The sequence below is a fragment of the Macaca nemestrina genome, chromosome 12, assembly GCF_043159975.1.
Source record: "Macaca nemestrina isolate mMacNem1 chromosome 12, mMacNem.hap1, whole genome shotgun sequence".
Lineage (NCBI taxonomy): Eukaryota > Metazoa > Chordata > Mammalia > Primates > Cercopithecidae > Macaca > Macaca nemestrina.
This window is the reverse complement of record NC_092136.1, coordinates 94,924,144-95,048,849: the sequence shown is the minus strand read 5'-3', so window position 1 is coordinate 95,048,849 and position 124,706 is coordinate 94,924,144. Positions and strand designations below refer to the sequence as shown.

Genomic DNA, 124,706 nt, shown 5'->3' with positions numbered 1-124,706 from the left:
TTTCCTGTCTGGACCATTTTGCTGTCAAACTGGCAGGGCTGTGAGACTCCCTGGGCATGCCCCCTAGAGGGGATCCAGCTCCAGCAGCTTGTGATCAGCATTGCTCGATCTCTGTTTTCCTGAAAGAGACTCTCCACAGTCCTTTGAAATCAAACCTCTCCAATGGGGGCTGGAATTACTCAGGGAAGCCAGGAGTTGAGCATCTATCTGCAATAATGGTATTGCAGGCCAGGGATTGCAACAGATAGACACCCGCATTCTACAACCTCACCTCTAGTCAGAGTGGCTGAATGCATTTGTAAATCTGAATTCTTTCCTAAAGATAAGTTTTTTGGTAACAACTTTGCATTTTCCCTTCTCAAAATGAGAACTCATATTTGGAAACCCTTTGCCCATGAAATTATTTTTCTGGCGATAAAAAATACACATAAAGAAAATATGTCATATGGGAAAGATTACATTCTTAATCTGCCTTTCTATAAACTCGTTCTCTTCAAAAAGATAAACTGTGACTTTATATAACAAAAACACAATGGTGACAGTTTTCTTCTTAGGCATTTCTGTGAGCTCTATGTATATATTAAGGACATTAGTTCTTTGTCTGTCATATTATTTGCTTATCAGTCTTCTCCCGACCTCCCCAGCCACAGTATATAGGCAGTTGGTACAAGCACTGTAATAGCGGGTACATGACTATGCTTTTGGTCTACTCTTTGTGCCTAATATACAGGCTGGTGGGCATGAAGGTTCAACAAATGAATATTAACCATAAACTCTACAAGGCAGATCATCCTAGGTTCTGCAACCTAGCTGATAACCCTACTCTTATTTCACTAGGTTTGTTTTTAGAAGCAAAGGAAAAATATTTGCATTGAAAACTCGATCATAAACACCCTCTGTCATATTCAGATAGCACAGAAAATTCTAGAACAAAGCACCTGTCTCCTAGCAGAGCTTTGTCTGCTTTGAGATTGAGAATACCTGCAGAAAACACGTAAGTCATTTATTAAAATACTGAGCTGAGAGAGTCATTCCCTTGTAGGAGAAGGCTCATTTGGTTATTGCTGTGGGCTCTGGAGCAGGACTTTGGTATGTCAAGACCCAAATCCAATTACTGGCTGTGTGACTTTGGACAAGGTAGTTAACCTCTCTAAGCCTCAGTGCCCTCCTCTGTAAGCTCATAATAAAATAGATGTACAATTTAGTACAGTGTCTACACCTAAGTGTACAATTCATTGTAGATATTCTTATCATTATCATTATGATTATGATATTACTCAAGTCGTGGAAACAGCAAATCCAGTTTCTGGAGACTGCAATGATGTCATTCCTCACACCCACTCAGACTCCAGGAGGCTCATCCAGTTTCCCACCAAGTAAGTCTACGCCTTTACTGCTCCCTTCTATAAAACACTAGGATAATCATGGTACATAATAATGCCTTTGTGTTTATAGGGCATGATCACATCCATTTTCTTATTTGACCCCCACAATAACCTTGTTATGGTAAACAAGGAAGATCATGTTATCTCCACTTTAGAAGTGAGGAAATAAAGGGAAAAAGAGCTGAAGTGACTGGCTTAAAGTACTAAGAAGTGGAGTAGAATTTAAAACAAGATCTTTCTAGCTGTGTCTCTGGGTGGAGTAGAAAGACCATTGGCCAAAAGGAGCAGCCCCCTATTGGTCAAGTTTTGCTGCCATCACTGGGACCACCAGAGTGGGGAGTATTTCTCCTCCACTTTTCAGGATTCTGGATCTGCAGTTTGCTGCCTTTAAGCTGCTGATGTCAGTGTCTTATCTTGCCCAAGATTATACCGACAGGTGTTACTAGGAGATGTCTGGCTGGAGCAAGTCACACTATTTCTACAAATACACACTGACATCTTTATATAGTTTACATATCATTGACATGCTCACCAGAGGCAGCTTTGAAGGGAAAACGAGGTCTCGAGAGGGCATTAGACCAGCTGGAGTAGACAGATAGATGGCAGGGATGGAGGGGGCTTTTGCTCTGTGAAAGGCCAAGTAGCTCCATCTTCTAGAGGCCAGGTCTGAGCCTTGAGCACTGAGGTGACTGACTGGAGCACTTTGCATGCATGAGCAGCAGCTCTTGTGGGTGATCCCCTTTTGCTCTAGTTAAAAAGTGGGGGAGGTTTCTCCCAAACTACCTGGCCCAGGGCAGTTATAATGGTCTAAAATCACAGAACCAACCCTGGCTGTACAATAGAATCATAGGTGATGTTTTTAATACTTACAGATGCCAAGGCCCCACCTAAACCAATTAAATCAGAATCTCTGTGACTGAGATCTAGGCATCAGTATTGTTGTTTACAGTTGTACTGAGGTATAATTGATATACAGTAAACTGCACATATTTAACAATCAATTGGATGCACAGTGACATATATCCTGACTCTTCCATATAATCAAGATAATGAACATATACAATATCTCGTAAAGTTTCCTCATGCCCTTTGTAATCTTTCCCTACTTCCCCATCCCATCACCAAGAAAACATTGATCTGCTTTGTGTCACTATAGATTAATTTACATTTCTAGAACTTTTTACAAATGGAATCATATTGTATGTTGTCTTTCTTTTGTCTGGCTTCTTTAACTCGGCATAAGTTTTTTGAGATTTACCCATGTGGTTATATATGTCAGTTCCTTTTTATTGATAAATAGCATTCATTGTATACCATACTTTATTCAACTGTTGCTGGACATTTTTTTTTTCTGGTTGTGGACTGTTACAAATAAAGTTGCTCTGAACATGCACATTGCATGGTATGTCTTTGTATTGATGTATGTTTTCTTTTCTCTTGGATCAATACCTAGGAGTGGAAAGCCTGAATCATATGGTGGACATAAGTTTATCATTTTAAGACACTTCTAAACAGCTTTCCAAAGTGGTTGTGCCACTTTACATTTCCACCAACATTAAATGAGAGCTCCGGGTGCTGCACATCCTTGCCATTCTTGCATGGTCTACCTTATACTACATAGTGAGTACAGTTGGTCTCAATGTGATTTTAAATTGCATTTCTGTAATGACTAACGAGGTTCAGCACCTTTTCGTATACTTTTTGCTATTTGTATATCTTCTTTGTTGAAGCTTATATTAAAACCATTAGGGATGGGACCCCAACATTAGTTTAAAAATCAATAAAACCTCCCTGGTGATTCTAACATGCAATCAGGATTAAGCATCATTGTCTCATTAGAAAACTGAATGCAAACCTCTCATTTTAATCACATGGAAACTGGGAGATTAGGGTTATTTGTATAGCAAGAAAAATTTCAAGACAATAAAATCACTCCTAAAATAGTTGTGGACATTACAGGTTGAGTTCTCCTGCAGACCTAACTATATTATTTGCATAAGTCAGACAAGTTTTACTATTGTCTCTGGTAAGACTTAGTGATATAATTAACTGAATTATTTGTTCCAATCTGATCATTTATCATTTCACTTAGTCACAAGCACTTGTTCTACAATAAATTTTGAAGGAAGTGCATTATTTCAACTAACTTTGTGACAGTATTATGACTATGGTGAAATGGAAGGGAAAATAGCCTCAGGGCTTCCACATATAGAGTTGACTACACAACCCTAGAGGGCTCCCTTCACATAGCAGATATGAAACTTGTGCATAACTGTTACAACCGTGTGCGGGTAACTGAACAGCCTCATCTCTAAAATCTAGATTCTGGGTCTCACCTTCTAATTGTGTGACCTTAGGAAAGTCAGTTGAATCTCTGAATCTTGGTTTAAAATAAAATGGGAATAATTAGTGTTCACAGAATAGATGTGAATGACGTGAGATCACATTGGGGATCAGCAAACCCAAAAGGCTACAGGAGCCAGGTAAGTAAGTTAAACGAGCAAAGTGGGTCAGATCAGAGAGGCAATAGAGACACGATGGAGACTGTGACAAACTCTAGGGTGCTTGCCCTGTCTACTCAGCTCTAGCTTGTTATGGCCTTGAGGAAATGCTGGCCATAGCTTCTGTTCTTAAGAGAAACCAAGCACATCTGTGGTTCTGATGCGGTCCACTGAAACATGAAAGCGCTTTGCAAGTGAAAAGCCACCTAATAAATTTAAAGGGCATCATTATATGTCTTAAATAAAGCTGTCAGTCAGTCTATGAGGGACTATTGTGGATGTCTATCTTGCATCTTCTCCTCTGTCCTTCTGATGAGAACTAGCAACACCATCATATGGATCCATAACCCAGTCTGGGTCAATCATCTTATTGCACCCACCCAGCCACAGTGATTGACCCAATGATTGCATGTACCCTGCTAGGAAAAAGAACCCTTCCTGGGGATTCTCCTAGCCAGAACACAGGAGCTTTCCTTCTCCAGATACAAGACCATCAGGGTGAATATTCAGAGCTGCCTGTGCTTCACAGTGTATGAAGAAATGTCATTCATTCTAGGTGAGAATGAAGACAACACAGAGTTGTTGATGACGGATAGAGTTCTGTCATTATGTGAGTACCTGATTCAAGAGGCCCCGTCTAAATTCTTGTTACATGATCCAGTAAATTTGGGACAAGGCTAGTTTGAGAGGGGTTTCTATTGCATGCAAGCAAAGGTATCCCAACTAATGCATTCTGCCATCCAATGGCAGAGGATGAGTTTGCATTGATTTTCAACACATCCTGTGACATCTGATTCACAGATAGAGGTTGCAGAGCTTAGAGGTGAGTCCGAGACAGGAGATGGAAACGTGGTATTTCAGGGAAAGCTAACCAAGGCTGTGCAGAATTCTCTCTGCTGATTTGAATACCACAACCTGAAATATTTTCCAGATTTGAAAGCTCAGATGTGGGCTCTGCTGAGCTTCTGGAAGCAATAAGGCTCTAAGAAAAGGATTCATGCTAGGACACACAAGAGATTAAGGACAACACAACAATGGCATTTTATTAATTTATATTAAAAATAGAGCTGATATATAGACTGCAGCACTCCCATTATCATCTTATGTACATTATGTTCTTAAGCTACACAGGAAGCCAAAACATAATCAAAAACCACTTGTTCAAGTTGCTTTAGTATAGCATTGTCAAGAGAGTTTGAAATCCGTATGTTCAGTGTACTTGGTCCATAGAGGCAAACTAACATAGAAAGCCAGGTCATGAGTGCTAGTCACAACAGCAAAGACTTGGAACCAACCCAAATGTCCATCGATGACAGGCTGGATTAAGAAAATGTGGCACATATACACCACGGAATACTATGCAGTCATAAAAAAGGATGAGTTCATGTCCTTTGCAGGGACATGGATGAAGCTGGAAACCATCATTCTCAGCAAACTATCACAAGGACAAAAAACCAAACACCACATGTTCTCACTCATAGGTGGTAATTGAACAATGAGAACACTTGGATATACGGCAGGGAACGTCACACCCTGGGGCCTGTTGGGGGAGTGGGGGGCTGGGGGAGGGATAGCATTGGGAGAAATACCTACAGTAAATGACGAGTTGATGGGTGAAGCAAACCAACATGACACATGTATACCTATGTATCAAACCTGCATGTTGTGCACATGTACCCTAGAACTTAAAGTGTAATAATAAACAAGAAAGAAAGCAAGCAAGCCAGGCCATGAGCAGAAGCTTGTTTGACTGGAACAGGATGGAAAATGAGGCATTAGATAAGTTATTGTTTAATGGCACTGAGCTAAAATAACCTTATAAATTTATTTTACAGGGTTGGGGAGGTAGCCTTTGGATTTCAAAATATGTAAAGTTCAGATTGTCAAGCCTTCCTCTCTCCTGGATAGTACTCAAAAGGGCAGTCTCAGTGATTTTCCTTCCTCTGCCATACTATAGCTGTTCAACTCCTTTTCTGTTGGAAATATTCCTTCTGTGTATCTTATGCACTCAATTGGATGATGAAGTAGTGGTATGGGTGGTACCAATGATGACATTCCCAGTGACTTGCATCAGCTCAGGAGCACAGGCTGTGTACCTACCTTCCCAATGCTGCTTTCAGTGATGTCACATTGGCAGCTTGACATCAGCCATGATGGAAATATTGACACTACAGAAACTGGCAAACATTACAAATCAGGGTGCTCTCCCCGCAAACACAGAAAGCTGGTGGTTCAACATTTACCAGCACACCACTGGTTATGAGTGCAATAGGCCCAACACCCTTGTTGTTTCTTTCAGGTGTACATTTCTACTTTGATCCATTATGGACTGATCTAATATTAGACATTTAGAGAGAAATTCTGTGGCCTTATTTCTAAGATCTTACAGGGTCCTTCACTTTGTCTCCGGCCCTTACAATAAAGGGCTCACTTGGGGTAAGGCTCCAGTTCCACAAGATGCTGGTCTAAGACAGGCACCTCCTGACTCTCAGTATGGTGTTCCCACCACACCTCTTACCAATCAAAACAATGACTTGCGTGTAGAACTGTTCCCAGCTAGTAGGAAGGATTTCATAAAATCATTTACCCTAAGTTGCTAGCATTGACGCAATGTTAACTTCTTTCAGATTATTTGTGTTTTCCTAGCCTACAGGAAGAGTGATAAGTGGTGAAACTTCTGGCAACACTTCAGGCTACTGAGGGAGTTAAATAGGAGCCAGGAACATTACTAATATTTCTTACTCTTAGGCTGGCCACCACCTAAAGGCAACCCTGCTAATTAATTCTCTAAGCCTGGGGAGAAGAAATGCTGATGATGATAATAATAAAAATAATGATGTTTTTAGGACCAATCAGTCGCTGTCCTTCCTGATAATGTCGCAGGGAATTTCTCTGACTTTTGGTAACTCTCAGATATAGGAGAGATAAGTTGATAGAACTCAATCAGAATCTCTGTGACCCAAATATATGAAAGTACTTGTTGAAAAGCAAGGATTTGTTGCCTGAAATTTGAGAAGACCCTAGAGATGGTCCCTCTCTTCTTGTTTTGCAAATATACCAATGATTACATCCAGAAAATGTACAGTAACTCAGAGGAGGGAAACGCAGGGCTCCTGTTTTCCTGGTGCACTCTCCCTTTTACACAAGTCTGCCTCTTCCTCACTTCTGAGACTTCAATCTCCCTGGAAGTTTCCTTCTAAATGCAGTAAACATAACACATATGGATATGCCAACTCAGCACGTATGCTGGAGAAACATACACTTGGTACAGCCTAAATAAACTAAAGCCCAGAAGCTGCTGTCTGATGTTCTCAGGGACAGATGTCAGTGGCAGGCCTGGGCTGGCCTTCAGTGTGCAGGCTGCCAGGGGCGGTCTAGGCAGCTTCTGCCAGTTCTCAGAGACTCACCAGGACTGTTCACTGTCTCACACTTGTTTCTTTTCAGGTTTTACAAGACTCATACGGTGTCTTTCGTTTCAGTGCCTATTACTCATTTCAATGATTCAGCCGACCCAGACAGGAGGAAAGCAAATGGACATGAGGTGTGTGGAGGAATCTACTGAAAATGGGATTGATTGGGTGTTAAGAAAGTAGGACTTAAAGTTGGATGAGGCAGCATTCTGAGGATCTTAAGTTCCCAAGGCATAATGTTCAACATTTATTGTCAAACCCAATTTCTGACTAAGCCATTTATGCTTTCTGAATAACCACTTTAATTTTTATTCACATCTACTCACCTTTTAAAAAATGGAAGTATGCACCAATTTTTAAAGAAATAGGACCAACCTTGGAAACTTATAAATATGAATCTTTATATTTTTATGATAGTTGATAGTTTACAAAGCTGATTTCACTTGATCTTCACAAAAGCCCTATGGGGTGATATTTTTATTACCCACATTTTACAGATAAGGAATTAAATCTCACAAAGGTTTGAAGACTTCCCCAAAAGCGTCATAGGGCAACTAAAACTAGTTAACCCCAAGGCCCTGTACCAGAATGATCACCTGCCTTTCCCCCACCAACCCACACTCACTAGGCACAGCGTCCAAGAGGCTCTGCCTCTTTCTCAATACCATCTTTGGGTTGCCTCATCCTACCTGCAGTGCTTACCTTCAAAGCAGATGCTGACAATGCGTTTGGATTTTGGAGGCTTGATTATGAAATAAAATTGAATAAATAGTGCTGGACACATGCTGAGTTTCAGTTTTCCGACCCTCCTCTTTTGAGACTCCAGGTCCAACCCTCACCTGTACCTTCAGATTCATGGACACCACTGATGAGGTTCTGGCTTGTTTCATTTTCATTCATGACTTTGACTCCCAGACCGTACTTTGATCCTGGTTCTTACAGCATTGTTCTAGAGACATCCTGACCTCTAAGGCACCATCAAACCAATTTTGTCCAAGTAGTGTAAATATCATTGCCCACCACCCATCTGGCAACAACAATTTAACATTTGCTGAGCACTTACCATGTGCCAAGCATGGTAAGTGATGAATGCTTTATGTTCATTAACTCATTTAATGCTCATAGCAACCCTCCGAGGTAGGTACTCATAATTGTATAGATGAGAAAGCCGAGGTGAGTAACTTGCCGAAGATCACACAATAAGTGGGGAAGCCAGGATTTGTGCCTACATCATTTTGACTCTGCAGTGTGGGCTCTCAGCCACAAGGAAGTACTGACCTCCGGAAGTCATCTTACATCCACCTCCTCACCATGGATAATTGAGGATGACAAGTGGTTATGAGCACTTTCTTTGTTGAAATTTAAGCTTAAAAATTGACTTGGAGGGTAGTGTTGTTAGACATCAATCCATGACCTGGGGTGAAATACCTACAGAGAGAGACAATGGGAAGACTGAGAACCCATTAATGAAAGGCAAGCAGTCCACACTACATTGCTGGTAGTGTAACATTTGAAAAAACACATATTTTGTGGTGAGCTTGGGCAAGATGCTGCCCACCCTGGGAAGGCAGCCAAGAATTACTGCCACCTCCACCCCAGAGGATCACCCTACTAAAGGCCACAGAGAGGACCAGCCCCCATCAGAGACTGCTTGTAATTTCTCTCACTGTGGGAGTTTCCAAATGAATAAACAAACAAATAAAAGTGGTTCTATAATTTTCTCTGTGATTCAGATTCAGTGAAGCAGTAAGTCTTTGGTGCTTAATTATGAAAGATACCAAAAACACTTATTGTCCCAAATACTTTGCAGAGCAATAACATTGAAAAATAGTTCTAAGGCCTGTTTCACTGATCTAGACTTCTCTCTGTTTTCTCATGTATGATGCAAACATTTAAAGAAATGAACAAAAGTCAGATATGACTGGAAGCTGCTTGAATTAATGTGGATCAAGAAGAAAATGGCAAAAATTCACAGTCCCCAAGCCTCATTTCAACCATTAGGATTCTCCCCTTTTAGATATTTTACAGAACTGCTAAAAAGTTGTCAATAATTACTTTATTGAGCATCTGCAAGGTGCACAGCATTGTACATAGCTTGAAAATGTCAAATTGAGTTTTGTCACACCCTCTATAAAGGCTTCCCTAATTTCCATGGTTTTGTGGTTTCTCTTCCTCTGTTCCAAGGAACATGCTATTAGTACCTTTACTGCAGCACTTACTTGTTACAAGTACAACTGTATTATGTGTTCTCTCCACTAGCCTTTGAACTCCTCAAAGATGGAATCCATGCATTGTTGATCTCTGCAACCTTGATGTCCAAATACGTGTTTGACAGATGAACAAATGACTGAATAAATGCAGGGTGCTGCACTTTGGTTCCTTCTCCCAACTCCCTAGTCTGCATTTACATGGAAATGGTTGATGCTGAGTGAGAAGCCAACATTCAAAAGGCACAATGAAAAAGAGAAGTGTCCAAAGGCATAGCTGATCCACAGACTAGAAAATCAGCTCCATAATGAGGAAGAGGCTGATCCCAAGGCCTCAGAACATAACAGAGCCACAGCAAGATCTTTAAGCCAGAGCTGGGGTTCGTCAACCCCAGCCCCTACCTGAAAGCCCAGCGTAGCTCATTAGGAACAGGGCAGCAGTCCAGCCACCTGCTGTGGCTTCAGGTCCAATGCAGATGGTTCCAGAGACCCATGGGCACAGCCACACTAGTAACTCAGGGCAGTGGGTCTCAGCCACCTAACCTTACTGATACTTTTTGCTTTATTGTCCCTTTTTAGATTTCAAAACAGGTCATGCAAGAATAAATAGACACTAAACAATCGGATGTGAAAAAGAAGACATTCCCAAATGGTTCTCAAGAAGCCGTTTGGATGCTGTGCTCCTTACATGGTGCTAAGGGGCTCAAGCTGCCACGGATGCCCTTTTCGGGCCTTTCAGTATGCAAATATGTGCTAGGAGGGAATTAAGTTTCCCTGGGATGCAGTAAGCATAACGTTGTACGTGGACGGCTAATTGTTTTCATCACACAAGCCAAATCCAACTGATTAGTCAGGGCCTGGAGTCTGTTTGACGGATGAGGAAATCTTGCCATGGTCCAGGGAGGCAGCTGAATAAAAGCACGAACTTCCCATGTCTGACACCCCAGGTGTGATGGGACATGTGCAAATAACGTTGGCTCCTAATCTGCTCTCAGTTAGCCATGAAACTAAGGGGCCTTAGGTTCCTTATCAAATAATAGTTTGGCTGGACTGTCCCTCTGGTCATTTCTAAAATTCCTTTTCTTTATCCAGCAGGATTGTTGACCAATCAGTATCAAGTCAAACCCTCACCCTTTACCTTCACACTGCTGAAATAAAGGGACATCCAAACTTTATGCTCCCTAAGACAAGTGTTGGTAAAATACTGCTTTAAGTTTCTTAGATAAGCCTGGTGCATATCTCCCTAGCATGGACTCATGTGGTGCCCATACTCCCTAACCTTGCACCACAAATCGATCAGGATGGCAGCTTGCTGGCTGCTGTTCTACTCTGGGTGTGACTCTGCTATTTTTCTGCAAAATGTAACTCTTGCTAAGCTCATGTTTCTCATTCATCGACCCCATGCAAATGGCTGACATGTTCTCTCCTTGTTGGGACCCCAAACTTTTGCATATAACTTTCTGATTGATCCTGGGCTGTAGCTCTAAGATCAGTATTTCATACTTGGCTGTTTCCTACCTCTCAGCAATTCTTTAAAACATTCAGAAAAATCCAGATGATTCCACCCCGATTGTGGGAAGCAAAGTTTGTTCCCTCTTGTTACATTTTTTAGTGCAAGATTTAAAATGACAAGTGCTTGATCAAAAAAATTTTGAGAATGAGCTCTCACATTTCACTTGTATTAATGGGGGAGTTATGTTTGTAGCCTCAAACACACTATAAAAATAATTTCCTAAGATATAATTATTCTTAAATATTTTATATATTTTTTTCAGAGATGGCCAGAATAATTTTTATCTTTATTTTGTGGCTCTTTTCTATATAGTTGTACCAAAACAACCATTTAGGGACATAAGTCAGAGTATTTTTACTGTACTAGGTACTTACTCAATGCATTAGAAAAATCTAGTATGTTGCAGAATATGAATTTTCATGTTAGCTTAACATATGGATCTTTCAGTTCAACCTTGTCAGGCAAGGAGACACGTCAAGTTAATCCAAGCTGGGCAAAAGATGTCCTTGGATCTGCAGCACCTACTAAGAGCAGGGCTGTCCACCTTCTCTTCTCTTCTTTTCACCTGAGAGGACTGTATTATACTATTCAAGGTGCGAAAAAAAAAAAAAAAAAAAAAAAAAACCCTTTGCCCTTCAATTCAAACTCTGTTACGCCACATTTGGCATAAAATGCTTACCATTACCTAAAAATGATTTTTTTTAAAGTGCTTATAATCACCTAAAAGAAAAATGTAGCAAAATTCAACTTTGGAGAAAATGAAAACTGTACATATCCTTGAGAGCCAAGAAAAGCTAAGAGATACAGAAAATTCTACATCCCCACAAGGTCATTTCAACAGAGAGGCATTATCTGCATTCCACCAAGGTCAGTTAAATTGGGGAGAAAGATAAGCAAATGCTGAGAAATTGGCTGCAGAATTTTTTTTTTATCTGTTTTGCCTTAAATCACAAAAAGCAATGGGAAGAACAAGCTCCCTTTGTCCTTTTCTCAGACACTTTTGGTTTAAAGTTGTTCTTTTTCTAATTCTTCCCTCTCCTGTAATTTTTAATCATCAGAAATAAATACCAGTGCGTTTCAGGTGGTCATCTATGTCAGAGTGCATAACTGAAGTTATTAGTGGCTTGGGAGTTTGCACACATAACTGGAGGTAAACAGCAGATTACTACACCTAATCTCACCCTGAGCATTTCTCCTCTGTCAAGTCTAAATTCTGCCATCTTCTTTTGTAAAAACAAGCAGACATCCCCACCAAAGGCCAAAATATAATGATAACTGACAGTGAACAGAAACCCATTGTAAAGACAAAATATTCCAGCTTTCAAATTCACGGTGACTGGATACTATTAGTTTTTTGAGTTTATAACTCCCCAGAATTGTCAAAAGTAATCTTGTAGCCAATCCGCTTGCAGACACTAAAAACAACCTGAAATAGGCCACCCAGGGTACCAAAAGCAGTGTCAAAGAGCAGTGAGACAGTGCCACCAAGGCCCAGTGCAATGTCCTTGCATACAATTGGAATAGCGCCCATGGTATACACAGGGAAAGTGGCCACATCCACAAGGACACGGATAGGGATGCTCAGAACTCGGCAAACGGCCTTCAGCAGACAACAAAGGATCCGGAGAATAGCCCTGATGACTTTGGCCACAACCTTCAGCACCTTCCAGGGAATGCTCACCAACTCTTCCCCAATGGCCACGAAGTATGAGATGGTGGCTGACCCCAGGCGGTAAAGACAACTTTCTATGCCATTAATCACCTGCTTGGTAACACACCACAGGAGATAGACAATGTTCTTCAGGATTGCTACCACAAGGTAATAAATTAATTGAAAAAGCTTGATGAATGGGGTAGCAATGAAGCCCATGAGTTTTCCCAAAAAGCTACTACTTCCCTCAGATGCCTCTGGAGGCAACGGAGCAGACCTCTTGCTCCTGGTGCTAGAGGGGGGACTAGAAGTCTTTTGAGATTGCACCATTCGTTCTTCATCCTGGACTTGGTTAACCACTTCCAGGATTTTTTTCATTTTCTCTGTGTCTTGCTCAGTCTCACCACAGTTGTTCTGAAACAGCTGAGGGTTAAATGGAAGCAGTTTCTGAAGATCTTTTACCATCACATCTTCTATGATGTCACTGTCCCGGGTGTGCTTGACAAAGCCCATGGCCCAGCCACCTCCAGGGACAGCACAACAGGCTGCCAGCCAAACAAACTCAGGGACTGCCACTTTGTCTTTAACTCTGTAGTCTGAGGGCACTGTGCCTGTGAGGATATATAGGTCTTCCCCATTGCCACACTGTGGGGTCAAAGCCCGGTCCATTAGGCTGTGGAGATTCACGTACCACCGTTCCTGGAAGGACTGAGTCATTGGGGCTGAATTTGTGAGAGTAAATGTGGCCACCTGGAGATCACTGCTAAGGGAGAACGGGTATAGCTGTCCTCTTTGGTAATCAGAATCAAGGTAATCTGTATTCAAGGCTTGCTTGCTTCCCAGGCTGTTCACAGAGGTGATGGCCTCTGCCTCATTAATCGCCTCCTCAAGATTGCTGTTGGGGTCATCGATCTGAAAGAAGAAAACAAGTGGTGAGATGTATCCCTGCTTACAGCACAGAGGCAGCACTAGAATCATCCTGCCCAGACTCTGGAGAAGTCCCCACTGGTCTATTACTTCAAATGCTTGAGTTTGGAAGGACTTGGTTCTCTGGCACATGCACACTTCATTCTAATATATCAAAATCCTGGTGTTTCAAAGCATCTTTCAGATAGGCTGTTTCCTAGTCTATTACCTGTGTTTACCCCACCCTGCTCTACAGTAACACCCCTTCACTCACACACACACCCACCATCGTAATGTTCTTTTTAAAATCTGTTGTAGTCTGGGGCCAGGTGCGGTGGCTCATGCTTGTAATCCTAGCACTTCAGCAGGCTGAAGCAGGTGGATCACCTGAGGTCAGGAGTTTGAGACAAGCCTGGCCAACATGGTGAAACCCCATCTCTACTAAAAATACAAAAATTAGCTGGATGTGGTGATGGGTGCCTGTAATCCCAGCTACTCAGGAGGCTGAGGCAGGAGAATCACTTGAACCAGGGAGGCAGAGGTTGCAGTGAGCCGAGATTGCACTATTTTAACTCCAGCCTGGGCAACAGAGCAAGCCTCTGTCTCAAAACAAACAAACAAAAAATATTGTAGTTTCATGAACTTCATAATTCTCTTTTGGAATACTTTTCCATGAACTTCAAAGTAATTATAAAAAAAAAAAAAACCAGGGGGGAGTAGATCTCAACAGGCCAATAAAGTTAGAACTGCAACTCAGTTAATCAGCCACCAATGTTGGTTGCAATTGAAGGCACATGTTCCTAATGAATGTTTATACATTTTCGGATTTATGAAAAACAATCAACTCTAATCAGCGCATTTAAATTACATGGGGGAAATGTACAGTCTGGTGTTGGTTACTGGATATTTATCAGGTAAAACTAAAATTCAAATTAGACCAGTTGCTGCTTGAACTTAAACTCCCCAATATTTGCTATGATTAACAATTCATTTTCTGTCTTGGTCAATCTAGACATGTGCTATATATCAATTGCAATCAATATATACATCCTTTCTTGGTTCTGCTTTCTTTTACAAAAAATTCAATATTATTTATGATTATTTTGATCTTATCTGAAAGGACAAAAGGAAAGTGCTTAGGATTAATTTAGGATTATGTCATTATCCCCCAAACTAACTTGTAAATTCTTGACATCAGGAACCATGTATATTCCCCCAGAACCCAGCCCAAGGCCTGACGCATAATAGAATCTCAAGGCATTCTTGTTAATCTTTATGCCCTGAGGCGGCAGTATTTATAATAGCAAGTGGAACCATCCCACATTTTCAAAAACAGGGAAAGGTTTCGTAAATAACATTATGTTATATCCATCAAAGAAAAAACTCATTAAAAACCATTATGGCCAGGCATGGTGGTTCAAGCCTGTAACCCCAGCACTTTGAGAGGCCTAGGCAGGTGGATCACCTAAACTCGGGCATTTGAGACCAACCTGGGCAACATGGCGAAACCCCACTTCTATAAAAAAAAAAAAATTCAAAAAATTAGCTGGGCATGGTGGTACACACCTGTGGTCCCAGCTACTCAGGAGGCTGAGGTGGCAGAATCACTTGAGCCTGGGAAGTAGAGGATGCAGTGAGCAGAGACTGCACAACTGCACTCCAAGCTGAGTAAGGGAGTGACACCCCCATCTCAAAAACAATCATTAAAAAGCACTTACAATTATAAAGCGGTTCGTAATGATGAGAAAATATATGCTATAACGTTGAAAAGAAAGGGCAGGATATAAAATTAAATAATCACTTTTTAAAAGCCTTCAAGTATGTAAGGAAACATTTTGAAAATAAACATACGACATGTCAACATGGTCGTTTGATTCCTGGGGATGCAAGTCATATTTTTTCCTCTATTTTCTTGTTTCTCTCCTCGTACCTCCCTACCCACATCAACCCATAATATGTGTTACTTTCAAAAGGAAATACAAAAATACAAACCTAATTAAAATGAGTAAATTATTGGTAACTGATTCTCTAAAATTGGTGCTACTCACTAAACATAAAATAAACCCCGAGGGGAGTCAAAGCCATAGGAATTGTGTTGTACCTCTAGTCTGAGGGCAGTCCAACTGTGCATCTCTCTGGCTCTGCAATGGCAAATGAAGACACTCTCTTGCGGGTATGCGTAGGGGTATTGAGGGCAATGGATAAACAACTTGGTATATTTGCTGAAACCTAATGGAGTAATCTATCGGCTGACCCTACTCATTCAACTCCATGCCTTCCCCCATTCTTAGAAGGAGCAATGATCCTGGGTGCTCTTCACTGCTACCACATCCCTTGTAGGATAGAGATAAGAAGCTCATTCACTTGGTTAAGCTGCTGTCTCTGCTCTCTTATATCTGAAAGGTACATCCCAAGGAAACATCAGCCTCATTTTTTAATCATAAGACCAGGATATAGCAGAGCCAAGATCTACGAAGACTTGGGTGTAAGGTCGGGGTTGATGCACATTTCTCCATGGTTACTGGGGCATTTTGTATGCATTTAACCTGGTGCAGTGCCTTCATTCCTTCTAGGGAAACTAAAGATTGTTTCTGAATTGATAACCCTGTGGCAGAGCATTGTGGGAGCATGCTGGAGTGTCTTTAGCCCAAGAGCCACCCAAGGGTGAAACGTGCCTACAGGGGTTGATGAAGGCCTAAAAAATGAGCAGAGAAGAGGGACTTGGATGAGGAAGGGGAGGAGGCAAAAGAAAGAGGCAGAAGGAGAACAGGAGAGGATAAAAAAGGGAAGCAAATAAGAGAGAAGTAAATGAGAGAGAATGTGCCTGCATGTGTAAGAGACAAAGTGTCCCGTTGCTAAGCAAAAACCAGGACTTACAATGGACTTATAAAAGACTGTGGGGGTTGATTCACTCCCCAACTGCTATGCATGGTCTTCCAGTGCTGCGATCAGAGGAGACTAAGCTGGGTGTTTCAGCATCCTCTTAGATCACTTGAGTTCACGGGGCTTCAGATTTCAGCCACAGCTTTGCACCTGACAACCAGGTAAGGCCTTTTCTGCCCAACTCCACAGGGAAATTTCCCATACACTTACATGGGAAATAAGCCAGGATGGAACCAAGGTGGCTGGGAAGGCCATGGCCCAATTCTATACTGGGTCCTGTGCACCCTACTGCCCTAGGCCTTCCAAGGCAAAGTAACTAAAACATATGCTCCAGAAATACAGGCAGCTTTGGACACATCTTCCCTCCCCTTCCCCTGCTTTCTTCAGAACTTCATATTCATGTTTACTATATTCTTATGAACTCCAAACCTGGTTCTATGGTTTGATGACAAGATAGAACATAGTGTTTAAAACTGAGACAGAATATCTGGCTACTACTATACCTATATAGTGATGGGGAGATGGATTGGAGACTAATATTTTTTGAACTACCAATTTAATGCTTTCAATATAGCATTATATGGAAGCATTTTTACTTTATTTTACAGATAGGGAAACCAAGACACAGAATGATGAAGAAAATTTTCCAGTATTCCAATAATTAGTAGCAGGAATGGAGCTTTTTCCATTTCAATGATTTCTTTTCTAGCATTTCTATTGTTTTATTTCAAATTCTCCTTTTTTTTTTTTTCTCTTGGGAGATCCTTTTTTATCTTTTAATAGTTTAGACATTGATTTTTAAAGTTCCTTTAAGATTTCTCTATTTGGTTTTTCAGTTTATTTTGTTGCTTCTACTGGTTGACTTCAAGGAGTGTGTATAGCTAAGTACTTCGCAATTTCTGCTGATGAGTTTATCTCATGAGAGGTCCATGGTATTTTGTCAAAAAAAAAAAACCAAAACAACCAAAACCCAATAGGATTGCTTTCGAAGTTGCCCCTGCCAGGCCCCTACAGAATTCTATGAATTGGGGCCAGCTTCTGAGTTATTTTCTCAGTTCAGGGTTTTCACATGGAGAAAGCAGAGCAAATATGGAACCACCATGCCCAGTCAGAAAAATGATACATTTTATCTAATATTCTATGTGTTTGCGGTGTGAGGAAAGGAATTCCACATCTGTTCAGTTGACCAGATGTTTTCTCCATTGTCTCAGGTTTAAAACGTTTATCCTAAAGCAAGCCTTATTTCCTTTTATAACTCATTATAGATTTATCATCCCAACATGTATCTGCTTTGCTTAAATTTATTATTTTTTTTTATTTATACCACCTCCTGAATCAATGTTTGGTATGAGTAGGACAGTATTTTTCAACACTTTTACTGATGGTAACAAGAACTATATAGGCTGAAGCCTCTCTCTAACAATAGGCTACAGGGACTCTCAGCCTTTCCTAAATCACATTGGCCACTTTGTAAACAATCTGATTCTGTTTCCTTACTAATTCCTTTGTATTAACTATTACCCACGGCTCTTTTGTCTGTTCATGCAAGTATTTCTATCTCCCTGAAATTCATTTCCATCAATTTTATCTTTTGCAACTTGGAATTGTCAAAAAACCTGGACATTACATTATGAAGTCACTTTAACATATCATTTATAAAAACATATTAAATCCTAGGACCTTTTATTTTTATTTTTATTTGAGACGGAGTCTTGCTCTGTCACTCAGGCTGGAGTGCAGTGGCCTGATATTGACTCACTGCAACCTCCGCCTCCCAGGTTCAAGCAATTCTCCTTCCTCAGCCTCCGGAGTAGCTGGGATTACAGGCATGTGCCACCACACCTAGCTAATTTTTGTATTTTTAGTAGAGATGGGGTTTCACCATGTTGGCCAGGCTGGTCTCGAACTCCTGACCTCAAGTGGTCTGCCCACCTCGGCCTCCCAAAGTGCTGGGATTACAGGCGTGAGCCACAGCGCCCTGCCCCTAGGACCATTTAATACCATGCTAACTGATTTCCACTGAGGAAAACGCCCATGAGCCCACTATGCTATCTCCTTATTTAAGACCAGCTTTTTAACCAATGACAAACTTTCTTCTGATCCAAAGATGACTCATGTTTTAATAGCTTTTGTTGAAGAATCATCTGAAAAATCTAAATAAAATCAGTATACTAGCCCCCATCACTACCATGCTCACTTAACTCTCCAAAACAACTAAGTATGTCTTGGTAGGCTCTCATTTTCTGAAGGGATGCCAAAGAGTGTGTGTGTGTGTGTGTGCGCACGCGCACGTGCACACACACACATGTGTAACTTAAATGCCCACTTCATCTATAGGAAACTGTATTAAAAATAGTAATAGGCCAGGCATTGTGGCTTGCGCCTATAAACCCAGCACTTTGGGAGGCTGAGTGGTTGGAACTTGGTCACTTTAGGTCAAGAGTTCAAGACCAGCCTGGTCAACATGGTGAAATCCTGTTTCTACTAAAAATACAAAAAAAAAAAAAAAAGCGCAAAGCAAACAAACAAAAAAAAACCCAGGCATGGTGGCATGTGCCTGTAGTCCCAGTTACTTGGGAGGCTGAGGCATGAGAATGGCTTGAACTCAGGGAGGTGGAGGTTGCAGTAGCTGAGATCACGCCATTGTACTCCAGCCTGGATGACAGAGCAGGACTCAAAAAATGAAAAAAAGAAAAAGAAAAAAAAAAGAAAAAGAACAATAGTAATACTATTTGATTAAAATAGTCTTAGTGTATTCTTTGATACATTGTCACTTAAAGGGCAGCTGTATTTTTCCATGCTCTCTACAGACATGGTTTAATGATCTGGTTATTGCAATTATAGTAAATTACTGACAACACTGCTCCCTAAAGACAAAAATAAACCTATGATGTAAGAGGTTATTTCAGATGGCAATTTCTGAATTATACCTGCCCATTTGCACACACCACTGATCTTCCTCTTTAGTATCCCACTGGAATCTCTAGATATAGGGGAACACACAAAGCTCTGTCTTTTCCACCTCCCAGCTGTCCTAATCCCCCTAGACTGTCAATGTAATTTGATACAGTTCCTGTATTTAATGGAAAAATTTCTTTCTAATCTCAACATGTTAAGTAGGTTTTAGAAAAATGAGCTGTCCTCGCTCTACTAGCCTCCTGCCCCATAAATAATCTTATAATAAATTCCTTTTGAAATCTAGTATCAAGAAAAAAATGTATCTCAAAGAATTGGTCTATTTCCTTATATCAGACAGTAAAACCTATTTAAATCCATAGGTGGTTGGTTGGTTTGTTTGTTTCAGAATTAAATGAGGCGAAACTGAATTTTTATGATAATATGCATGTAAGGAAAACAATGAAAAATTGAAGAGTTTTGGAAGGGAAACATTCACCCATTCAACAATATTTGTTAAGCCTATATTACCGATGACTGGCACTGCAGGAGGAAGCATTGAAACTGAAAATAACAACAACCACCATCATGTATTAAGCACTGTATGCCAAACATTCTTCTATGAGCTCCACATGTATTATTAATACATCAGAAAGGGGCTGAGCTAACTATCCTCTCATTTAAACTTGCAACAACTATGTATTATTACTACCACATACAAGACAGGTGAGGAAACTGAGGCACATTGAGATTCAGTCACTGAAGAAGAAAATGAAGAGGGAGCACAGCAAGATGACAGAATAGAAGGCTCCACTGATCATTCCCCCATAAGGACACCAATTTAACAACTATCTACATAAAAAATTACCTTCATAAGAACCAAAAATCAGGTAAGCACTCACAGTGCCTGGTCTTAACTTCATATCACTAAAAGAGGCACTAAAGACATAGGAAAAACAATCTTGAATCACCACCACCCCTCCAGCATCCCACAGCAGCACTGGCATGGTGCAGAGAGCAATTCTATGCACTAGGGAGAGGGGAGTACAGCAACTGTGAGGCACTGAACTCAGCGCTGCCCTTGTTACATAGCAGGAAGCAAAACTGGACCAAACTCAGCTGATGCCTGCCCACGGAGGGACAGCATTAAACCAGCCCTAGCCAGAGAAAAGCTGCCAATCCCCGTGGCTGGCACTTGACTTTCCACAAGCCTCGCCACTGTGGGCTAAAGTGCTGTGGGCCTTAAATAAACTTGAAAGGCAGTCTAGGCCACAGGGACTGCAACTCCTAGGTGAGTCCTAGTGCTGAACTGGGCCCAGAACCAGTGATCTAGGGGGCATGTGATCCACTGAGACACCAGTCAAGGCGACTGAGGGAGTGCTGGCATCACCCCTCCCCTAACCCCGGGTTGCACAGTTTACAGCTCCAAAAGAGACCTCTTCCTTTTGCTTGAGAAGTGGAGAGAGAAGAGTGGAAAGAGCTTTGTCTTGCATTTTGGATACCAGCTCAGCCGTAGCAGGATAGAGCACTGGTCCAAGTTGTGAGGCCACCTTTCTAGGCCCTAGCCCCCGGATGACATTTCTAGACACACTGGGCCAGAAGAAAACCTGTTGTCTTGAAGTGAAGGACCTAGTCCTGGCAGGATTCATCACCTGCTAACTGAAGAGCTTTGGGGCCCTTAATAATCAGCAGCAATACCTAGGTAAGCATGTCACGGGCCTTGGATGAGACCCTGAGACTTGCTGGCTTCAGGTGAGATTCAGCGCAATACCAGCTGTGACGGCCACAGGGACAGACTTCTTCTGCCCAAGAAAAGTGGAGGAAAAAGTAAAGAGGACTCTACCATGCACCTCGGGTATCAGCTCAGCCACAGAGGGCATCAAGTGGGCTCTTAGATGGCATTTCTGGACCTGCCCTGGGTCAGAGGGGAGCCCACTGCCCTCAAAGGTTAAGTCCCAGGCCAAGCAACATTGGCTACAAGCTGACTTAAGAGACTGTGAGGGAACACTGGCAGTGGTATTCTGGCAGTACTCCCCGAAAGACTGCGGTGGCAGTGTCAGAGCCCACAGGGTAAGGCTCCTCTGCCTTTGGAAAGCGGAGGGAAGAGTGAGAAGGACTGCATTTTTGTGGCTGGAATGCCAGCTCAGCTGCAGTAGACTAGAATACCAGGTAGACTTCTAAGGTTTTTGACTCTAGTCCCTGGCTCCCAGATGGCACCTCTGGACATGCCCAGGGCCTGGGGGAACTCACTGCCCTGAATGAAATGACACAGGCCTGGCTGGATTTGCCACCTGCTAATTGTGGAGCCCAATGTCCTTGAGCAAACATAGGCAGTAGCCAGGGAGTGGTTACAGCAGGCTGTGGGTGAACCAAGTACTGTGCTGGCTTCAGGTCTGGCCCAGCACAGTCTTAGTGGTGGCGGCCACAGGGGTGCTTGTGTCACTCCATCCCCAAATCCAACTGGCTCAGACCAGAGAGAGAGACTCTGTCTGTTTGAGAGAAAAATAAGAGAAGAGAACAAAAGACTCTGCCTGGTAACCCAGAGAATTCTTTCTGATCTTATCCCAAGACCATCAAAGTGGTACCGCTATGAGTCTGCAAGAACCACAGTGTTACTGGGCTTGGGATGCCGCCTAAAGCAGATGCTGCATAGATCACAACACCCAAGTCCTTTCATGTCTCTAGAAAGCCTTCCAAGAAGGATGGGTACAAGCAAGCCCAGTCTGAGAAGACTACAATAAATACCTAACTCTTCAATGCCCAGACACAGGCAAACATCTACAAGTATCAAGACCATCCAGGAAAACATCACCTCATCAAATAAACTAAATAAAGAACCAGGGACCAATCCTGAAGAAACAGAGATATGTGACTTTTCAGACAAAATTCAAAATAGATGTGTTGAGGAAACTCAAAAAAGTTCATGATAACACAGGGAAGAAATTCAGAGTTCTATCAGATAAATTTAAAAATGAGATTGAATTCATTAAAAAGAATTAAGCAGGAATTCTGGAGCTGAAAAATGCAACTGACATACTGAAGAATGCATCAGAGCTTTTTAATAGCAGAACTGATCAAACAGAAGAAAATTAGTGAACTTAAAGACAGGCTATTTGAAAATACATAGTCACAAGAGACAAAAGAAAAAATTTAAAAAATGAAGCACACCTACAAGATCTAGAAAATAGCCTCAATGGGGCAAATCTAAGAATTCCTGGCCTTAAAGAGGACGTAGAGCAAGAGATAGAAGTAGAGAGTTTATTCAAAGGGATAATAACAGAGAACTTTCCAAACCTAGAGAAAGATATCAATATCCAAGTACAAGAAGGTTATGGAACATTAAGCAGATTTAACTCAAAGAAGGCCAAGAGATTTAATCCAAACTTCCAAAGGTCAACGATAAAGAAAGAATCCTAAAAGCAGCAAGAGAAAAGAAACATAAAATACAATGGAGCTCCAATATGCTTGTTAACAGACTTTTCATCAGTGGAAACCTTATAGGCCAGGGAAGAGTGGCATTCCATATTTAGAGTGCTGAAAGAAAGAAACTATTACCCTAGAGTAGTACATCAGTAAAATTACCTTCATACATTAAGAAGAAATAACGACTTTCCCAGACAAACAAAAGCTGAGAGATTTTATCAACACCAGGCCAGTTCTGCAAGAAATGCCAGAGGGAGTACTTCAATCAGAAAGAAAAGGATGTTAATGAGCAATAAGTAATCATGTGAAGGTGCAAAACTCACTGGTAATAGTAACTGCACAGAATATTGTTAATATTGGAACTGTGGTGTGTAAACTACTCTTATCTTAAGTAGAAAAACTAAATGATTAACCAATCAAAAATTGTAACTACAACAACTTTCTAGGACACAGACAGTACAATAACATATAAACAGAAACAACAAAAAGTGAAAAAGTAGGGGAATGAACTTAAGGTGTAGGGTTTTATTAGTTTTCTTTTTCCATGTTTATCTGTTTGCTTATGCAAACAGTATTAAATTTTTATCAGTTTAAAATAATGATAGTATTTGCAAGCCTCATGGTAACCTCAAATCAAAAAATATACAACAGATACACAAAAAATAAAAAGTAAGAAAATAAAACATATCCCCAGAGAAAATCACTTTCACTAAAAGGAAGACAGGAAGAAAGGAAAGAAGAAAGAGATGACCACAAGACAACCAGAAAACAACAAAATGGCAAGGGTAAGTCCTTATTTATCAATAATAACATTGAATGTAAATGGACTAAATTATCCAATCAAAAGACACAAATGGGCAGAATGGATGAAAAAACAAAACCCATTGATCAGTTACCTACTAGAAACATGCTTCACCCATAAAGACACACATAGTCTGTGTCTTTTCCATGCTAATAAAGCATGGAAAAAGATATTCCACATAAATAGAAATCGAAAGAGAGCAGGAGTCACTATACTTATACCAGACAACATAGATTTCAGGACAAATACTATAAGAAGAGACAAAGAAGGTTATTATATACGATAAAGGGGTCAATTCAGTGAGAGGATATAAAAATTTTAAATATATAGGCAACCAACATTGGAGCACCCAGATATACAGCGCAAACTTTTTTTTTTTTTTGAGACAGGGTCTCGCTCTGTTGCCCAGGCTGGAGTACAGCGGTGCAATCTCAGCTTATTGCAACCTCAGCCTCTCGGGTTCAAGTGATTCTCCTGCCTCAGCCTCCCAAGTAGCTGGGATTACAGGCACGTGCCACCACACTTCGCTAATTTTTGTACTTTTGGTAGAGACAGGTTTTTGCCATGTCAACCAGGCTGGTCTGGAACTCCTGACCGGCAGTGATCTGCCTGCCTCAGCCTCCCGAAGTGCTGGGATTACAGGCATGAGCCACTGCATCCCGCCTATAATGCAAATACTATTAGAGCTAAAGAGAGAGATGCACCTCAATACGACAATAGCTAAAGATTTCTACACACCACTTTCAGCATTGGACAGATTTTCTAGAGAGAAAATCAAAGACAAGGAAACATCAGACTTAATCTGCATTATAAATGGATCTAATAGGTATTTAATCCTATTATTTTCCTCAGCATATGAATCATTCTTAATGATACACCATATGTTAGGTCACAAAACATAGCTGAAAACATTTTAAAAACTGAAATAATAACAAGCATCTTCTCTGAACACAATGAAACAGAAATCAATAACAAGAGGAATTTTGGGAACTATACAAATACATGGAAATTAAACAGTATGCTCCTGAATGACCAGTGGGTCAATGACAAAATTAAGAAGGAAGTTGAAAAATTTCTTGAAACAAATAATAATGGAAACACAACATAACAAAACCTATGGAATACAGCAAAAGCAGTACTAAGAGGGAAGTTTATAGGTATAAGCACCTACAACAGAAAAATAGAAAAATGTCAAATAAACAGCCTAATGTTGCATCTTAAAGAATTAGACAGGCAAGAGCAAGCCAAGCCCAAAATTAGCAGAAGAAAATAAATAATAAAGATCAGAGCAGAAATAAATGAAATTGAAATGTAGAAAACAATACAAAAGATCAATGAAACAAAAAGTTAATATTTTTAAAAGTTAAACAAAACTGACAAACCTTTAGCCAGAGCAACTAAGAGAAAAAGAGAGAAGACCCAAATAAAGAAAATCAGAGATGGAAAAGGAGACATTACAATTGATACTACAGAAATTTAAAGTATCTACTATAAGTGGCTACTATGAGCAACTGTATGCCAATAAATTGGAAAATGTGGAAGAAATGGACAAATTCCTAGGCACATACAACCAACCAAAATGGAACCAGGAAGAAATCCAAAACCTGAACAAACTAATAACAAGTAATGAGATCGAAGCTGTAATAAAAAGTCTCCCAGTAAAGAAAATCCTGAGACCTAATGACTTCACTGCTGAATTCTACCAGGCATTTAAAGAAGAACTAATACCAATCCTACTCAAACTATTCCAAAAAACAGAGAAGAAGGGAATACTTCCAAACTCATTCTATGAGGTCAGTATTACTCTGATACCAAAACCAGACAAAGACACATCAAAAAGAAAACCAGGGGCCAATATCTCTGATGAATATTGATGCAAAAATCCTCAACAAAATATTAGCAAGCCAAATTCAATAATACATTAAAAAGATCATTCATCATGACCAATTGGGATTTATTCCTGAGATGCAAGGATGGTTCAACACACATAAATCAATCAATGTGACACATCATATCGACAGAATGAAGGACAAAAACCTTAGTATCATCTCCACTGATGATGCAAAAGCATTTGATAAAAGTCAACATCCCTTCATGATGAAACCCCTCAAAAAAGTGGGGATAGAAGGAACATACCTCAACAAAATTAAACACATATATAAGAGACCCACAGCTAGGATCATATTGAATGGGGAAAAACTGAAAGTCTTTCCTGTAAGATATGAAACATGGCAAGGATGCCCACTTTCACCATCATTATGCAACACAGCTAAGAAGTCCTAGCTAAAGCAATCAGAGAAGAGAAAGAAAGAAAGGGCATTCGAATTGGAAAGGAAGAAGTCAAATTATCCTTGTTTGCAGATGATATAACCTTATATTAAAAACCTAAAGACTCCACAAAAAACCTAGTAGAACTGATAAACAAATTCAGTTAAGTTGCAGGACCCAAAATCGACTACAAAAACTTAGTCGCATTTCTATATGCCAACAGTGAATAATCAGAAAAAGGAATAGAAAAGTAATTCCATTTAAAATAGCCACAAATCAAAGAAAATACCTAGGATTTAACTGAACCAAAGAAGTAAAAGATCTGTATAATGAAAAATGTAAAACACTAATGAAAGAAATCAAAGTGGACACACAGAAAAAAGGAAAAATATTCCATGTTCATAGAAGAATCAGTATTGTTCAAATGTCTATACTACCCAAAGCAATCTACAGATTCAGTGCAATCCCTATCAAAATACCAATGACATTCTTCACAGAAACAGAAGAAACAATCCTAAAATCCATATGTAGCCACAAAAGACCCAGAATAGCCAAAGCTATCCTAAGTAAAATGAACAAAACTAGAGGAATCATATTACCTGACTTCAAATTATACTACAGAGCTATAGTAACCTAAACAGCATGTTACTGGTATAAAAACAGACACATCAACCAATGGAACAGAATAAATAACCCAGAAACAAATCCACACACCTACAGTGAACTCATTTTTGACTAAGGTGCCAACAACACACACTAGGGAAAATACAGTCTCTTCAATAAATGGGGCTGGGAAAACTGAATATTCATATGCAGAAGAATAAAAGCAGATCCCTATCTCTCACCATATACAAAAGTCAAATCAAAATGAATGACTTAAATCTAAGACCTCAAACTATGAAACTACAAGAAAACATGGGGCAAACGCTCTGGGACACTGCTCCGGGCAAAAATTTCTTGAGTAATATCCCATAAGTATAGACATCCATAACAAAAATGGACAAATGGATCACAGCAAGTTTAAAAAGCTTCTACACAGGAAAGGAAACAATAAAGTGAAGAGACAACCCACAGAATGGGATAAAATATTTGCAAACTACCCATATGACAAGGGATTAATAACCAGCATATATAAGAAGTTCAAACAACTCCATAGGAAAAAAAACGTAATAATCCAATTTAAAAAATGGGCAATCAGCCTGGGCAACATAGTGGAACTTATCTCTATAAAAAATTAGCTAGGCATGGTTGTGTGCACCTGTAGTCCCAGCTACTCAGGAAGCTGAGGTAAGAAGATCACTTGAGCCCAGGAGGTAGAGGCTGCAGTGAGCCAAGATTGTGCCTGCACAGCAGAGTGAGAGCCTGTCTCAAAATCAATCAATCAGTTAATCAATCAATCAATCAAACATAATAAAAAATGAGCAAAAGATTTGAAGAGACATTTCTCAAAAGAAGACAGACAAATAGCAAACAGGCATATGAGAAGGTGCCCAACATCATCGACCATCAGAGAAATGCAAATCAAAACTACAATGAGATATCATCTCACCCTGGTTAAACTGGCTTATATCCAAAAGACAGGCAATAACAAATGCTGGTAACGATGCAGAGAAAAAGTAATCCTCTTACACTGTTGGTGGGAAAGTAAATTAGTACAACTACTATGGAGAACAGTTTGGAGGTCCCTCAAAAAACTAAAAATAAAGTGACAATATGATGCAGCAATTCCACTTCTGAGTATATATCCCAAAGAAAGAAAATCAGTATATCAAAGCGATATCTGCACTTCCATATTTGTTACCGCACTGTTCACAATAGCTAAGATTTTGAAGCAACCTAAGTGCCCATCAACAGATGAATAAAGAAAATGTGGTACATACATATACACAATGAAGAACTATTCAGCCATAAAAAAGAATGAGTTCCTGTCATTTGCAACAACATAGATGGAACTGGTGGTCATTACGTTAAGTGAAATAAGCCAGGCACAGAAATACAGACATTGCATGTTCTCACTTATTTGTGGGATCTAAAAATCAAAACAATTGAACTTATGGAGTCAGAGAGCAGAAGGATGGTTGCCAGAGACTGGGAAAGATAGTGGGGATTGTGGGGGAGGTGGAGACGGTTAATGGGTACAAAAAAATAGAAAGAAAGAATAACCAATAAGACCTAGTATCTGATAGCACAATAAGGTGACTATAGTCCATAACACTTTAATTATATATTTTAAAATAACTATAAGAGTATAACTGGATTGTTGGTAACATAAAGGATAAATGCTTTAGGGTATGGAAACCCCATTTTCCATGATGTGATTATTATACATTGCGTGCCTGTATCAAAATATCTCATTACCCCATAAATATATATACCTACTACGTACCATTGCATGCCTATATCAAAATATCTTATATACCCAATAAATACATACACCTACTATGTAACCACAAAATAATTAAATTTAAAAAAAACAAGCTTCAGTAACTTGCCCAGGGTCACACGGTTAGTATGTGATGGGACCACGTGCCAACTTAGGAAGTCCAGCCCCATAGCTAGTGTTCTTAATCACTGTTTCATATGCCTCAAAATGGGCGTTCGCATCAATAAAGTCACCATCTATTTATGGAAACAAGGCAGATACATACAAATTTAAACAGAAAATCAAAAGAAAAACAATAGCATAATCCAGTTTATATCAACTGCTAAATAAATGTTAGAAAGAAAAACAACAATGGAATTTCAGAGAAAGGAAGGGCACAATGAGTGCAGTCAGGGAAGACTCTTGGAGGAAACAATCCTGAAGTGGAACTTAAAGGATGTGCAAGATGTTGACAGATTTGGTGAAACAGAAAGGTCAGTAAAGCTTTAGCAAGATTTCTACACAAAGGCTTAAGGGCAGAAACAAGCAGCCTGTGAAAACAGGACATTGGGTAAGGAAAAGTGACAGGTTACTTGGAAAGGGTAGCAGGGGATCAGATGAAAATTTCAAAAACATTGTTGCATCCCATTTACCCTTCACATAACCCTACAAGGTAGGCATCATTATCATCTCCATGTTAGACATGGGAAAACCGAAACTCAGATGAATGGCAGGTACAAAGTCATCAAACAAGTATGTGGAAGAGCCAGGGCTTAAGCCCAGCTTCTCTAATTTCAAAGCTCCTAACTACACGCCAGTAGCGCCCCAAGCATCTGAATGAGGAGAGGAATGCTGACAGCCACAGAGCAGACACCGTGAGAGAATAGGATAAGGGAACAAATGAGAGACAAAAATGGTGCTGTAAGGAGAATCAGTTGTCCAGAGTCATGCCAAAAGTCAAGGGAGGAGAAAGCTTTGGCTAGGGGATGATCAACAGTGTGTGCCACCTGCTGCAGAGAGGAAAGAGAAGGATGAAGTTAAGGCCCAGGCCTTTGGTGATTAGAGACCAGTAGTGACAGAGGGCTCAGGAAAGAAGACAGCTGGTGGAAGTGACTGGGTATAAGCAAGAGGAGACTGCAGCAAGAGGCCTCTTGTTTAAGAAGTCTTTAGGCAGAGGCAGGAGAGGAACAGGACCTCAGCCTTGAGAGACAACCAGGTTACAGGGATAAACAAACATCATCTTCCATGGAAGGTAAAGGGAACACTGGGAGGCTGGGGCTACTTGAGTCTCTGCATGACAGAGCATCTTAGGGCAGGTTACCTGAAGCTCTATAGCAGGGGTCCCCAACCCCAGGGCCATGGACCAGTAGTGATCCACACATCAGGAGGTGAGCGGTGGGTGAGCAAGCGAAGTTTCATCTGTATTTATAGCCATTCCCTATCACTTGCATTAGCGTCTAAGCTCTGCCTCCTGTGAGAACAGCTGTGGCATTAGATTCTCATAGGAGTGCAAACCTTATTGTGAACTGTGCATGTGAGCGATCGAGGTTGTGTACTCATTATGAAAATCTAATGCCTGATGATCTGTCACTGTCTCCCATCACCCCCAGATGGGACCATCTAGCTGCAGGAAAACAAGCTCAGAGATTCCACTGATTCTACATTACAGTGAGCTGTACAATTATTTCATTATACATTACGAAGTAACAATGACAGAAATCAAGTGCATAATAAATGTAACCCTCTTGAATCATCCCGAAACCATTCCCCGCTCCCTGGTCTGTGGAAAAATTCTCTTACATGAAGCCTGTCCCTGGTGCCTAAAAGGTTGGGGACTTCTACTCTAGAGCATCCCAAGGGGAATGTTCAGAAGGCAATGGGTTGAAGCAGCAGGGAGGCACTGAACAGACTCCCATCCCTAAGGGCTTCTGGGCTGCAAAATCCATACAAATGTCAGGGGCCAAAGTCACCAGTGCAGATTTGCCATAGGGAGTTTGTCACTGAGGAGGGAGGAGAAGCTGTTTGTGGAAAGTGGCCCTCAGGGAACACAAGCATGAAGCTTTGGAGCCTGCCAGTACCAACACTGCTCACTGGCCTCCTCCACTCCTTTCCTCTCCTTCTTTGGCCAAACCACTCTTTTCTCAACTTCTCTAGGGCTAGAATCATATCATCTTCACAAGCTGTTTCTCTGAAATAGCTCAGAGACACGACAGGGACAAGGGAGTTCCTTTAACTCCCTTCACACTTGTGTAAGTGTTTTGATGTGACAGAGGATCCCACAGGGCCAGAAGACTAAGAAAGATAACAGGTGTCCCAGCTGAGACCAGTCAGGGGACTACACCATGGGACAATGGAGTAAGAGTAGCCCTGAGAGCAGAAAGAGAGTAACAGAATGTCTCAGAATGTACAGGAGGATAAGGAGTCTCTGCAGAGGGCGGGGAATGACTGACTGGGAAGAATGGAAAAGGGAAGAAAGGTTTGTAATGTGTTACTAACATTGGTCACTGGCTTTAAAAAGCACACACACATATACACACATACATACACACACACACACATGGACTTGAAAGTCAGGAAGAAAGGGTTGTCAGAGAGAAGGGAACCAAGTGTATCAGGGAGTGGGATCTTGTGCATTTGCCTCTGGTATTTTTATAGACTGTAGGCTCCTCAAAAGTTGGGATCATCTCTTGTACTCCTTGTCTGCCTAAGTCATAATGGAGACTCTGCATATGGTAGGTTCTTGGTAGGTATCTGCTAATTAGTACACTGGTGACCATGATGGGAGCAATGGAACAAGATGATGGGGAGAGCAAGGGGATGATGTTGGGAGCCCCTATGGAGAAGAGTCGGCTTCTTCTGAGAACCTCTTCTGAGAACACAGGGGAGGATGAAAGGAGGGCAGATGAGGGGCTGGTGTTGGCAGTCACTCAGGGAAGTGGTGATCTGCTTCTCTGCCATGGTGGCCAGGGGCCAAGAGCATAGGTTTCTAAAGACATAGGAATGTCTTTAGCCTCCTAAGGCCACCGTGCCAGGGAATTTACAGAAGAGGAAAAAAGACTGCTGAAAAGAAAGGCCCCATGGAAGTCAGCCAGGACAAGCAGGGCAGGGTAGCTCTGCTGAGGCCAGGGTTTGAGTTTTTGTACTTACACCCCCAGCAATGATCTGCAGTCTAGAGACAAGAACAGAAAAAGAACTGGCCTAGTGGGTGGATATGAACCCTGGGAGCCTTGCCCCTGCAAACAGATTGAAGTACCTGACCTCGAAATCCAGGTGGGCATGGGCCCAAGGTTGCAGGTGATGGCTAATGGCACCGCTGATGTGAAGAGACTGAGCAGTGCAGGTGCAGGTAAAGAGCAAGACAGGCTCGGTGGTGATGGGGAACAGGAGAAGGCTGGATTCTCGAAGGAGCAGCATGGCAGCAGGTAGCAGGCGAGGTGTGGCCCTGCTGCTGATGGGCAACTGGTGTGAGTGGAGACAGCGCCTCAGAGTGTGGGACACAAGTGGGCAGCTGAGTTTGGCAGGCTGACCTCCAAAGACAAAGAAGAGGAGTCTGCCACTGCACTGACATGGTGTGTTTATCCATCAGTCTGAACCACTGAATTGAAGGGCCAGGGCCAGTGCCCAGTTATCTCTGTGTTCCCACACCTAGCATGATGGTCCTGCACTCCAGGAAGTGACTGGCATTTGTTGAAAGAAGGATCTCATTTGAGCTCCACAACAATCTTCTGAGGCACATAGGATTTCCTCCAATGGGCAGATGAGTCTCGGGAGAGAACTGGCTCTCCTCTAATTCTGCTCCCCGATCCGCTGCGAGGAAAAGGTGGTCCCGACAACAGATCGTCAAAGTGGTTATTAAACTCTCAATGACTCTGACTCATGGAGGGTGGAGTTTCCTTCCCCGGAAGAATTTTAAGCTGAGGCTAGATAAGCACATGCAGGGGATGATTCAGACAAGATCCTGTGGTCAGGAGATGACCTAGGGAGCTATCCAACTCCGTGGGGACAAAGACGTTATTTCCTTAGGGGTTTGTTTTATTTTTCAACAAGAGTTAAAATAATAGAATGAACTGAATGGTGGGTGTTCCTATTTTGTTTCTGCTGTGTGAACTACAATACAGGCACACACTCACACACACTGGGATGTAAAAGGAATGCCACCACCCCTGCTGCCATCATCAGGTGGATCAAAAAGCCCCTCCTTAGAAAAGATCGTGAGTGCAGCTGATAATGAGAACATCAGATAATCTTATCAGTGCTGCCTATAGGGGCCTAAAGGTCCTCTGCAGTCACACGCAGTAGGATGAACCCAATCTGAGGCTGGGGTGAGTCCTAAGAGAACTTACGTACCATGGAAAACACTCAGTGAGGGAAGGAGCTGCCTTTCAACAGTGGAGAGGGAGGATGGTGGGGCCACAGCAGATTAAGGACATTTGAGGAGGAATAAAGTATGAGGCCTTTTCAGCTCTCAGGAAAGAAAGTTCCAACCCACCCATTTCAGGGAAAAAAAAAAAAAAAAATCTTCCGTGCTTGGCATCTAAAATACTCTTTATCCTCCTGGGAATAGAAACAGCTTTAGAAGAATTAGGGGAATGCTCATTTTTCCTTTTTCTTTTTTGGGGGTGTGTGTGTGTGTTTAGAAAACAGAAATGCAGAGCTTTTCATTTCCTGAAAGGCCTTTTAGGAGAGCATGTCCTTGTCCTCTCCGCCTTCCTCCGGTGAATCACCCTTCCTCTGGGCTCCCAGCACCGCTCACACACCTTCCTGGCTGTGGGAAGAAGGATGCATTTCCAGCTCTGGCCTGTGCTGTGCACACCCGCAGGTGTCGGCAAACTGGGGGAAAACAAAGACAAACGACTAAAGAGCTCTGTCCCGAGTCAGAAGATGGTGGAACAGAAGATAGAACGATCGAAAGGATGGGTGTTCTATTTGCATTTCAGACTTCTCTTTTTCTTGAGAAATTGAAAAAAATAAAAGAAAGAATTATTTAAATTTACCAACTCCAAACTGGCAATAAATGCAGGCAAGAAAGCCCTGTGTGAAGGCCAATGGGTGGCCTGGGGGCAAACAAACTCTCCCGGGGACTTCTCTGGCTGCTCATCCCACAGAGCGTGGAGTTTCAAGCTCCTCCTGGGAGCCTAAGAGTGTGTGGACTCTGGCCGGGCACGGTGGCTCATGCCTGTAATCCCAGCACTTTGGGAGGCCAAGGCAGGCGGATCACAAGGTCAGGAGATCGAGCTCATCCTGGCTAACATGGTCTCTACTAAACCCCGTCTCTACTAAAAATACAAAAAATTAGCCGGGCGTGGTGGCACGAGCCTGTAATCCCAGCTACTCGGGTGGCTGAGGCAGGAGAATCGCTTGAACCCGGGAGGCAGAGGTCACAGTGAGCTGAGATCGCACCACTGCACTCCAGCCTGGGTGACAGAGCAAGACTCCGTCTCAAACAAACAAAAAAGTGTGCGGACTCCTTTAAGACCTTTCCAGACTGCAGTATCTTTTCAGGTTACATCATCCCTGGTCTTCTTTGGTTTCCTTCCTTACTCACAGAAGCCTGTTTTCCACTCTGCTTTCTTTTCCAGAGCAATTATTCTTAGCATTGACTGTGTGATACAGAATTCAGAGGAGTCCCTTACATTGAGAAGGATCCATTTCTCATTTTTTCCACCTTCTGAGTTCAGACAAGATCAGAGGTTCTTAGGCCTGGCTGCACATCAGAATCACCTGGGAGCTTTAAAAATATCCTCAGGCCTCACCCAGACCTCTTTCTTCTTTTTCTTTTTTTTTTTTTTTTTTTTTTTTTTTTTTAACACTGAGTCTCACTCTCTCACCCAGGCTGGAGTGCAGTGGCGCGATCTCTGCTCACTGCAAGCTCCGCATCCCGGGATCGCGCCATTCTCCTGCCTTAGCCTCCGGAGTAGCTGGGACTACAACTCAGACCTCTTAAACCAATAAAAAAAAAAAAGTTCCCCTCCACGCAACCCCAGCATCAGGGTGTTGTTAAATTTCCCCAGGTGATTCTAATATGACTGTAAATTAGGAATCATGGGGCTAGATCTCCATCAGATCCTCATTGATCACTCTCTGAAGGAATTAAGCCCCTGCCTTGACAGCCACTGCAGGAAATTAGTGATGTCTCCTTAAATCAATAGTTCTCAAAATTCAGCTGAATTAAGGAGACATCACTAATTTCCTGCAGCAGCTGTCAAAAATGCAGACTCCTGTTCTCCACCACAGAGATATATTCAGTAGGTCTGGGATGGGGCCCCCATATGCGTTTTCACCACCATCCCAGGAGATGCTGGAAAAGGGGGGTGTCTATGAACCTCAACGTTGAAAAACAAATTTTTAATTCATTTTGGGGAGTGCCCTGGCTAAGCTTAATTTATTCCCATGATATTGTGAGAGGCATTATCCACAAATCGCAAGAGCTGTGAAAATGACAAGGTAGAGAACAAAATACTGTGGGTCATTTGGATCCTCCACCTATGATCAGCTAATATTCTGATCATGTAATGTGTGTAAGCATGGACTTCCTTCCTCAGTCCTAGGTGGAGTGTGAAATCTACTTTTGTTATACATATTCCTTTGAACATTTCACTACTCTAACACCTTCAATAACATCCTATGACTTCCTAATTAAATGACAAACTGGCATATTCATGGGCCTCCCTGCCAAATTTCTCCAACCTCTTCTCTCAAACTTTCCTTTATATTCAACCAAAATAGGTCAATCCCCACCCTCATCCATGTCAGTTACATGGTTGTAATGTAAATACGCCCCACTTCCCTCTGCAACTGCCCCTGTCACTACTAGCTGGGGATGCCTTCACCATTCCTCTATGCTTCCTAAATCCTATCTGGGTGCCAAGGCTCTGCTCTGACCTCACAGATCCTGTACTGGGTGTCTGTCCTTTGTCTTCCAGATCCATCTCCCCTCTTCTCTGCCCTACTCTGCATCTTGAGAGGCTGATTGATTTAGATGGGAGGCTGACTTGTAGGAATCACATCAGCTGAGCCCTGTTGCCCTCTGGCTTTTGACTGGAGCCATCAATGGGAAGGCGGGAAGAGAGAGGGACCAGATCATATATTCCCTTGCTTCCCTGCCTGGTTGCTGTGGTTCTGGCTCTGGCTGAATTTCTCTACAGACACAGCTCTCACCAGGCTCCCACCCTTACCCCACAGGCCTAGGATGGTCACAGCTTCCTGCTGTTGCTAGTCCTTAGGTGCATCCCCATAACTGGCTGGCTCTCTTAATTCTTGTGCCTTCTGCATACATGGATTCCACAACTGGGGATCAAAAATATTCAGGGAAAAAATCTAATAATACAACAATAAAAATAATGCAAATTAAAAAGGAATGAGATCTTGTCCTGTGCAGGGACATGGATGAAGCTAGGAACCATTATCTTCAGCAAACTAACACAGGAACAGAAAACCAAACACCGCATGCTCTCGCTTATAAGTGGGAGCTGAACAATGAGAACACATGGACACAGGGAGGGGAACAATACTCACTGGGGAAGGGTGGGCTGGGGGGAGAACATTAAGGAAACAAGCTAATGCACGTGAGACTTAATACCTAGGTGATGGGTTGTTAGGCACAGCAAACCACATGGCACACATTTACCTGTGTAACAAACACACATCCTGCACATGTACCCCAGAACTTAAAAAAAAATAGAATAATGAAAAAAATAAACAAGACAGTATTACAACTCTATACATAGCATTTACATTGTACCTGGTATTATAAGTAATCTACAGATGATTTCAAGTATACGGGTAGATGTACCTAAGGTATGGCAAATACTATGCCATTTTACATAAGGGACTTGAGCATCAAGGATTTTGGTATCCACAGGGAGTCCTGGAACCAATCCCTCATGGATACCAAGAAACAACTGTAGTTTCCTCATTAAACCCTGTTGGTTAGACTTTTGAGAGTGCCATCTGTTTCCAGCCAGGCCCCTGATTGATACAGCCCCAGTGAAATCTTTTCCAAGGGCCAACTCACCCAGTCCTGGGAGATATATCCACAACCAAGTATTTCTGACACTTACTCTGAAAGAGTAGCATTTCTCATGCATGACCCTCTCCCACCCACCTCCATGCCAATCACAACCAAGGGCCACCCAATCTGGCCAGCAACCAACCATATGGCTCTCTCGGGTTTTCAGTGTAAGAAACTTAGTGACTGACAACAGCCAGTGGAGGGTGTGAAGGCTCCTAGATGCACTTTGGGGTTGGCAGCCAGGCTGAGCCATGGGAAAGCCAAACTGTTTAAAAGAAAGAAGATAGAGACAGGGTAGGAAAGACTCTGTGGGACCCTTTGGTTTCTAGAAGGTTCCCAAGTCTGGTTCCTTTGAGCTCAGTGTGTATCTCTTTTCCTGTGCCTGTGAATCTACCTGTGATATCTTTCAACAGCCCTGTCCTTCACTTGAGTAAGCTTGGATAAGTGTTATGATTCATGCATCAATGAATTTGAAATAGCAGAAATACTATCCTTGTGAGAACCCAGTAAGGCCCTTGAGGGAATAGGGATATGAATCTTGCAAGCAATGGGACCTTCTAAACTCCAGGATTAAAACTGGGGAATAAATGAAGAGATAGGTTTTCTTTCTTTTCTTTCTTTCTTTCTTTCTTTAGCTGCAGCCTCGACCTCCCGGGATCAGGTGATCCTCCCACTCAGCCTCCCAAGAAGCTGGGATTACAGGTGGGTGCCACCATGCTCGGCTAATGTTTTGTATTTTTAGTAGAGACGGGGTTTCCCCACATCCAGGCTGGTCTGAAACTCCTGGATTCAACCAATCCACCAGCCTTGGTCTCTCAGAGTGCTGGGATTACAGGCATGAGGCACTGCGTCCAGCTGGGATAAGTTGTCTTGATCCCATAGTCTGGGAGCAGAGCAGAGGGGCATCCCAGGGGACAAAGAGAAGAGGGGCAACAATAACAGCGGATAGCACAGAGCCACTGAATCCAGACTAAAAGCTGAGGGCAGTCACGAGCAAGGTAGTGACAGAGCAGGTGTGAAATGAAGGGCACTGCAGCAATAACACCCCACAGACACAGGAGCATTACACTCATCCTAGCTGTCTACAAGTCAGACACAGTCTGGGAAGCAAAGGTTACCTATTCATTCAACACGCTTAACATATATGCGCCAAGTGTTTAGGCACAATGCAAACTGCCTTTTGCACACATTGTCTCCCTAAATCTTCCTAACTCCTCTGTAGGAGAGGGATAATTTATTAGTCCCATTCCACAGATGGGGAACTGAGCTCTGTGAGATTTGGTAGCATTTCCAAGGTCACACAGCTGATAAATGGCAGAGGTGGGACTCCTACTGCAAAACCCATTTTCTTAACCACTCTGCATGTTTAATCCTTGCTCCTTAGCGGCTAATGACCTAGTGAGAGAGAGTTAAGTAAACCAGTTCTTGGTCATGATCTGCCTTCCCGATTAAGTAATAAGACACCCAAGGGCAGGGGCTGTGTCTTGTTCCAGGACGACGTCTTGGATTCCTATTTCTTGATTTAGTCCTAAGATCTCAATAAACGGTTCTGATGCTGATGAAAATGACAACACTGATGATATCAGTAGCAGCTGGATGTCTAAGGACTAATCCTTTGCAACACTATGAGTCTAGAGCTGCTGACCAGGAATGAATAAATAAATAAAAAGATAATCAAGCAAACAAATAAACAAGGTGAGCTTGTTTCCGTTACGGAAGCTCCCTGTAATTCCATGCCTGCTTCTTAAACCCCAATTCACCATTAGAGAATGAAGTCATGATAAACTCTTGTCTTTGATTGGTTGTGACCACATTTATTGTAGAAATTAATGGTTAGAATCACTGAGAGGGAACACACACACACACACACACACACACCACTCTCCCCAGTTCCTTAGCTTCCTCTTCAACTGTGGGAGGAAGTGAAAAATAGAATGGTACCCAATATTGACAGCGGTGAAAGCAATAGCAGTAACAATCCTGGCCAATAAGCTACCTGGGCATGGAATTGGGGTCCCAGAGACATCACTGTCAACTCAATTATGAGTCACTCTCATCTGAAAACTGGGAAAGTCCACGGCCTGTCTCTATACAAGATTATAATAACCATAATAAATAGCCTTTCTCCAAAGTCAACTGGCAAAATTCACCCTTCATTTTAAAGATCTTAAAGATCATTAGAGAAGGGGACTTAACAGTCCTTAACTCTTTTCCGTAACATAATAACTCTTATTTTTATATCCAACCTAAATCCTCCTCAAGCTATTTAAGCTTAGCACTTCTTTTTTGTTTTTGTTTGACAGTCTTGCTCTGTCAGCCAGGCTGGAGTGCAGTGGCACCATCTCAGCTCATTGCAACCTCCATCTCGAGGGCTCAAGTGATTCTCCTACCTCAGCCTCCTGAGTAGCTGGGATTGCAGGCATGTGCCACCACGCCCAGCTAATTTTTGTATTTTTAGTAGAGACAGGGTTTCACCATGTTGGCCAGGCTGGTCTCAAACTCCTGACCTCGGCCTCCCAAAGTGCTGGGATTACAGGCATGAACCACCATGCCCGACCACTTCTTTTTTTTTTTTTTTTTTTCACCAGGAAAGAGTCATCTGCTTCACAATTATATGTAATAAATATAATATGAGGTTACTAAAATTTGCCCTCAGGCAAAATAATTTCCCCTTTTTTTCTCGTGGATTTTCTTCTGGGCTTTATGAAGGTAGCTCTTCTTCAAGGCCCTCTAAATGTGAGGTCAAATGGCAGTAGGCTTTAGTAACAGAACACCAGATTAGAAATGTGGAGATCTGTTGGTTCTGCCGCTTACTGGCCTTGTGACTTTGGGCAGACCAGTGACTCCCCGGACCTCTGCCTCCTCTTTAAGAGGAAAAGGATAATGCCCTTCTGTGCAGGAATAGGGAAGGAGAGGGAAGGCCAGATTTTTTTTCAAGCCACCTGTGAGTATATATTCTTGAAAGAAAAATGCAATGAAGCTGGACAATCGAAAATGTCTGTGGAAGAAAAAAACTGAAAATACAGAAAAATTAAAAAGGAAAATATGATGAGGTAGACTTTATATTTGAAGTCCCGAGGTCTTCTATTTCTAAGTTAAAATGCTTAATAAAATAAATTGTTTACATTTATGTGCAAACTCACCTACTAAAGGGGTTCCTACACTCTTCGGCTCCATTGGCATGGTGGCTGTTTGAGGGGCTTGTGGGATGTGGCCTGCTAGAGTTCAAAGAAATGCTGAACCTTGGGAACTAGAATAAAAGTTATGAAATAGTCCACGTGTCTCTAGGTGTAATGGAAATTTGTAGAATGTTACATAAACACACACATATTGTAAAGACTGGGTATCTTTCAGAAGTGGGAGCTTTTCTTTACACAGTTCCAAAATGTTAAAAAAAATTTTCACCACAAGCATATGTTACTTTTATAATCATAAAAAACTAAATATTGTAAATAACAACCACTACCACCGAGACAATAAAAAGGTTAGTTGAAAACTGTACGTCTAGATCTAGGCTGCTGCGCCATAATGGGAATAGGATTGCACAGCCTGCACATTTCACTGCCACTGCTCAATCCGTATTTGCCAAGTGCTTACTGTTCAACAACATTTTTTTGATCACGAACTAAGTGCTGGAATTACGCTAGACCAGGGTTTGGCAAACTCCAGCTCAGGAGCCAAATCCAGCCCACCACCTGTTTTCATAAATTAAGTTTTCTTGGAACATAGCCATACTCATTCATTTATGTATTGTCTGTGGCTGTTCTGTGCTAAAATAGCATGGTTGAATAGCAGCAACAGAGACAATATGATCCACAAAGCCCAAAACATTTACTAATTAGCCCTTCACGGAACAAGTTTGCTGTCTTCATGTTAGACAACGAGGATTCAATGGTGAGCACCAATGGTCCTGGCCCCTGCCTTCAGGGAACTTAGAGTCTAGTTGGGTGCCACTCAATTAGTCACACGAATGAATGTATAATTGCAACTTACTAGCAAAGAAAGGTGTGTTTGGTGCTACTAGAGAGTATCATGGGCAGTCGACCTACTTGGGAATATCATGGAAGGAATAAAAGAAAAAAAAAACCCAGCAGGTACAAAGGTCTATGATGGGAGAGAACATGCACATTTTAAAAAGAAGAAAATAAAAAGTAGGCTGAGCATGGTGGCTCACACCTGTAACCCAGCACTTTGGAAGGCTGATACAGGAGGATCACTTGAACTCAGAAATTTGAGACCAGCCTGGGCAACATGGCAAAACCCCATCTCTACAAAAAGAAAGAAAGAAAAAAAAAAAACCATAAAATTAGCCAGACATGGTGGCGGATGCCTGTGGTCTACTCGGGATGCTGAGGTGGAAGGATCGCTTGAGCCCAGGAGGCAGAGGCTGCAGTGAGCTGAGATAGTGCCACTGCACCCAAGCCTGGGCAATAGAGTGAGACTCTCTCTCAAAAAACAATAATAATAATAATAACCAGAAAGAAGCCAAAGTGGCCCGAGTTAAAGACCTGCAAACTGAGTGAAACAAGATAAGGCTGGAAAGGGAAGGGGCACAGACTATGCAGGACTCTGTAGAGCATGATAAGGAGCTGTGTCCTTATCTGAAGAGCAATGGGGAGTCCTGAAGGGTTTCCAAGAGGCCTTCAGAGTGGAGAAAGGCTAGAGGAGAACAAGGTGGAATGGGTTAACCAGTCAGGAAGCTGTCTTGCAGAGACTTAGGTAGATGATGGGAACTGGGGTCCCAGAGTTCAGATAAGTCGGTGCAGGGCTCGTATAGGATGGATGTCTGTCTACTAAGGAGCAGAACATCAACCACCCCAAACACCTCATGTCTATGAAGGAGATGTATCTGGTTCTATGATGGATACTATGGCTCTAGATACAATGGAGAAATCCAAGAATGAGAATAAAAGTTTTTTATGGTTCACAAACTTGGTTTTCCTTTCCCCGTGTTTCTGCATGTCCCGAGACCATAGTGGATGCCCAATCTTTCAGAAACATCAACAGCAGCCATTTCCTTATGGGGTTCCTATTTAACCATGCATCCTGGTCCATTTAATCAACAAAGTTGACTTGGATCAATTCCTTCCCTTAGTTATAAACACTAAGATAACAGCAAGCAGATTTCCTGAAACCAATGCTGCCATCTCACAAACACAGAGAGAAGGCACATTTACCAAGCTGTGATAAAGTCAATACAGGGACAAATGCAAGAACTTGCAAAGGTGAAGGACTTTAGCTTACTAAACAGTCATAAAGGAAAAAGGAATTTTGGCACGTTGAAGGAGGTATATGTTCTGAGTTACAGCAAAGTCCCTCCTCTTGTCCCAAAGTAGGGCTTATTGCATTACTGGGTTATTAAGTTTAAGTACCTGCTGTGCTCTGCTGGTCTTCCTTCCTGGGAGCCAAGCTGGCTGCAGAGAAGGAGCTCCTGAACAGACTAGGGCTGGATGATGGATGTGTGGTCTGCCGTCCCTGCTCAAGGGGTGGAGCTCTGGAGGGTGTCGTTGGCCTGGGTGCCCTCCTTCCCACCCCTAGGGACAGCTGGCATTGAGACAGGAGATGGGCTCTCCTCAGGCTCACGCACCACAACCAATCCAACAGCCTGTCTGGCAGCAATGGCTCCATACTCCCACAGATGCAAGACCCTGTCCCCTATCCTTTTATCTCTGCTACTCACTGAGGTGCAGGGGACAAAATCTGTTGCTCAACAGAGTTAACACAGTTTTTAGTAATCCATTTTTCCCACCTCTAACCTGGTGCCTTATAAGAAATGTCTGCTTGCATAAGGATCACAGGAAGAGCTCAAGATGGATCAGTATAGAACAAGATTGTACAAGGGGGCAGCAGCACCCTCAGCCCAATGCAGTACTTGCAATAACCCTACCCTTCCTATAGCCACAAAGGTACACCTGGAGGTGGTGAGCCTCTGATATTCATGGGCGTGTAACTGCCAGAGCTAGAAACACACCCTCTGTAAAATCCTGGTAAATGAACATGTGAACTTTTCATTCAAGAGCATTCAATAGGAGCTCACCCAACACATTAGCAGGTTTGTAACAGAAGCAGTCCATGGGTGCTCTGGTATCAGACAGCTCAGGTTCAAACCCCAGCCCCACCTCTTCTTAGCTGTGTAAACAGGGAATAGTAGTTCAACCTCTCTGGGCCTGTTTCCTCCTCTAAGAAGGATAATAATAGTATCTATTTCCTATGGTGCTGAGGATTACAAGAAATTACACGCAAAAAAAAAAAAAAAAAAAAAAGCACTAGAAAAGTGCCTGCTACATGATAAGCATCCCATGAGCTTTAGACTATATTTACTTGAAGGTTAATTGAACACCTGAAGGTATCTCGCACTCAGAGTGTCCAAAACTGAGTACCTTTTCCTTCTACTGCTATATCAAGGTATAACTGATAAACAAAAAATTGTATATATTTAATGTGATGAATTAAATGTGCAATAAATATGTAATAACTCATCACATAATTAATGTGCTGGGTTTGAATGTATGCAAATACATTGCATCACACAATCACAAGAACCAAGGAAAGAGACATGTCCAACACCTCCCATACTTTCCTTATGTCCTTTTGTTTGTTTGTTTGTTTTGTGTGTGTGTATTAAGAAAACTTAATATGAGATCTACCCTCTTAATATGAGATCTAACCTCTTAATATGAGATCTACCCTCTTAAATTTTGAAGTGCACAATATAATATCATAGACTACAGGCATTACATTGTACAGCAGACCTCTAGCACTGATTTATCCCATATAACTGAAACTTTATACCCATTGAACAACAGCTCCTCATCTTCCCCACCCCTCAGCCCCTGGTAGCCACTACAGGCTGAGCATCCCAAATCTGAAAATCCAAAATCCAATATGTTCCAAAATCCAAAGCTCTTTGAGTACTGACATGACACTCAAAGGAAATGCTCATTAAAGCATTTCAGATTTCAGATTTCCAGATTTGGGATGTTCAGCCACTGATTCCAAAATCCAAAAAAATCCCCAAACTGAAATACTTCTGGTCCCAAGCATTTCAGATTATGGATACTCAATCAGTATTATATTCTTGCTCCTATGAACAAAAGCGAGTTCTTGATACAGCCCCAAAACAGCTCCTCCTTTTGTATCCTTGTCTTACTCATGGCAACTACATTCTTCTAATCATTCAGGCCCAAACGCTTGGAATCATCTCTTCCCTTTCTCTCACTCCAAAGACTATGAGTTCTTTCTTCACCATATATCCAGAACATGCAGTGCTACCACCTTGATCCAAGATACTGCCATCTCTTGTCAGATCACTGAAACCTCCTAACTGGTTTCTTTGCTTCTGCCCTTAACACCACAAGTCAATTCTCAATGCAGCAGCCAAACTGGTCCCACTTAAATGTAAGCCAGATCACATCGAAGCTCTCTGCTCAGAAACCTGCACAATTGCTTCCCACTTCACACACAGTAAAACCCCAATAGTTTACAAATAGCTCAGAAGAATCTAAATGATCTGCCCTCTTCTTCCGCACTTCTCTGACCTCATCTCCTGCTACTCTCTTCATTTACCCTTCTCTAGCCAAACAGCCTCTTAGTTCTTCCTCAACACACTCATGCCTCCAGGCCTTTGCAATTACTATTCCCTTCACCCAGAACGTTTTCCCCCTAGACGTCTGCATAATTGGCTTTCTTATTTCTTTCTTGTCTGTACCCGAAAGTCATCTGCTCAGTGATCTCTTCCCTGGATGGAAACCTTGTTTTAAACTTCATCTTTTCCTTGATATCTCACAGCCTCCTTCCTTGTTTTTTCTCCTTAACACTTATCACTATCTAATATGCCTTTTTTTTTTTTAATGAGACAGGGTCTTACTCTGTCCCCCAGACTGGAGTGCAGTGGCATGATCTCAGCTCACCACAGTCTCTACCTCCCAGGCCCAAATGATCCTCCCACCTCAGCCTCCATGAGTAGCTGGGACTACAGGTGCATGCCAGCACAACTGGCTAATTTTTGTATTTTTTGTAGAGATGAGGTTTTGCCATGTTGCCCAGGCTGGTCTCGAACTCTTAGGCTCAAATGATCAGACCGCCTTGGCCTCCCAGAGTACTGGGATTACAGGTGTGAGCCACTGTGCTTGGTGCTATGTCTTTTATTTATGTATTTTATAATCTATATTCTCTATTAGATATAAACCCTATGAGAGTAGGTGTTTTTGTGTGTTTGGTTCACTGCTCTCTTTCCAGGGCTTAGAATAGTGCCTGACACATAGCAGATGCTCAATAAAGATTTGTTGACTAAAATGAATTGACAGAGGGCTCAGGGCTTTCTTAAAAGATTAGGTGTCCCTGCCAACCGGAAGTCAATACAAACGCAAGACCAACCAGCCCTTAAAGTATAAGTCAACTGAAACATGTAATTATATTTACATTTTCAAATAATATTTCAGCCATCTATTATTCTACAAAGTAAAATGTACCCATATTTCCAGCTTTGATTAAAAATATAAAATACCCTTGTTTGACCTTTTGATTGAGCCACACTTCTGTCCAGCAGTAGGTCAATGAAGCATGACTGGAACACTAAACGGTGCTTCTATTCTTGGTTCAGCCTATGAGTCAGTTTCTTTTTTATTTCTCCTTCCTTTCAGTGGCCAAATAGATATATCGACAATTAATTATTGCCATGATAAATGTCAAGTTCCATGAAACTGAAAGGGTAAGTCACCACTCAGAAGATATAACATGCATCTTGAAGGAGGAAATTTGAAAAAAAAAAAAGCTTCCTTGACTAACAGTAATTCTAGAAGACAGACAAGGTAACTGAAAGCAAATGCTACTGGCAAATAAGAGGATTTACTTTCTCAAATTTTCACTTTCAGAGCTGAGAGTTTAAAAGGAAGGTAAATTTTATGCCCAAAGAATAAAATCTCAATTCCCCAAGGAAAGCTCCATTCAATCACCATGAATCACCAGTAACGGAGCTAACAGAAATCTGAAGCTGGCATTTACAGAATGGTATGTTAGTAGTGAAGCCATAAACCATCCAAAGAACTGGATTAAAAATAAAATAATGAGTCTAGTCAGTCAGTTTGGATTCTGGAGAGAAAACACTAACATTTAAGTTAGAAAACAGTGTGATAGAGAAGAAAGAGAGTTAAGAGCTTTGGATTTTGGGTAGTAAGCTCCAGTCTGGGCTTTGCCATCTAGAAGCTGTGTGACCTTTGATAAGTTACTTAACCACTCTGAACCTCAGTTTCCTAAACTATAAAACACAGGTCATAATTCCTAGAGTTGTTATAGAGATTAAACTATAAAACACAGGTCATAATTCCTAGAGTTGTTATAGAGATGAGATGAGTTAGATTGTGAAGACCTTTGACATGGTAAGCGATCAATAAATGATAGTTCCTTGCCTAGATTGTCCAGATATAAATCTAAACTGAAAGAATAGTGTAGGGAATTGTCACCACTGGACTGCTGCAGGACGAATGTCCCTGAAATATTCTGCCAACATAGGTAAGTACCTTAACTTGATCCTGAGAGTGGCCTGCAAAACAAAAGGAAACACTAAATCCAAAGATGAAGAAAAAGCCAGAAGGGAAAAATCCAACAAACGATAGCATGTGTGGGCCCTGTTTTGCGGTGTGCATCACAGTAGGGAAGAAATTGTGAGTGACTGCTTTTGGAACCATCCCCTGGGTCGGGCACTTCCCAGTCTTATCCAGGCTCAGCACAATAGACTGCAATGCCATTGCTCACTGTTTTGTGACAACACACTTCTTGGTTTCCCAGGACAGAGAGGGTGGAGATGTCTTTGGTACCTGTTTGGTTTGTTTTTGCTTTTAATCACTCAAATCCACCCTCCATCCATTCATTCAATTTTCCATACATTTCATCTCTCATCATGCATTTATGAAGCATCTACTATATGAATGTGGGACATATACTGAGCATTTGAGAAGATACAGGTATAGCTATTTTACATTTAGGAGAGATTTGTAGAACTATAGGTGTCACCTGTCTAATCCAACATTCCATTTGTGTGTGTGTGTGTGTGTGTGTGCGCGCGTGCGCACGCCTAGCACCTACTGAAGTAATACCTTATATACATATTAATATTTACTAAGAGTTTACCATATTCCAGGTACCATGCCACATGCTCTCATGTGTTATCTTATTTGTTACAACCTCTCTGTAAACACTGTTACGACCTTTAATGAACAGATCCAAAAAGGAGGGCTGGGAGAATTTAAGGTCACATAGCTTGTAAATGGAAAAGCAGGGATCTGAATTAAGTCTCTTAATTAAGGAGTAAGAATCAGGATTGTCCTGTTCACTGCATTCCTTACACAGAGATTTAAGTGTATGATGATCTACATATCTGTTCTCTGACACAATGAAAAGAAGGCTGAGGTTGGAACAAATTGAACAATATTTCTATTTCAGGTTGTAAAAGCCATGGATGGAAATTAAAAATCAAGGACTTAATCAAGGTTCTAACTTGAGACAACCGTTCATATGCATTTACTAAGATCTGAAATATGACCTCACTGTGCCCTCCGGAAAAATGTTTTTGTAGTTAACCAGAATATCCCCTTCATTCCACAGTCACGGACACTTCAGCAACCTTTCTGCAGCCAAATAAGTGCTCCCACTTGTCCTGTGACTGTCAGAAAATAGAAGTGGAGTAGAAATTAGAATTCTCACATAAAAGATGAGAATTAAAGTCCTAAAACCATTAATGCAGTGGATCCATTGTGAGATCAAAGAATCTCCATGGTGTATCAGAAGAGTACTCAGTAATGAGTTCAAAAATAAGCTGTGTGACCTTAAACACCTCAGTTAACCTCTCTGAGCCAGTTTCCTCATTTCTACAATGAAGAAGATAATATCTACCTCACAGTATTTTTGTAAGATTGAACAAATATACACTATTATTACTGAATATATAAATTATATATTAAATGATATATATTATATAAGGAATACATAAAATATATAATAAATATTATATAATTTATATATTCAGTTTCTTCCATGTTTATAAAATGACAGAGCTTTATATGTTGGCTTCTGGCATAAATCAGCAATGCACTTTGAAACCTTATATAGTCAGTTAGTTCCACGTTTATAAAATAATAAAGCTTTATACGTTGGCTTCTGGCATAAATCAGCAATGCACTTTAGAAAGGCATCATTGGTATCTTATCTAAAAATTTTTCCATTAAGTGGAAAGGAGTCGACAAACTAAAAGGTTTGAGGCTTCCTGCACTAAACCAGAATCCAGTTCTCAGGTTTCTGGAGTCTTGACTAGAACCCCTCCATATCATCTCCTCTAGGCAGAGCAGAGATCAAAACCATTTGGGATAGTTTCAAAGGCCAAAGCTAAGATTGATGGAGTGGCTTCAGAGCAGGGTTCCAGTGCTGCACAGGGACCACGTTCGTAACAGCAGTTGCTGGACAGCCACGGGGCAAGCTTCTGAAACAGGAAGCGCCCCACGGAGAAAACTCAAGCAGAAATCTCACCTGCTGCTGCCTGATTGATCCTCCCAACATCAAAGTATTTGATTCAACACTTATCACGTGCTTTCTATAAGCTGGGCACTAGGGAAAGAATGAGTAAGATGCAGTCATCATTCCTCAAGGGCTCAAGTTGGGGAGACAGATACATAAGCAGATAATTATAAAACAATATGGTAGGTATGAAAATAGAAAAATTATAAGAGCACTGAAGGGGAGGACCTAACTCGGGAGGTGGATACAATTTAGGTGGGGAATTCTTTCTGGAGGAGGTGACACCTCAGCAGAGTCTTAAAGGACGGAGTAAGAGCAGGAAGTGAAGGATAAGATGGGGTCCGTGTAGAAAGAGAATTTGGGCAAAGGGAATCAGCATGAGCTAAGAAACAGACATCACAAACAGTCTGGTTTATGAGAGGAACTCCAGGCAGCTGGATAATGCTAGAACATAAAATATGAGGGTGGGGCATGGTGAGAAACCAGACTGGAGCAGGAGACAGGAGCTAGGCTATGGAGGGCCTATAAACTGCATTCTGCAGTGTGAACTTTGTCCTGTAGGGGTTGGGCAGGCAACACTTTACAGATTTTAAGCACCAGAGTGACTAAGTTTCTGTGATCTTTGACTTAGGAGATTGTTTTCAGAGAGAAACTGCAGTGTGGCCTCAAAAGCTACTGAACTGGGCTTTGGGAACTCAGTGTCACTGCTGCCCTGCCTGACTCATCACTGGAGGCAAGCACTGAGTTCCTTGGTCTCCTGCCTCTTCCTCCCGTGTGCAGGGCCTCTTGGCAACACTGACCTCACAAAAAGGTGATGTGGGCACAAGGAGACTCAGCATTAGAAAGTGCTTGGAAGCAGCCAATGGTACACATTGAGCCCTGAGCATCTTTCTGCAGTGGGGATCTTGGCAAGGAGGCAAGGCCTCAGGGAGTAGGCAGCAGGGGGGCAGGTTTGCTGCAGTGCACTGCAGGCCCAGCTGTACGTCGCACCTCCTCCTCCCTCCATCTCTCCCAATACTCTCTGGATCCTGGCTGATTTGACTTGGGGTTGAGTGGGTGGGTGTGGGAGGCCATCCACCTTGCAGGGAAAAGCATCCTGCAGTGCTCAGCCACAGTGACCATTCTGACCTCTCAGCACAGTAAGAGCTCAGGCCCCTTGTACTTTTCAGAACTACAGTACATCTTACCTCTCAAGCTGCCATTTGTAACTATTTCCGCCCTCCCTTCCCATCTTCTTTAATCTCCACAGTCCCCTTCCTCATTATCCCACCCACGGAATCCATGTTACCTGGTTCCCTTTACTTCTTTCTGGCAAACTATGCTCCTTTATGACTCACTCCTTCCCTAGTTGCATAAATGGCTCTGCCTCCCTAAGCCTTCCTTGACGGCTCCTCCCCACCTGATCCCTCCCTTCCGTGATTCCCTTTTATTCTGAGCAACTGAGTACATTAATCTATTTGTATTAGTTTACCTGTTCCAACTTCTCCATGCACAAATCCCTGAATCTGCCATGCCTTTCTCACTCCTGATGTCTGTTCCCTCTGCTTGAAATGTCCTCTTCTTTGCCTCCCTTCTAAACTCTGCCTTATCTTTCCACACAAAGCACAAATGTCATCCTGACCCTAAGGCTTGCTTCCATCACCTCAAAGACAGATTAAATCTAATAGAACTTTGTTCACCTTTATTAAATTATGGTTTTTTTGCCCGTGTCATAGCAACAGCTAGTACTCATGTGTCACACACCTGAGAACTTTGTATACAGTAACTCATTAAATCTCACAACACCCTATGCTATTATCTCCAATTTAACCTGCCCAAGTTCATAGCTAGTCAGCGGAGCAACTAGGATTTGAACCCACATAGCATGGCTCTAATCAAATGCTACACCACCTCTCCACCCAGAAAACTCCACCTGCAGATCAGGTAACCTTTGTTCTAGAACGGCACTCAGATCTCTTGGCATCCCAAATGTCTGGCACACAGCAGGAGATCACTAAATGTGTTCTGAGTTTAACTGAAATTTGTTTAGCATGCATTCCCATGATTTCCTCAAACGTATGTTCTGTCTCCCCAAGCTATCCATGAGATCAAGGGAAAGGACCAGGTCATTTGTTCTCTTCACAGGCACACAATCACAGTGCAAGACAAGAGGTGGGCAACACCCTGTGAGCTCTAGGGGTACAGCTGGAGGAAAACTAATTTTGGATTTAAATGGATCTTGTGTGTGCAATTGACAACGTCTTTTTCACATACCTGATCTCAACAGGTGTTATCAACAATTGAGGTAAGTGGAAGGATGTGAGGAAGATAAGAAAACTAGGTGCAGATTGTTTGAGACCTGGCCAAGACCTCAGAGCTAGAAATATCTCAATGAGATTACAATCCACAGGCTCTGAATAAAGCACCTGAAAGCCAGCCTCCTGTCCACTGGTGTGGTCCTGGGCAGCTGTGGTCCTCAGGAAAGGGAGAGCCGTTGGGTCAGCTCCTCCCCCAGCAGCCTGGACAGGGGTGGTGAGAGGGAAAGGGGAGTCTGGCAGGGTGTTCTAGAGAGGAGATCAACTGAGCAGAGGTAAGTCAGGATGTGTTAAGAGCAAGAAAGCAGGTTCGGAAGACTCTGAGGGCTTCTCAAGTGTTTGTTCACCTTTACCAGATGGGACAGAACACCATGAGAGGTGACATGATTTCCTAGTGGTATGATAATATAGATATGAAGAGTCAGGAAAAACTGGCTTATCTTTCCATCAGTTGGAGGTAGTCATTGTTTCCCTATCATTTGTAACTATCCCATTGCGTTTCTAAAAATCTGTATCTTTATTTTATTGTTCTAATTCAACACAACCGCAGATCGAATTTACTCAATGCCGTGTGTAGAGGAAGGATTTTCAGGCTAGGATAAGCTCTGCAGTAGAGAAGCTTTACTTAGTAGAAAAGACAGTGAATTTCTAGACAAAAGACCTGCCCCATCTTATTAACTGGGTGGTCTTCCGCAAGTCTCTTCGACGCCCTGGGTTAATCTCCTCTTCTGTAAAATGGGGATGAAAATGCCCACCTACCCATCTCCAAATGAGTGCTATGACAGTAACTTGCACGAAGGCCTGTGAGCGCCCAGCGTAGGCTTTCTGCGAATCTGAACGGTCTCCAGGGTCTCTGTCTCACGCTCTTCACTATTCAGGAATGAAACACTGCGGATGTCTGCTCAGAAATGTAGGGAGAACCTCCTCCCACAGGGGACCTCCCGCCCCTGCAACTCATGAAGTGAAGTGAAGGCTCGCAGATCGCCAGGCTCTTATTGTAGCCTCGACAGAGGGCGAGGCAGGCTAAACTCCGGGGACGCAACGGGGTGGATCTGGAACCCGAGTTTCTTGGCCCAAGGCATCGAAGGCGTAGGGATTGCTGTTGCCGGCCCGGCCCCTCGCGGTAGCCGCAAAGCGCCCCTGGGGGCAAGTCCAGCGGCACGGTCCCCGGCTCGGGAACCACCTCGCTTACCTGCGGCTCCACCAACCATCGCTGCTCGGCGCCGCCGGGCGCAGGGCGCGGGGCGCGGAACGCGGAGTACACGGGGATGCGGTCCCGAGTGCTGTAGAGGGTGGCGAAGCGCTCAGCGCCCTCCGCGCGCTGACAGATCTTCACGTGGGAATCGGTCGCCAGCCCCGCAGGCGGGGTCCCGGCGTAGAAGAACTTGTCACATTCGCCAAAGCCGGCTTCCTCCTCGCCCACGAGCCGGCCTTCCAGCAGCCTAGCCAGGGCAAGGAGGCTGCCCAGCGCGAACCAGCGCGCAGTGCCCATGGCGGCCTCTGCGAGCGCGGCGGGGCCGAGCTGCTAGGCTGCCGCGGCGCGAGCTCTGCGGGCTGGGCGGTGAGCGCGCGACGCAGCCTAGCAGGGTAGGGAAGGGAAGTCGGAACCCAGGCGCCGCGCTCTGCGGAGCCGGGCGGGGCAACCCGGGCGGCGGGGGCGGATCCGCGTCCGGAGGCCGCGCCTCTCTCCCTGAAGATGGCTGCAGAGGCCCAGGGCCGGGCTCCGCGTTGCTGACAATGTCCCCTGGGCTGCGCCCGGGACTGGAGAAGCGGGTCACCTGCCGCCGCGCCGCCTGGTCTCAGCAGTCCGCGGGGACGCGCGCTACCGAGAGTGGAGAATCCGAGTGGGGCAGGCCTAGTCCAGGGACTGGGAAGAGATAGTCGCATGGACTGGGCGCCAAGAAGCTTGCTGATCGCGCGCGCCCCACGGCAGCCCTGGGGATGCAGAGGGGTGGCGTGAGATGCTCACGGAGCTGCAGCTGGTTCGGAGTGGATGGGCAGAGTTCCCCTCTGAAATCTTATGAAGATCCTTCTCCCACTCTCCACCGAAGTGCTCAACGGCCAGCACACGCATACAATTTTCTTGCAGTATTTTGTTTTGTTTTTGAGCTCACCAGAAACTCAGAGAGTAAAGAAATACTGTTAAAGGAAGTTCCTGAACTGGGCAGACAGTACAACCCTGTGTGGTTTTCTCGGTGCAAGGGTTAGAAACAAAACCGATACCAAGCAAGGAAGGAGGCCAGCCAACGTCACTGGTCAACAGGTTGGCCAATTCTTTCCTTCATTTATCCCTCTGAATGCCTAGGTGCCAGCCTGAGATAGGCACTGGATTACCACAGGGGTAAACAAGAACAGGGCCCCTGCGGTCACAAAGACAGCCTAGTGGGAAAGCTTGTCACTCACCGAGGAAACATGCTATTAAAGGGATAACTAAAAACTGAACGCAGATCTGTGAGACCCTGACAGCTGCAGGGGTTCAGGATGTAATCCGGGAAGGTTTGCCTGAAGAAATGGCATCCGAGCTGAGACCTGAAGGATGACATTAGGCAAGGAGGAAAACCATGTGCTAAGTGGTCTCCCACAGAAAGAAACATGATGTGTTGGAGGAATTTAAGGAAAGCTAGTGTGGGTAAAGAGCAGAGAACTGCGTGGGGATGATGGGAAGTGGAGCTAAAGGAGGAGGCAAGGGTCATATTACTCGGGGTATTAACAGGCCAGAGGCCTTCAAACACTTTTTGAGAAGGCCCATAATGAGAAAAGTTTCATGAAATAATTCTTATGCTTATGATTGGCATTACAATTTCATATTTCTGTTCTACTTCACTGTTTTAAAAAAGTGCTGGTCTTGACCCACTAAATTGTTTCTATGAGCCAGTAATGGTTCATGACCTGCAGTTTGCAGAAAAATATTATAAATCATGTTGAGGATTTTCATCTTTTAAAGGTGGTGACTCTATCCTTTTCGCTCTCAGGGTGAGACTGGTAGATTGAAGTGGCCCAGAATAAATGGGTGGCTCACACCTGTAACCCCAGCACTTTGGGAGGCTGAGGCAGGCGAATCACCTGAGATCGGGAGTTCGAGACCAGCCTGCCCAACATGGTGAAACCTTTCTCTACTAAAAACACAAAAAATTAGCTGGGTGTAGTGGCAGGCCCCTGTAATCCCAGCTGCTCGGGTAGCAGAGTCAGGAGAATAGCTTGAACCCGGGAGGCGGAGGTTGCAGTGAGCTGAGATCACACCACGGCACTCCAGCCTGGACAACAGAGCCAGACTCTGTCTCAAAAAAAAAAAAGAAAAAAGAAAAAGAAAAACACCCCACAATTGCCACAATCCAGATGAGAGATGGTAGCTTGGACTAGGATGGTAGGATGGTGGCAGCAGAGATAGGGTCAGGGCAGCTACCCAGGGCCAAGGCCTGTACTCATCTTACGATGTCATCTGTTTCTCCAGTGTGCCACTACAGGGACTGAGGACAGAGCCTGTTGATGCTTGCCTAAGCTGGCACAGCCAGTGAGTCCTGAGGCAGATTTGAAACAGGTCTCTGATTCCCAAGCCTGGCCTTTTCTTTTAACTCACAGCACATCTGTAAAATGAGGCCATAAAGAAGGAAGCTATTCAAGAGATTATACATTGGAACTTAAGAACAAATTTCTTACAGGTTTTAATGCCGAAAATGTTGACTATGTTTGGTCCCAGAAATGAAACCAAAGTTTGTATCTTAGTTTTTAGAAAAAGGAGGGGACACATTTAGTGTAATGTCACAGAAGAGGCTAGACTTGAAGTCCCCTTTGATCTGGATGATGACTCTGATCATCTGGTACTAGTATCTCAGTCATGTCATCCTTGTAGGCTTCAATCAAGTCCTCCCACAGGGATGATGCTGGGAGGATTATAGGTTTTATAGGATTTTAAAAATATTTACATTATTTTATAAGGTTGAGTATAGGGTTCCCCGGTGTTGACTTATGATGTCAATCATAAAGATATATAAACACAGTTGAACAACTAGAAATCAATCCCTCTCTTCTCTGAGTTCTTTAAATATGTATCTGTTATGATACTTATCATGGTAGAGTGTTACTGATCCCTGTATTTGTCTTCTTTATTAAATCATGTACTCCTAGGGACAAAGGTGGTTGGTGGATCCCAGTGGCTACCACAAAATCCGGAGTGATTAGATGCCAAGTATGATTATGTTGTATTTTACCAATGCAGAAAGTATAATACATTGTTGGCCTTTATGGCTAAAGTATGTATAGACTTTAATTCACTTTCTCAAAATTTCTTGATCCCTGCCCTCCACCTTTGATAAGCATAAATATCTCCGCCACTCAGTCCCCGTGGCAGAGTCTAGTTTTTCCCCCAGCCCTCTGTCAGTGACTGACACACGTTATAACACTGAACATTTGTACATCCCACAGCCAGGATGATTTCGTTTACTTTATATTCTTTAGTTTATAGTACAAGACAATAGATTTTTCTTCCGTGTGCTTGTCTTCCACAGATAAAATATTACTTTTGCAAATTACAAATGTTCTCACCCCAAGATTCTGGAACAAACTACAAGGTAGGGAGGGGTGACTTGATCTAATTAACACATTTGCTAACTGCTGATTCTAGGGGAAAACTGTCTTAAGCAACATCTGTATGTGTAAAACTTGTAGGTCCATCAATAATTCACTGCTGTCTCTACATTTGGTCACTGACTCTCTTCTCAAAGGAAAAGAGGTTTCAAACCAGATCCTCTTAGGTCTCTGCACTCAGACCCAGCCAAAGCTAACAACGTTCCACAGCCTTCAGCAAAGGCTTGAGGATGAAACGTAATGGCTGATGTGGAATAAAACATTTGACATGCGCTTCTGTGGTTTGGTTGGTTCTGTCCAAAGTTATTTAAAAATATGAGCCCAACTAGACACTTCTTTCCCCTGCCTCACTGCTCTGATGATAATTGCATCCCTACCGTCACACCTTTGACCAAGCCATCCTCATTTGTCATGCCCAGTTTTTATTCCATCATCCCTTCTAATCCACTCTCCAGCTAGGATGACTTCCTAATATAAATCTGATGATGTCACCCTACCCTTACAGCACTTTAATCACTCTCCATTTGCCTTGGGATGCAGCCAGACATACTAGCTGACTTCCATGACCCCAGAGACCTGGCCTTTCCCTCCCAGGCCTCATCTTTCTCCACTCCCACCTTGCCCACATGCTCAGCTTCTTGTGTTTCCATGAATGCACAATGTTCTCTCTTTTGTTTTGTTTTTGAGACAGGGTCTCTCTCTGTCACCTAGGCTGGAGTGCAATGGTGCAATCACAGCTCATTGCAGCCTCAACCTCATGGGTTCAATCGATCCCCTCACTTCACCCTCCTTAGTAGCTGCAGCTACAAGTGTAGCCACCACATCGGCTGATTTTTATATTGTTTGTAAAGACAGGGTTTTGCTATATTGCCCAGGCTGGTCTGGAACTCCTGAGCTCAAGCGATCCACCTGCCTTGGCCTTCCAAAGTGCTGGGATTAGAGATTTGAGCCACTGAACTCAGCCTGATGCTCTCTCTAGTCTTTGAAAATTTGCATCATAAACTACTTCCCTTGTCCTGGAATTCTCACCACCTATTCTCATCCCTTTACTCATTTCATCTAGCTTAGCTTTTTTTTTTTATCCCAACAATCTAGCTAACCATCACTTCCTCAATCACTCACCTTCCTGACAAGCATGTCCTCAATTTCACTCCCTCCACCCCTCTATGAGGTTAAGAGCCCCTTCTAATTATGCCTATTAAGCCAGTAACCCCATTTAATAACTGCTACCTTTCCCCTTAGTCATGAGCATAGTGCCTACTATAGAGTAAGCATCTAATACAGTGAGTGAGTAGATGAGTGAAAGAATAAAACCTTCTTTATGAAACTTCATTTGGGTTTTCATTGCTCTAATTCATTCATTCATCCTCAGAATGTTTTTTGAACATCTACCATGAGCCAGCAATGGCGATGCTGGGTGTTTAGGGGAAGCAAAGTTTAGCCTAGTTCCTGCTCTCCTGGCATTCATGCCAGCACCTCTCAGTGCCATGTGGGCAACCAGAAGAGAAAACACAAGCTAACCAATTATTGGCAAGTGGCTTTGCCTTAGACTAGGGCAGAGCAAAGCAGAGGAATCTTCATGCAGCTGGTGAGTTCTGTAACATTGAGTTCATGCTAGACCCATCTTCATTCCACTGCAAGACTGACACAGACCTTGGCATCACAGAACTTGAAGTATGGTAGGGAGGACAGACAGACAAGCAATTACAATACAGCGTGAGAAATGCTCTGATAAGGGAAGTACTGTGTGTTATGTTGCAGAGAAGTATAATTTAGGAAGAGAAGCTCTGGAAAGACAATGGGAATGGTGGAAAATCATACTTAATTATGAGATATGTGGAAACATGGTTCACAAACTAGAATAACAATTAATTTTTAGGCCCCTAAAGCTACTTGTTTGGCTCTCCTCTCTTGTCTCTCTAGCACGTATAAGGAATTGGCAAATGAGGAAGCTAATCCAGTTTAGGTTACCAGGAAAGGTGAGGAAGCTGAGGAGTAGTTCCTATTGGGGTTAAAATGCCTGATTTATTTTTCTAATAATGACCAAATCAAAGACAGCCTGCCTGGCTGAACCCATGTGTGGGCAACAGACAGTGTTTTACTGAGTCAAGAGAGTTGCTGATGCATAAGCAGCAGAAGGTTGAGTCATGTTTACCTGAAATGTGGGCAGAGCTGTCTTCTTTCTAGTAAAGCTAAATGTGGATGTTTAAAAATAATAGCAGTTGTTTAATGGGTATAGAAATTGAAATTTGCAAGATAAAAAAGTTCTTGAGATCTTTCTCACAACAATGTGAATATACTTAACACTTAAAAAATGGTTAGGATGATTAGTTTTATGTTTTGGGTCTTTTACCACATTATATAGAAAAAACTAATATCAGACTTCACATCAATATGGATGTGGATAGAGGAGAAACTTATTCCTTCATTCAGTAAATAGTGAGTGGACCCCACAGGCCAGGCTCAGTGCAGACTGCTGAGGCCACAGAGGATATACAACATGGTCTCAGCCATCCTGGAACCCACAATCTCTGCTTACCACCAGGTCATCTCTATTTTCAACACAGAACTTTACACATTTATTTCAGAAATACATCTGCCTAAGTAACCATTTCATTTTAATTATGAGTTAAATCAGCTGCTGTTTATTTTAATTGGTGGGAAAAAAATTAGGGAAAACATTTAGTCCCATCTCTAAGTCTGTATGTGTCTGTCTTAGTCAACATGTAACAGCATCAGGGAATTATAAAAGACTACCAAAGAAAAAGACAGACAAATGTATCGGGGAAACCCCATCCCCAATATTCAACGTGGGTTCTTTTCTATTTCCCTAAGTGTCAGATGGTCTGAGAAATAAAGGGAAAGAGTACAAGAGAGAGAAATTTTAAAGCTGGGTGTCCAGGGGAGACATCACATGTCGGCAGGTTCGGTGATGCTCCCTGAGTTGTAAAACTAGCAAGTTTTTATTAGCAATTTTCAAAAGGGGAGGGAGTGCACGAATAGGGTGTGGGTCATAGAGATCACATACTTCACAAGGTAATAAAATATCACAAAGCAAATGGAGGCAGGGCAAGATCACAGGACCACAGGATGGGGTGAAATTAAAATTTCTAATGAAGTTGGCACGTATTGTCATTGATAACATCTTATCAGAAGACAGGGTTTGAGAGCAGACAACCTGTCTGACCAAAATTTATTAGGCAGGAATTTCCTCATCCTAATAAGCCTGGGAGCGCTACAGGAGACGGGAGCTTATTTCATCCCTTCAGCTTCGACCGTAAAAGACAGCCGCCCCCACGGGGTCCGTTCATAGGCCTACCCTCAGGGGCGCATTCTCTTTCTCAGGGATGTTCCTTGCTGAGAAAAAGAATTCAGCGATATTTCTCCTATTTGCTTTTGAAAGAAGAGAAATATGGCTCTGTTCCATCTGGCTCACCGGCAGTCTGAGTTTAAGGTTATCTCTCTTGTTCCCTGAACATTACTGATATCCTGTTCTTTTTTCAAGGTGCCCAGATTTCATATTGTTCAAACACACATGCTCTACAAACAATTTGTGCAGTTAATGCAATCATCACAGGGTCCTGAGGCGACATACATCCTCCTCAGTTTACGAAGATGATAGGATTAAGAGATTAAAGACAGGCATAGGAAATTACAAGGGTATTGATTGGGGAAGTGATAAGTGTCCACGAAATCTTCACAATTTATGTTCAGAGATTGCAGTAAAGTCAGGCATAAGAAATTATAAAAGTATTAATTTGGGGAACTAATAAATGTCCATGAAATCTTCACAATTTATGTTCTTGTGCCATGGCTTCAGCTGGTCCCTCTGTTCAGGGTCCCTGACTTCCCGCAACACAAATGGAAAAACCATAGGTCTTGGCATCAGGAGGTTTTGGTTTAAATTTGAGCTTGGCCACTTACAAGCTATTTGAGCTCTCTGAGCCTCAAATTCCTCATCTGTAAAATGGGAATAATAATACCTATTTTGTGTTATTGACATGAGAATTAAATGAGATAACCAATATGAAGCATCTAACCTATAGCAAAACTCAATAAATGCTAGTCCTTTCTTTCATCTCTATAAGTAGATGGATAGAGTTTCACTTAGAGAAAACATAGAATTAAGAAAATCTGGAACTTACAAGACAAGTATTTTGGGACTCTGGTTTATAATTTCAGAAAGAGCAAGTTTGGTTTATAAATTGGTTAGGTTCAGCATTCAACCTGATGATTCAATTCCAAATCAAGATAGGACCTTTAAAATACAGAACCTTTCCAGTACACCCCCCTAAGACCAAAATACCCTTGATCCATTGACTTTGATTAAGTCTCAGGCAGTTTTCCAATGCAATAGCAGTGGGATCATTGTGGGCAGAGGAACACTCCTTAAGAAAATGCCTATGTGTAGGAGGCAACAAAGAGAGATAGACACATCATCTTTCATGGTGTGCAATGTTAACTTCCATAAGGTTCAGGCAACTAAATAAAATTAGAAAAAAAAAGCACATTGGTAGATATTAAGAAACACCTCCCTTGTAGAAGTGAGATGAGAGCATTCTGAAGATGAAGCAGGAGGGGAGCAGAAAATCCCAAGTGGTTCATGCTTAGACCCAGGAGGTTCTTGGTTTGTAACCATGGAGGTTCACGATTTGTCTAAAAAGTCTTTATTAAGAAAAATGAAAAGGAGCAGAAGGAACCATGACATTGGCCATGTCCATTGACATATCTATTGAATTCTTAGGCTTGCTACCTGGTTCCCCTGGGTCCAAATTTTGACCACCAGGGATGACTAGATGACTTGTCATTTTCACCATAGACCTGAATATTATTGCTTGTGACCCCTTGAAGATGCCTCTTCCTGGTGCTTCCTTCCACCTCCCACCAAGAGCTCCGCCTACATTTCCAATGGCATCTAGATGGTGGACTCAGTTTCTGGGTCTTTCGCAGGCCCGTCCCCCTCACCTTGCCCAGTGCAGAGTGAGCCCTTGTCCCTTGCAGCAAGTTTTGCTGTTAAAGTCACTGGGCGTTTGAGGCCTTTGTCTTTGGATTATTAATCTGCTCTGCATGTACCCAGGACCCAACAATGAGGGCATCTGTTGCAAATCTAATATTAGCAACAAACTCAAGTCACATCATCTTGTATAAAGAGGATATTGAGGGAGAAACATTTGATCGCTAGCAGAGACATGCAGCATTGAACAAGGAGCTCTGTCAAATGCTTGGCTGTCTATTATTTAGGGAAGGGAGGACAGGAGGGGAGGGAGAAGACTGAAGAGTGGAAGGCTTTCTTTCTTCCCATCTGTTCAGCTCTCCCAGGGCAATATGACATACTCTGCACAACTCCTACAATATTTGACCCCAGGTCAGATGTAGAGGTCCACTGTGACCCCAGAACACACAGATGACTTGGATAGTGCCATTAGAAACAGCCACTCATGGGCCTGGGCATAGGAGGGCATTTCTTTGGCAGAGGATCTGCCTGACTAACAAGCCCAGAACAAGTCACCTGAATTAAAAACCTTTGGACACATGACTCAGAAGACCCCAGATGTTTTACCTTTTCTACCGGTGCCAGAAGTAGAGTGAGATTATTTAAGTTAGTCTCCATGGCTTGGGGCAACTTCCCAACCCAGATGGGTCATTTAGAAAACAGGGCATGTTTCAGAGGTCAGTGGGCCAACAGGTCAATTTGGCCAGGAGGGTTTCTAAGTCTTTTGAATCAGCTGCCAACATTGAAAAACCTGAAGATTTTAAAATAAAATTCCAAGTTCCAAGCTTCTCTTGAATATTCAAAAAATGACAGCCACATGGCCCTCATCCCCACACAACAACAGTCACCTCCACTGCCCAATTCCTTGGCCTTATCATGAGGCACGAGCCATTGTCCTGATAGCAACACTCACTTAGATAACTTGCCAGAGCTTGCTGGGATTTTGAATTTTCCACCAGGGGTCAAGAGTCTCACTTGAGAGGTTGAGAGGAGCTCTCTGGTCGAGTTTTCTCCAACCAAGCAACTTCCGGGTGCTGTGAGCAGTGGGCAAAAACAGAAAAGCAAGAAGGACCTCATTTCAAGGAAAAACAAGCTTCCACTACAGAAAAGCCAAGCCCAGTTGGCACAGTGACTTGAGTGAGAGAGACACGGCCAGCCAGTACAGCTTGGATGCTGTGACGAGCAACACAGAGAAACAGAAGCATTGGCCAACAAGCCTGTCCCAGCCTTGTCACGTGTCCTCTTAGCTGGAATGAAGACGGGGGAAGGGTGGGTGCGGGGAGAGAAGAATGTGCCCTCTTCATGTCTCTTTGTACTTCCACTTCCTTTAGGGCCTGAAAAGAAGGAAAACAAACCAGAACTCCCACTGGCAGTTGCTGAAGAAACTAGACTCCCATCTACGCCTGCAGCCAAACTCCCCATGGACCAAATGCTAGATGGGTGGTTCTCAACCTTCAGTGCCTGTTAGTGTCACTCAGGGAGCTTTTAAACCATTGTACTCCTGCCAATTAAAACAGAATTTCTTGGGGAGCAACGGGATGGGGGCCCAGGCATTAGTATGTTTCAAATACGATTCTAATGGGAAGCCAAGGCTGAGAACCAATGTGCCAGAGCAGTGCTTCTCAACCATAAACTTGTCCTTGATTTACCTGGGAGGATTAGTTACAAATGCAGATCTGAGTCATAGGTCAGGGCTGGAGTCTGAGCTTCTGCACTTCTAACAAGCTTGCAAGTGATGCCCATGCTGCAGGATCCCAGCCCATACTTAGGTGACAAGGAGCTGGAGGACTTGTGCTTTGTCATTCTCTCTTCAAGTGCCTCCATAGAGAAGATAGCGGTTCTATCACCTCCAAGCCTGAAAGTAACAATAGCAATAGCAATAAAAGTAATGATATTACTATTAAAATAATAAAATGATAATAATAAAAACATCAACAATAGCAAGACTTTGATGTGTGTTTCTTCCTGCCAAACACTGTGCTCAAGTTACACTTTTTAAAAATATTCAACAACAAGATGTGAAATAATTGCTCATTCTTGCCTTGGGTTCTTTACTACTCAAAGTATCTTGTTTATATTAGCTTTTTAGACTTCACAACAACCCTATTGTCCTGGGTGCTGCTGTTATCGTTCCATTTTAGGGAAGAAGGAGCTGAAATACACAGAGATGAAGCTGCTTGCCAAAGCAACCAGTTTACAAGCGCAGAGCTGGGTTTAGACACAGGGTATATACTAGCAATGAGCCTGCTGCTCTTTCTCTCCAGGTACTTGGGCCTTGGAGTTGTGAGTCACTTGCCCACAGTCATGCTAATCAATAGTGGAGCTAGGGTTCAAAACTCCACAGACTGAGCTATTGGGAGAGGAAATGAATGAGGTATAGAAAGTGCTAGACACAGTTCCTGGCACATTATGGATACTCATAATTTCTTTCTTTATTCCTTTTTCCCACTCCCCTAGAGCATTCCTTGGGGGCTGTCTTAGCTCTGGCCTCAATAACAAATTCCCTTAGACTAGGGGGCTTAAGTAACAAGCACTCTTTTCTCACAGTGCTAAAGCTGGGAAGTCTGAGATGAAGGTGTCAGCATGGTCGGGCTCTTGATGAAGGCCCTCTTCCTGGTTTACAGACAGCCACCTTTTTGCTATGTCCTCACGTGACAGAGAGTGAAATCTCTCTTGTATCTCTTCTTTTAAGAGCATTAATCTCACTCATAAAGGCTTCACCCTCATGACCTAAAAACCTCCCAAAGACCCCACCTGCAAATGCCATCACTTGGGGATTAGGGTGTCAACATATGAATTTTGGTGGGACACATTCAGTATACGGCAGGGTGCTGGATAGTGGGAAGAGAGAATGGAACATAGCAAATGGTATTTAAATGACCCTGCTCCCTAAAGGAGCCAAGTAATGTCAATGGCATGGACAGAGGAAAGGAGAGGGTTGACAGTAAGTCACACCCACTTCCTAGAGTGAGGCAGCCAATGGGGTGACCAAAATCAGCCCCCATACCTCTACAGGCTCATCCTGTGCCTGGAAGAACTGGCAGGAAAGGAATATAGGTACCTAAGGCAGCCGTTGCTACCAAGAAGGGTGATCTGTATCCATTTGTCAAGCATGATTGGGAGAAAGTGATCAAAAGGGCTGCAGTGAGACGAGGAATGGACTGAAGCAGCTCTGAGAGCCCATGTAGCTTTGGCACTGAACTTGAGGCTGACTGCTCCCAGCAAAAGACACATTTCTCCAGGGGTTCTGAAACTAGCAGCATGGAGGAGAGCCTGGATATTGCTATGGTTTCTTAGAAGAAGCTATAGCATGGTGAGAGTGCCTGCTTGTCTGTGTCTCCATCCAAGCTGACTATAATCTCCATCTTATGTTCCATCCTTAGCATCTAGTACAGTGCCTAGCATGGAGAGAGTACTTAATTAACAATATTTGTTGAATGAATGAATGAATGGATAGATGAATGAATGAAAATCTTTTATTCAAATATGAGAAAGGATTTATTCTCTGGTTCTTCAAGTTATTTCAACCCCTGCTTAGTACTGGTTATCTTATTTTAAAAGATAATGTGAAAGTAATAATGCTATAAGAGGGAACTATGTATTTTATCTATTTCTTATGCTGGCCCCTTTTTTCACTTTTATTGATGTTTTAGGTCATTTATTCATTTAATCAACAATATTCATTGACTTCTCACTGCATGGAAAAAGAGAAAGACAACAGTCAGTTGTATTAATCTGATCTAATCAACAATATGAAACTATAGGTAAAGTAAAATACTTACAATTTTAGATGGCCATGTGTAAGTGTAGTTAAGGTGACATCATCATGAGAGGCAAGGTTAGGCCACTTGGTTCCTAAGGAGTTTCTCAGGTGGGAGAAACTTATTCAGTAGACACTCGATATTCACAAGGAATGGATCCTGAGATCTTTGCAAATTCCTAATCCTAGCACTTTTCTAAATATTATCCTTATCTGGAGCCAGGGTTTTCCAGTGCATAGCCTTAATACTCCAAATCTATTGCTTGTTCGACTCTCATACCTGAACTCCCACCTAGTAGCTGTTTTTCCAGAAAATTCCTACTGCAGCCTCTGATTTGAGGTTGCTCATAAGCAGCTGAAGTGACTGTTGTTAGCTTAGTGAATGCCAGGGATCTGCTGTGACTGCTAGAGTCCAATCCAATTCAACAGTAGTATGAAGTGCCTAGTAGGAGTCAGATACATGTCGTGTTAGCTGACATAGCAGGGAACCAAAAAGTATAATTCCTTCTCTCATAAGATTTGTATCTGGTAGGAAAGACAGAGCCATTCACAGGGTTGGTTGTGAATTATGAGCGCTTTCAAAAGCTCTGTGGTCCCCAAGTTCCTCCACCCCCTGCTTACCTGAAACATCAACCACTCCAACTGCTCAGGGGTTTCCAGAGGAGTATGCATTAACTGAGTTAAGACATTTATGCTTGCTTCATCCCCCCATTCAGATCCCTGCCTTGGCTCCTACTCCCTCATTCCTACATGCCAGCCCCTTTGCTAATCTGTGAGCACATGTTCCTATCTCAGGGCATTTTCACTTGTCCTCTGCCCACAATGATGCCCCATTCCCGTGGTCACAGGCTCAAAGACTGCATTCCCCAGAGGTTTCGCCAGCCATTCTATCAGATAAAGCAGCCTATTGCTCTCTAACCCCTTACTCTGTTTTATTTTTCCTCATAGTCCTTACAATTACTTGACACATTATTTTATATCACTCTTGATAATGAGAATAGATGCTCCAAGAGAGTTGAAACTTCTTTCTCTTTTTCACTCTTGTGTCCTCAATTCCAAGAACAGTGCCTGGAAGAGTAGGTGCTCAGTAAACATTTATTGAATGAGTAAATGAATAAATGCATCCTGAAATACACAGACAGACGCAATCTGAATCTTTTAAGAGGCTCTGAGGGATGGGTCAAAAAAATTAAAAGATTTTGCCTGGGCGCAGTGGCTCACACCTGTACTCCCAGCACTTTGGGAGGCTGAGGCTGGCAGATCACGAGGTCAGGAGTTCGAGAGCAGCCTGACCAACATGGTGAAACCCCCCCTGTACTAAAAATACAAAAATTAGCCGGGTGTGGTGGCATGCACCTATAATCCCAGCTACTCAGGAGGCTGAGGCAGGAGAATCTCTTGAACCCAGGAGGCGAGGGTTGCAGTCAGCAGAAATTGTGCCATTGCACTCCAGCCTGGGTGACAGAGCGAGACTCCATCTCAAAATTAAATAAATAAATAAAAGATTGTGGTGAGAACAGGAAAAGATGCTCTCAGAGAGCTACAGGCCTGGGTGTGGTGCTTTTTTGGGTGGAGGGCCCTGAACTATTAGAACACAAGGAAACTGAATGCCAGGATACCAGTAGTACAAATATTACATTTTTGTAAGGTGGCACCTCTAACAATGACGCCCTTTCCCTGCAGTGCTCAGGTCTTGCCCTCCTTTGTCTACCTGAAACTGCTTATCTCCATAACATCCAGCACTCGCTGCAGATTAGTGAGAAGGTCCCCCGGTGTTACCCCGACAGTTGCTACAGATCAGTGGCAATGAGGAGCAACAAGAGAATGTTAGAAACTTCATTTTGAGAGGCTGGTGAGCAGAGTGGGATCCGCAGGGCAGCTGGAGTGAGGGGCTGTTCCTTAGCCTGGTTCTGTTCAATTCAGATGGGTTTCCTTCCCACTTATCTCTGCAGCTAATTCCTAGCAACTGTTCGTGGTTTTCTACTTAAAGCAATGATAGGTAATTAAAACACTGAACAAAACCCCAACTTCTAATTTCTATATGGTCACAGCTCAGTGAAATAAATGTCAGGGTGAAGTTATTTCTAAATATCTGGAAAGGACTTCTTACACACACACAAAATAGTCAGCGTAATGGTTAATCTTTATGAATAATTTAGTGTGACCAGGTAGTCAAAACCTACAGTTAAAATTTTAAAATAAATCTTAGAGTCAAGACCTGAACACCAACCTCTGCAAGTGTGCATTCAAATGTAGTTTCTAATGCACATCTTACAAATGTGGGCTTATACGTAATAGTAATAATAGCCAACATTTATTTAGCACAAATTGTGTTTGCTTTGGTCTGAACTTGTTGTGTGCCAACTCTAGCACAGGTGCAAATAGCTAAGAGCTCCTTTTGCCCAAATAAGGAAGTGGACAGCCAGAGGAAAGAGATGATTTACTGAAAGATTGCTCAATAAGCTAGTGTAGGAGTTCTGAAGAAAGGTTGGTTCTTCTGGCTCCTGATTGTTTTTGAAATCTTGACCTTGCCCTGGCAACACTGCAACAAGGCCAAACACAACAAGGAGAGGAATCTGCAAATAAGTATGTGTGAACTTTTGTACAAATACGTGGGTAGATCATGAGGAAAAAAGGTTTCCTACTAGTGAAAGTAATAGGTAGGAGATAGTTTGGCAGTTTCTTACAAAACTGAACATACTCTTACTGTATAATCCCACAAATGAGCTCTGTGGTATTTACCCACATGAGCTGAATATTTTCTCCCACACAAAAGCCTGCACATAAAAGTTTACAGCATTTTTATTCATAATTGCAAAACTTGGACGCCTCCAAGATGTCCTTCAATACATGAATAAATAAATGAACTGTGATACATTCAGACAATGGAATATTATTTGGCAATAAAAAGAAAGGAGCTTTCAAGCCACAAGACATGGAGGAAATTTAAATGTATATTACTAAGTGAAAAAAAAAGCCCATCTGAAAGGCTACTCTATGATTCCAACTATATGACATTGTAGAAAAGGCAAAACTATAGAGGTAGTAAAAACAGTGGTTGCCAGAGATTAAGGAGGGATGAATGGGTGGAACACAGAGAATGTTTTAGGGCAGTGAAACTACTCTGAATGGTACTATAAGGGTGGATACTTATCACTGGGAGTCATTCGTCCAGATTCAAAGAAAGTGCAACACCAAGACTGAATCCTAATATAAACTATGAGCTTTGGGTGATAATGGTGTGTTCATCAATTGGTTCATCAGTTGTAACAAATGCACCACCTTGGTGGAGGATGTTGCTGAGGGAGGCTATGCGTGTGTGGGGACAAGGTCTATAGAAGAACTCTAACTTCTTCTCAGTTTTGCCATTAACTATTCTAAAAAATAAAATTCATTAATTTAAAAAGTAATGAGTAGGGCTGTGGGAGTAGTGGTGAGGACAGTGGTATAACTGAGCATCGCAGAAACAAAGGATATGAGAATAGGTCCTTGCCCTTGGGCTTATCCTAGAGGTAGGGAGAATGCAGAGATGCACCGAATTGTTGCTCGAATCTATTGAGCACCTCCTACATGCCTATCACATTTACATCGCACAATATCTTCACAAAAATCCTGCCCTGTAATTTCGGCTCAGAGAAAATCAATGATTTTTTGCTGAAAGTCACATGACCACAAAGTGGCAAGGCCAGGTTCAAATGCTGTTCAGCTGGCTCTACATCCAGTTTTCCTCTGTAATTAACTGCTGGAAAGGTAGAAGTGGTGACTAAGGGAAAGGTTTGCTTTACTAAACACATCACGCTTCAGAATCAACTTTGTATGCATGATACACAGCACAAGAATGGATGGGCTGAGTTTGTGACTAGAGGGAAAACATAAAACCACATCATCATTTATTTATTTCATCACTAAAAGAAAAATAACAGGCTGTGAGGGAGAAGGTGATGGAAGGAATGATTAACAGAGAATCATTATTACTATCCAGAGTAACTGCCTTCCTAGAATTTCTTGTACCAAGGATGCAAGGTCATTTGTAATGGACAAACAGAGGCACACGTTCCTGGGAGTCACCTTCTCTTTGATAGCGAGGAAGGAAACCCTTGGCAGCCCCGGAGCCATGCCAGGGAAGCTTGCTGCACAGCCGGGTGCCAATATAAGGAGTGGCCTGGGCCCAGGGAAATCTATCTTGGTTCATCACAGTCACCACTTTGGCACAGGCCTCTTGACCCTTCATGTACTGATGGGAGGACTGAAGTGGCAGGAAGATGCAGAAATGCAGGGGAACAGAGGGGAAAGCAGTGGGAGAACTCGGAGTAGAAAGCCACATGCTTTCGGGACTGGCCTTTAGCTTCATTGCAACGTTTCTGTTTTGTGGCAGCCAATCTGAGAATCTAGTTCAGCAGTATGAACTCTTTTCATAGGGCCCTCCACTACAGTTACTTAAACCTTTTTAATGCTTTATCTCAGATATTGCAAAAGATTTCTGTAACTCCAGTTACAACAGAGTTTTCTCCACCCTTTGAATACCACCTAAGGGACTGATTGCTTTCTTTGGCCAATGGCAAGGCTCCAGTCCCCAGAAACATTCTCTAACCCACTAACCTGAGGCCCATCTTACATCAGGAGGTCAATTAGGAGGTGGGCGGAGCTTCTCCCACACAGTACCCTAACAGGGGACATTTTCCCTGACATCCAGAACCTCACTCCATAGTTCTGGTTATACTGTGAAAAGAGAAATCCCTCTCTGAACGTCCTTTCTAGCACCCAGTGAGGAATAGCACAGAGCCTTTGTTGTAACTAAGTCCCCCAGACCCCTCTAGACCCAAGCAGGCTTCCTCAAGTCTCCTTTCTTCTCTGTAGTACACGGCTGGGACTCGGCCCATCTTCTTCACGTCTATGTTCACCCACCCTATTCTTTAATTTCCATCCTGATGGAAGAGGGAGTTAAAATCTCCCTACCTGCCTACTTCCTTGCTACCCCAAAGAGAGAACAAAGGCTTCACTCCTTACTGCTGCAGGGAAACAGAAGTCAACACACACACATACTCACACACTTACACAGACACACACACAATTTTAGTACCTTATAAAGCTCTTATCTGAATGTCATTAATTTTCCATTCCCGTCTCAGATGGTAATGATAGGTCCTTGTTATGGTTTAGAATATTTTCCCCTCCAAAACTCATAGCCCACTGCAGCCTGAAACTCCTGGACTCCAGGGATCCTCTCACCTCAGCCTCCTGAGTAGCTAGGACTACAGGCATGCGCTACCATGCCCAGTTTGGGAACTTAAAAATATAGTGTTGATGCCTACGTCCCACTTCCAGAGATACTGATTTAATTGGTTGAGAACCAGCAAACTATGGAGAATAGATCCAGATACACAGAAAATCCTTTTAAATAGTAAAGAAAAGACAGATAACCCAATAGGAAGGTGGACAAATTCTTTAAAAGGCACTTCATAAAGGAGGATATCCAAGTGACTAAAAAACAAACAAACAAAAAAAGGTACAACTTCTTTGGTAATCAGGGTAAAGAAAATTAAAACCAAATGAAATACCACTATATACCCATCAGATTTGCAAATATTAAAAGGCCTGACATTAACAAGTGTTAATGAGAATGTGGAGCAACTGGAATTCTCATCAACTGATGATAATAGTATATATTGGTAGGATTACTTTGGAAAATAGTTAAAAATTATATAACAACATTGAACATGTACTTGACCTATAGCCAGCAAATGCACTTTTGGGATTGATAACTGAAATGTATATACACATGTACATCAGGCTATATGTATAAAAATATTCATTGCTTCCTTATTCAAAATAACTAAAATGGGAAACAACCCAGATGTCCATCAATGGAACAATAAAAACTGAATTATGATTTATTTATTAGTAAAACACTACACAGCATCAAAAATAAACTCAGCCACATGCAACAATACAGAGAATCTTAAAGACATAATATTGAGCAAAATAATCAGTACACACAAAATTCCATTTATACAAAGCTCAAAAACAAAATTAAGCAATATTTTTAGAAATGCACTTACAAATGATGACTGACCAACTATCAAGGAAAGTATTTAACATTACTCTGAAAGTTCTAGAAATTCTTGATTTTCCTTTCTCAATTTCTACACCCATCACCACCCCCAGTCTTCCTCAACTCACTAAACAGCACCCTCATCCATTTAGCATTTCAAGCCGGTGAGAAGTCATCCTTAATTCTGCTTTTTCATTAATTTCCCTACTTCTAATCTATTGTGTCTTATTAGATCTAAGATCAATATATTTCCTGAATATGTCTATTTATGTCCATTTCCAACACCACCACCAAAGTCTAAGCAATTATCACCTTTCTCTCTGAATTACTGCAATAGCCTCACAGCTTCCACTCTTGACCACATACACTCCATTCTGCACTCAGCCCTCATAGTAATCATTATAAACGATAAAATGGTGTGGCCAGTTAGCTCAGTTGGTTAGATCACGGTGCTAATAAAATGTAAAACATGTCACATCGCTCTTCTGCATGGGTTCATGTCCTCCGTGTGTGTCAGGTCTTCCACATGTAGAGGTAGAGGTAGGGTATGTTCACACCTTCAATGACAACCACACATTTCTGCTCCAACAGGTCCAAAACTTTTCCTAGGTTTCAAAGTTGTTTTTCTGTTTGTTTGTTTTTTTGAGATGGAGTTTCGCTCTTGTTGCCCAGGCTGGAGTGCAATGGCATGATCTCAGCTCACCACAAACTCCGCCTCCCGGTTTCAAGCAATTCTCCTGTCTTAGCCTCCAGGTAGCTGGGATTACAGGCATGTGCCACCATGCCAGGATAATTTTTGTATTTTTAGTAGAGACAGGGTTTGACCATGTTGGCCAGGCTGGTCTTGAACTCCTGACCTCAGGTGATCCACCTGCCTTGGCCTCCCAAAGTGCTGGGATTACAGGCGTGAGCCACCACACCCGGCCCCAGGTTTCAAAGTTTTTAACGTATAAAAAGCTGCTGATTTTAACATCATATTTGGTCACATGTTTAAGATGTTCTACAGATATTTTTGCTTCAAAGCTTCAAACTCCAGCTACGCCTGGGTCTCACACTACCCCCGGGTCTCACACTACCCCCAGAAATTGACAATGCTCTCCTACCCTTAGGGCTGCCCCGTACCCGTCCCACTCCTTCCCATTTAATAAATATACCTCACCTCCCTTCGCCACCTGCTGGACGCGAGTGGCTACTACGATGCCATGGGTATCCTGATTTTTTATTTCTCAGGACTGCTCTGTGTGTGTCTGGATTCTACGTAGATTTATATTGGTAAAATATCACATTTGTCTTGACCAGAAGAAATGTCATTATGGCAAAATTTAGATTCTGGAGTCTATATATGAAAACAATATTAACTACTAACTGTTGTAACAACAAAATGTGGGATTTTTATCTACAGATCACCGCCACCTTGCCAGTTCATTCAAGAATCGAATCCTGGGTTTAGCAGTTTCTGCACAAAGGAAATGGAATATTTTTAATTGACAATTCAGTCAAAAATATTAATGAAGATCTATATGGTTGAAAGAATAAATTTATTCAACTGGCTCCAATATAATCCTATTGTCACTAGATCATAGACATCAAATTGTTATTTTTCCCTTTGCTAGTAAAGGTATAAGCAGAAACAATTTCAAAAGAACACATAACATCCAGTAGGGATAATAATGAAAGCCAAAAATGGATTATTTGAAAATAATTTTAGAAGTAAAAAAACCATAGGTATGAGGAGAAAAGAGAGAAACTACAAATAAACTGCATTGTGATAAAACAATAAAGCACATGGCTAAAAGCCTATTAAGGATTTTTAAAAAATTATATTTTGAGAAACACTTGGTGCTAACAATTTTCTCAAAAGTACAAATATCCAAAAGTCACACAGAAAATAAAACAACCTACTTTCCATCAAAAGTTTCTAATTTTGAGAAAAGATAACACCAAGAAAACAATTTTAACTACAGAAACAATGGTTAGCGTAAAAAATTCATAATCAAAAAGATACACGTTTTAAGTACTTAACAAACTTATAAACCATTTCTTACATAACATTCTCCATATTTTAAGTTCATACATGTTGATATGATCAGAGTTACAATTTTTCAGAAAAGACGGGGGGAAAGGTGTGATTATCATCAGCTAGATGTGCTCACTGCATGCTCCATTATTTATCTGCAAGGCCTGGGTGACTGGAAGTGCAGTTGACAGGCATTTTAATAAACTGGACAGCCATTTGTTCTTCAGGACAAGGCGTGTTTTCCCCAGGAGCAATCAGAAGAAAACAGGAAGCAGCTCAGCACTCTGCACTGCAACAGGCCACCTTAATAGCTAACCAGCATCACTCAACTGCTACGCAGCCGGGCCTGGTGCACAAAAACACAAAAGAGATTAGACTTGTGTTTGCTAAAAACCCAGTCCTTTCACATGAAAAATCTTTATACGAATTTGGATCATACTACCTTTTAGACCTGGAGGTAAATAAAATTATCCATATTAATTTACACCACCTTTTGTAGGTTTTTAACTTTAAGGAATGAAGGCAATGTTGAAGCAATGTCCTGACAGCGTTAGGCTGTGTGTAATGGCTGCACACGTTTCCTTAAAAGTCAGGAGGCCACAAATTAGGTTACCAATCTGTTCATTTCAAACCAAAACAGTCGTCACTATAGAAATAAAAATAAATTTTTGCCTCAAATATACAAACCCAATAATGTAATCTTAGGTCGTTCACCTCCTAAGTTACAAGAAAATGTGAATAACAACAAAACGGCGCACAGAATGAATTTTGCCACCTGATGCAAAGCTTCAAACTGGTAAAAAGGTAGAAAAGTGTGACACAACCTTTTCAATAGGCAGCCCCTTCTTCCAGGGACGTTGCTTCCATGGACTATGTGATCCTTTTCCCCAAGTCCTCCATCATGTTGCTTCCTGATGCATCATTTTCTTAAGAGGACGTCTGTCCTTCCTCTTCGGGAGACTTGGGGGGCCTCTTGGATCGAGACCTGGACTTGGATTTCCTCTTGGATACCCGGGGAGGACTCCTGGTCATAGATGAAGACCTGGACCGTGAGCGAGACCTGGAGACCGAGGAGGACTTGGATCGTCGCGCAGAGCTCGATTTGGAGGTTGATGCAGAGCGAGAGCTAGTGGAGGACCCAGACTTCGAGTGAGACCGGCTGCTGTGATATCGGCTGTGGCGAGAGCGGCGGTAGCGAGAGTTACTGTAACCAGATGAGCTGTGGCGAGATCCGCTGTAGCGAGATTCCCTGTGGCGAGATCGGCTGTAGGGAGAGCGGCTGCAGTGCGCCCGGCTGTAAGGAGATCGGCTACAGGGAGACCGGCTATAGCGAGAACCCCTATAGCGAGATCGGCTGCGGGACCTGGAGCAGCTGGGACCCCGGGATCGGCTGCGGTGTCGCCGCCTGGGGCTGCGGCTCCGCCGTCCGTAGCTGCGGCTCCGCCGTCCATAGCTGCCGCCTCCGGACCTGCCGCGTGGCTCTCTCTGGCGGCTGCGGGGCAGGTCCCGGCGGCCATAGCGCGCCACCTGCACCCGCAGCTCGCGTCCGTCCAGCTCCGCCCCGTCCATGGCGGCCTCGGCGTCTTGAGCGTCGCGCCGGTCGTGAAAGCGGACGAAGGCGAAGCCGCGGGGCGCCTTGGTGTGGGGCTCCCGCGGGATGTACACGTCGCCCACGCGCCCGTACTTCTCGAACACTCGCCTCAGACTGTCGGGAGAGGTCCGGTAGGTCAGGTTGTCCACCTTGAGGGTGATCATGCCGTCCACGTCGGGAGGGGGGCGGCCGCAGCTCATGGCTCCCAGAGCAGGCCGGGCCCGGAAACTGGCGCTGCTCTGGGCGCTGACGGTGTGACCTGCGTTCCTTTCTCGCGGCTGCGCCCCGCGTGGGGACGCCGGGAAAGGCCGGGCGGAGAGGCTGGCGGCCGACCTCCGCAGGGAGCGCCCTGGAGCAGCAACTTCCAAATTCCCAGTTTCAGGCCGAATACTCCAGGAGGAAGGTTTCCTCTTAGTAGCTGAACTCCAAATGAAGCCAGGTCCCAAAGATCCTGGCTTTATACCTGGGCAACATCCTAACCAGCGCCCAGCTAGTGTAATCACTGGGCTGGGTTTAAATTAGACGTCCCACCCTCCCATGCCCCTCCCTATTATTCTAATTTTAAACCAATCTTAAGAACAAAGCTAACTGATTAAAGGTCACTTTATGGGAACAGGCAATCCAGACAAATATTAAACAAAAGAAACCTAGGGTAGCAATATTAATATCCAGTGTATTGATAGGATCAAAGAAGCACATTTTATAGTTATTGAAAAGAAAATTCACTAGGAAAACATGACAGTGATGAACTTAACGCACCTAAACACACAACAGTGACACATAGAAAGCCAAGACTGAGAGTTATAAGGTAAAACTGAAAAATCTGCACTCATGATGGGAGGTTTTTTTCCCCCGTAACACCGTTTTCTCAGAAATCAATAGTGCAGAGAACAAAACTAGTAATGCTATAATAATTTGCACAACAAACAACAATTTTGATCATATAACCTGCAACAACCAAAAACATGTAGAAAACACAAGAATTTCCCAATACAAGACTACAAAATAAATGTCAATTAAAATTTCATAGGTCAATAAATTGAGTACATCTGGACCTCAGTGAAATAATATTGAAAGTTAAAAATAAAAAACCTGAATCCAATCATATTTATTTGAAAATTAATAACCACATTTCTAAAACTTTTTAATGTTGAAGTCAAGCAATTAGTAAAGCAAAACCAAAACAAAAGAATAAAACATTAAAATAAAAATAGAATTACAAATAAACAAAAGGGATGATATGTTTTTTAAAAAGAGGATTAATAAAATTTGAAATCTAACACTTTTAAAGAAAAAAAAATTTAGCAATACTGATGAAGAAATACAGTTTCTAGATCTGGAAAGGAATTATACAGAAAGGGCCTAGAGCATCTTGGAGTGCTGGAAAATGATGTGATAAATAGAAAACAAACAAAAGCATTGATGGAGTAATTTTAATGTGGTACAAAAACCAATAAAACAGCTCCCAATGGCCACATATTGAACAATTTAAGGAACAAACTAAAATACTACTATATCATATTCCAAAATACAAAATATGAATCTGTGCTGCCGTAAATAAATGGTTAAATAAATTAACACATTGGAGAGAAGAGAGAAAACTCCTCTGCAGGAGAATTCTAAATAAATTAAATTAATTAAAATGTTGCTGATTTTGAAAATGTTATGTAACCTTATATACATAGAATTGTGCTTTTTATATTTTAATGTATTTTGTGTTTTATTTCCCTCATCTATATTGTTCCATCTAGCTGTACTTGATCCTTTTGCCTTGCCGTAAGGCATTCAATGGTATAAATGTTTTGCTGTTCATGGGCACTTGGGTTGTTTCCACTTTGGGCCTCTTACAGTGTTGCTCAGAACACGCTTGGACATGTATACTGGAGCTCATGTGTCCTTTTACGTATGAATGGATCCCTTGTCATAGAATACAGGAAGCCCACTGTAACCTCTGGCTTCAGCATCAGTGAATTCAGCCAACTGTGGGTAGAAATTATTCAGAAAAAAAAACAATAAAAATAAATAAAACATTATACAGTAAACAATTATTTACATAGCATTTTCATCATAATGTGAGTAATCTAGAGATGACTTAAAGTATATTGGAAGATATGTATAGGTTACATGTGCATACCAAGCCATTCCTCAGAATCCTCAGGGGTTACTAAGGACCACACCCCCTCTGCCTGCAGAATATCAAAGGACAACTGTATGTGAATTCAAACTTTATCATGCCTGATTGTTTTTCAGCAGTTTTTATCAATTTACACACAGGATAGCTGTATATGAGGGTGCTCAGTGCTCTTCACTTTTGCAAACCTTTGGTGAATATCAGACTTTTTAGTTTTAGCAGGTGAGGTGAGGGCATTAAGATTTGTTTTACCTATGATTGCTTCCCGGCACAACAGCCTGGGGTGACACAGTGAGACTTTGTCACTTAAAACTTAAAAAAAGAAATTATTTCCCTAATTACAAATGAGTAATTTTTTCATGTTCGTTGGCCATTTGGATAGTCTCACTCATGAGCTGCCTATTATGTATTTTGTCCATTTTTCTATTGGGTTGACGTTCTCTGCACTAGCTCTTTATATGTAATGGATATCAGCTCTCTGCTGGATATGAGTAATACAGTATTGGTTCACACTCCTTGGTGTGTCATTTGTCTCTTTTTTTCATATCTTTTGATGAACAGAAATCCCTCTTTATTTCTAATAGTAAAATATTATTTAAAATAACTAACCTACATGGTGACTATAACATGGCAAACACTGTTCAATTTACTCTTCGTACAATAAATCATTTAATTCTTATGACCTGTAAGAAAAATCTTACCTCTAATTTTCAGATGACAGAACTGAGTCATGGAGACAGTAAGTCACTTGTTCACGGTGGTAGAGCTAGCACTGTTAGAGTCTAGCACTGTTAGAGTCAAGTATTTAAATGACAACCCCCAAAATGATGCCTTAAAACAAAAAAAGACTTCTCCCTTATCAAACTGTAATATTTGAGCTGATATCAACAGTACCTCTAAGCACAGAATACTGAGTCCAGACACAGACACATGTACAGTTGACCCTGGAACAATGAGGGGATTCAGGGTGCTGAACCCCTGTGCAGTTGAAACTCCTCAAATACTTTTGACTCCTCCAAAAACTGAACTACTAAGAGCCTACTGTTGACTGGAAGTCTTACAGATATCATGAATGGCTGATTAACACAGATTTTGTATGTGACATGTACTAAATACTGTATTCTTACAGTAAAGAAAACTAAAGAAAATGTTTTTAAGAAAATCACGAGGAGAAAATGTATTTACCGTACTGTACTGTATTTATGGATACCTTAACAAGATGAATAGCCTGTCTGAAATGGCTGATAACCTCACTGCAGACCTCAATGTACACTACACATCAAGCAATTCCACATTTTCTTATACTGTCATGACTTTTCTCTGCTTCTTAGGAACATTTCCAGCATCGCTAGTGGCACTTCGTATGGGCCCCATAGTATTATTCAAGCTTTAGGATATTGTCCTAAACATGATACTCAAGAGATCACTTTTTACTGTGATAGACAATTTACTAGAGAGAAAAAATTGCTCAGGCAGAGATGATTAGCGTCCTGCAGCATTTTAAGAGGATACTCACAACACGAGCTCACCGCAATGGCAAAAGGAACAGGCTACAAAATTATTACAATAATACAATATTATTATAGTTAATTTTATGCAGTTATGATTTAATACTGTATCTTTACATTTGTTTACATTTATCTCAACTTCAAATGGCATTATATATGGTCTGTGTGTGTGTGTAAATTCGGATAAATTTTAACTTTTTGTAACAGAATTGTACATATTTTATGGTAGTAAATGTTAAAATACACTAATATCTATAAATATTTTATGCATTCATGACATACCTCATTTTTTCTTATATTTTACAATATTTCTAGAGTACAAGATGCATCCAGGAGTTTTTTCAAATTGTTCTAAATCTCCAAAAATTTACCAATACAGTTGTGAAAAAAAAATCCCTGTATAAGTGGACCCATGCACTTCATTTGTTCAAGGCTCAACTGTATATGTGGGAGTCTGTATATAATAAAGGTGGCTTACCAATCCCATGAAAAGTAATTGATAATTCAATAAGGGATATTTATATTGGGGGGAAAAATTAAAATAGAGCTCTACCTTACACTACTTAGAAGAGTAAATTAGTGATGAATTAAAGACTGTATAAAAGAGAACTTTAGGGCTATTTGAGAATATACTGAAGAACGTGTTTATGAATTCAAGGTGGGAAAAGTATCTTAAAGAAAGAAGAGCCAAAAGCAGAAACAACGATGAAAATTTCTGACATATTTAACTCATTCCAGTGTAATGAGGACATAAAACATTGAGACAAGATACAGGATAGAAGAACAGTTTTGTCATATGTAAAATAGACGATGAATAAGTATCCTGAAAACTTCTATAGATCAATACAAGCAATGAGTTAACCCAAAAGAAGGGATCGAAGCCTTAGAAAAGGCAACTCATAAAAAAAAGGAATTCCAGATGGCCAATAAATATGAGGGGATGTACAAGATCACTAGTAATTGAGAAAATGCAATGAGACATTTTTCTCAATTTAAATTAGAAAAAGTGAAATGATCTGACAATGTAAAAATGGGCCAAGATATGGGGAAACCAGAACTGTCCCACTGCTAATGGAGATAGAAATTGTAGACTGACTTAGCTATTTTAGAATAATTGAAAACAAATATCAGTATAACCAAGGAACTCTAGTTCTATGCACACAGCTGTTCAAGAAAGTGTTATTTATACATAACAAAGATGTGGAAATCATCTACATGTCCATCAGTAGGGGAATGAATAAAATAAAAAATTATACAGATCTATTGACTCTATTGGAGTCATTAGGATCTATATATGTAACAATCTGTCTAGGCCTTTTAATATTGAGTTTTTAAATAGGTAGGAGGAGGAAGAGAAGTTGATAAAACCAAACCTGACATATCATCTTGGCTGTGTAGACTTCTGACTATAAACATGGAGAATATGCATCGAACTCATAATTGTTATTTCTCAGAAATGAAGAGAAGCCTTCAGAAATGAAGGAACAGAGGTCATGGGAGAGGACAAAGATGGCTCTACACTTGCTCTTAGATAATTTTCATTATCAATGTTCCTTGATTTTCCAAAATACAGTACAGAATAGCAAAAGCTTATTATTGGACATGGGCAAACAGCTGGATATGGGCAATTTTTACAAAGAAGAGTGACCCAAATTGAGAGTGTCAAATGAAGTAATATAGAATTCTAATTGCAATTGCTTGAAGAAGCCCTCCACAGCCACCCCTAACTCCCTGAACTTTCCAGAAGACTAATTTAGAAACAAGTTTAGCTGTACTATTGCTTGTCCTTATTTGGCAAGAGAATGCAAAATATTTATGAAAGTAGCTGAATAGAAACAGTAGGACAATAGGAGCAATATTTTCTACAAATTATTTGTGTGCTTATGTTTCTTTTCTGTTACTCTCCAATATTTTTTTTAATGATAGCTATTCCAGGGCATCTATCTGCCTAGGATAAGATTGTGATGCTGCTGAAGATAATAAGCAGAAATTCAGTTCTCACATTCCAAGGTGGAATGTGAGCCAAGCTACCGTGTCCACAAATTGTCAGAATTCCTTTCTTTTCTGCACTTTCATATCCACAATCCAACCTCATCACCTAATTTTAGCAACCTCCAATTCTCACCTGGAATATAGGAGCAAGAAAGTCTCATTTTCCACTGAAAGATGAGTGGATGTAATTGGCAGAAGTAGTCATCCAGATGCTAACTTAATGGAGCTGACCCAAGGAACTAAAGTAACTTCTCCAACAGATTTTTATCAAAATCTATGTGTTTAGCCTTACTTTTACTCCCAACTCTGGAGGTACCTGGTGTCACAAAATCTGGATTCCTTTTGGTTCTGCACTGGGGATTCCATTACCCTCCAGGTGTTCTCCCTACCAACCTAGCATTCAGCTTTCCACTGTTTCTTAAGATGGTTCCCACTTTTCCAGCTGCTCCTATCTTGTCTCCTGTTCAGTTTTCTCCAGTTTAAAATACGTGCAATAAAAATGCATACACCATAGGGCTCCATGTCAGTGAGTTTTAACAATCACATACACCCATGTAATCATCACCCAAAAGGAGATGTAGAACATTCCCACGGCCCCATCACATTCTCTCACGCCAGGACCCTGCTTCCCACCAGAGGCAATCATGTTCTAAACTCGATGACCACAGCTTACTTTGGTCTATGTTTGCAATGAATATGAATAAAAATATACAATAGGTTTTCCTGTTTTATAGTTTCCAAATCTGATGTTTGTAAGATCCAGCTATTCCTGTTGCATGTACCAGCAATACATTCCATTTTGTTGCTGAATAATATTAAATAAGCTACAAGTTTTAATAAGCTATGAATTTTTCTACTTATATATTCAGAGATGTGTGAATTATCCACAGTTCGTGATTCTTATAAAATGTGTAGGTATTTAGGAGGAGAACTGCTATAGATGGATGGGTGCTCAAGTTTATAGAACATTGACAAACGGTTTTTCAAAGGGGCTGTATGATGGTACATTCCCAGTAGCAATGCATGTGAGAGTCAGTTGCTCTGGAAATGGGATTGTTTCTTTTAGAGCCAGAGTGCATGGTTCTGGTAAATCCAGGTGTAAAACTGGGACTGATCCATCATGCCAAAAGTAAGATGTTTGCTTCTTGTCCTTGTGACTTCTGGTATTCAAAGTGGCATGTTTTCAATGGCTGTCACAACAATAGTTCCATACATTGGAAGTTGAGATTCTGTCTCACGGCCATTTCTAGCTCCTCACATCCCTAAATAACCATGCAAAGAAGGATTATAATTTCTCAGCAGGGGGACCAATCTTTATTCTCTCAAGGAAATTATGCCTTTGAAACACAAAGAAACCTAAAGTACAATTGCAGTTCAGGTCCACTACAGAGCAGACTCCAAGACTTCAGCACCAAGATCTTTAGAGTGCCTTTGGGATCTGTATCTGAGTAAGGGAAGGATAGGAAGAAGGTTTGAGCACAGAGAAAAGTTGATCTGTGGTTTATGCCCAAAGACAGTCAGCTGATCCTGCAGGGACTCTGGAGCTCAAATGGCCCTCAGGATTGTCCTGAGTTCAGCAGAGATGGCCAAGCTTTATGCTCCAGCACTGAGCAGTCATCGGATATGGGCTACACTCAGAGGAGACATGGCCTTGGGTAAGGCAGCTCTCTGCAGCTGAAGGCTGTCTGCCTCCTGCATTCCAGGGCCAATGAGACTTTTTCCTATCACATAAAAATCGATTTGGTCATGCAAGATGTACTGTAGGTCCAGCAGTTCTCTAGGGCTTCTCCCTTCCAATGAATCCAGTATGCTTTCATCTTGTGGTTCCACCATCTCAGTATTAGCTTTAGCCCCTTTTCAGCCAGGCAACTCACTCCGTCTTCCTGTGTGCCTGCAGATTCTGTGTTCAGCCTCTCAGCTTGAATTTTATAAAGAATAAACTTCCATCTCTTATTGCATTAGGAATGACAAAGTTGTGTGAATGAGTGAGATAGGCAAGAAAATTTGGGTTTTTCTGTTCTTTACTGAAAAGTTCAGGCAAGCACCAATTGTTTATTACTTTGGCTCTCAAATTGCCTGAAGCCTCAACTTTGGAGCCTTAATAACATTCTGTAAGGGCAGTTAAGCAAGAGTAGTACTAAGGGGAGGGGTGGCTTGCTTCTCTGAATGTTTCCTTCTACATCCAAAACTATCACTTTCAATTTCCAAAATAAGTTTTGAATTTGTCCACTTCCGTGCATTTTCAAGATGAACAATTGAGTCTAAGCAACTGTCACTCTCACTTGTATTGTAGATGGTCTAACTCTTTCTCCTTCTGGTACATTCTCCACAGAGCAACTAAGCTGATTGTTTAAACGTATAAATCACATCTTCACTGCTGTTTTACACCTCCAGTGCCTTCTCAATTCAAGTTGATAGAATACCCAATAATGCAATTAACATGAGTCACAGGGCCTAAGTGGTCTGATCTCTGCCTCTTCTTCTGTGTGCCCCAGATATAAATAAGCCTCTATCGTATCACTGGTAAAACAACTCATCAAGTTCTATATTAGGCCTATTGCACTTACAGTTCCCTGCAGGTGGAAAATCCCACTCTGGACCTTCTTATTTTTCTCTGTTGGGGCCCCAAAAGGTCTCCTGTTCTCTGAAGCCTTCCTGGACCAGCAGCTCAGCCAGCCTCTGCCCATTCTGCCCTGTTGTCCAATCCTGCTTTTTAGTTCCTACACAAACACACGTTCCTGACTGAAACTGTCTTGTTCACTTACTTGGGGGTTTATTTATTGGGCTGAGTCAATGAATTACCAGTGTGAAGTATGCACACAGCTTTATGTTCTCTCCCAGGCAGTGGAGCCTGGGAGAGAAGAGAGTCGGATGATGGCCCTTTTATCCTAGGGCTGTTCATCTTTCCCAGCAACTTGGGTCCTGCTATTTGGCTGAGTGCCAGGCTGGTCCTACCAAGCTATCCTCAAAGCATAACTGCAATCCAGTGCTCCCACACAGCCAGACAGCCAGAACCTCATAACCATACGCTGAGCTCACTCACCACCACAAAATGTAACCAGTCCATAAAATATTAATAAGTGTTGCCTGGAATGTCCTCAAATAACTGCAAAGAAAAATGTATGGAGAATAACCTCTTCCTGCAATGTTTTTGAAATTACAATATTAGAAAGAAAGTCCGATTTTACTTGTTGGTGACCTTTAATATATTTGTGAACAAATACTGGCGATATCACATTTTAAATATCTCAATGACTTAGAAATATGATGCTTTTTTTTCTGACTCTATTGACCTAATTGGCTATAAAAGGCTAGTTTTGCAAGAAGGGGAGAGTTGAGGGAGGGAGGGAGGGAGAGATAAGGGAAGAAGACCATTGAAGGGTAACCACACTCCAAATTCTTCAGAAGTTCAGCAGCCTCTATAGTTGGTCCAGAGTTTGGGACACTGGGATAGATGAGCTCTTGGCAAACCCAGGAAGACCTCGTTCTGAGAGATACTCATGTCCAGTGGATGAAATCTCAACTGGTGACACAGAAGTAGAAGTGTCAAGATATTATAACATCTGAGAGGATGAAGAAAATATGGTGAATTTGGTAATCACCTTGGACTCAGCAGTGCCCAGGGGCCTCACCACAGGAACTAAGCACTGGGAGGCACTGCAGTTTTAGTGGCCTGAAAATTTGCCAAAAATTCTGAGTTGTAAATATGACCAATCTCAAGAAGCCCCCACAGAGCAGAGCAGTGGGGTATAAAAGCTGACCATGGGCACAGGGGCGGGGCCCCAGCAGCACCCAGAATCCTTGGCAGGATGCTGGATCCTGGGCTCGGTGGTACAGGCCTATCCATCAAAGCTGCATCTGTGGGCAGGGGCTTAGGTTCAGTGCCTGGAGGTGTGCAGTCTGTGACCACCAAAAGGTACCTTCTGGCCAGAAGGAGCCTGGAGGATTGACTTCTGAACCACCAGTTACAAAGGATAAGGACCACAACCACATCTACCAGTTGAAAGGTTCAGACCAAGGTTGACAAAGCCAGGGTGGGCAGTAGGTCCAAGCTAAGGTGCTGGACTAGGAAGCATCACTGCAGGCTAAATTGGCCACAGGAACACCGGGCACAGAAATGTGAGGCAACAGGCACCACAACTGGAGGTCTTAGGCCGAGTGGGTCATGGCCCTGGTGACACAGGTGGTGCCTCAGTCCAGAGAGCCCTCTCAGGCACTTGGATCTTCCACGAGGTGGGCATCTCCAGGCTGGCCTGTGCCCTGGATTCCATGGGGTCTGCAACTAATCCCTCTTGTCTAGATTTCCACAGTTCATAGCACTTGGGTTACAGGATGCCCATGACAGTGTACAGGGAAAAGGTCACAATGACTTCCTCACCACTGCACTGAGAGGCCACTTTGCTTATCACATGGTGGCAAAATTCATGGCCTCCCTGAAATTGAAGCCATAGGTAAAGTCAGCATGGTGGCCATAGGGAAGCCATTCAGATATTTAGCCCCCTCCTTGAGTTTTCCCTGCCTTCAGCCTTTTCAACTACAACTACAACAAAATAAATTTTGTCTCTTCCCTTCCATCAATCATAGCTCTAAAAATTTTTGCAGTGGTTAACAGCACTAATTCCATAAATTATTGACTGAAATGCTTCAAATACCTCACATTAAGGAAAATGCTGGCTTGGGTCTAAAATAGCTAACTAGTAGATAGAGAATTTTTGAATTTTATTTTAAGGAAGGATTCATTGCTTCCTTGTGGGTGTGTGTAAAACAAGACTTGAATTATATCAAATGTCTATCAACATCTATAAACATGATCATATAACTTTTCTTCTGGTTGCATTTACGGGATAAGTTATATTCCTAGATTTCCTTGTTTAAACCATCACTGCCTTCCTGCAATAAACCCCATGTAGTCTTTGTATGTCATTCTTTTAATGTACTTAGATTCTCTTAGCTAATATTTAAGTTAAAATTTTTACATTGGTGCTCATCAATAAGTTTTGTCCATCATTTTCTCTCATTCTGCAATTCATTAGGATTTTCTGTCAATGATGTGCTTATTTTTAAACTTGAATTTTTTCTCATTTTAAAGGCCTATGCATACTTGAAATAAAAATTTCACACAATTCCTCTGTGAAATTATCTAATCCTTGTCATTTTTGAAGAGTCAGGTCTTCCGCCATCTTTCTGTATTTCATACACAGGAATTTATTTCTTAAACTTTATATGTAGTAAGTTAATTTTTCTAAAAAAATCCACATCATTGGAGCTTTATGTTGATTTATTATTTTACAGTTATTCCGACTCATTTTCTGTGTATATCTGTATCAATTCCTTGTTGCTACTTTCATATAATTGATCTTTTCCTAACTTGTAAATCAGAAGCTTAATCCAGTTAATTTTATTATTTGAATGTGATGAAGAAAATAAAGGCTGCAGATTTTCCTCAGCACTATTCTAAATGAATCTCATATATTCCTTTTTGTATGTTATTAAGTTTTAAATTTAAAAACACTCTAGTAAATGCTTATTGTATTCCAGGCATTGGTATTAGCAAGTTACATATATTCACTCATAGAACTGTCAACTAAACACACGAGGTAAGTGCTATCTCCATTTTACATTGAGGAAACTGAGTCATAAAGTTAAGTTATTTTCAAGGTCACACAAGCTGGTAAGAGAACCTGGAATTCAAAATCAGGCTGTCTTGCTCTACAGTTCATATTCTTTTTTTTTTTTTTTTTTTTTGAGACGGAGTCTCGCTCTGTCGCCCAGGCTGGAGTGCAGTGGCGCGATCTCGGCTCACTGCAAGCTCCGCCTCCTGGGTTTACGCCATTCTCCTGCCTCAGCCTCCTGAGTAGCTGGGACTACAGGCGCCCGCCACCGCGCCCGGCTAATTTTTTGTATTTTTAGTAGAGACGGGGTTTCACCGTGGTCTCGATCTCCTGACCTTGTGATCCCCCCGCCTCGGCCTCCCAAAGTGCTGGGATTACAGGCGTGAGCCACCGCGCCCGGCCCACAGTTCATATTCTTAATAGATATTTATTGTTTTGTGGAAATTTGGCTTTTATGGTTTGTGCTTCCCTCAAATATGAAATCCATTCAATAAAAAAATTTAACCTGCCAGGAAAAGGACCTGTACATTTTCTGACTTTCAAAAATATTTCAAGTGTTATTGCATGATAATTCAGAATGTTTGAATTTTTTTCATTTTGTTTAAAGAAGATATTGATATTTTCTATTCACACTGATATGCTGTCAAATTTTGTGATTGATTCCTTGGCAGGATAGGTTGTCAAGGACATGAAATATACTTGGGATGCTGTGACTGTGGTGACCATACAGCCAATACAATAAGCCTTAGCATTCATATTGTAACTGAGCTCACTCAAGCAAAGCTATCTTTAGTAGGGACTTTCCCTTCTAGAGAGCATGCACATTTTGATTTTACCTGTCCTCAAACTGATCTTTTGTTCATTACAAGTAAAAAACACACCCATGGGGAGATTTAAGATACTAACGAGACATGGGATGTATGAATAAGCATGTACAGCTACTGTACATGTACAGAAGACCATCAGAACATGTGTACTAGTAACACCTGTTACCACCTCCTTATGAATAACCATGTAAAACTCCCATAATGGGGGTTTCTCCAGCAATGATCAATGCTGTCTCACCCTAACAAGCAGCCCATCCTGAATTCCTCCCCTCTTAGTGTGTACAGTCTATTCTGCACCTAACTTTCAAAATATTATTTTTCTTTCACAATAAATTACTCTATGCTATACTTATTTTGCTGTATGTCTCTTGTTTAAATTATTTTAAACTAAGAAGACAAGAACCAGAGGTTTCACAACAGCTGTCAACAGCACCTGAAGAGAGGAAGTATTTTCTATCATCTGGTTTGTCAATTCTACCTTATTGTTAATGTTGTCTAAGTTTTTCATATCCTTAGCTTTCTCTGTTTGTTCTGGCTTGGATTAATAAGGTGACTATATTAGTTCATTCTCACTTTGCTATAAAGAATATACCCAGGTAATTTATAAGGAAAAGAGGTTTAATTGGCTCACAGGTCTGCGGGCTGTACAGGAAGCATAGAGGTGTCTGGTTTGGGGGAGGCCTCAGGAAACCTACAATCATGATGTAAGGCAAAGAGGAAGTAGGCACATCTTTCATGGTGAGAGCAGGAGGAAGAGAGAGAGGGGGGAAGCACTACACACTTTTAAACAACCAGATCTTGTGAGAACTCTATCACAAGAACAGCACTAGGGGGATGGTGCTAAACCATTCATGAGAAACCACCACCATGAGCCAATCACCTCCCACCACACCGCACCTCCAAAACTGAGGATTTCAATTCTACATGAGATTTGAGTGGGGACATAGATCCAAACCATATCAATCCTTCCCTGGCCCCCTCCTAAATCTCATGCCCTTCTCACATTGCACTGTATAATCATGCCTTCTCAAATGTTCCCCAAAGTCTTAATTCATTTCACCATTAACTGAAATGTCTAAAGTCCAAAGTCTCATCTGAGACAAGGCAAATCCCTTCTGACTATAAGCATGTAAAATAAAAAACAAGTTAGTTACTTCCAAGATAGAGTGGGGGTACAGGCATTGGGTAAAGACTCCTGTTCCAAAAGGGAGAAATTGGCCAAAAGAAAGAAGCTAGAGACCCCAAGCAAGTCTGAAACCTAGCAGGGCAGACATAAAATCTTATACTTCCAAAATAGACTCCTTTGACTCAATGTCTCATATCCAGAGCACAACAGTGCATGATGTGTACTCCCAAGGACTTGTGTAGCTGTGCTCCTGTGTCTTTGCAGGGTTCAGCCCCTGCAGCTGCTCTCATGGGCTTGTGTTAAGTGCCTGCAGCTTTTCCAGAAGTAGGATGGAAACTGCTGGTTGGTCTACCATTCAGGGATCTGGAGGAAAGTGATCCTTTTCTCACAACTCTGCTAGGCAGTACGCAGTGGGGACTCTGCATGGGGGTTCCAACCTCACATTTCTGCTCTGTACTGCTATAGTGGAGGTTCTCTGTGAGACCCTTTCCCCTGCAGCAGACTTCTGCCTGGACATGCAGGCTTTTCCATACATCCTCTGAAATCTAATCAGAAATTCTCAACCCTCAGTTCTAGCATTCTGTGCACCCTTGGACTTAACACCATGTGGAAGCCTCCAAGGCTTATGGCTTGCACACTCTGAAGCAATGGTCTGAACTCTTCCTGGGCCCCTTGAGCCACAGCGAGAGCTGGAGCAACTGGTATGCAGGCAGGCAGCAGTGTCCACAGACTGTACAGGACAGCAGGGCTCTAAGCATGGTCCACAAAACCATTCTGTCCTGCCAGACCTCCAGGCCTCTAATGGGAAGCATTGCCAGGAAGGTCTCTCATATGCCTTCAAGATGTTTTTCTTAATATTTTGGCTACTAGTACTTGCCTTCCTTTTAGTGATGTAAATTTCTGCAGTCAGCTTGAATTCCTCCCCTAAAAGTGTGCTTTTCTCTTCCGCTACATGACCAGGCTGCAAATTTCTTAAACTTTTACATTTTGCTTCCCTTTTGTACTCTGCTTCACTGGAACTGGATATAAGTTCCACTTTCAGGTCATTTCTTTGTTCATGAATGTGAGCCTAGGCTGTTATAAGAAGACAGGCCAGATCTTAAACTCTTTGCTGCTTAAAAATTTCTTCTGCCAGTTACCCTAAATCATTACTCTCAAGTTCAAAGTTCCACAAGTCCCTAGAAAGGGGCACAGTGCAGCCAACCTCTTGGCTAACACATAACAGAAGTAAACTTTGCTCCAGTTCTCAATAAATTCTTCTTCTCAATCTGAGACCTACTCACACTGGAATTCATTTTCCATATCACTATCAGCATTTTTGTAACAACAATATAACAAGTGTCTAGGAAGTTCCAAACTTTCCCTCAACCCCCTATAGTCTTCTGGGCCCTCCACACTCTTCCAATCTCTGCTGATTACCCAATTCCAAAGCCACTTCTACATTTTCAGAAATCTTTGTAACAATGACCTATTCCTGGTACCAACTTGCTGTAGTAGTTCATTCTCTCGTTGCTATAAGAAAAATACTTGAGACTGGGTAATTTATGTAGAACAGAGTTTTATTTGAGTCGTGGTTCTGAAGGCTATACAGAAAGCATAGAAGCTTCTGCTTCTGGAGAGGCCTCAGGAAATTTGCAATCATGGCAGAAGGTGAAGGACAAGCAGGCACATCTTAATGGCTGGATCACAAAGAAGAAAGATGGTGGGGAGGTGCTACACACATTTATTTATTTATTTATTTATTTATTTATTTATTTATTATTTATTTATCTTGAGGTGGAGTCTCACTCTGTCACCCAGGCTGGAGTGCAGTGGCATGATCTCGGCTCACTGCAACCTCCACCTTCCAGGTCCAAGTGATTCTTCCACCTCACCATCCCAAGTAGCTGGGATTACAGGTGCCCACCACCACGCCCAGCTAATTTTTGTATTTTTAGTAGAGATGGGTTTTCACCATGTTGGCCAGGCCAGTATAAAACTCCTGACCTCAGGTGATCTGCCTGCCTCAGCCTCCCAAAGTGCTGGGATTACAGGCATAAGCCACCACACCCAGCCATGCTATAGACTTTTAAACAATGAGATCTTGTGAGAATTCTAATGGGAGAACTACACCAGGGTGATGGTGCAAAACAGTTCACGAGAAACCGCCCCCATGATCCAATCACCTCCTGCCAGACCCTAAATCCAACATTGGGGATTACAGTTCCACATGAGATGTAAACCATGTCCATGACTTCAATGTGCCTGTGTTTAATGAGTCTCTTTCCGTTTTATATGCTGTAAGTCATACTTTATCAAACTTACTTCAATACTCATGACTGCTGCAATTTCATTCTGAAATTTAGCCTTTTACATTGAAGAGAGACCTTCTATGTACCTTGGGTCTTCATTCAACTTAGACTGATACTAAGATCTGTGACTCTACTTTTATGTTTGTTCTTTCCTAGGTATACTTTTGCCATTCCTTTATCTCAATCACTTTTCTTCATCACTTTTTTTGATACATCTTTTATATAATTCTGATTTTAAAAACATGTATTAAGGATTTTTTTCTTTACTTTGCAGATGTACAGTAGAGATAGCAAATTTAATAAACATCAATAACATTACAAAATATCTCTGGGGCCATGAATGGATAGCAGACTCAGTTGGTCTACAGGTCTAGTTTGTGCATGAACAGTGGATGGTGGCCTGGGGTGGAGAACATGTTGCAGTTGAAGGACTGTGAGAAGCCCCGAACCTCACTGGGGCTGTAGCAATGTCCAGTGGAAGCCAGGGCCAGAGAAATAGAGGACCAGACGGAAGGTAAAAATGAGGGACTCAGTGAGATTCTCAGCATCATCCAATGTGAGTCCAAATTGCAGTGGGATCTGGACCCATAGCACTGTAAGGGAGGTATCCTGAGGGGACAACAGCAGCAAGTGCTGTCCATGGCATCTGGGCCATGATGAAAGCCACAGGCACAATGATTAGGAGTAGACAGAGAGTCCCTGAGGGATATTACAACATCCTATGGCAACCTTTGGGGTGGGGAGTTCAGTGGTCTCTGAGACCCCTGGTTGTCACAGTTGGAGACGGAATCTGGGGCCTTGGAAATTTGTCAGTTATTGGAGGTAAAGAATCTTCACTGTGGAGAGGCCCAGGCCAGAATTGTGCTTGGCAGGAATCTTCTCTGATTCCTGGGATTGGGATAAGAAGTAGATATCACTTGACATTTGGCACCCTATTCAATAGCCATGGGTCCAGAGGATTGATCATGCATTGGAGGAAAATATCCCCAGATTTAGCATCGTATCTCTGCCTGTCTTTAGCCCCAGCAGATGAGTCGGGGGCCCAGGAGATCCTGGAAAACTCAGTTGGGGTCAGAACCCTAGAGGCATAAGAGTGGTCCATTGCTGCAACCTTGGCCAGGTTCTCCAGGGATTTCCAGTCCCCACCGGTGTCCCTGGACAATGTAATCAAAGGCACAGTGACATTGGAAGGAGTCATGGTGACAACATCAGGAAGACTAGTAGCAGTGCTGTCGAGGGATAATAGGCAGGGGCCAGGGTGCATGGGTTCATCAGGATCCAGTGGGGGCCCCAGGGGTTGAAGATCAGGGGCACAACAGCAGCCAGAAGCCTTGGCAAAATGCGGAAGGTCACTGCTCAAAGGTGCGGGTTTGTCTGTCAAAGCTTCATCGGCGAACTGGAGCTGAGGTTTGCGGCCTGGAGCTCTGCTCCCTGTCCCCACTGAGAGGCGCCTCTTAGCTGCAGACGGAACAGTTGTCGCCTCAGTCCCCAGTTCTCGAGGACGGCGACCACGACCCCGTCTTCCAGTGGAAGGGGGAAGAATCCGGGCTGACGTCTCCAGGGTTTGGAATGCAGATCCAGGCACAGCATCGGTACCATGGCCCTTTGGCTTGTAACAGAGCCCTGGGGCCACAGTCTGTATGGGACAGCTGGTTATGTGGTTCCGGAGACGCCTCAGGCCCAGAGCAGCTCTCCTAAGTGCTATGTCCTCCCTCCAGGTGCTCACCTCTTGGTTTTCTGCAACCCTGGGCTCTGTGTGATCCACAACGGTCAAGTCTTGCTTGTGTTTCCAGAGCTCATAGCTCTCTGGTTGCAGGATGCGTATGAAGGCGTCCATGGAAAAGGTCACTCTCGCCTCCCCACAGCTACACTGTGAAGCCACTTTGCCATAATCAATCCATCGTGGAGTGGCAAAGTTGATGGCCTCTGCGCAGTTGAAGCCATGGTTGAAGCCAGCATGGTAGCCATAGGGAAAGGTCACCATGAACTCCCCAGCCTCTTGAGTCATGCGATTGAAGGGGATCCCGTTCTTTTTGAGAACTGTTGGCGAGATGAGGGCCACCTTGTGCCGCAGGAAGCCCTCACAGTCCCGGGAAATGCCTGGGAAGAGCTCCCTGGCCAGGCGTTCCAGGCGCTGACCATGTTCTGGGGGCACCACGTACCAAGTTTTGGGCTCCCCAAAGTGCAGGTAGTTGATGCTATAAAGATCCATGTCCTCCGTGTGCCAAGCGAACGTGGTCTTCCACATGCCAAAGTACAGGTAGGGTGTGTTGACACCCTCGATGACAACCCCACATTCCTGCTCCAGCAGGTCCAGAATTGTTCCCAGGTGTCCTAGGTTCCATGGTTTAGTGCTTTCTTCAAATAAGGAGCCGCTGATATCAGCACCATAAATTGGTGGATTACCGGGGTGGCTCTTCCAGTACTGTTGCTCCAAATCTGCAAAATTCTGGTGTGGTGGAGTCTGATGTTTTTTACTGTTTGCCAAGTGGCGATACTTCCCCACAGTCATGGCTTTTTTCTTTTTATGGTATTGAGTAAACACCCCTGCCTGTCCAGAGGTCACCTGCTGGAGGGGAGTGGCTACTAAGATGTCTTCGATATCATCGTAAGTCTTTCTGGCTTTCCATTCCTTGGGTGGAATTACCTTGGCAAGGCCAGCTCGGTGTGCGCCTTGGGACTCCATGTAAGCAACATATTTGTTGAAATCTGTAAATTCTTCCATGGTCGGGTAAAAAGTCATGATGGTATGACTTGTGTTCTGGGGACTGGAGTGCGCAGACTTCATGGCTGCACACAAGAAGTAGCTGACTCCCAAGTTCTTAGGTGTCCTCTAGATGCCTGAGAGCGCTGGGGAGTAATTTCTTTTCTCCCCTTTGTTTTTCAAAATACTTTGGTTTATCTGTGAGGGAGTAATTCACACTTGAACTTTCGAACAAGTGAGATCTTTCACAGGCTTTCTGACTTCCCAGGAGGACTCAGGAGTCCGTATTTTTCCCAGGAGTCAGTATTTTTTTGTCCAAAGAAAATAGAATATGTCCCAGTGGGGCAGGTGCCCCAGCTGGAGTCCCAGCTCCACCTGCAGCTCTGTGAGTTTCCTCAGTTGGGGGTGTCACTGTGAGGCTTCTCTTGATTCTCAGGCTTTGGTGCCCCAGTAGCTGGTAACTCCACTGCACCTGGGCATCTCTTCTAGGAAATTAAATCAATAAACCTAAACAGCAACAACACAAAATACAGAATATTTGAAAATACATGTATAACCAGACAAAAGAAATACTCAGCCAGTATTAAGCTAACCTAAAGGATATGGTGTGTTAACATCAGGATATAAGGTCAAATAATAAAACAGAAAAAGAGGAGCATCTAATCAAACTAAGAGTGAAAATGATCAAGTTTGCAAAGGAATGAATTAAGCAAGCCACTCAAGAAACTGGATGCATTAACATCAAAGGAAACAATGAAAATAAAGACACAAGCAGAAACCATTGCAAAAGGAAACAGAACCTTCAATGGGAATGATGACAAAAAACTAAAACTTGACTTTTCAAAAAGATGGTGAGAAGTGAAAAGCCATAGGCATGAATAGAAAAGGAAATACAAATGAAACACATTGAGATAACTTAGGGGGCATAGCTAAAAATCTTGCTGAGATGTTTTAAAAATTTTAACTGAATCTTATGAACAACTTGGGTGAGAATAATTTTCTCAGTAGGACAAATATCAAAAAGTGCTCCAACAGAGAAATAAAATGACCTACCTTCCACCAAAAACTCACAATTCCTGACGAAAATACTCCAGGACCCAGAGAGAAGGTCTCCTCTTGGTAGCTGAACTCCAAATGAAGCCCCAGGTTGCAAAGACCCTGGCTTTATACCTGGGCGGCATCCTAACCCAATCAGTGCCCAGCTAATGTAATCACCAGGCTGGGTCCAGATTAGGCATCCCACCCATCCGGGCCCCTCCCTTTTATTTTACATTTAAATCCTAGAACAATGCTAAGTGATTAAAAGTCAAGTTATGGGAACAGGCAATCTAAATAAATACTAAAAGATACCGAGGGTAGCAATATTAATATCCAATGTATATATAAGATCCAAGAGGGACATTTTATAGTTAATGAAAAAAATTCATAGGAAAATATTACAAGGATGAACTTTATGCACCTAACCACACAACAGTGACACACTGAAGCTAAGACTGAGAGTTGTAAGGTCAAACAGTAAAATCTGCAGTCATGATGGGAGTTTTGTGTGTGTATGTGTGTGTGTGTGTGTGTGTGTGTGTGTGTTTAACATTATGCTTTCAGAAACCAATAAAGCAGAGTAGAAAATTAATAATGTTTAGTAATATGTACAAGGTTAAGAACTTTGAGGACGGAGACTGTAACAATTAAAAAGCAAATGTAAAATGCTTTTTGGTACATAGGTAACATTTATAATAGATAAATTTACCAGTAATCCCAGCACTTTGGGAGGCCGAGACGGGCGGATCACGAGGTCAGGAGATCAAGACCATCCTGGCTAACACGGTGAAACCCCGTCTCTACTAAAAAATACAAAAAACTAGCCGGGCGAGGTGGCAGGCGCCTGTAGTCCCAGCTACTCGGGAGGCTGAGGCAGGAGAATGGCGTAAACTCGGGCGGCGGAGCTTGCAGTGAGCTGAGATCCGGCCACTGCACTCCAGCTTGGGCGACAGAGCGAGACTCCGTCTCAAAAAAAAAAAAAAAAAAAGTAAATATCAAATGAAAATTACATTAAATGAATATACTGGCCAAAATGAAATGAAATTGAAAGTCAACAATATTGGCGGGGCGCGGTGGCTCATGCCTGTAATCCCAGCACTTTGGGAGGCCAAGGTGGGCGGATCACGAGGTCAGGAGATCGAGACTATCCTGGCTAACATGGTGAAACCCCGTCTCTACTAAAAATACAAAAAACTAGCTGGGCGTGGTGGCGGGCGCCTGTAGTCCCAGCTACTTGGGAGGCTGAGGCAGGAGAATGGCGTGAACCTGGGAGGCGGAGCTTGCAGTGAGCCGAGATCGCGCCACTGCACTCCAGCCTGGGCGACACAGCGAGACTCCGTCTCAAAAAAAAAAAACAAAAACAAAAAACAAAAAAAACAACAACAACAAAAAAAGAAAGTCAACAATACAAAATCTGAATCCAACCATATTTATTTGAAAATTAATATGCACATTTCTAAAATCCTATTGATCTTCACATTGAACTCAAGCAGTAAGTAAAAACAAAATGAAACAAAAGAAAATTGTGCAACAGAAAATGAAAGATAAAAATAATGATAGAAAAATAAAAGGGAAAATGTATACTAAAATAAAGATGATTAATAAAACTAAAATCTGGTAGTTTTAAAGACAAAATACGTAAGTGGAAGTAGTGATAAAGAACACTTTCTAGACCTGGGCAAGTAATATACAGAAAGAGCCCAAAGCATTTGTAGTCATGGAAAATAAAAACTCCGTAAATACACACAATGAAAAATGCGGTTACTTCCAGTGGGACAGAAGGAAAACAATTCTCAGTGGCCAAATCTCCAAAAAATTGAGCAAGAAAATATGTACATTGAATTATAATCCAAAATATGAAATAAATATCTACGAGTTCATACTGATATAAAGATTAAATAAACAAATAGCTGAGAAGTGACAAAGCTCTCATAAGAATTCTAAATGAATTAAATTAATTAAAATATTGTCTATTTTGAAAATGCTATGACTCTATATAAATATAAATAAAATTGTGCTTTATGTATTTTCATGTATTTTTTTGTATGGCATTTCCCTCATCTATGTTCTTCTGTGCAGCTGTACTTTGTCTCATTTCCCTGCTGTAATTCATTCAATGGTATAAATGTTTCTGTTTTTAATGGGTATTTGGTTCCTTTCTACTTCTGACCTCTTACAAAAAATGTTGCTCTGAAAATGCTTGGACACGGATAGCGCTTGGAGCTCACATGTACTCCTGTCTATGAACAGATATCTTTGTCATAGGAGGCAGTCAGGCCTCCATATCCTCTGAGTTCAGCAGCAGTGGATTCAACCAACTGAGGATCAAATGCATTCACAAAAAAAAACAGTGAAAAATAACAGTACAATAAAAACAACAAAAAATAGAGTAAATAACTACTTGCATGGCATGCTAACCCAAGATTGAGCTTTCTAGAATTTGGTAAGATGGTTCTTACTTTTCTAGCTGCCCTCGTCTTGTCTCCTAGTTGCTTTCCTCCAGTTTAAGATATAGGCAATAAAACACATAGATCTTAGGTCTCCACTTTAGCGAGTTTTAAAAACTATATACACCTGTGTAATCAACACATAAAAGATGTAGAACATTAGCACAGCCCCATAGCATTCTCTCAGGACAGGAGCTTTCCAGTCAAATCCCACTCCCCACCAGAGGCAACCACTTTCTAAGTTCTATGATGACAGGAGAGTATGGACTGATTTGGGAATGAATAGGAATGGAATCACATAATATGTATTCACTTGGATTTTGCTACTTTTCCTATACGGGATGTTTGTGAGATCATCTATCCTGTTTTATACACCAGCAGTTCACTATTTTTAATCGATGAATAATATTTTAATACACTATAGTTTTTCTACTCATCTTTTCGGAGATATATGGATTGTTCACAGTTCTTTATTCTTAACAGTTGGGCAGATACCTGGAAGGAGAATTGCCAGAGACAGATGAGTGTGCAAGTTTATTGAAGACTGACACAGCTTTTTTTTCTTTTTTCTTTTATTTACTTATTTATTTAATTTTTTTTTGAGACAGAGTCTTGCTCTGTCGCCCAGGCTGCAGTGCAATGGCGTGATCTCAGCTCACTGCAAGCTCCACCTCCCGGGTTCATACCATTCTCCTGCCTTAGCCTCCCAAGTAGCTGGGACTACAGGCACCCGCCACCATGCCCGGCTAATTTTTTTTGTATTTTTTAATAGAGACGGGATTTCACCATGTTAGCCAGGATGGTCTCAATCTCCTGACCTCGTGATACGCCCACCTTGGCTTCCCAAAGTGCTGGGATTACAGGCATGAGCCACCGCGCCCAGCCAACTGACACAGTTTTTCAAAGGGGCTGTATGATGTCATATTCCCACTGGCAATGCATGTAAGAGCCCATTGCTCTGGACGTGGGACTGTTCCTCTCAGAGATGGAGTGCATGGTTCCAGTAAATCCAGGCATAGAACAGGGACTCATTCATCATGCCAAATGTAAGATGTTTACTTTTTGTCCTCATGACCTCTGGTGTTCAAAGGAACATATTTTCAATGGAGTCACAACAATAAGGCCATAAATAGGAAGCTGAGATTCCCATGTGGCCACTTCAATCTCCTCACATCACTGAACAACCATGCAAAGAAGGAATATAATTTCAGCAGGATGGTAACTGATCTTTATTCTCTCAAGGAAATATGCCTTTTAAACACACAAAGAAACCTAAAGTACAGTTGCAGGTCAGGTTTACTACAGAGCAGACTCTAAGACTTCAGCACCAAAGTCTTTCTTAAAGAGGGTCCTTGGGATCCATATCTGAGAAAGGGAGGAATGGGAAGCAGGTGTGAGCACAGGGAAATGTTGATCTGTGGGTTAGGGCCAAAGATAGGCAGCCAATCCTGCAGGAAGCCCTGGAGCTCAAATGACTTTGCAGGGTTGTCCTGGGTTGAGCAGAGATGGCCAAGCTTTATCCTCCGGCACTGAGAAGTCATGGGATGTCAGCCAAACTGGGAAGAGGCATGGCCTTGGGTGAGGTGGCTCTCTGCCACTGAAGGCCGTCTGCCGACTGCAGTCCAGACACAATGAAGCTTTTACCTACCACATAAAAGTTTATTCCTTGGTCATGCAAGATGTGCTGTGGGTCCAGCAGCTCTCTAGGGCTACTCCCGTCCTGTGAATGCAGCATGCTCTCATCTTGTGATTCCACCATGTCATGTTAGCTTTAACCTCATTTCAGCCAGGCATCTCACTCCATCTTACTCTGTGCCTGGAGTCTCTGAGTTATCTCTCAGGTTGAATTTTCCAAAGAATAAACTTCCTTCTCTTGTTATATTAGGAAAGACAAAGTTGCCTGAATGAATGGAAGAGGCAGGAAGGTATGGGTTTTTCTGCTGTTTATTGAAAACTTTAGAGAAGAACCAATTTCTGATTATTTCTACTTTAAAATTTCCTACTGAAATGGTGATAGGAGAAGAAAGGAAGGGTCCTATGAAGGATAGTACTTAATGAGCAAGGTGGCTTTCTTCTCAGAATGTTTCTTTCTGTATGAAAACTATAATTTTCAATTTCCAAAATATGTTCCGTCCAGTTTTGTGCACTGCTTTTTTGTTGTTGGTTTTAAAGACAGAGTCTGGCTCTGTCACCCAGGCTAGACTGCAGTGCTGCAATCATGGCTGACTGCAACTTTGACTTCCCAGGCTCAGGTGATCCTCCTCTCTCAGCCTCCTGAGCAGCTGGGAATACATGTGCCACCACACGCAGGTAATTTTTTTTAAACTTTCTTCTGCCGAAACTGAGTTTCACTATGTTGATGAGGCTGGCTATGCAATTTTCAAAACTAACAATTAAGCCTAAGCAACTGTCACTTTCGCTTGTATTATAAATGGTCAAACTGCTTCTCCTAGTTGCAAACTCTCCATAGAGCCACTAAGCTGATTATTTAAATGTGTCAATCACATCTTGTCAATTGTTATTTTAAGCTTCTGATGCCTTCTCAAGTTGAAGGAACACCAAATAATGCATTTAACTTGAAACGTGAGGCTCTACATGTTCTCTCCCCAGACTCTCTCCCTTCCCCTCTCTGCCTGAGACACAAATAAGCTTCTTTTGTATTCCTGGAAAAAGAAAATCACTAATTTCCATGGTAGGTCTATTGCACTTGCTGTTCCCTGCAAGTGGAAAATTCTGCTCTGGACTTTCCGTTTGGTCAACTAGGTCTCAAAAAGATCTCCTGCTCTGTGAATCCATCCGGAACCCGCAGCTCAGGCAGCCCCTGCGCATTCTTCTGTCATCTAATCCTGCTTTAATTTCTGCACAGCGCACATTGCTGATAAAAACTGTCTTGCTCACTTAGTGGGGACTTGTTTATTGTACTGAGCCAATGAATTAACAATGTCAAATAAACCACAGCTTTGAAAAGCCAGTGGAATTTGGCTGTTTTTGTCTTATATAAAGCTTGCCCGATAAAGAATATTCACCTTTCAGAAAAAAGCATCTCTACATTTTCTATTTTTAAAACCAATTTCTAGTTTTGTTGCATGGTATTGATTTTTTCTTTTTCTTTTGATAAGTTATCGATGTTTGTTTTCACTGTAATACATTGTCCAATTTTGTGAATCATTCATTAGTACTTGAAAAAGGTGAGTATTCTCTATTACCAGGTGCATACACTGTACCTTGTTAAGCTTGTTTGTTTTCTATATCTGTATATGTGTCCGTTTTTTTTCTGTCTTCAACACAATAAAGTGACTTAAATTCTCTGTTTTTTCAAACACTACTCCAACTTGTTTCTTACCAACTATGATTTTTCCTTAATCAAACTCACATAGGCTGTAGGCTGGATCTCAACCTTCTGGCCCTAAGCCTGCACCATGTCCTCATGGAGCTTGCCCTGAGGAGGAAAACAGGAGGGAAATGAGATTTTACCAGAACTTTCTTCCCCACCTCTGGGACACAATCCTCTCTGGACCCTGCAGCCCATGCCCACCCCTCCTGTTTTCCCCCTAGAAACACAAGCCCAGCACAGAAAGCTCCCTGGATAACCCTCTCCCAAGCACTGCCTGAGCCTGGCACAGGGGCCTGGGACACCCACCTCTGGATTCTCTGGGCAAGCGCTCACCCTACATGGATGCAGTCAGGACTTTGGCAGCCTCTGAAAGCAGAAGGCCAGGAAGAAGGAAGCCCGCTAGAAGCAGTGCCCACTACCCACCCACGCTCACTCTGAGAGAAGCACACAAGCTTTGCACTGCCTGTCCTGTGCCTGGTAAAGGGATCCCGCGAGCTTCAGTGCATGTACAGTGCTGGCTGTGAGCTTTGCAAGAGCTTCCTGGCTCCACACAGTCACCTAGTCACCATGCCCAGCTTCCCACAGAGCCACATAGTACCCATAGTGAGTTACCACCAGCAGGGATGAGAAGATTGTAGAACACACCTTTCCCCAGGCTCTAACTGACTATTTGAAGAATGAAAATGCTGTTTCAGAGCCACGGAGACATCCATGATAAGGGGATATTGAAAGGAACTCTAGACTCCTAAACCAGGGACCTAGGATAGAACTGAGAGATCCATGAATTCTCCCACATAGTAATAAATGTTAGTGTGCACATATTTGGTAGAGGAGAACAAGGTATGTTGCTGTCAGAAGTTTCCCCAAATTCATGAGAAGTGACACAATTAATTTTTAATCTAACATTTTAATTTAGTTTAAATTTAATTATAATTTTTCAAACTAATTTGATATTAAAAACTAATTTACTACAGATATATATCGGATCTCCAGTCAAGTCAGATGCAAAGGCATATTAATGATGCCCAAGGAAGAATATGGAACTTCTAAAAGATGATTCAAATGGTTTTACCAGGGACTCACACAGATACTTTTATACCAGTGTTCTCAACAGCACCATGCACATAGCCAAAAGGAGGAAACAACCCAATGGTCCATCCATGGGTGATTGGAATGAGCAAAACGTGGTGTATACATATGATGCAATATTATTCAACCTTGAAAAGGAAGGTAATTCTGACACATGCTGCAACATGGATGAACCTTGAGGACATCATGCTAAGTGAAATAACTAGAAATAAAAAGACAGATATTATATCATTGCACTTATATGAAGTACCTAAAATTTCTTTGTTTTATATTAAGATCTACCACCCCTCTTTTCTTTTGCTTGCATTTTCCTTGATCTAGTTTTGCCCATTCTTTTATTTTTCAATCATTCTGAATCACTTAGTTTTAGGTTTATCTCTTTTATAGTAGTGATTTTAAAATATGTTTTCAGGATATTCCTTTCTTTTTTTTTTTTTTTTTTTTTTTTTGAGATGGAGTCTCGCTCTTTTACCCAGGCTGGAGTGCAGTGGCCGGATCTCAGCTCACTGCAAGCTCCGCCTCCTGGGTTCACGCCATTCTCCTGCCTCAGCCTCCAGTGTAGCTGGGACTACAGGCGCCCGCCACCGGGCTAATTTTTTGTATTTTTAGTAGAGTTGGGGTTTCACCGTGTTAGCAAGGAAGGTCTCGATCTCCTGACCTCGTGATCCGCCCATCTCGGCCTCCCAAAGTGCTGGGATTACAGGCGTGAGCCACCGCACCCGGCCGATATTCCTTTCTTTACTTGGTAGATACACACTAGGAAAAATTAATTTAATAAACAGGAAACAGCCTCTGGTAGCCTTGGGTATATATTAGTTCTTCAAAGTAAAAGAGACTGAGACAGTCCCAGGCTCGAATTGTGCTTAAGTGGAGCCTTCTTTGGCTACTCAGGTTAGGTTATGGTCAGAGGGACAGCCACATTTGGCAATATATTCAGTAGCCATGGGTTCAAAGGATTAAGATAATGTATCAGAGGCACATAGCTCCAAATTCAGAGGTGCAGCACTGTCTGGCTTTAACCCCAGGACAGGAGTCAGGGCCCAGCATATTCTGACAACATCAGTTGGGGCCAAGACCCCAGAGGTATAAGAGTGGTCCATTGCTACAACCTCAGCCAGGTTCAAGAGGCCTTGCACTCTCCAGCAGCATCTCTGGAGAATCTTCTCAGCATCGTTATGATGTTGGGAGGAATCAGTGGAACACAGGGTGGTTCAGTGTCATGCTGTCTGGGGATGTCAGATATGGGCCAGCACACATCGAAGCATCAGATCCAAGTTGTCTCCAAAGGTTGAAGATGGGGGCACTGCAGCACGTGGTAGCCTTGATGGGCTGCTGAGATGCAGGCCTGAGAGATACAGGCTTGTCTATCAAAGTTCCATCCTAAGTAGGGGCAAAGACCCCAGGATCGAGAGCTCTGTGTGCTGTGCCACTTGGTGGGAGACTAGAGGATCCCCTCCTGAGCTCTTAGTTCCTGAAAAAGACCACCATGACCACCTCTGCCAGTTGACAGGCAGAGAACCAGGGCAAACAGACCCGAGATAGATGGTGGGCCATGGTGTGTTCTTGGGAGCCTCTGGGGTCAATGACCCTTGGATGGGCATCAGTTTCCTGGGCTGCCATGGGGCACCAGGGAAACTGCAACTGGTACATGTGGGTTCAATGGTAGGTCCCACTATCCAGGACCACAGGCCTAGAAGAGGCCAGGTCCAGAGGAGCTTCAGGCCAGGTGCCATGTCCTCCTGCCAGGTAATGAGCTCCTGGCTGGCCAGCACCTTGGGCTCCCTTTGATCCACAATGGCCCCATCTTGCTAGCTTTTCCACAGGTCATAATGATCAGGTTTAATGATGTGTGTGAAGGCGTCCATGGAAAAGGCCACCCTGCCCTCCCCACAGCTACACTGAGATGCCATATTGCCATAATCTACCCATCCTAGGTGGTGAAATGGATGGTCTCTGTGAGAACTGAAGCCTGTGTGGTAGTCATAGGGAAATGTCACCATGAACTCTCCAGCCTCCTGAGTCATGCTATTGAAGGGAACCCCATTCTGCATGAGCACTGCGGGCAAGATGAGGGCCATCCTGTGCCACAAGAAGGCCTCATAACCCTGAGAACTACCTGGAAAAGCTCCCCGGCTGAGCATTCCAGGTGCTGACTATGGTTTTGGGGCACTGTGTACCAAGACAGGGGCTCCCTGAAGTGATGGTAGTTGATGTTGTAAAGGTCCGTGTCCTATGGAAAGGTGGTCATCCACATGCCAAAGTACAGGTAGGGTGTGTTGACACTCTCTCCAATGACAGCCTCACTTTCCTGCTCCAGAAACTCCTAAATTGTTCCTACGTGTCCAGGATTACATTGTTTACTGTTTTCATCAATTAGGAGGCTGAGGTTCTTCCAGTATTTTCTTTCCAAATCTTCAAACTTCTGGTGTGGTTGAATCCAGCATATTTCAGAGTATTTGAAGACAAATGTGTGACAAACAAAATGCTGAGCTTTAAGCTACCTTAGTAACTTAGTGATGCCACACAGGCTTCAACCACAACTTTAACTGTACAGAGGCCATCAGTTCTACCACCCAGGATGGATTGATTACGGCAGATTGGTATGGTGTGTTAATATCAGGATTTAAGGTCAAATCACAACATATATAAAGAGGAGTATCGAATTGAACTGAAAGAAAAAAATCAGCAAGTTCAAAAATGATTGAATTTAGCACTCAACTCAGTAAACAGGATGAATCAAAATAAAAAAGGAAAGAAAATAAAGGTATAAGCAGAAACAATTACAAAAGAAAATATTATACCCAGTAGAGGTAATAACAAAATTCAAAATCTGATTCTTTGAAAAGACTTTGGAAGTTAAAAATCACAGGTAGGAAGAGGAAAGAAAGAGTGTACAAAGAAACTACATTGTGATAAAATAATAAAGCACACAGCTAAACCTTGTAGAGTCTTTTTAAAATTATAATTGAATCCTATGAGAAACTTGGTAAAATAATTTTCCCAAAGGTACAAATAGCAGAAAGTAGTCCAACAGCAAAATAAAACAACCAACTTTCTATAAAATATTTCTAATTTTATTTTGAGAAAAGGTAACACCAACAACACATTTTAATTCAATGATAGAAACATGGTAATAGTAAGAAATATTCATAATAAAAAAACATACACCATGTTATAAGTACCTACAAAGTTACAAGCCATTTCTTCCATAACATTCCCCATATTTTAAGTTCATGTATGTTGATATGATCAGATTTGCCATTTAACAGAATAGAGAGGGGGAAGAGGTGTGATTATCATCAGCTAGATGTGCTCACTGCATGCTCTATTATTTCTCTTCCAGGCCTGGGTGACTAGAAGGGCAGTTGACAGGCATTTTAATAAACTGAACAGTCTTCCGGACAGGGCTTCTTTTTTCAGGAGGAAACAGAAGAAAACAGGAAGTAGCTCAGCACTCTGCACTGCAACAGGCCACCTTAACAGCTAACCAGCATCACTCAACTGCTAGGCAGCCAGGCCTGGTGCACAAAAACACAGAAGCTATTAGAATTGTGTTTGCTCAAAACCCAGTCTTTTCACCTGAAAAATCTTTATACAAATTTGGGTCATATTACCAGTTAGATTTAAAGGTAATAACATTACACATACACATTTATACCGCCTTTTGTAAGTTTTTAACTTTAAGGAATGAAGGCAGTTTTGAGGCAATGTCGTGACAGCGTTGGGCTGTGTGTAATGGCTGCACACATTTCTTAAGAGACAGGGGGCCACAAATTAGGTTACCAACCTGTTCGTTTCAAACCAAAAATAGCAGCACTATAGAATCAAATATACGCTGGGCGAAGGGGCTCACACCTGTAATCCCAGAACTTTAGGAGGCCAAGGTGAGCAGATCACTTGAGCCCAGGAGTTCGAGGGCAGGCTGGCCAACATGGAGAAACCCCGTCTCTACTAAAAATACAAAAATTAGCCCTCTGTGGTGCCTGGTGCCTATAATCCCAGCTACTGCAGAGGCTGAGGCCTGAGAACGGCTTGAACCCAGGAGGTGGAAGATGCAGATGGCGCCACTGCACTTCAGCGTGGGCAGCAGAGCTAGACTCCATCTCAAAAAAAAACAAAAAAAGACAAATATAAAATTTCCCCTCAAACATCCAAATCCAATCTAAAGTAGTTTACCTCACTAAATTACAAGAAAATTTGAATAACAACACAATGGCACATGAAATGAATCTTGCCATCTGATGCAACACTTCAAACTGGTAAAAAGGTAGACAAATGTCACACAACCGTTTCATTAGGCAGTCGCTTCTTCCAGGGATTCTGCTTCCAGGGACTGAGTATGGAGTCCTTTTCCCCAAGTCGTCCATCACGCGTTAGCTGATGATCATTTTCCTTGGAGGACACTTGTCCTTTTTCCCCTTCAGGAGACCTGGGAGGACTCTTGGATCACGACCTGGACTTGGATTTCCTCTTGGATATGGGGGTAGTACTCCGGGACGTAGATCTAGACCTGGACCTTGAGCAAGATCTGGAGATGGAGGAGGACTTGGATCTTCGCACAGAGCTGGATTTGGAGGTTGATGGAGAGCGAGAGCCAGACCCAGACTTCGAGTGAGAGCGGTTGTAGAGAGACCTGTTGCAGGAAGACCGGATGTAGGGAGACCTCCTGTAGCGAGATTCCCTGTAGGGAGATCGGCTGTAGTGATGCCGGCTGTAAGATTGACTGTAGCGAGATCCTCTGCAATGAGATCGTCTGTAGGGAGATCGGCTGTAGCGAGATCTCCTGAAGGGAGATCGGCTGTAGGGAGACCGGCTATAGCGAGACCCCCCATAGTGAGATCTGCTGCGGGACCTAGAGGAGCTGGGACCCCGGGATCGGCTGCGGTGTCGCCGCCTGGGGCTGCGGCTCCGCAGTCCGGAGCGGCCGCCTCCGGACCTGCCGCGCGGCTCTTCCTGGCTGCTGCGGGGCAAGTCCCGGCGGCCATAGCGCGCCATCTGCACCCGCAGCTCGCGTCCATCCAGCTCCGCCCCGTCCATGGCGTCCTCGGCGTCTTCCGCGTCGCGCCGGTTGTGAAAGCGGACGAAGGCGAAGCCCCGGGGCGCCTTGGTGTGGTGCTCCCGCGGGATATACACGTCGCCCACGCGCCCGTACTTCTCGAACACGCGCCTCAGGCTGTCGGGAGAGGTCCGGTAGGTCAGGTTGTCCACCTTGAGGGTGATCATGCCGTCCACGTCGGGAGGGGGGCGGCTGCAACTCATGGCTCCCAGAGCAGGCCGGGCCCGGAAACTGGCGCTGCTCTGGGCGCTGACGGTGTGACCTGCGTTCCTTTCTCGCGGCTGCGCCCCGCGTGGGGACGCCGGGAAAGGCTGGGCGGAGAGGCTGGCGGCCGAGCTACGCACGGAGCCCCCTGGAGCAGCAACTCCCAAATTGCCAATTTCAGGCCAAATACTCCAGGACCCAGAGGAAGGTTTCCTCTTGGTAGCTGAACTCCAAATGAAGCCAGGTCCCAAAGATCCTGGCTTTATCCCTGGGCAACATCCTAACCTAATCAGCGCCCAGCTAATGTAATCACTGGGCTGGGCTTAGATTAGACGTCCCACCCTCCCATAACCTTCCCTTTTATTCTACATTTTAATCAATCTTAGAACAACGCTAAGTGATTAAAAGTCAATTTATGGGAACAGGCAATACAGACAAATATTAAACAAAAGAAATCTAGGGGAGCAATATTAATATCCAGTGTATTGATAGGATCCTGGTTAATGAAATTTCATAGGAAAATATTTCAATATTGCAGTAATGAACTTTATGCACCTAACCACATGGCACTGACACATAGAGAGCCAAGACTCAGACTTAGATGGTAAAACTGAAAAGTCTGCAATCATGATAGGAGATCATGATTTGTTTTTTTTTTAATGTAACAGCATTTTGACCGAAACCAATAGTGCAGAGAACAAAATTAGGAATGCTGTACAATTTGGCTGGGCGCGGTGGCTTACTCCTGTAATCCCAGCACTTTGGGAGGCCAAGGCGGGTGGATCACCTGGGGTCGGGAGTTCAAGACCAGCCTGGCCAATATGGTGAAACCCCGTCTCTACTAAAAATATAAAAAATTAGCCGGCTATGGTTGAGGACGCCTGTAATCTCAGCTACTCGGGAGGCTGCGAGTTCGACAGCGAGACTCCGTCAAAAAAAGAAAAAAAAAAAAAGCTATAGAATTTGCAAAACAAACTTAACCGTGATCATTATAACCTGCAACTACCAAAAATCAAATGGAAAATGCTTTTCAATAGGTAGAACACATTTACAAAAATTTCCCAGTGCAGCTACAAATAAATATCAATTACAATTCCATAAGTTAATAAATTGAGCATAAGCTTGACCTCGTTGAAATAAAATTAAAGGTCAACAATTTAAAAACTGAATCTGACTATATTTATTTGAGAATTAATATCTATATTTTCTAAAAATCTATAAATATTTATGTTGAAATTCAGCAATTAGTAAATAAAAACGAACAGAACATGAAACATTAAAACAATGATAGAATTATAAATAAACAGAAGGCAATCTAGACTAAAGATGATTAATAAAACTGCAACCTGATAATGTTAAAGAAAAAATAAAGATGTGGCAATACTTATGAAGAAATAAAGTTTCTAGACCTGTGCAGGAAATACAGAAAGAGCCTATAGCATCTTGGAGTGTTGGAAAATAAGAATGTGGTAAACACAAAACAAACAAAAGTATTGATGAGGTCATGTTAGAACATTTATGGGGTTATATTAGAAGAGCACAAGAACCAATGAAAACAGCTCCCAATGGCCAAATTTTAAACAAGTTGAGCCACAGAGTAACTAAAGTATTATTGAATTATAATCCAAAGAATAAAATAAATACCTGCAAGTTCATGCTGTTATGAATAAATGAGTAAATTTAACAAATTGGAGAGAAGAGACAAAACCCTTCTGCAGAAGAATTCTAAATAAATGTACTAAAATGTTGCTCGTTTTGAAAATGTTATATAACCTTATGTAAACAGAATTGTGCTTTATGCAGTTTAATGGGTTTTTTTGTTTATTTCCCTCATCTATGTTGTTCCTTGTAGCTGTACTTGGTCCTGTTGCCTGCTGTAAGGTGTCCAATAGTATAAATGTTTCTGCTGTTGATGGGCATTTGGATTGTTTCCACTTTGGCCTCTTACAGTGTTGCTCAGAACACACTTGGCCATGTATGCTGGAGCTCATGTGTCCTCTTATGTGTGAATGGATCCCTCATCATAGAATATAGGCAGCCTTCTGTAACCTCTGGGTTCAGCATCAGTGAATTCAACCAACTGCAGGTCAAAAATACTCAAAAAAAAAAAAAATGAGTTTGTAAGTAATTTCTCTTCCTCTGCTTTTCAGAATAGCTTGACTAGGACTGGTATGAGTTATTTAAATGTTTGGTGGAATTCAGCAGTGAAGCCATTGGATCCTCAGCTTTAATTTACTGGGAGACTTTTTATTACAGCTTGGATCTCATTATTTGTTATTGGTCTATTCAGGTTTTGGATTTCTTCCTCCTTCTATCTTGATAGGTTGTATGTGTCTAGAAACTTGTGCATTTCTTCTAGGTTTTTCAACTTATTGCTATATAGTTGCTCACAGTAGCCACTAATGATACTTTGAATTTCTGCAGTATCTGTTGCAATGCCTCCTTTTTCATTTCTGATTTTATTGATTTAGATCTTCTGTCTCTTTTTCTTAATCGGCTAAAGGTTTGTCAATTTGGTTTAACTTTTCAAAACAACAACTCTTTGTTTCAGTGATCTTTTGCATTGTTTTCCACATTTTGATTTCATTAATTTCTGCTGTGGTTTTTATTATTTCTTTTCTTCTACTAATTTTGGATTATTTTTGTTCTTACCTTTCTACTCCTTTAAGAGGCATCATTAGGTGGTTTATTTGAAGTTTTTCCTCTTTTTTGATGTAGGGACTTATAGCTATAAACTTCCATGTTAGTACTGCTTTTACCGTATCCTATAGATTTTAATATATTGCGTTTCCATTATGATTTGTTTCAGGAAATTCTTCAATTTCCTTCTTAATTTCTTCATTGACCTACTGGAGATTCAGGTGCATATTGGTTAATTTCTATGTGTTTGCATAATTTCCAAAATTCCTTTTGTTTTGATTTCTAGTTTTGTTCCACTGTGTCCAGAGAAGATGCTTGGAATTATTTGAATTTTTGAACTTTTAAAGATGTATTTTGTTACCTAACATATGGTCTATTCTTGAGAATGATCCATGTGCTGAGGAAAAGAATGTGTATTTTACGACTTTTTACAACTGGTGGATGAAGTGTCCTGTCAATATCTATTAGATCCATTTGATGTAAGGCAGACTAAATCTGATTTAGAGCTTTCTATTATACTATCTTGGTCTGCCAATTCCTCCAGTTTAAACAATTATATACACCCATGTAATCATCACTCTAAATGAGACGCAGAACATTTCCATAGCCCCACAACATTTTCACATGCCTAGAACTTCCCAGTTAATTCCAACTCTCACCAGAGACAACCACAATCTAAGTTCTATGAGCACAACTTATTTTGGCCGTTTTTTTGAATGAATATAAAATGAATCATTGCTTTTTGTAACTGAATACTATTTAATATGCTATAGCTTTTCCACTCCTCTTCAGACACGTGGATTATTCACAGTTCCTGATTTTTAATGATTGGGTAAATACCTAGGAAGAGAATGGCTATGGATAGATGAGTGGTCAAGTTTACAGAACATTGACAGACAGTTTTTCAATGGGGCTGTACATTGTTACATTCCCACAAGCAATGTATGTGAGAGTCAGTTGCTCCGAACATGATACTGTTTTGCTCAGAGCAGAGTACATGGTTACAGTTAATCCAGGAGTAAAACTGGTATTGATCCATCATGCCAATGGCAAGATGTGTCTTCTTGCCCTTGTGACTTCTGGTGTTCAAAGGGACATGTTTTTCACCAGGGGTCACAACAATAATTCCATAAATTAAAAGCTGAAATTCTTATGTAGCCATTTCTATCTCCTCACATCACTAAATAACCATGCAAAGAACTACGATTTTAGTAGGGGTGATCACTCTTTATTCTCTCAAGAAAATTAGGCTTTTGAAACACAATGAAACCTGAAGTAAAGTTGTAGGTCAGGTCCGTTATGGAACAGACTTTGGCACCAAGATCTTTCCTAACAAGTGTGCTTGGGATTCATATCTGAGAAAAGGAGAGGAAGGAAGCATGTTTGAGCACAGGGAAAATTGGAGCTGAGGATTAGGGCCAAAGATAGTCTTGGCAAATCTGGAGCACAAATGGCCCTTCAGCGATGTGCTAAGTTGAGCAAAGATGGCCAAGCTTTATGCTCCAGCACTGAGCAGTCATGAAATGTGGGCCAAACTGGGAAGAGGCATGCTTTGGGTGAGGCAGCTCTCTGCAGCTGAAGGCTCTTTGCTTACTGCACCCCAGGGTCAATGAGGCTTTTATCTATCACATAAAATTTCATTCCTTGGTCATGCAGGATGTACTGAGAGATCAGCAGTTCTCTGGGCTACTCCATTCCAGTTAATGCAGTGTGCTTTCATCTTTGGTTCCACCGTGTCACTATTAGCTTAAACCTTTTCAGCCAGGCATCTCAGTCCATCCTCCTGTATGCCTGGAGACCCTATGTTGTCCCTCAGCTTGAATTTTCCAAAGAATAAACTTCTTGTTATGTTAAGAAAGACAAAGTTGCCTGAATGAATGGGAGAGACAGGATGATAAGAGATTTTCTGCTCTTTATTGAGAACTTTAGACAAGCATCAAGTTTTGATTACTCATGCTTCAAAATGTACAGCCTTCCTGAAATTCTGGATGGGAGTGGGGAAGTTAAGGAAGGGTGGTACTAAGGTGGGCAGTGGTTTGCTTCTCTGAATGTTTCCTTCTTCATCCAAACTGTCATTTTCAATGTTAAAAATATATTCTGAATTTTTCCATTTCTGTGCATTTGCAATACTAACAATTAAGTGTAAGCAACTGTCACTCTCACTTGTATTATAAATAGTCTAATTGCTTCTCCTACTCACACATTCTCCACAGAACAACTAAGCTGATTACTTAAATGTGTCGTTCACATCTTTTCCACTGCTGTTTTAATGCCTTCTCATTTCAAGTTGAAGGAACACCACATAATGCACATGAGACACAAGGCCCTCCATGCTCTGCCCCCTGCCTCTCTCCCTTCCTCTCTATGTCCCAAACACAAATAAGCTTCTTTTGTATTCCTGGAAACACAAACTCACAAGTTCTATGTTAGGTCTGTTGTACTTGCTGGTCCCTGCAAGCAGGGAATTCTTCTCCAGACCTCCCCGTTTTATAATTGGGTCCCCAAAGTCTCCTGCTCAGTGAATCCTTCTGAGACCGGCCGCTCAACCAGCCCCAGCTCATTCTGCTCTGTTGTCCAATCCTTCTTTAGTTTCTATACAACACACATTCCTGATTGAAACCTTGTTCACTTATTTGGGGACAATATTGGGTTGAGTGAATGAGTTACCAGTGTGAAGTATACAAACAGCTTTGAAAAGGCAGTGGAGAGAAGATAGTCAGATAGCCCCTTCAGCCTAGGGCTGCTCATCTTTCCCAGCAATTTGGGTCCTGCTATTTAGCTGAGAACCAGGCTGAGCCTAAGGCCAGCCTCAAAGCATGACTGCAACCCCGTGCTCCCACCTGGCCAGACAGCCAGAACCCCAAAACCATGCGCTGAGCTCAGCATCACCACACAATGTAACCAGCCCATAAAATACATTTTGCCTTAAAAGTTTTCAACTAATTATGAAGAAAAATGCATGGAGAATAACCTCCTTTCCAAGTTGTTTGAAACTACAATATTAGAAGAAAGTCAGATGTTACGTTTTGGTGACTTTTAATTCATTTGTGAACAAATACTGGTGACATCACATTTTGAATACCTCAATGACTCAGAAAGATAATACTTTTTTCCTAATTCTATTGACCTAATTGGTCATAAGAGGCTAGTTTTGCTAGAAAGGGAGAGTTGGGGCAGGGGTAGGTAAGGGAAGAAGATTGAAGGGGAACCACATTGTGAATTCTTCAGAAGTGCAGCAGCCTCCATAGTTGTTCCAGCAATTGGGACACCGGGATAGATGAGTTCCCAGCAAACCCAGGAAGACCTCGTTCTCAGAGACACTCATGTCCAATGGATGAAATCTCAGCTGGTGACACAGAAGTAGAAGTGTCAAGACATTAAAAGGTCTTGCAGGATAAAGAATATACTTAATATACTCAGCAGCACCCAGGTGCCTCACCAGAGGGGCTATCTCAGCACTGAGAGGCTCTATAATGGTAGTGGTCTGAAATTTGCCAAATTCTGAGATGTAAATGTGAGCAATATCAAGAAGCCCTCACATAGCAGAGCAGTGAAGTATAAAGACTGACCATGGGCTCAGAGGCAGGGGCCCAGCAGCACCCAGAATCCTTGGCAGGATGCTGGATCCTGGGCTTAGTGGTACAGGCCTGTTCATCAATGCTCCATCTGTGGGCAAGGACTTAGACTCAGGGCCTGAGGCTGAGGGCCTAAAGCTGTGTGCCCTGTGACCATCAAGAGGCACCTCCTGGCTGGAGCCTGGAGTATTGGCTCCTGTGTCCCCAGTTACAGAGGGCAAGGACCATGGCCACGTCTATCAGTTGAGGGGCTCAGACCAGGGTTGGCAGAGCTGGGGTGGGCAGTGGGTCCAGGCTAAGTTCATGGGCTGGGAAGCATCATTGCAGGATGGAAAGGCCATGGGAACACCAGGCACAAGGCTAAGGCAATGGGAACCACAGCCCGAGGCCATAGGTTGAGTGGGTCATGACCCTGTTGACATGAGTGGTGACTGGGGCCAGGCTAGTCCTCTCCAGCACTTGGATCTTTCACCAGGTGGGCATCTCCAGGCTGGCGTGTGCCCTGGACTCCATGGGGTCTGCAACTGCCCCAAATGACTATGTTTCCACAGGTCATAGCACTTGGGTTACAGGATGCCCACAGTGGCTTTCCCATCACTGCACTGAGACTCCACTTTGCCTGAATTGATCTATTCCATGGTGGGAAAATTCATGGCCTCCTGGAAGTTAAAGCCATGGTTGAAGCCAGCATGGTGGCCATAAAGAAACCATTTAGAAGTTTAGCCTTCTCCTTGAGTTTTCCCCACATTCAGCCTTATCAACTGCAAGCACAACAAAATAAGTTTTGTCTCTTCCCTTCCATCAATTATAGTTCTAAAAATATTTTCAGTGGTTAATAGTGCAAATTCCATACATTATTGACTGAAGTGCCTCAAATACCTCACATTAAGGAAAATGGTGGCTTGGGTCTAAAATAGCTCACTACTAGATAAACAATTTTGTATTTTATTTTATGGAAGGATTCATTGCTTCCTTGTGGGTGAGTGTAAACCAAGACTGACTGTTGAATTTTATCAAATGACTATCAGCATCTATAAACATAATCATATAATTTCTGGATACATTTACAAGATAAGTTATATTTCCAGATTTCCTTGCTTTAAACCATTGTTACCTTCCTGCAATAAATCCCACGTAGTCATCATATGTTACTCTTTTAATGTACTTAGATTATCTCAGCTAATGCTTAAGTTAAAATGTTTACATTGATGTTCATCAATAAGTTTTGTCTCTTTTCTCTCATTCTGCGATTCATCAGGATTTTCTGTCAATGATGTACTTATTTTAAAATATGAAATTTTTTTCTCATTTTAAAGGCCTAGGTATACTAGAAATGAAGATGTCACACAATTCCTCTGCGGATTTGTCTGATCTTCATTTTTGAATGGGCAGATCTTCTGCTCTTTCTATATTTCAGACACAGAAGTTTATGCCTTAAATTTTTTGTTTAGTAAGTTAATTTTTCTAACAAAAAATCCATATCATTGGTGCTTTGTGTTGATTTAGTATATATTTTACAGTTATTTTAACTCATTAATTTATTTGTATACATGTATGAATTCCTTCCAACTACTTTCGGTTTATCTTATCCTAACTTGTACATTAGAAGTTTAATCCAGTTAATTTCATTCTTTGAATATGATGGAGAAAATACTTAAGGCTGCAGTATTTTCAGCACTATTGTAAATGAATCTCATATATTTCTTTGTATTTTATTAAGTTTTAAATCTAGAAACACTCCAATAATGCTATTGTGTCCCAAGCATTGATATTAACAAATTGCACATATTAATGCATAGAACTGTCAACTAAACACAGGAGGTAGGTGCTATCTTCATTTTATGTTGAGGAAACTGAGTCATAAGGTTAAGTAATTTTCAAGGTCACAAGCTGATAAGAGAAACTTGGGAACAAAATCAGGCTTTCTTACTGCCGAGTTTATGCATGTAATAGATATTTATTGTTTTGTGAAAATTTGGCTTTTTTGGTACTTGAAGAGAGGAAGTATTTTCTATCATCTAGTAGGTCAATACTACCTTACTGTTAATGTAGTTTAAGTTTTCCATATCCTTATATTTCTCCATTTTTTCTACCTTGGATGAGAGACTGTTTCATTCACACATTGCTGTAAAGAAATACCTGAAGGCTGGGTGTGGTCCCTCACGGCTGTAATCCCAGCACTTTGGGAAGAGGAGGCAGGTGGATCACCTGAGGTCATGAGTTTGAGATCAGCCTGGCCAACATGATTAAACACCATCTGCACTAAAAATACAAAATTAGCTGGGTGTGGTGGCAGGCGCCAGTAATCTCAGCTACTAGGGAGGCTGAGGCAGGAGAATCACTTGAACCCAGAAGGCAGAGGTTGCAGTGAGCTGAGATTGCGCCACTGCACTCCAGCCTGGGCACGAGCGAAACTACATTAAAAAAAAAAAAAAAAAATCCCTGAAATTGGGTAATTTATATTATAAAGACAAGAGTTTTAATTGGCTCATGGTTCTGCAGGCTGTGCAGGGAGCACAGGAGCTTCAGCTTCTGGGAAAGCCTCAGGAAATTTACAGTCATGGGGAAAGGGGAAACAGGCACATCATATATAGCTGGAGCAGGAGGAAGGGAGAGGGGGAAGGTGGTACACACTTTTAAACAACCAGATACTCCTAGAACTGTATCACAAGAATAGCACTACGGGGATACTGCTAAATCATTCATGACAAACCCCCGCCATGATCCAGTCATCTCCCACCAGGCCCCACCTCCAACATTAGAGATTAAAATTCCACATGAGATTTGGGGAGGAACACATATCCAAACCATACTGGTGACTTAAATGTTCCTATTTTTAATCTGTTTCTTTAAACTTGTCTTTTACCTACTATAATTTATACTTTGTGGAACTTACTTGAATATTCATGACGCTGTAATTTCATTGTGAAATTTAGTATTTTGCATTGTGAAGACCCATGCTATGTACCTTTGGTCTCAATTCAGGTTTGCCTGATATTAAGATCTGTAAAGCTACTTTGTTCTTTGTTTGGTATAGTTTCCCCATTCTTTTATCTCAATCTCTTTTCTAAATCACTTTCTTTTGGATATATATATTTTATACTCTAATTTTAAAAACATGTACTAAGAATTTTATTTTCTTTGGAGATACACATTAGAGACAGCAAATTTAATTAACATCAGTATAGTTACAAAATATCTATGAAGCCATAACTGGCTAAGTAACTCAGTTGGTCAAAAGGTCTAGTTTGTACATGAGCAGTGGATGGTGGCCTGGGATAAAGGGCATGTTGCAATTGAAGGATTGTGAGAAGCCCTGAACCCCACTGAGGCTGTAGCAATGTCCAGTGGAATCCGGGGTCAGAGACATAGAGGACCAGATGAGAAGTAAAAATGAGAGGTTCAGTCAGATTCTCAGCGTCATCCACTGTGGGCTCAAATTACCATGGGATCTGGACTCATAGCACTGTAAGGGAGGTATCCTAAGGGGGACATCAGAAACAAGTGCTGTCCATGGCATCTAGGCCATGGTGGAGGCCACAGGCACAATGTGAAGTAAACAGAGAGTCCCTGAGAGGTTCCACAACATCCTATGGCAACCTGTTGGGAGGAGTGTTCAGTGGCCTCTGGAAGCCCTGGTTGTCACAGTTGGTGACAGTATCTGGGGGCCTTGGAAATGTGTCAGTTACTGCAGGTAAAGAATCTTCACTGAGCAGAGGCCCAGGCTACAATTGTCCTTGGCAAGAATCTTCTTTGATCCTGGGGTTGGGATGAGAGAGACACTGACATTTGTCACCATATTCCATAACCATGGGTCCAGAGGATTGATCATGCATTAGAGGAAAATATCCCCAAACTCAGTGATGTATCTCTGCCTGTCTTTAGCCCCAGCAGATGACTCAGGAGCCCAGGAGATTCTGGAAAACTTAGTTGGGGTCAGAACCCTAGAGCCATAAGAGTGGTCCACTGCTACAACCTTGCCCATGTTCACCAGGGATTTCCAGTCCCCACCAGTGTCCCTGGAAAACTTAATCAAAGGCACAATGACATTGGGAGGAGTCATTCAGACATCAGGGAGATTACTAGTAGTGCTGTTGAGGGATAGCAGGCATGGGCCAGGGTGCATGGTTTCATCAGGATCCAGTGGGGGCCTCAGGAGTTGAAGATCAGGGACACAGCAGCAGCCAGAACCCTTGGCAAGATGTGGAAGGCCACCACTCAAAAGGACGGATTTGTCATCAAATCATTGTCAAGCTGGAGCTGAGGCCTGCGGCCTCGAGCTCTATTCCTTGTACCCATTAAAAGGCGCCTCTTGGATACAGGCTGAACAGTTGTCTCCTCAGTCCCCAGTTCTCGAGGACAACGACCACGACCACAACCACAACCATGACCACGACCACGACCATGACCACGACCACAAGAACCCCAGCTTCCAGTGGAAGGGAGAAGAACCTGGGCTGATTTCCCCAGGGTAAGTGACTGGGTCTGGGTATGATATGCAGAGCTTTGGAATGCAGATCCAGGCACAGCATCAGTGCCACAACCTTTTGGGTTGTAACAGTGCCCTGGGGACACAGGCTGTGTGGGACACCGGGCTGTGAGGTTTGGGAGAAGCCTCAGGCCCAGAGCAGCTCTTCTAAGTACTATATCATCTCTCCAGTTGCTCAGCTCTTGGCTTTTTGCAACCCTGGGCTCTGTGTGATCCACAATGGCCAAGTCTTGCCTGTGTTTCCAGAGCTCATAACTCTCGGGTTGCACAATGCGCACGAAGGCGTCCATGGAAAAGGTCACCCTCGCCTCCCCACAGCTACACTGTGAAGCTACTTTGCCATAATCAATCCATCGTGGAGTGGCAAAATTGATGGCCTCTGCGCAGTTGAAGCCATGGTTGAAGCCAGCGTGGTAGCCATAGGGAAAGGTCACCATGAACTCCCCAGCCTCCTGAGTCATGCGATTGAAGGGGATCCCATTCTTTTTGAGAACTGTTGGCGAGATGAGGGCCACCTTGTGCCGCAGGAAGCCCTCACAGCCCCGAGAAGTGTCCGGGAAGAGCTCCCTGGCCAGACGTTCCAGGCGCTGACTATGTTCTGGGGGCACTGCATACCATGTTTTGGGCTCCCCAAGGTGCAGGTAGTTGATGCTGTAAAGATCCATGTCCTCCGTGTGCCAAGCGAATGTGGTCTTCCACATGCCAAAGTATAGGTAGGGTGTGTTGACACCCTCAATGACAACCCCACATTCCTGCTCCAGCAGGTCCAGAATTGTTCCCAGGTGTCGTAGGTTCCACTGTTTAGTGTTTTCTTCAAACAAGGAGCCACTAATATCAGCACCATAAATTGCTGAATTACCAGGGTGGCTCTTCCAGTATTGTCGCTCCAAATCTCTAAAATTCCGGTGTAGTGGGGTCTGATATTTTTTACTGTTTGCCAAGTGGCGATACTCCGCCACCCTCATGGCTTTCTTCTTTTTATGGTATTGAGTAAACACCCCTGCCTGTCCAGAGGTCACCTGCTGGAGGGGAGTGGCTATTAAGATGTCTCCGATATCATCATACATCTGTCTGGCTTTCCATTCCTTGGGTGGAATTACCTTGGCAAGGCCAGCTTGATGTGCGCCTTGGGACTCCATGTAAGCAACATATTTGTTGAAATCTGTAAATTCTTCCATGGTCGGGTAAAAAGTCATGATGGTATGACTTGTGTTCTGGGGATCGGAGTGCGCAGACTTCATGGCTGCACACAAGAAGTAGCTGACTCCCAAGTTCTTAGGTGTCCTCTAGATGCCTGAGAGCGCTGGGGAGTAATTTCTTTTCTCCCCTTTGTTTTTCAAAATACTTTGGTTTATCTGTGAGGGAGTAATTCACACTTGAACTTTCAAACAAGTGAGATCTTTCTCAGGCTTTCTGACTCCCCAGGGCGACTCCACTCTAGTCAGTATATTTTTGTCAAAGAAGTAGAGTATGTCGCAGCTCTACCTGCAGCTCCGTGAGTTTCCTCAGTTGAGGGTGTCACTGTGAGGCTTCTCCTGATTCCCAGGCTTGGGTGCACTAGTAGCAGCTAGTGTACCACTCTACCTGGGGGTCTCTTCTAGGAAGTCAAAACAATACACCTAAACAACAACAACAAAAGATACAGAATATTCATATTTTTAAAATAAGTATATGACCAGACAAAAGAAATATTCAGCTAGCATTAAGCTAAACTAAAACATATGCTATGCTAACATCAGGTATGTTAACATTGTCAGGCCTCTGAGCCCAAGCTAAGCCATCATATCCCCAGTGACTTGCACGTGTACATCCAGATGGCCCGAAGCAACTGAAGATCCACAAAAGAAGTGAAAATAGCCTTAACTGATGACATTCCACCATTGTCATTTGTTTCTGCCCCACCCTAACTGATCAATGTACTTTGTAATCTCCCCCACCTTTAAGAATTTGTAATTCTTAGGCCGGGCGCGGTGGCTCAAGCCTGTAATCCCAGCACTTTGGGAGGCCAAGACGGGCGGATCACAAGGTCAGGAGATCGAGACCATCCTGGCTAACCCGGTGAAACCCCGTCTCTACTAAAAAATACAAAAAACTAGCCGGGCGAGGTGGCGGGCGCCTGTAGTCCCAGCTACTCGGGAGGCTGAGGCAGGAGAATGGCATGAACCCGGGAGGCGGAGCTTGCAGTGAGCTGAGATCCGGCCACTGCACTCCAGCCTGGGCGGCAGAGCGAGACTCTGTCTCAAAAAAAAAAAAAAAAAACAAAAACAAGAATTTGTAATTCTTTGTAATTCTCCCCACCCTTGAGAATGTACTTTATGAGATCCTCCCTGCCCCCAAAACATTGCTCTTAACCCCACCTATCCCGAAACCTGTAAGAACTAATGATAATCCCACCACCCTTTGCTGACTCTCTTTTTGGACTCAGCCCACCTGCACCCAGGTGAAATAAACAGCCTTGTTGCTCACACAAAGTCTGTTTGGCGGTCTCTTCACATGAACACGTGAGACATTTGGTGCCGAAGACCCGGGTCAGCGGGACTCCTTCGGGAGACCAGTCACCTGTCCTCACCCTCACTCTGTGAAGAGATCCACCTATGACCTCAGGTCCTCAGACCAACCAGCCCAAGGAACATCTCACCGATTTTAAATCAGGTAAGCGGCCTCTTTTTACTCTGTTTTCCAACCTTTCTCACTATCCCCCAACCTCTTTCTCCTTTCAATCTTGGCACCACCCTTCAATCTCTCCCTTCTCTTAATTTCAATTCCTTTCATTTTCTGGTAGAGATAAAGGAGACACATTTTATCCGTGGACCCAAAACTCCGGCACCGGTCACGGACTTGGGAAGACAGCCTTCCCTTGGTGTGTAGTCATTGCCAGGATGCCTCTCTGATTATTCACCCACGTTCCACTGGTGTCTGATCTCTGCTGGGACGCCTGCCTTGGTCATTTATCCACATTCCCTTGGTGGCAAGTCAATTGTGGGGACGCCTGCTGTGGCTGCTCACCCACGTTGCAGCCTGGGTCTGCTCCCCACCCCACTTCTCCATGTCTCTACCCTTCTCTTTAAACTTGCCTCCTTCACTATGGGCAACCTTTCACCCTCCATTCCTCCTTCTTCTCCCTTAGCCTGTGTTCTCAAGAACTTCAGAGCTCTTCAACTCTCTCTTGACCTAAAATCTAAGTGTCTTATTTTCTTCTGCAACACCGCTTGGCCCCAATACAAACTCGACAATTGTTCTAAATGGCCAGAAAACAGCACTTTTGATTTCTCCATCCTACGAGACCTAGATAATTTTTGTCAAAAAATGGGCAAATGGTGTGAGGTGCCTGACATCCAGACATTCTTTTACACATTGGTCCCTCCCTAGTCTCTGTTCCCAGTGAGACTCGTCCCAAATCTTTCTTCTTTCTCTCCTGTCTGTTCCTTCAGTCTCCACCCCAAGCTCTGAGTCCTTTGAATCCTTCTTTTCTACGGACTTATCTGACCTCTCCCCTTCTCCCCAGGCTGCTCCTTGCCAGGCCAAGCCAGGTCCCAATTCTTCCTCAGCCTCTGCTCCCCCACCCTACAATCCTAGCATCTGCTCTGCTCACACCGGGTCTGGCTTACAGTTTCATTCCGCGACTAGCCCTCCCCAACCCGCCCAGCAATTTCCTCTTAAAAAGGTGACTAGAGCTAAAGGCATGGTCAAGGTTAATGCTCCTTTTTCTTTATCCCGTATCAGATAGAGTTTAGGCTCTTTTTCATCAAATATAAAAACCCAGCCCAGTTCATGGCTCATTTGGCAGCAGCCCTGAGACACTTTACAGCCCTAGACCCTAAAAAGTCAAAAGGCTGTCTTATTCTCAATACGCATTTTATTTTATTACCCAACCTGCTCCCAACATTAAATAAAGCTCCAAAAATTAAATTCCAGCCCTCAAACCCCACAACAGGACTTAATTAACCTCACCTTCAAGGTGTACGATAATAGAGTAGAGGCAGCCAAGTAGCAATGCATTTCTCAGTTGCAATTCCTTGCCTCCATTGTGAGTCAAACCCCAGCCACATCTCCAGCACACAAGAACTCCAAATGCCTGAACCTCAGCTGCCAGGGGTTCCTCCAGAACCTGCTACCCCAGGAGCTTGCTACAAGTGCCGGAAATCTGGCCACCGGGCCAAGGAATGCCCACAGCCCGGGATTCCTCCTAAGCCGTCTGTGCGGGACCCCACTAGAAATCGGACTGTCCAACTCACCTGGCAGCCACTCCCAGAGCCCCTGGAACTCTGGCCCAAGGTTCTCTGACTGACTTCTTCCCAGATCTTCTCGGCTTAGCGACTGAAGACTGATGCTGCCTGATGGTCTCGGAAACCCCCTAGACAGATGCTTTGGGTAACTCTTACAGTGGAGGGTAAGTCCATCCCCTTCTTAACCAATACGGAGGCTACCTACTCCACATTACCTTCTTTTCAAGGGCCTGTTTCCCTTGCCTCCATAACTGTTGTGGGTATTGACGGCCAAGCTTCTAAACCTCTTAAAACTTCCCAACTCTGGTGCCAACTTGGACAACATTCTTTAATGCCCTCATTTTTTGTTATCCCTACCTGCCCAGCTCCCTTGTTAGGTCGAGACATTTTAACTAAATTATCTGCTTCCCTGACTCTTCCTGGGCTACAGCCACACCTCATTGCCACCTTTTCCCCAAGTTCAAAGCCTCCTTCACATCCTCCCCTTGTATCTCTCCACCTTAACCCACAAGTATGGGATACCTCTACTCCCTCCTTGGTGACTGATCATGCACCCCTTACCATCTCATTAAAACCTAATCACCCTTACCCCGCTCAATGCCCATATCCCATCCTGCAGCATGCTTTAAAAGGATTAAAGCCTGTTATCACTCTCCTGTTACAGCATGGCCTTTTAAAGCCTATAAACTCTCCTTACAATTCCCCCATTTTACTGTCCAAAAACCGGACAAGTCTTACAGGTTAGTTCAGGATCTGCACTTTATCAGCCAAATTGTTTTTTTTTTTTTTTTTTTTTTGAGACGGAGTCTCGCTCTGCCGCCCAGGCTGGAGTGCAGTGGCCGGATCTCAGCTCACTGCAAGCTCCGCCTCCCGGGTTCACGCCATTCTCCTGCCTCCGCCTCCCGAGTAGCTGGGACTACAGGCGCCCGCCACCGCGCCCGGCTAGTTTTTTGTATTTTTTTAGTAGAGACGGGGTTTCACCGTGTTAGCCAGGATGGTCTCGATCTCCTGACCTCGTGATCCGCCCGTCTCGGCCTCCCAAAGTGCTGGGATTACAGGCTTGAGCCACCGCGCCCGGCCATCAGCCAAATTGTTTTGCCTATCCACCCTGTGGTGCTAAACCCATATACTCTCCTATCCTAAATACCTCTCTCCATAACCCATTATTCTGTTCTGGATCTCAAACATGCTTTCTTTACTATTCCTTTGCACCCTTCATCCCACCCTCTCTTCACTTTCACTTGAATTGACCCTGACACCCATCAGGCTCAGCAAATTACCTAGGCTGCACTGCTGCAAGGCTTCACGGACAGCCCTCATTATTTCAGTCAAGCCCAAATTTCTTCCTCATCTGTTATCTATCTCGGCATAATTCTAATGAAAACACACATGCTCTCCCTGCTGATTGTGTCTGGCGAAATCTCCCAAACCCCAATCCCTTCTACAAAACAACAACTCCTTTCCTTCCTAGGCATGGTTAGGTATTTCCGCCTTTGGATACCTAGTTTTACCATCCTGACTAAACCATTATATAAACTCACAAAAGCAAACCTAGCTGACCCCACAGATCCTAAATCCTTTGGCCACTCCTTTCTGTTCCTTAAAAATAGCCCTAGAAGCTGCCCCCACACTAGCTCTCCCAACTCATCCCAACCCTTTTCATTACACACAGCCAAAGTGCAGGGCTGTGTGGTCGGAGTTCTTACACAAGAGCCAGGACCGTGCTGTAGCCTTTCTGTCCAAACAACTTGACCTTACTGTTTTAGCCTAGCCCTCATGTCTGCATGTGGTGGCTGCTGCCACCCTAATACTTTTAGAGGACCTCAAAATCACAAACTATGCTCAACTCACTCTCTATAGTTCTCATAACTTCCAAAATCTATTTTCTTCCTCACACCTGACACATATACTTTCTGCTCCCCGGCTCCTTCGGCTATACTGATTCTTTGTTGAGTCTCCCACAGTTACCATTGTTCCTGGCCCAGACTTCAATCTGGCCTCCCACATTATTCCGGATACCACACCTGACCCCCATGACTGTATCTCTCTGATCCACCTGGCATTCACTCTATTTCCCCATATTTCCTTCTTTCCTGTTCCTCACCCTAATCACACTTGGTTTATTGATGGACGTTCCACCAGGCCTAATCGCCACACACCAGCAAAGGCAGGCTATGCTATAGTATCTTCCACATCTATCATTGAGGCTACCATTCTGCCCCCCTCCACTAGCTCTCAGCAAGCCGAACTCATTGCCTTAACTTGAGCCCTCACTCTTGCAAAGGAATTACACGTCAATATTTCTACTGACTCTAAATATGCCTTCCATATCCTGCATCACCATGCTGTTATATGGGCTGAAAGACATTTCCTCACTATGCAAGGGTCCTCCATCATTAATGCCTCTTTAATAAAAACTCTTCTCAAAGCCGCTTTACTTCCAAAGGAAGTTGGAGTCATTCACCGCAAGGGCCATCAAAAGGCATCAGATCCCATCGCTCAGAACAATGTTTATGCTGATAAGTTATACTGATAACATGCTAAAAAAGCAGCTAGCATTACAACTTCTATCCCTCACGGCAGTTTTTCTGCTTCTCATCTGGCCACTCCCACCTACTCCCCCACTAAAACTTCCACCTATCAATCTCTTCCCACACAAAGCAAATGGTTCTTAGACCGAGGAAAATATCTCCTCCTTCCAGCCTCACAGGCCCATTCTATTCTGTCGTCATTTCATAACCTCTTCCATGAAGGTTACAAGCCGCTAGTCTGTCTCTTAGAACCTCTCATTTCCTTTCCATCGTGGAAATCTATCCTCAAGGAAATCACTTCTCAGTGTTCCATCTGCTATTCTCCTACTCCTCAGGGAGTGTTCAGGCCCCCTCCCTTCCCTACACATCAAGCTCCGGGATTTGCCCCCACCCGGGGCTGGCATATTGGCTTTACTCACGTGCCCTGAGTCAGGAAACTAAAATACCTCTTGGTCTGGGTAGACACTTTCACTGGATAGGTAGAGGCCTTTCCCACAGGTTCTGAGAAGGCCACCGTGGTCACTTCTTCCCTTCTGTCAGACATAATTCTTCAGTTTGGCCTTCCCACCTCTATATAGTCCAATAACGGACTGGCCTTTACTAGTCAAATTACCCAAGCAGTTTCTCAGGTTCTTGGTATTCAGTGGAAGCTTCATATCCCTTACCGACCTCAATCTTCAGGAAAGGTAAAAATGAACTAATGGCCTTTTAAAGACACACCTCACGAAGCTCAGCCTCCAACTTAAAAAGGACCGGACAGTGCTTTTACCTCTTGCCCTTCTCAGAATTAGAGCCTGTCCTCGAGATGCTACAGGGTACAGTCCATTTGAACTTTCATATGGATGCACTTTCTTGCTTGGCCCCAACCTCATCCCAGACACCAGCCCTCTATGTGACTATCTTTCAGTCCTCCATCAAGCTAGACAGGAAATTCACCAGGCTGTTAATCTTCTCTTGCCTACTCCAGATTTCTAGCCATATGAAGACACCCTAGCTGGACAATCAGTTCTTGTTAAGAATCTGATCCCTCAAACTCTACAACCTCGATGGACCGGACCCTACTTAGTCATCTATAGTACCCCAACTGCCGTCCACCTGCAGGATCCTCCCCACTGGGTTCACCATTCCAGGATAAAGCTGTGTCCATTGGACAGCCAGCCTGATCTCTCCTCTTCCTCCTGGAAGTCGCAAGTACTTTCCCCTACTTCCCTTAAACTCACTCACATTTCTGAAGAACAGTAATAACCCTTATGAGCCTAATACATCCCTTCATTATGTTAGGTCTGTTTGTCTTTACCCTACTTTTTGCAACAGGGCTTTATGAAGTCACCCCCACTACTTGGACTGAGCCCCAAAAACTAGTTATCCCTACTACTTCTGTCTAGTCATACTCCTATTCACCGTTCTCAACTACTCATAAATGCCCTACTCTTGTTTACACTGCTGGTTTACACTGTTTCTCCAAGCCATCACAGCTGATATCTCCTGGTGCTATCCTCAAACGGCCACTGTTAACTCCCTCTTAAAGTAAATAAATAATTTTTGCTAGCAGGGCTATGCTGAACCTCCTTGGGCACTCTCTAATTGGATGTCCTGGGTCCTCCCAGTTCTTAGTCCTTTAATAACTGTTTTTCTCTTTCTCTTATTCAGACCTTGTGTCTTCTGTTTAGTTTCTCAATTCATACAAAACTGCATCCAGGCCATCACCAATCGTTGTATACAACAAATGCTCTTTCTAACAACCCCACAGTATCGCCCCTTACCCCAAAATCTTTCTTCAGTTTAATCTCTCCCACTCTAGGTTCCCACGCCACCCCTAATCCCACTCGAAGCAGCCCTGAGAAACATTGCCCATTATCTCTCCATACCACCCCCCAAAATTTTCCCCACCCTAACACTTTACCACTATTTTGTTTTATTTTTCTTATTAAGAAGACAGGAATGTCAGGCCTCTGAGCCCAAGATAAGCCATCATGTCCCCAGCAACCTGCACATATATATCCAGATAGCCTGAAGCAACTGAAGATCCACAAAAGAAGTGAAAATAGCCTTAACTGATGACATTCCACCATTGTGATTTGTTTCTGCCCCACCCTAACTGATCAATGTACTTTGTAATCTCCCCCACCCTTAAGAAGGTTCTTTGTAATTCTTCCCACCCTTGAGAATGTACTTTGTGAGATCCTCCCTGCCCCCAAAACATTGCTCTTAACTCCACCGCCTATCCCCAAACCTCTAAGAACTAATAATAATCCCACCACCCTTTGCTGATTCTCTTTTTGGATTCAGCCCGCCTACACCCAGGTGAAATAAACAGCCTTGTTGCTCACACAAAGCCTGTTTGGTGGTCTCTTCACACGGACACGTGAGACAAACATTAGGTCAAATCATAAAACAGAAAAAGAGCAGCATCAAACTAAAATGAAAAATGATCAAGTTTGAAAATGAATAAATTGAGCAGTCCACTCAAAAAACTGGATGCATTAACATCAATAGAAACAATGAAAATAAATTCACAAGAAACCATTGCAAAAGGAAACAGAACACCCATCAGGAATGATGACAAAGAATGAAAACTGAGTTTTCAAAAAACATGATGAGAAGTAAAAAGCCATAGGCATGAAGAGAAAAGAAAGTACAAACAAAAACACATTGAGGTAAGAAACAAGCAGAATAGCCAAAAATCTGGTGGAGATATTTTACAATTTTTAACAAAATCTTATGAACTAATTGATGATAATGTTCTCAGTAGGACAGATATCCAAAAGTACTCTGACAGAGAAATAAAACAACCTACCTTTCAACAAAAACTCACAATTCCATCTGAAAATACTTCAGGACCCAAAGAAAAGGTTTCCTGTTGGTAAACT

The 124,706-nt window shown here is 42.6% G+C and overlaps 5 protein-coding genes across 6 annotated transcripts; all 5 read right to left on the bottom strand.

The window, feature by feature from the left end:
• Positions 1 to 9,330: 9,330 nt before the first annotated feature.
• On the bottom strand, positions 9,331 to 51,605 carry LOC105484320 (endonuclease domain containing 1). The gene is made up of 2 exons (XM_011745834.2): positions 51,212 to 51,605; positions 9,331 to 13,579 (listed from the first exon to the last, which is right to left on the bottom strand). Exons 1-2 carry the CDS (start codon positions 51,509 to 51,511, stop codon positions 12,377 to 12,379), a joined length of 1,503 nt encoding a protein of 500 aa, XP_011744136.2. The 5' UTR covers positions 51,512 to 51,605; the 3' UTR covers positions 9,331 to 12,376.
• Positions 51,606 to 69,223: 17,618 nt separating this feature from the next.
• LOC105484321 (serine/arginine-rich splicing factor 8) lies at positions 69,224 to 73,555 on the bottom strand. Of its 2 annotated transcripts, XR_011611004.1 has the most exons (2): positions 72,250 to 73,555; positions 69,224 to 71,771 (listed from the first exon to the last, which is right to left on the bottom strand). XR_011611004.1 is itself a non-coding variant. In XM_071075487.1 (1 exon), exon 1 carries the CDS (start codon positions 73,214 to 73,216, stop codon positions 72,353 to 72,355), a length of 864 nt encoding a protein of 287 aa, XP_070931588.1. In that variant the 5' UTR covers positions 73,217 to 73,521; the 3' UTR covers positions 69,224 to 72,352. The 2 variants fall into 2 exon arrangements, 1 of the variants encoding a protein (XP_070931588.1); XM_071075487.1 differs by having other exon boundaries at positions 69,224 to 73,521.
• Positions 73,556 to 89,416: 15,861 nt separating this feature from the next.
• On the bottom strand, positions 89,417 to 91,291 carry LOC105484322 (lysine demethylase 4F). The gene has a single exon (XM_011745836.3). The coding sequence runs from the start codon at positions 91,289 to 91,291 to the stop codon at positions 89,417 to 89,419; it is 1,875 nt and encodes a 624-aa protein (XP_011744138.2).
• Positions 91,292 to 102,167: 10,876 nt separating this feature from the next.
• Positions 102,168 to 104,623, bottom strand: LOC105484323 (serine/arginine-rich splicing factor 8-like). Its single transcript, XM_011745838.3, has one exon. It carries the CDS (start codon positions 104,372 to 104,374, stop codon positions 103,562 to 103,564), a length of 813 nt encoding a protein of 270 aa, XP_011744140.2. The 5' UTR covers positions 104,375 to 104,623; the 3' UTR covers positions 102,168 to 103,561.
• A 10,185-nt stretch (positions 104,624 to 114,808) lies between these two features.
• Positions 114,809 to 116,320, bottom strand: LOC105484378 (lysine demethylase 4E). Its single transcript, XM_011745914.3, has one exon. It carries the CDS (start codon positions 116,318 to 116,320, stop codon positions 114,809 to 114,811), a length of 1,512 nt encoding a protein of 503 aa, XP_011744216.2.
• Between the last annotated feature and the right edge of the window lie 8,386 nt (positions 116,321 to 124,706).

Coding starts and splice junctions, on each gene's coding strand:
- LOC105484321 (XM_071075487.1), bottom strand. CDS start 73,216: ATGAGCTGCGGCCGCCCCCCTCCCGACGTGGACGGCATGATCACCCTC.
- LOC105484378 (XM_011745914.3), bottom strand. CDS start 116,320: ATGAAGTCTGCGCACTCCGATCCCCAGAACACAAGTCATACCATCATG.
- LOC105484320 (XM_011745834.2), bottom strand. CDS start 51,511: ATGGGCACTGCGCGCTGGTTCGCGCTGGGCAGCCTCCTTGCCCTGGCT. Junction 13,580..51,211: donor GATGGTTGGTGGAGCCGCAG/GTAAGCGAGGTG, acceptor TTCTTCTTTCAG/ATCGATGACCCCAACAGCAA.
- LOC105484322 (XM_011745836.3), bottom strand. CDS start 91,291: ATGAAGTCTGCGCACTCCAGTCCCCAGAACACAAGTCATACCATCATG.
- LOC105484323 (XM_011745838.3), bottom strand. CDS start 104,374: ATGAGTTGCAGCCGCCCCCCTCCCGACGTGGACGGCATGATCACCCTC.